We start from the raw sequence: 128,721 nt of genomic DNA, 5'->3' as shown, positions 1-128,721 counted from the left end.
CCGCTCTGCCCCCCCCTAGTGCCATCACTGCTACCTCATCCCCTAGCCCTGGGTGCTGGGTTAGTGCCGCCTGCCGCTCTGCCCCCCCTAGTGCCATCACTGCTACCTCATCCCCTAGCCCTGGGTGCTGGGATAGTGCCGCCTGCCGCTCTGCCCCCCCTAGTGCCATCACTGCTACCTAATCCCCTAGCCCTGGGTGCTGGGTTAGTGCCGCCTGCCGCTCTGCCCCCCCTAGTGCCATCACTGCTACCTTATCCCCTAGCCCTGGGTGCTGGGTTAGTGCCGCCTGCCGCTCTGTCCCCCCCTAGTGCCATCACTGCTACCTTATCCCCTAGCCCTGGGTGCTGGGTTAGTGCCGCCTGCCGCTCTGCCCCCCCTAGTGCCATCACTGCTACCTCATCCCCTAGCCCTAGGTGCTGGGTTAGTGCCGCCTGCCGCTATGCCCCCCCTAGTGCCATCACTGCTACCTCATCCCCTAGCCCTGGGTGCTGGGTTAGTGCCGCCTGCCGCTCTGCCCCCCCTAGTGCCATCACTGCTACCTCATCCCCTAGCCCTGGGTGCTGGGTTAGTGCCGCCTGCCGCTCTGTCCCCCCCTAGTGCCATCACTGCTACCTCATCCCCTAGCCCTGGGTGCTGGGATAGTGCCGCCTGCCGCTCTGCCCCCCCTAGTGCCATCACTGCTACCTAATCCCCTAGCCCTGGGTGCTGGGTTAGTGCCGCCTGCCGCTCTGCCCCCCCTAGTGCCATCACTGCTACCTTATCCCCTAGCCCTGGGTGCTGGGTTAGTGCCGCCTGCCGCTCTGTCCCCCCCTAGTGCCATCACTGCTACCTTATCCCCTAGCCCTGGGTGCTGGGTTAGTGCCGCCTGCCGCTCTGCCCCCCCTAGTGCCATCACTGCTACCTTATCCCCTAGCCCTGGGTGCTGGGTTAGTGCCGCCTGCCGCTCTGTCCCCCCTAGTGCCATCACTGCTACCTCATCCCCTACCCCTGGGTGCTGGGTTAGTGCCGCCTGCCGCTCTGCCCCCCCCTAGTGCCATCACTGCTACCTTATCCCCTAGCCCTGGGTGCTGGGTTAGTGCCGCCTGCCGCTCTGCCCCCCCCTAGTGCCATCACTGCTACCTTATCCCCTAGCCCTGGGTGCAGGGTTAGTGCCGCCTGCCGCTCTGCCCCCCCTAGTGCCATCACTGCTACCTTATCCCCTAGCCCTGGGTGCTGGGTTAGTGCCGCCTGCCGCTCTGTCCCCCCCTAGTGCCATCACTGCTACCTTATCCCCTAGCCCTGGGTGCTGGATTAGTGCCGCCTGCCGCTCTGCCCCCCCCTAGTGCCATCACTGCTACCTTATCCCCTAGCCCTGGGTGCTGGGTTTGTGCCGCCTGCCGCTCTGCCCCCCCCCCCCTACAGAGGTATAATAACCTATGTGACATGTCAAGATATCTTATTAATGAAAATAAGATACCAGATATACTAAGCAAATTTCCTAAATTTGCTTGTAACAGATAAGTGAACTATAGATATGTAGATATAAATCCATATGTATTCCTGTTAACCCTTTGGGGCCTAGTTCCTAGGCCTTTTGTGTATCCATATGCTCTCGCGCTACCGTCCACAGGATGGATATGGGGTGCACAATAAACTAGCCACTTCGGTGGCAAAATCTAATCTAAAATGCCCCCCCCCTAGTGCCATCAGTGCTACCTCATACCCTACACCTGGGTGCTGGGTTAGTGCCGCCTGCCGCTCTGCCCCCCCCCCCCTAGCGCCATCACTGCTACCTCTGTGCGTGTGTGTGTATGAGTTTGTGTGTGTGTGTGTGTGTGTGTGTGTGTGTGTGTGTGTGTGTGTGTGTGTGTGTGTGTGTGTGTGTGTGTGTGTGTGTTTATGTGTGTGTGTGTATGAATTTGTATGTGTGTGTATGTGTGTGTGAGAGAGAGAGACTCAGCAATCAACATTTGCACCAATAACTCACTACAGTTGTGACCGGGTGTGGAAGTGTGAATTGCTCATTACTCTAAAATTTGTTCATGATTGCAGCCATGTATAAACGTAAGTAACCATTCTTACAGTATTCATTACCTTTGTAACTTGTGAGTTCATTACCTTTGTAACTTGTGAGTTCATTACCTTGTACCTAGTTCAGCCATCAAAACTTCGGAGCCCGGTCCCTGGACCCATTGTGTACCTCTGTAATCTGTAAATACCTTTGTAACTTGTAATGATTGTGACTAGACCTACCTGGAGTTCATTACCTTTGTAAATTGTGAGTTCATTACCTTTGTAAATTGTGAATTCATTACCTCTGTAACTTGCTCAGCTATCAAAACTTTGAGGCCCAGTCCCTGGACCCATTATGTACCTCTGTAATCTTTTGACTACCGCCCACAGGATGGGTATGGGGTGCATAATAAACATATTAAACTAACTACCTCATCCCCTACACCTGGGTGCTGGGTTAGTGCCGCCTGCCGCTCTGCCCCCCTAGTGCCATCACTGCTACCTCATCCCGTACCCCTGGGTGCTGGCTTAGTGCCGCCTGCCGCTCTGCCCCCCTAGTGCCATCAGTGCTACCTCATCCCTTACACCTGGGTGCTGGGTTAGTGCCGCCTGCCGCTCTGCCCCCCCTAGTGCCATCACTGCTACCTCATCCCCCACCCCTGGGTGCTGGGTTAGTGCCGCCTGCCGCTCTGCCCCCAGTACCATCACTGCTACCTCATCCCCTACCCCTGGGTGCTGGGCTAGTGCCGCCTGCCGCTCTGCCCCTAGTGCCATCACTGCTACCTCATCCCCTACCCCTGGGTGCTGGGTTAGTGCCGCCTGCCGCTCTGCCCCCAGTGCCATCACTGCTACCTCATCCCCTACCCCTGGGTGCTGGGTTAGTGCCGCCTGCCGCTCTGCCCCCCCTAGTGCCATCACTGCTACCTCATCCCCTACCCCTGGGTGCTGGGTTAGTGCCGCCTGCCGCTGTGGCCCCTCTAGTGCCATCCTTGCCACCTTACCCCCGGATGCTGGTTTAGTGACCTCAAGGTGCTGACTTAGTGACCCAGGGATGCTGGCTTAGTGACCTCAAGGTGCTGACTTAGTGAGCCCAGGGATACTGGCTTAATGACCCATGGATATTGGCTTAGTGACCCAGGGATGCTGGCACAGTGACCCAGGGATGCTGGCTTAGTGACCTCGAGGTGTCGACTTAGTGAGCCCAATGATACTGGCTTAGTGACCCAGGGATACTGCCTTAGTGACCCAGGGATGCTGGCTTAGTGACCCAGGGATGCTGGCATAGTGACCCAGGGATGTTGACTTAGTGACCCAGGAATATTGCCTTAGTGACCCAGGGATGCTGGCTTAGTGACCCAGGGATGCTGGCATAGTGACCCAGGGATGTTGACTTAGTGACCCAGGGATGCTGACTTAGTGACCCAGGTTAGTTCAGTAGTTTAATATATGTTTATTATGCACCCCATACCCATCCTGTGGGCGGTAGTCAAAAGATTAGAGGTACATAATTGGTCCAGGGACTGGACTCCAAAGTTTTGATAGCTGAGCAAGTTACAGAGGTAATGAACTCACAATTTACAAAGGTAATGAACTCCAGGTAGGTCTGGTCACAATCATGACAAGTTACAAAGGTATTTACAGATTACAGAGGTACGTAATGGGTCCAGGGACTGGGCCCCAAACCCAGGGATGTTGACTTAGTGACCCAGGGATGCTGACTTGGTGACCCAGGGATGTTGACTTAGTGACCTCAAGATGCTGACTTAGTGACCCAGGGATGCTGACTTAGTGACCCAGGGAAGCTGGCTTAGTGACCTCAAGGTGCTGACTTAGTGACCCAGGGATGCTGACTTAGTGACCCAGGGAAGCTGGCTTAGTGACCTCAAGGTGCTGACTTAGTGACCCAGGGATGCTGACTTAGTGAGCCAGGGATGTTGACTTAGTGACCCAGGGATGTTGACTTAGTGAGCCAGGGATGTTGACTTAGTGAGCCAGGGAAGCTGGCTTTGTGAGCCTAGGGTGTTGGGTTAGTAGCCCTGGGTAGCTGGATTAAAAGTTTATTTATGTATCACAAATATACGAAATTTGGCAATGGTTTTGAGGGACCACGAATGTTATGGCATACAAAGTAGCACATTATATAAATTCTGCAAAGGATAGCCCAATAAAATCAAACAGTATGACTTATTTCGGCTCATTTGGAAATCCGGTTCTTTAGAGAAGTCACCCATTAAAAATGTTATTCTCGAAAACAAGCATGGTATCTATAGCTCGGCACAGATTGTTACTTCTTGTACGAGATCGACACCATGCCTAACTCTTCTAGGGTAGGGTAGGTGCCTGAGCCCGAGCTTACAGCTCACAAGACTGTCATTCCCATTAGCCCCCTTGGGGCGGGGATGGCAGACCAGAGAGGCCTAGCTTGTGGCTAGGCCTGGGGACAGTTGGTCCCGAAGATGAGGAGGTAATTGTGCCTCCTCCCATGGGAGACTTAGGTCTCAGACACTCCCTAAAGAGGGAGCCAAGGCCGGGCCACCACTTGGAAAAGGCCCGGGCCGGGAGAATACCGGCGAATATTTAATAATAATAATAATTCTTGTACGAATTGTTATTTTTCGAGAATTTAGGGAAATAATACAAGTTTGGATATACAGTGGATGTGATTAGATTTTGCCACCGAAGTGGCTAGTGCATACCCAATATTACATTTTTGGATATGCAATGAATTAAGTTTGGGTCTCAGGTGTGGGTTATCTGTGTATCAGAAAAACATTTACTTATTTATTTATGCTTGCTATAGGAATAACACAGAGATCTACAATACACCTTAAAACACATGAACATCTCCGAGGCCAAGTTAGTTATTGAGAAAGTAAACTGTGTTTAGAATCAACAATGATAGCCATAACAAAACCAGTAAAACAATACTCAGGTTGTACATGGTATCCTTGGTAACTTGGTCATGATTGTGACCAGATCTAGTTCATTACCTTGGTAACTTGGTCATGATTGTGACCAGATCTAGTTCATTACCTTTGTAACTTGGTCATGATTGTGACCAGATCTAGTTCATTACCTTTGTAACTTGGTCATGATTGTGACCAGATCTAGTTCATTACCTTTGTAACTTGGTCATGATTGTGACCAGATCTAGTTCATTACCTTTGTAACTTGGTCATGATTGTGACCAGATCTAGTTCATTACCTTGGTAACTTGGTCATGATTGTGACCAGATCTAGTTCATTACCTTTGTAACTTGGTCATGATTGTGACCAGATCTAGTTCATTGCCTTTGTAACTTGTTCAGCAATCAAAACCTTGGAGTCCAGTCCCTGGACTCATTATGTACCTCTGTAATCTTTTGACTACCACTCACACCATGAGTATGGGGTGACTACCACCCACACCATGGGTATGGGGTGACTACCACCCTCACCATGGGTATGGGGTGACTACCACCCACACCATGGGTATGGGGTGACTACCACCCACACCATGGGTATGGGATGACTACCACCCACACCATGGGTATGGGGTGACTACCACCCACACCATGAGTATGGGGTGACTACCACCCACACCATGGGTATGGGGTGACTACCACCCACACCATGAGTATGGGGTGACTACCACCCACACCATGGGTATGGGGTGACTACCACCCACACCATGGGTATGGGGTGACTACCACCCACACCATGGGTATGGGGTGACTACCACCCACACCATGGGTATGGGGTGACTACCACCCACACCATGGGTATGGGGTGACTACCACCCACACCATGAGTATGGGGTGACTACCACCCACACCATGGGTATGGGATGACTACCACCCACACCATGGGTATGGGGTGACTACCACCCACACCATGAGTATGGGGTGACTACCACCCACACCATGGGTATGGGGTGACTACCACCCACACCTTGAGTATGGGGTGACTACCACCCACACCATGGGTATGGGGTGACTACCACCCACACCATGGGTATGGGGTGCATAATAAAAATGTTTAACTAACTAAACTAAAATGGTATGGTGACACCCACAAGATGAAGAATTAGACACATGTGCATCATCTGGGTATATTTATTATAGACGTTTCTCCATCCAGTGGCTTTATCAGTACAAGTTCAAAGACATAATGGGAAGACTTCACAACTATATACAAAAGACGAGGTAATTATACAAAAGATAAACTTTGGTTGAAGTCACTTGTGTGCCGCTCCCGACATTTTTTTTCAAGTGAAGCGCATCACCACACATGTGACTTCTTTTGTAATACCTAGTATGAAAAAAAAAATGGTTTTATATAGTGGTCTGGAATAGGTGAATAGTAGTGAGGGTGAGGAGGGGCAGGTTTCACTGAGTGGTTCACATGACGGACGATCCTGTAATACGTAACAATATGTTGGCCAAGACCTTGGATACAGTGAGACTCCCGGATCTTTGAGAGGGTGTGTCGCTGATGGTAATTTATGATAATAATAATCTTTATTTTTACAAGTACATGTGTAACTTATACAGACCATAGCTGACATCAATGACATACTGTAAAGAAAGTCCCTGGTTATGTAGAGTATGTGTGGCAAATGAGGTTAATTTTATCCCAGGATGCGACCCACACCAGTCGACTAACACCCAGGTACTTACTTACTGATAGGTGAACAGGGACAACAGGTGTCTTAAGGAAACACGTCTAATGTTTCCACCTGTATCGGAGATCGAACCACGGACCTCGATGGGTGACAGCTGAGTGCGTTACCAACCCAGCTACGGCAGCTTCCAGGTACTTCCCCCAGCAGAAAACACCGAACTTAATAACATTCCAGCCAATTTAAAGATGGAGCCTCTGAAATTCAAATACCCATAGCCCACAGTCAGTCTGTCCATCACCTCCAATACTGTCTAATGACCTCAAATCTCTCAGTCACTCCTGTAAAGAAAATAGGTAGTATACTCAGCGTTATATCTAGAATCCTGAAGACAGTAATATATTACCAAGTATCTTTACGAGAATATCATCCTACATAGCCTGCTACAGTATTTCTTCTTTCTTTTATTCTTATAACTACCTGGAGAGGGTTTCGGGGGTCAACGCCTCCGTGGCCCGGTCTGTGACCAGGCCTCATGGTGGATCAGGGCCTGATCAACTAGGCTGTTACTGCTGTCCACACGCAACCCGACGTACGAACCACAGCCCGGCTGGTCAGGTACTGCAAATCAGGCTTCAAGGGATCTCATCCACTGGTTACCACCTTAAAGTTCCTCCCACCGCCTGTTTTAGGTAAGGGGCTAACAGTTTGAATATGTTAGGTTAGCCTGTAAAATTGGTCCGTAAAAAAAATAGTAAGTTTTTTCAACTTAAACAAATTTCGACAGACCCATGACAGAAATTTGACAGACCCATGACAGACCCATGACAGATCCATGACAGAACTATGACAGACCCATGACAGACCCATGACAGACCCATGACAGAAATTTGACAGACCCATGACAGATCCATGACAGAACTATGACAGACCCATGGCAGACCCATGACAGACCCATGACAGACCCATGACAGATCCATGACAGAACTATGACAGACCCATGACAGACCCATGACAGACCCATGACAGACCCATGGCCACTACCAAAATACAGTGAGCAGTGCAGGACGTTTTGTCAATCTGCACCTGTTAAGAATAATGCAACATGAGGATCATCGTGTTCATCCGTGTCCGAATAGACCTGGTGCCACATTCCTTATTTTATTTTAATAAGGGGAGCAGAACTAAATCCGCAGGGGGTCATATAGCACCTGGGGAATGGGAGGCATTCAGGCTCGATTCAAGGAAGGGGGAGGATAAGTCCAGTTTCTTGGATCAAGAGCCTCTCACTAGCATCAAAACACCTCCCCCTGAGGGGACCTGATGCCACATAGTGGACCAAAATAACGTGAGGCTTGTCACTGTACGCTTAACCACAGCTTCGCTGTCTGCCGCGGCTGACTTGTGAAAATGAACAAATATACTTCCATCTAGCACTAATGTTACTCAGACTGGTGTTATATGTTGTATGAGGCCTGGTCTCAGACCGAGCCGCGGGGGCGTTGACCCCCCGAAACCCTCTCCAGGTAAACTCCAGGTAAGTAGTTTATGGTAGCATTTAACTGTTGTTTAATAGTTTCATTAAGTCTTTCTCCCATACTAATAATGTGGTTGGTAGTTATAAACAGTTACAATGGAACCAGGAACTGGGGAGGGGGGTATGGACAGTCCTCGATGACGCACTGACTTTCTTGGGTTATCCTGGGTGGCTAACCCTCCGGGGTTAAAAATCCGAACGAAATCTTATCTTATCTTATCTTACATTTAGATAATTATTTACAGTGGGCGAAGTTTGTGATATTTTTTTTTTAAATTTCTTAAACATGTGAGAGAGAGTTGTGTCTAAATTCCTGGATTTTTCACATTCACATGGGTTAGCTCTGCAACATTTAATGGTGCTAACTCCCACTGATATTTGTAGCCTCGCCTGAGGCACTAAAATGTGATCTTGTGTTATCAAATGGGGTGGAAAACTTAGCTGCAGAGGTTGATTAAAAAAAAAAAAAGCAATTGCAACTTGTATAATTACTACCAATTCAGTCATGTACTTATATATCTGTTATATCTATGTGACTGATGGGTTAGTATTATACCCCTTAAAGAATATCTTATCATTTCACATACACTTTTTAAATTACACCAAAGTGGTTGGGCCACTTACCTTTTATATCCTGCCTCTCTCCCTCCTCCCACCCTTTTCCAATATTTCTATCCTTACCCCTCCTTCTTCCTTACCCATCTTACCAAAGCTCTGGTCATAAGAAGAAGGTTGATTTCTGCCGCTCACAGGATGAACATGGGGTGCACAATATACCAGCCCCTCAACTAACGGTTGCTTAAGAGTTAGCTTAATATTTTTATTATGTACCCCATACACATCCTGTGGGAGGTAGTCAGGAGATTACAGAGGTACATAATGGGTCCAGGGACTGAGCTCTAAAGTTTTGATAGCTGATTAAGAGCCACGTAAGTTCCCCCCCGTCTTCTAATATCATGTTCATTTTTCCACTATAATCTATCTTATCCATAATTACTATCGCATTGCTGTTTCGTAAGGTGAAGTCTAGGAGCTTTCTTTAATTCATGGTATAACTTAAATCTTTGAGGACAGTTGTCTGCAACACAAATGCCCTTAAAGATTTGTTAAATTATACCATGAATTAAAGAATGTTTGTAGACTTTACGAAACAAAGGAAATGTGGTAGTAATTATGAACAAGGTAGATTATAGTGGATAAATGAACATGATATTAGAAGACGGGGGAACTTACGTGGCTCTTAATCATTACAATAAAACCAGCAATTATCATTTGACGCCAGTGGCTTAGGCAATGACCTGGAATTTCACCACTCACTCACCATGGGTTCAAGCCTCACCTGTTCCTGGTTTGCAAATGTGTTATTACAATTTCGTGAGAAGCGTCAGTCTCTCCCTCCCTGTCTCCAGTCTATGAAGCACAATTGTGAAGTTTCTTCGCACAAATGTTCTTAGAATGACTGGGGAAGTCGTAATAACGTGAAATACACGTAGCTGGGTGAAGCTGACTAGGCCAGCAGGATGCAGTGGATAACACTGCGCCAGCGAGATTGAGCTCTGGTTTGTCAGGGGTTCCAGTTTCTAACACCATTACGTCCTGTGAGTTGTCCTCAGAATTTTGTAGGCAGCCTCCTTGATCCTACTTAGGGCTATACTCCTTTACCAATTAATGAATTGTATCATACATTTCAAGGGTAATGTGCCTGGCGTCTGCCATGAGTGTTCGACAGTGGTGCCTCGTGATGGTGGACCATTTATGTATTACTGAAATTATTTAGGTGTCAAGTCTGGGGGCAAAAGCAGCGTTGTATGCACTTTTTAGTGATTATTAACCCCGGAGGTTTTAATAACCCTCGGGCTATTCTAGGTTAATAACTCAGAATAACTCAATAAAACCAAGCTGTGTGGCTTATTTCCTCTGGTTTCCTCAGGGTTTGCCCAGGATGCTACTCATGAATCTATTAATACTCAGGTATCCACTACTGTTAAGTTAGTGAACAAGAGTAACAGTGTAAGGAAACTATCACCCAGGTAACTGCTTAAATGACCAGCGTTCCATTTGGGGTCATTTGAAGGTTCGGTTGATAATCTGAGGACACACACACAGGTGAGATTAAGACAGCCGGTTGTCTGTTTTTTAAGAAGAGATACGATAAAGCTCATGGAGCAGGGAGAGTGGACCAAGTAGCGACTAGCGAAGAGGCGGGGCCAGGAGCTGTGAATCGACCCCTGCAACCACAAATAGGTGAGTACACACACACACAGGCAGCTATACACGCTATCATAAACGTGATGCGTCTACTGGCTTGAGTCACTAAAAGAGGTCACGATATGCACGCTACCATGACTGCTGCTACTGCCACTGCTGCTCCCATCACTGCAGTTACCATCATTGATGCTACCATCATTACTGTTACCATCACTGCTGCTACCATCACTGCAGTTGCCATCATTGATGCTACCATCATTACTGTTACCATCACTGCTGCTACCATCACTGCAGTTACCATCACTGTTGCTACCATCATTACTGTTACCATCACTGCTGCTACCATCACTGCAGTTGCCATCATTGATGCTACCATCATTACTGTTACCATCACTGCTGCTACCATCACTGCAGTTACCATCACTGTTGCTACCATCACTGCTGCTACCATCACTGCAGTTACCATCACTGCTGCTACCATTATTACAGTTACCATCACTGCTGCTACCATTATTACAGTTACCATCACTGCTGCTACCATTATTACAGTTACCATCGCTGCTGCTACCATTATTACAGTTACCATCACTGCTGCTACCATTATTACAGTTACCATCACTGCTGCTACCATTATTACAGTTACCATCACTGCTGCTACCATTATTACAGTTACCATCACTGCTGCTACCATTATTACAGTTACCATCACTGCTGCTACCTACGCAGATAATCTGCCCAATGGAAATTTAGGGATACCAACGGAAATAAGTCCCATCGTTTAACTTACTCTTGTATGAACCAACAGACAACTCAAAAATGTTCAAGAAATATCGAAGTATTTTAAACACAGCAGAATATTACCTGCCATTCTGGAAAAAAATAATTTCCTCATTGTAAATATCGCATAACCATTTAAACTTGCTAAAATATATGGTAATGTTAATAATTCACAGCCATATATATGTTAATTAGTAATATTTTTCTGACTTAATTCACGTTTTCATAATAGCCTGGTTGATCAGACCCTGATCCACCATGAGGCCTGGTCTCAGACCGGGTCGCGGGGGCGTTGACCCCCGAAACCCCCTCCAAGTAAACTCCAAGTAAATGATTGTAACCAGATATAAACATGTGGATACTTCACTGCCACTCTGAGTTGTTTACCCTTGAAAACTTTGTGACCCATTATGTACCTCAGTAGTGTTGAAGTATAGTCCTTGGACCCATTATGTGCCTCAGTAGTGTTGAAGTATAGTCCTTGGACCCATTATGTGCCTCAGTAGTGTTGAAGTATAGTCCTTGGACCCATTATGTGCCTCAGTAGTGTTGAAGTATAGTCCTTGGACCCATTATGTGCCTCAGTAGTGTTGAAGTATAGTCCTTGGACCCATTATGTACCTCAGTAGTGTTGAAGTATAGTCCTTGGACCCATTATGTACCTCAGTAGTGTTGAAGTATAGTCCTTGGACCCATTATGTACCTCAGTAGTGTTGAAGTATAGTCCTTGGACCCATTATGTACCTCAGTAGTGTTGAAGTATAGTCCTTGGACCCATTATGTACCTCAGTAGTGTTGAAGTATAGTCCTTGGACCCATTATGTGCCTCAGTAGTGTTGAAGTATAGTCCTTGGACCCATTATGTACCTCAGTAGTGTTGAGGTAGAGTCCAAGGACTGTACCTCAACAATACAGAGGTACATAATGGGTCCAGGGACTGTACCTCAACAATACAGAGGTACATAATGGGTCCAGGGACTGTACGTCAACATTACAGAGGTACATAATGGGTCCAGGGACTGTACCTCAACAATACAGAGGTACATAATGGGTCCAGGGACTGTACCTCAACATTACAGAGGTACATAATGGGTCCAGGTACTGTACCTCAACAATAGAGGTACATAATGAGTCCAGGGACTGTACCTCAACATTACAGAGGTACATAATGGGTCCAGGGACTGTACGTCAACATTACAGAGGTACATAATGGGTCCAGGGACTGTACGTCAACATTACAGAGGTACATAATGGGTCCAGGGACTGTACCTCAACAATACAGAGGTACATAATGGGTCCAGGGACTGTATCTCAACATTACAGAGGTACATAATGGGTCCAGGTACTGTACCTCAACAATACAGAGGTACATAATGAGTCCAGGGACTGTACCTCAACATTACAGAGGTACATAATGGGTCCAGGTACTGTACCTCAACATGACAGAGGTACATAATGGGTCCAGGGACTGTACCTCAACATGACAGAGGTACATAATGGGTCCAGGGACTGTACCTCAACATTAGATAGGTCCGCGCATGGAGGGACGTAAATAGAATTAAGGGTAACAGAATTGGACAGATGGCGCACCCTCATCCCTTACATAGGGCGAATGAGTTAGTCAGTGCTTGGGCTGCTACATCTAGCTATGACAATCTTCCTAGTACCACACAGGCAAAATTAATGGACAAATATGATGCAAGGGAGAGACTTGTTTGCTTTATGCTCAGCAAGGCAGATGACTGCAACATTCCTTTCACTAATTATGAACTTGATGCAGCACTAAGGGCAACTCCACGTCGCCTGGTGAGGATGGTATTACTTACAACTTACTCAGATTGCTGTGTCGAGTACCAGGTAATCCTTTACTTGAATTATATAACATGAGCTATGTCACTGGGGAGCTCCCTCAATCTTGGCCCAACAGCCTCATTATTCCCATTCCGAAGCCCAATCAACAAAACTCATTTCGCCCAATATTCCTTACTAGCTGCTTGTGTAAAACATTTGAAAGGATGATTCTTAATTTTATTATGCACAGAATTAAGCAATTCTTGTCTCCCTGGTTGCATGGCTTCATGCATGGAAGGAGTGTGCATCATTGCATTACCACCTTTCTCACTCTGCACACTGACAGCTCATACACTACCTTCCTTGACCTTAAATCCGCTTTTGATGTAGCCAGCCGACATGTAATCATTAGTGAACTTGCCAGAATGGATGTTGGAGGATGGCTTCGCCGCTGGATTAAAGGCTACCTGTCCAACAGAAAGTCGTCTGTGTTGTTCCAGGGACATAGAAGTGTAACTAAAGATTTTGAATTATGAGCTCAGTCCCACCCTATTCAATATTCTAATTAATGCCTTAATGCTATGCCTAGCCAGCCCCATCATTATATGAATAGTTTTGCTGATGATATAATGATTCACACCACCGGATTCTCCAACACCCAAAACATTCTTAATCATGTACTAGCCTCGTGTCAGGACCTGGGGTTGAAAAATCTCTACTGATAAAACAAAGATACACAACAGGCGTCCTCCTCGGCAGAGAGGCACAGTTCGTCAGATCCAGTTGCATGACTACTACTACTACTACCTGGAGAGAGTTCCGGGGGTCAACGCCCCCGCGGCCCGGTCTGAGACCAGGCCTCCTGGTGGATCAGAGCCTGATCAACCAGGCTGTTGCTGCTGGCTGCACGCAAACCAACATACGAGCCACAGCCCGGCTGATCCGGAACTGACTTTAGGTGCTTGTCCAGTGCCAGCTTGAAGACTGCCAGGGGTCTGTTGGTAATCCCCCTTATGTGTGCTGGGAGGCAGTTGAACAGTCTTGGGCCCCTGACACTTATTGTATGGTCTCTTAACGTGCTAGTGACACCCCTGCTTTTCATTGGGGGGACGGGTCTCTTCTAGAATATGTAAGCAGATACAGGTATCTAGGTTTTGAGGTCCCACTACTTTGACCTGTTGTAACAAGACTTTGTCGCCAATACAAAGGCTGAGAGCACTTAGAGTTGTGGCAGGTTTTCATCCCAGGTATGGAGCTAATGTTAAAATTGTGAAAACGATGTATCTTGCTTATATTAGATCATTGGTTGATTATGCGGCGCCACTACTTGCACTCGTGTCTGACTGGAAGCTTGGAGGGCTGGAAAAACTGCAAAACGAAGCAATAAGGCCCGGTGGCCTGGTGGTTAAAGCTCCCGCTTCACACACGGAGGGCCCGGGTTCGATTCCCGGCGGGTGGAAACATTTCGACACGTTTCCTTACACCTATCGTCCTGTTCACCTAGCAGCAAATAGGTACCTGGGTGTTAGTCGACTGGTGTGGGTCGCATCCTGGGGGACAAGATTAAGGACCCCAATGGAAATAAGTTAGACAGTCCTCGATGACGCACTGACTTTCTTGGGTTATCCTGGGTGGCTAACCCTCCGGGGTTAAAAATCCGAACGAAATCTTATCTTATCTTATCCTAGGATGCCCTCGTACTGCCAAAATTTTAAATATGCGGAAAGAACTTAATATTCCAAGTAATAGAGATCGTGTTACTGAAAGAAAAATCCTTATTGGGGTCAATATGCTTAGGTTAGCCCATTCAAATCCCTGCACAGAAGCCCTCCAAACTTTCCTCAGCACTGGTGAACATCCTTCCAGATGGATCGAAAAAACTGGAACCGACCTCCGCATGAACCAGCTACATGATCTATGTCAAGTTAGGCAACAGAGACATTTCCCTGCTCCATGGGATATTACCCCATTCCAAACTACCATTCCTCCATTTCCCCCCAAAACTATTCTTAAATCACAACCAAAGCTTCGTCTTGAAGCCAAACATGATGCCTTAAGTCTGGTCCGAACCCTTGACTGGTTTCAAACGGTTTCGTTGGACAATAAAGCAGACTGTAAACGGATGGTGTTGTAGGCGCCCTTATAAACACAAACATTAAATATAAATCAGGAACGTGCACGGTAAGCTGTCCAATATACAAAAACAGTTAGAAACAGAAATACAAATAGCTAGAGCTTCATTTAAGGAGGTTATTAATAGAATATTCAAGAGGTTGCTAGTAGAATTGCAGTAAATCAACCATTCAAATCATTATGAAGCTGTGTGTAATCTGTGGTCAGTCAAACAAACGGGCTTCCACATGGGTAAATTGTCATTTTTGTGGAAATTGGTGTCACGCCCCTTGTGCAGATATCCAAGAACTAGCTACAAGCAGTGTTAAAACAGGGAAGTGTTTTTGGGTATGCCCAAATGAGGAAAATCTGTGGACTAAAATCACAAGGGTATTAAAAGAGGACAACATCAAAGCTGCTTTCATAGAAAACCTGGAAGCTTTCTACAACAGATGGGAACATAAAAAGTCTGGGCTGAATGGTACTGCCCTTGATACTGGCCATGTAGTCAGAAACTGTAAGGCTGGAGGTGATGTCCTGGTAGTCAGTAAATGTGGGGCTGATAGTGCTGTCCTGGGAGACAGTAATGGTGAAGCTGGAGGTGCTGTCCTGGGAGACAGTAATGGTGAAGCTGGAGGTGCTGTCCTGGGAGACAGTAATGGTGAAGCTGGAGATGCTGTCCTGGGAGACAGTAATGGTGAAGCTGGAGATTTTGTCCAGGTAGTCGGGAATTATACGCAGGAAGGAATACATATAAATGACCTCATAGGGGACAGGAGCCATAGTAGGGAAACAAGTGTAGTCAAAGATAAGATAAAACCAATATTGCAAACTAGAAATACCGCAGGAAATAGCAAACAAGAGCACTCCACTAGCAATAGTGAGGATATATTACCAAAAACAACTGGTGGGAGCTCCATTGTTGGTGCTAGGGAGGATAGAAGTAAGACAGGGAAACATGCACCAACAGGGAATACAGTCACAGAAACCCAAGGCAAACGGAAACCAAGCCTGTGCACATACTATGCACTTGGTATCTGCTGGCATGGGAAATCTGGAAAAACAGATGGGACGTGCAACTATGACCACCCTAGAAAATGCCATGCCCATATGACAACAGGAAAATGCAAACCCTTCCTGTAAGCTTTTTCACCCTGAACTGTGTACCTTTTCAGTACAGGAAAGACTGTGCTATAACTTAAATTGCCAGGCATACCATCTAAAGGGGACAAAAAGATACAAAACATCCAGGCCATGGGAAAACCTGGGTAGCCACAGCCACTCAAGAGGGAGAGGTTTTTTAGTGCCAGGAAGGAAAAAAAACTGGCAGGAAATGGCAGAAATCGTACACCAAATCCAGTCATTCCTGGAGTGGAACCACAGTCGATGGCCTCCACTCCAAACCAACAGATACAGATACTAATGCCGGAAAAAAAATCCCCCCCCCCCAGTACCAACAATATCACCAGTCCGATAACATTCTTCTTTGCAAATATACAGGGTCTAAAGCCAGCAACAAACAACAAAATACCTTTCATCCGTGGACTGCTTGAAGAGGCAAAGGCAATGTTCGCGGCTTTTCACTGAGACCCACATAAAGGATCACTTGGACAACGAAATATGGATCCCAGGTTACAACCTATACAGATGTGACAGAGTGAACAGGCAAAAGGGGAGGGGGTTGGCCTGTACATTGCAGAGTCACTTGTTTGCACAGAACTGCTTAATGCCTCAAATGATGTAGTGGAAGTTTTAGCAGTAAAGGTCGAGAACCAAAACCTAGTCATTGTGGTAGTCTACAAGCCTCCGGATGCAACATCCCAGCAATTCCAGGAACAGCTGTTAAAAATTGACCACTGTCTGGAAAATCTTCCAGCTCCTGCACCCAACATCTTGCTCCTGGGGGATTTCAACTTAAGGCACCTAAAATGGAGGAATATAGCAAATAATATTGTTGCAGTAATAACACCAGGAGGCAGCTCTGATGAAAAGTCACACTCACACGAGCTTTTAAATTTCTGCACAAAATTCAATTTAAACAGGCAAATAATAGAGCCTACTAGACTGGAGAATACACTAGACCTCATCTTCACTAACAATGATGATCTGGTAAGAAATGTCACCATATCAAAAACAATATACTCAGATCACAACATAATTGAGGTTCAGACATGTATGCGTGGAGCCCCAGACCGACATAATGAGACTAGTCACGAGGGAGCATTCACCAAATTCAACTTCAATAACAAAAACATAAAGTGGGACCAAGTAAACCAAGTCCTAACCGATATAAGCTGGGAAGATATACTAAGCAACACAGACCCCAACTTACGCCTAGAACAGATTAACTCGGTGGCACTCGATGTATGCACAAGGCTTATTCCTCTAAGAAAAAGGAGGAGTAGATGTAAAATAGAAAGAGACAGGCGCTCCCTTTACAGGCGACGGAAAAGAATAACAGAGCGGCTAAAAGAGGTCAATATATCTGAAATGCGTAGGGAGACACTGGTCAGAGAAATAGCAAGCATCGAACTTAAGCTAAAAAAATCCTTTAGGAGTCAGGAATCGCGGGAAGAACTAAAAGCCATAAATGAAATCGAAAGAAACCCAAAGTATTTCTTCTCCTATGCCAAATCAAAATCGAGAACAACGTCCAGTATTGGGCCCCTACTTAAACAAGATGGGTCCTACACAGATGACAGCAAGAAAATGAGTGAGCTACTCAAGTCCCAATATGACTCAGTTTTTAGCAAGCCGCTAACCAGACTGAGAGTCGAAGATCAAAATGAATTTTTTATGAGAGAGCCACAAAATTTGATTAACACAAGCCTATCCGATGTTATCCTGACGCCAAATGACTTCGAACAGGCGATAAATGACATGCCCATGCACTCTGCCCCAGGGCCAGACTCATGGAACTCTGTGTTCATCAAGAACTGCAAGAAGCCCCTATCACGAGCCTTTTCCATCCTATGGAGAGGGAGCATGGACACGGGGGTCGTCCCACAGTTACTAAAAACAACAGACATAACCCCACTCCACAAAGGGGGCAGTAAAGCAACAGCAAAGAACTACAGACCAATTGCACTAACATCCCATATCATAAAAATCTTTGAAAGGGTCCTAAGAAGCAAGATCACCACCCATCTAGAAACCCATCAGTTACACAACCCAGGGCAACATGGGTTTAGAACAGGTCGTTCCTGTCTGTCTCAACTATTGGATCACTACGACAAGGTCCTAAATGCACTAGAAGACAAAAAGAATGCAGATGTAATATATACAGACTTTGCAAAAGCCTTCGACAAGTGTGACCATGGCGTAATAGCGCACAAAATGCGTGCTAAAGGAATAACAGGAAAAGTCGGTCGATGGATCTATAATTTCCTCACTAACAGAACACAGAGAGTAGTCGTCAACAGAGTAAAGTCCGAGGCAGCTACGGTGAAAAGCTCTGTTCCACAAGGCACAGTACTCGCTCCCATCTTGTTCCTCATCCTTATATCCGACATAGACAAGGATGTCAGCCACAGCACCGTGTCTTCCTTTGCAGATGACACCCGAATCTGCATGACAGTGTCTTCCATTGCAGACACTGCAAGGCTCCAGGCGGACATCAACCAAATCTTTCAGTGGGCTGCAGAAAACAATATGAAGTTCAACGATGAGAAATTTCAATTACTCAGATATGGTAAACATGAGGAAATTAAATCTTCATCAGAGTACAAAACAAATTCTGGCCACAAAATAGAGCGAAACACCAACGTCAAAGACCTGGGAGTGATTATGTCGGAGGATCTCACCTTCAAGGACCATAACATTGTATCAATCGCATCTGCTAGAAAAATGACAGGATGGATAATGAGAACCTTCAAAACTAGGGAGGCCAAGCCCATGATGACACTCTTCAGGTCACTTGTTCTATCTAGGCTGGAATATTGCTGCACACTAACAGCACCTTTCAAGGCAGGTGAAATTGCCGACCTAGAAAATGTACAGAGAACCTTCACGGCGCGCATAACGGAGATAAAACACCTCAATTACTGGGAGTGCTTGAGGTTCCTAAACCTGTATTCCCTGGAATGCAGGAGGGAGAGATACATGATTATATACACCTGCAAAATCCTAGAGGGACTAGTACCGAACTTGCACACGAAAATCACTCACTACGAAAGCAAAAGACTTGGCAGACGATGCACCATCCCCCCAATGAAAAGCAGGGGTGTCACTAGCACGTTAAGAGACCATACAATAAGTGTCAGGGGCCCGAGACTGTTCAACTGCCTCCCAGCACACATAAGGGGGATTACCAACAGACCCCTGGCAGTCTTCAAGCTGGCACTGGACAAGCACCTAAAGTCAGTTCCTGATCAGCCGGGCTGTGGCTCGTACGTTGGTTTGCGTGCAGCCAGCAGCAACAGCCTGGTTGATCAGGCGCTGATCCACCAGGAGGCCTGGTCACAGGCCGGGCCGCGGGGGCGTTGACCCCCAGAACTCTCTCCAGGTAAACTCCAGGTTAAGCTGTATTGATAACTTAGTCACACTGAACACTTTCACAAATTATTTACGTTGATGGTTCTGTTCACCAGTCCACTGGTGCAGCTGGTAGTGCTGTTGTTGTCGTACAGAGTGATGGCTCTCATAAAGAAATTGGAGCACGCATCAATAACTGGGCCTCTACCCTTCAAACAGAACTGTTTACCATACTCCTTGCACTCAAATGCGTCCATGTATCTAAGGTTGACACTTTAATTGTAACTGATTCTCTGTCATCCATAAATGCTCTCAACTCATTAAGTATAAATTGTGGCATGCTTGTGTCAGAAGCCAGACACAGGTATGGTAAGATTGTGGACAGTGGAGTCAGAGTGCACATGCTGTGGATTCCATCTCACATTGGTCTTCAGATGCATGATAGAACTGATAAATTGGCTAAGCTGTATGCTTTCAAAGAGGGGGTAGATTACAATCTTGGGTTGTCAGTTAGCAGTTTGAGAACAATAATACGAAGAGAACTTCAATTGAACTTTATTGACTTAAGACTTAGGGAGATTGACACCAGTCAATCCATCTACCATCATTCCATCATGCAGGAGGAGCCACATGTCTATGGTGCATCCAACAAGATAAGCAGACTCTTGGATGTCACTACTGCCCGGCTCCGGCTGGGTTACAAGTATCTTTGGCAGGTTAAATCACCACCACCAGATGTAGACCAAACGAAATGTAAACTTTGCCAGATGGACTATTGTCACACCTTGCGTCATTATGTACTGGACTGTGATCAAATTAATGAATTTAGAGACAACTCGCTCAGAAATGTTCAAGAAATGGCAAAGTATTTTATCCAGTGGTATATTACAGACTATTTTGGAGAAATATCCTGACTTTGCTCCCTGTAAATAAAGCATTACCACGTGTACTCACCTATTTGTACTCACCTATTTGTGGTTGCAGGGGTCGAGTCACAGCTCCTGGCCCCGCCTCTTCGCTGATTGCTACTAGGTCCTCTCTCTCCCTGCCCCATGAGCTCTATCATACCTCGCCTTAAAACTATGTACGGTTCCTGCCTCCACCACATCACTTTCTAGGCTATTCCATGGCCTGACTACTCTATGACTGAAGAAATACTTCCTAACATCCCTTTGATTCATCTGAGTCTTCAACTTCCAATTGTGACCTCTTGTGTCTGTCCCATCTCTGGAACATCCCGTCTTTGTCCACCTCGTCTATTCCGCGCAGTATTTTATATGTCGTTATCATGTCTCCCCTGACCCTCCTGGCCTCCAGTGTCGTCAGGCCGATTTCCCTCAACCTTTCTTCATAGGACAATCCCCGTAGCTCTGGGACTAGTCTTGTTGCAAACCTTTGCACTTTCTCTAATTTCTTGACGTGCTTGACTAGGTGTGGATTCCAAACTGGTGCTGCATACTCCAGTATGGGCCTGACGTAAATGGTATACAGAGTCTTGGAACGAATCCTTACTGAGGTATCGGAACGCTATCCGTAGGTTTGCCAGGCGCCCGTATGCTGCAGCAGTTATCTGATTGATGTGCGCCTCAGGAGATATGCTCGGTGTTATACTCACCCCCAGATCTTTTTCCTTTAGTGAGGTTTGCAGTCTTTGGCCATCTAAACTATATTGTGTCTGCGGTTTTCTTTGCCCTTCCCCAATCTTCATGACTTTGCATTTGGCAGGGTTAAATTCAAGGAGCCAGTTGCTGGACCAGGCTTGTAGCCTGTCCAGATCTCTTTGTAGTCCTGCCTGATCCTCGTCCGATTCGATTCTTCTCATTAACTTCACATCGTCTGCAAACAAGGACACTTCTGAGTCTATCCCTTCCGTTATGTCGTTCACGTATACCAAGAACAGCACAGGTCCTAGGACTGACCCCTGTGGAACCCCGCTTGTCACAGGCGCCCACTCTGACACCTCGTCGCGTACCATGACTCGTTGTTTCCTCCCTGTCAGATATTCTCTGATCCATTGCAGTGCCTTTCCTGTTATGTGTGCCTGATCCTCTAGCTTTTGCAGTAACCTCTTGTGAGGAACTGTGTCGAAAGCCTTCATGCAGTCCAAAAATACGCAGTCGATCCACCCCCCTCTCTCTTGTCTTACTTCTGTCACCTTGTCATAAAACTCTAGTAGGTTTGTGACACAGGATTTTCCTTCCCTGAAACCGTGCTGGTTGTCAATTATACACTTGTTTCTTTCCAGGTGCCCCACCACTCTCCTCCTGATGATCTTCTCCATGACCTTGCATACTATACACGTTAGTGATACAGGTCTGTAGTTTAGTGCCTCATGTCTGTCTCCCTTTTTAAAAATTGGGACTACATTTGCCATTTTCCATACCTCAGGGAGTTGCCCAGTTTCAAATGATGTGTTGAAGATCTTTGTTAATGGCTCACACAATATCTCTGCTCCCTCTTTAAGGACCCATGGAGAGATGTTGTCTGGTCCCACCGCCTTTGAGGTGTCAAGTTCGCATAGCAGCTTCTTCACCTCCTCCTTGGTTATATGTACCTCATCCAGCACTTGCTGGTGTGCCCCCCTGTTCTGATTTCTTGGAGTCCTACTGGTTTCCACTGTAAATACCTCTTTAAATCTTGTGTTGAGCTCCTGACATACCTCTCGGTCGTTTCTTGTGAATTCCCCATCACCCTTCCTCAGTCTGATTACCTGGTCCTTGACTGTTGTTTTCCTCCTGATGTGGCTGTACAACAGCTTCGGGTCAGTCTTTACTTTTGATGCTATGTCATTTTCATATTGTCTCTGAGCCTCCCTTCTTATCTGTGCATATTCGTTTCTGGCTCTTCGGCTGATTTCTTTATTTTCCTGAGTTCTCTGTCTTCTGTACCTTTTCCATTCTCTAGTACACCTAGTTTTTGCCTCCCTACACCTTTGGGTGAACCAAGGACTCGTTCTGTTCTTCCCATTATTTCTGTTTCCCTTGGGAACAAACCTCTCCTCTGCCTCCTTGCATTTTGTTGCTACATAGTCCATCATTTCTTGTACTGGTTTTCCTGTCAGTTCCCTCTCCCACTGAATGTCTTGAAGGAAGTTCCTCATACCTGAGTAGTTCCCCCTTTTGTAGTTTGGTTTTTCCCAGCCTATTCCTGCTACTCTCTCCACTTGGAGCTCAACTATGTAGTCGAAGCACAGAACCACATGATCACTAGCTCCCAGGGGCCTTTCATACATGATACCCTTGATGTCCGAACTACTCATGGTGAATACAAGGTCCAACCTTGCTGGTTCATCCTCTCCTCTCTCTCTGGTAGTGTCACTAACATGTTGATGCATGAGGTTCTCCAGTACCACATCCATCATCTTGGCTCTCCATGTTTCGGGACCCCCATGGGGCTCCAGGTTTTCCCAGTCAATCTCCTTGTGATTGAAATCACCCATAACTAGTAACTTTGCTCCCCCCATGTGTGCTCTCCTGGCCACCTCGGCTAGTGTGTTGATCATTGCTCTGTTGCTCTCATCGTATTCTCGTATTCTTGTGTGTGTGTGTACTCACCTAGTTGAGGTTGCAGGGGTCGAGTCCAAGCTCCTGGCCCCGCAGGTCAGTTGAGGGAGTTCCAGTCTCTCAGGTATCGTAGCATTGTGTGTGTGTGTGTGTGTGTGTGTGTGTGTGTGTGTGTGTGTGTGTGTGTGTGTGTATGTGTGTGTATGTGTGTGTGTGTGTATGTGTGTGTGTGTGTGTACTCACCTATTTGTGGTTGCAGGGGTCGAGTCATAGCTCCTGGCCCCGCCTCTTCACTGATTGCTACTAGGTCCTCTCTCTCCCTGCTCCATGAGCTTTATCATACCTCGCCTTAAAACTATAAGATAAGATAAGATAAGATTTTGTTCGGATTTTTAACCCCGGAGGGTTAGCCACCCAGGATAACCCAAGAAAGTCAGTGCGTCATCGAGGACTGTCTAACTTATTTCCATTGGGGTCCTTAATCTTGTCCCCCAGGATGCGACCCACACCAGTCGACTAACACCCAGGTACCTATTTGCTGCTAGGTGAACAGGACAATAGGTGTAAGGAAACGTGTCGGAATTTCCACCCGCCGGGAATCGAACCCGGGCCCTCCGTGTGTGAAGCGGGAGCTTTAGCCACCAGACCACCGGGCCACTATGTATGGTTCTCGCCTCCACGACTTCACTTTCTAGGCTATTCCACGGCTTGACTACTCTATGACTGAAGAAATACTTCCTAACATCCCTTTGATTCATCTGAGTCTTCAACTTCCAATTGTGACCTCTTGTGTCTGTGTCCCATCTCTGGAACATCCCGTCTTTGTCCACCTCGTCTATTCTGTGCGGTATTTTATATGTCGTTATCATGTCTCCCCTGGCCCTCCTGGCCTCCAGTGTCGTCAGGCCGATTTCCCTCAACCTTTCTTCATAGGACAATCCCCGTAGCTCTGGGATTAGTTTTGTTGCAAACCTTTGCACTTTCTCTAATTTCTTGACGTGCTTGACTAGGTGTGGATTCCAAACTGGTGCTGCATACTCCAGTATGGGCCTGACGTAAATGGTATACAGAGTCTTGAACGAATCCTTACTGAGGTATTGGAACGCTATCCGTAGGTTTGCCAGGCGCCCGTATGCTGCAGCAGTTATTTGATTGATGTGCGCCTCGGGAGATATGCTCGGTGTTATACTCACCCCCAGATCTTTTTCCTTGAGTGAGGTTTGCAGACTTTGGCCATCTAAACTATATTGTGTCTGCGGTCTTCTTTGCCCTTCCCCAATCTTCATGACTTTGCATTTGGCAGGGTTAAACTCAAGGAGCCAGTTGCTGGACCAGGCTTGTAGCCTGTCCAGGTCTCTTTGTAGTCCTGCCTGATCCTCATCCGATTTGATTCTTCTCATTAACTTCACATCGTCCGCAAACAAGGACACTTCTGAGTCTATCCCTTCCGTTATGTCATTCACATATACCAAGAACAGCACAGGTCCTAGGACTGACCCCTGTGGAACCCCGCTTGTCACAGGCGCCCACTCTGACACCTCGTCACGTACCATGACTCGTTGTTGCCTCCCTGTCAGGTATTCTCTGATCCATTGCAGTGCCTTTCCTGTTATGTGTGCCTGATCCTCTAGCTTTTGCAGTAACCTCTTGTGAGGAACTGTGTCGAAGGCCTTCTTGCAGTCCAAAAAAATGCAGTCGATCCACCCCTCTCTCTCTTGTCTTACTTCTGTCACCTTGTCATAAAACTCTAGTAGGTTTGTGACACAGGATTTTCCCTCCCTGAAACCATGCTGGTTGTCAATTATACACTTGTTTCTTTCCAGGTGCTCCACCACTCTCCTCCTGATGATCTTCTCCATGACCTTGCATACTATACACGTTAGTGATACAGGTCTGTAGTTTAGTGCCTCATGTCTGTCTCCCTTTTTAAAAATTGGGACTACATTTGCCATCTTCCATACCTCTGGGAGATGCCCAGTTTCAAATGATGTGTTGAAGATCTTTGTTAACGGTACACACAATATCTCTGCTCTCTCTTTAAGGACCCACAGAGAGATGTTGTCTGGTCCCACCGCCTTTGAGGTGTCAAGTTCGCATAGCAGCTTCTTCACCTCCTCCTGGGTTATATGTACCTCATCCAGCACTTGCTGGTGCACCCCCCTGCTCTGATTTCCTGGAGTCCTACTGGTTTCCACTGTAAATACTTCTTTAAATCTTGTGTTGAGCTCCTGACATACCTCCCGGTCGTTTCTTGTGAATTCCCCATCACCTTTCCTCAGTCTGATTACCTGGTCCTTGACTGTTGTTTTCCTCCTGATGTGGCTGTACAACAGCTTCGGGTCAGTCTTGACTTTCGATGCTATGTCATTTTCGTATTGCCGCTGAGCCTCCCTTCTTGTCTGTGCATATTCGTTTCTGGCTCTTCGGCTAATCTCTTTATTTTCCTGGGTTCTCTGTCTTCTGTACCTTTTCCATTCTCTAGTACACCTAGTTTTTGCCTCCCTACACCTTTGGGTGAACCAAGGACTCGTTCTGTTCTTCCCATTATTTCTGTGTGTGTGTGTGTGTGTACTCACCTAGTTGTACTCACCTAGTTGAGGTTGCGGGGGTCGAGTCCGAGCTCCTGGCCCCGCCTCTTCACTGATCGCTACTAGGTCACTCTCCCTGAGCCGTGAGCTTTATCGTACCTCTGCTTAAAGCTATGTATGTGTGTGTGTGTGTGTGTGTGTGTGTGTGTGTGTGTGTGTGTGTGTGTGTGTGTGTGTGTGTGTGTGTGTGTGTGTGTGCTTGTGTGTATGCATATATTTGTACGCTCGTGTGCACATGTCTGTCCGTGCGCCCTCGTGTGTGTATGTGTGTGCGCGCGCGCTAGTGTGGGTGTATGATCCACTTAATATTTGTATTTATAACTCATTACAATTGTGACCAGGTGTGGACGTATCAGTGGTTCATTACTTTGTAATTTGCTCATGACTGTAACCATGTATAGGAGTGAAGCTGATTCATTACCTCTGTAACTTGCCATGACTGTGACCAGATCTACCTGGAGTTCATTACCTTTGTAACTAGTTCATCTATCATAACTTTGGGGTCCAGTCCCTGGCCCATTATGTACCTCTGTAATCTTTTGACTACCGCCTACAGGATGGGTATGGGGTGCATAATAAAGTTATTAAACTAAATTGCATGACAAAATGATGATAGAAGGACTGACTGGTGTCAGTCTCTCTCTCGAGGCAATGAACTTCATTGTGCGCCACGAGTACACTGAGAGACAACACAATAAGTGTCAGGGGCCCAAGACTGTTCAGTTGCCTCCCAGTATACATAAGGGAGATTACCAATAAACCCCTGGCTGTCTTTAAGAAGGCACTGGACAGGCACCTAATGTCAGTAGCTTACCAACCGGGCTGTGGTTCGTACGTCAGTTTGCGTGCGGCCAGCAGTAACAGCCTGGTTGATCAGACTCTAATCCACCACGAGGCCTGGTCTCAGACCGAGCCGCGGGGGGCGTTGACCCCCGAAACCATCTCCAGGTAAACTCCAGGTACTCCCTCCTTGTAGACATATGCCTTTAACAATTATATCATGTACTTGGAATCAACAGATTTACTGTGACTTCAGTCCTGTCATACCTGTGGATTCTGACACAGGTCTGCTACAGGTCATACGCACGGAAGATAGAGAATCATAGATGGATGCGCACTCATCTCACACACTGAGGTACGTGGTTCGATCCAAGGTACGGGTGAAAACATTGGGACGTGTTTTTTTTAAGACACCTGCTGTCCATGTTCACCTAGCAGTAAGTAGGTACCTGGGTGTTAGTCGACTGGTATGGGTTGCATCCTGGAGACAAAACCCAAGTTGCCAGAAATACTCGACATAACCAGGGACTTTCTGTCCAGTAAGTCATTGGTGTCAGCTATGGTATTTATAAGTTGTATCACGTCGAAATAAAGATTATGATTATTAAAGGCTACAACAATGTCTATATAAGAGCTATCAGGATATCATCCTGATAAAGATGACCATAGAACACCAGCTTAAATAAGCCAGACTGGCTTTCCTGGGTTATTCTGGGTTATTTACCCTTATGAATAGTCCTTTTGGGATTCAGTAAAATGTATTTCTATTGAGGTTAAAAAAAATCATTGCAACTTTACGTTCTTCTCTTCTAAATTAACATGATGTATTTAATATTGTTGAAAGTAAAGTAAAAAATACAATTTACAGGGGAACCTTGATCTATAATACATTACATGAAGGTAGCACCAGAGCTAACATGTTATAACTTGTTATAACAAGTTTAATTAATACCCGTCACTCTCCAGGTTGTTTCACTCCATCACACTGGGTAGTATCTCCCTCCATCACACTGGGTAGTATCTCCCTCCATCACACTGGGTAGTATCTCACTCCATCACACTGGGTAGTATCTCCCTCCATCACACTGGGTAGTATCTCACTCCATCACACTGGGTAGTATCTCACTCCATCACACTGGGTAGTATCTCACTCCATCACACTGGGTAGTATCTCACTCCATCACACTGGGTAGTATCTCACTCCATCACACTGGATAGTATCTCACTCCATCACACTGGGTAGTATCTCACTCCATCACACTGGGTAGTATCTCACTCCATCACACTGAGTAGTATCTCACTCCATCACACTGGGTAGTATCTCACTCCATCACACTGGGTAGTATCTCACTCCATCACACTGGGTAGTATCTCACTCCATCACACTGGGTAGTATCTCACTCCATCACACTGGGTAGTATCTCACTCCATCACACTGGGTAGTATCTCACTCCATCACACTGAGTAGTATCTCACTCCATCACACTAGGTAGTATCTCACTCCATCACACTGGGTAGTATCTCACTCCATCACACTGGGTAGTATCTCACTCCATCACACTGGGTAGTATCTCACTCCATCACACTGGGTAGTATCTCACTCCATCACACTGGGTAGTATCTCACTCCATCACACTGGGTAGTATCTCACTCCATCACACTGGGTAGTATCTCACTAAATCACACTGGGTAGTATCTCACTCCATCACACTAGGTAGTATCTCACTCCATCACACTGGGTAGTATCTCACTCCATCACACTGGGTAGTATCTCACTCCATCACACTGGGTAGTATCTCACTCCATCACACTGGGTAGTATCTCACTCCATCACACTGGGTAGTATCTCACTCCATCACACTAGGTAGTATCTCACTCCATAACACTGGGTAGTATCTCACTCCATCACACTGGGTAGTATCTCACTCCATCACACTGGGTAGTATCTCACTCCATCACACTGGGTAGTATCTCACTCCATCACACTGGGTAGTATCTCACTCCATCACACTGGGTAGTATCTCACTCCATCACACTGGGTAGTATCTCACTCCATCACACTAGGTAGTATCTCACTCCATCACACTGGGTAGTATCTCACTCCATCACACTGGGTAGTATCTCACTCCATCACACTGGGTAGTATCTCACTCCATCACACTGGGTAGTATCTCACTCCATCACACTGGGTAGTATCTCACTCCATCACACTGGGTAGTATCTCAATCCTTCACATTGGGTAGTATCTCACTCCATCACACTGGGTAGTATCTCATTCCATCACACTGGGTAGTATCTCACTCCATCACACTGGGTAGTATCTCTCACTCCATCACACTGGGTAGTATCTCACTCCATCACACTGGGTAGTATCTCACTCCATCACACTGGGTAGTATCTCTCACTCCATCACACTGGGTAGTATCTCACTCCATCACACTGGGTAGTATCTCACTCCCTCACACTGGGTAGCATCTCACTCCATCACACTGGGTAGTATCTCTCACTCCATCACACTGGGTAGTATCTCACTCCATCACACTGGGTAGTATCTCACTCCATCACACTGGGTAGTATCTCACTCCATCACACTAGGTAGTATCTCTCACTCCATCACACTGGGTAGTATCTCACTCCATCACACTGGGTAGTATCTCACTCCATCACACTGGGTAGTATCTCACTCCATCACACTAGGTAGTATCTCTCACTCCATCACACTGGGTAGTATCTCACTCCATCACACTGGGTAGTATCTCACTCCATCACACTGGGTAGTATCTCACTCCATCACACTGGGTAGTATCTCACTCCATCACACTGGGTAGTATCTCACTCCATCACACTGGGTAGTATCTCCCTCCATCACACTGGGTAGCATCTCACTCCATCACACTGGGTAGTATCTCTCACTCCATCACACTGGGTAGTATCTCCCTCCATCACACTGGGTAGCATCTCACTCCATCACACTAGGTAGTATCTCACTCCATCACACTGGGTAGTATCTCACTCCATCACACTGGGTAGTATCTCATCTCTGGGAAGTACTCCATCACACTGGGTAGTATCTCACTCCATCACACTGGTATCTCACTCCATCACACTAGGTAGTATCTCACTCCATCACACTGGGTAGTATCTCACTCCATCACACTGGGTAGTATCTCACTCCATCACACTGGGTAGTATCTCACTCCATCACACTGGGTAGTATCTCACTCCATCACACTGGGTAGTATCTCACTCCATCACACTGGGTAGTATCTCACTCCATCACACTGGGTAGTATCTCACTCCATCACACTGGGTAGTATCTCACTCCATCACACTGGGTAGTATCTCACTCCATCACACTGGGTAGTATCTCACTCCATCACACTGGGTAGTATCTCACTCCATCACACTGGGTAGTATCTCACTCCATCACACTGGGTAGTATCTCACTCCATCACACTGGGTAGTATCTCACTCCATCACACTGGGTAGTATCTCACTCCATCACACTGGGTAGTATCTCACTCCATCACACTGGGTAGGGTAGTATCTCACTCCATCACACTGGGTAGTATCTCACTCCATCACACTGGGTAGTATCTCACTCCATCACACTGGGTAGTATCTCACTCCATCACACTGGGTAGTATCTCACTCCATCACACTGGGTAGTATCTCACTCCATCACACTGGGTAGTATCTCACTCCATCACACTAGGTAGTATCTCTCACTCCATCACACTGGGTAGTATCTCACTCCATCACACTGGGTAGTATCTCACTCCATCACACTGGGTAGCATCTCACTCCATCACACTGGGTAGTATCTCTCACTCCATCACACTGGGTAGTATCTCACTCCATCACACTGGGTAGTATCTCACTCCATCACACTGGGTAGTATCTCACTCCATCACACTGGGTAGTATCTCACTCCATCACACTGGGTAGCATCTCACTCCATCACACTGGGTAGTATCTCTCACTCCATCACACTGGGTAGTATCTCCCTCCATCACACTGGGTAGCATCTCACTCCATCACACTAGGTAGTATCTCACTCCATCACACTGGGTAGTATCTCACTCCATCACACTGGGTAGTATCTCACTCCATCACACTGGGTAGTATCTCACTCCATCACACTGGGTAGTATCTCTCACTCCATCACACTGGGTAGTATCTCACTCCATCACACTGGGTAGTATCTCACTCCATCACACTGGGTAGTATCTCTCACTCCATCACACTGGGTAGTATCTCACTCCATCACACTGGGTAGTATCTCACTCCATCACACTGGGTAGTATCTCACTCCATCACACTGGGTAGTATCTCACTCCATCACACTGGGTAGTATCTCACTCCATCACACTGGGTAGTATCTCACTCCATCACACTGGGTAGTATCTCTCACTCCATCACACTGGGTAGTATCTCACTCCATCACACTGGGTAGTATCTCTCACTCCATCACACTGGGTAGTATCTCTCACTCCATCACACTGGGTAGTATCTCTCACTCCATCACACTGGGTAGTATCTCACTCCATCACACTGGGTAGTATCTCCCTCCATCACACTGGGTAGCATCTCACTCCATCACACTGGGAAGTATCTCACTCCATCACACTGGGTAGTATCTCACTCCATCACACTGGGTAGTATCTCTCACTCCCTCACACTGGGTAGTATCTCTCACTCCATCACACTGGGTAGTATCTCACTCCATCACACTGGGAAGTATCTCACTCCATCACACTGGGTAGCATCTCACTCCATCACACTGGGTAGTATCTCCCTCCATCACACTGGGTAGCATCTCACTCCATCACACTGGGAAGTATCTCACTCCATCACACTGGGTAGTATCTCACTCCATCACACTGGGTAGTATCTCTCACTCCCTCACACTGGGTAGTATCTCTCACTCCATCACACTGGGTAGTATCTCACTCCCTCACACTGGGTAGCATCTCACTCCATCACACTGGGTAGTATCTCACTCCCTCACACTGGGTAGTATCTCACTCCATCACACTGGGTAGTATCTCACTCCATCACACTGAGTAGTATCTCACTCCATCACACTGGGTAGTATCTCACTCCATCACACTGGGTAGTATCTCACTCCATCACACTGGGTAGTATCTCACTCCATCACACTGGGTAGTATCTCACTCCATCACACTGGGTAGTATCTCACTCCCTCACACTGGGTAGTATCTCCCTCCATCACACTGGGTAGTATCTCACTCCATCACACTGGGTAGTATCTCACTCCCTCACACTGGGTAGTATCTCACTCCATCACACTGGGTAGTATCTCACTCCATCACACTGGGTAGTATCTCACTCCATCACACTGGGTAGTATCTCACTCCATCACACTGGGTAGTATCTCACTCCATCACACTGGGTAGTATATCACTCCATCACACTGGGTAGTATCTCACTCCATCACACTGGGTAGTATCTCACTCCATCACACTGGGTAGTATCTCCCTCCATCACACTGGGTAGTATCTCACTCCATCACACTGGGTATTATCTCACTCCATCACACTGGGTAGTATCTCACTCCATCACACTGGGTAGTATCTCACTCCATCACACTGGGTAGTATCTCACTCCATCATACTGGGTAGTATCTCATTCCATCACACTGGGTAGTATCTCACTCCATCACACTGGGTAGTATCTCTCACTTCACACACTGGGTAGTATCTCCCTCCATCACACTGGGTAGTATCTCACTCCATCACACTGGGTAGTATCTCACTCCATCACACTGGGTAGTATCTCACTCCATCACAGTGGGTAGTATCTCACTCCATCATACTGGGTAGTATCTCACTCCATCACACTGGGTAGTATCTCACTCCATCACACTGGGTAGTATCTCACTCCATCACACTGGGTAGTATCTCACTCCATCACACTGGGTAGTATCTCACTCCATCACACTGGGTAGTATCTCACTCCATCACACTGGGTAGTATCTCACTCCATCACACTGGGTAGTATCACTCCATCACACTGGGTAGTATCTCACTCCATCACACTGGGTAGTATCTCACTCCATCACACTGGGTAGTATCTCACTCCATCACACTGGGTAGTATCTCTCACTCCATCACACTGGGTAGTATCTCTCACTCCATCACACTAGGTAGTATCTCACTCCATCACACTGGGTAGTATCTCACTCCATCACACTGGGTAGTATCTCACTCCATCACACTGGGTAGTATCTCACTCCATCACACTGGGTAGTATCTCACTCCATCACACTGGGTAGTATCTCTCACTCCATCACACTGGGTAGTATCTCACTCCATCACACTGGGTAGTATCTCACTCCATCACACTGGGTAGTATCTCCCACTCCATCACACTGGGTAGTATCTCCCTCCATCACACTGGGTAGTATCTCACTCCATCACACTGGGTAGTATCTCACTCCATCACACTGGGTAGTATATCACTCCATCACACTGGGTAGTATCTCACTCCATCACACTGGGTAGTATCTCACTCCATCACACTGGGTAGTATCTCACTCCATCACACTGGGTAGTATCTCACTCCATCACACTGGGTAGTATATCACTCCATCACACTGGGTAGTATCTCACTCCATCACACTGGGTAGTATCTCACTCCATCACACTGGGTAGTATCTCACTCCATCACACTGGGTAGTATCTCACTCCATCACACTGGGTAGTATCTCACTCCATCACACTGGGTAGTATCTCACTCCATCACACTGGGTAGTATCTCACTCCATCACACTGGGTAGTATCTCCCTCCATCACAGTGGGTAGTATCTCACTCCATCACACTGGGTAGTATCTCACTCCATCACACTGGGTAGTGTCTCACTCCATCACACTTGGTAGTATCTCACTCCATCACACTGGGTAGTATCTCACTCCATCACACTGGGTAGTATCTCACTCCATCACACTGGGTAGTATCTCACTCCATCACACTGGGTTGTATCTCACTCCATCACACTTGGTAGTATCTCACTCCATCACACTGGGTAGTATCTCACTCCATCACACTGGGTAGTATCTCACTCCATCACACTGGGTAGTATCTCACTCCATCACACTGGGTTGTATCTCACTCCATCACACTGGGTTGTATCTCACTCCATCACACTGGGTTGTATCTCACTCCATCACACTGGGTAGTATCTCACTCCATCACACTGGGTAGTATCTCACTCCATCACACTGGGTAGTATCTCACTCCATCACACTGGGTTGTATCTCACTCCATCACACTGGGTTGTATCTATCTCCATCACACTGGGTAGTATCTCACTCCATCACACTGGGTAGTATCTCACTCCATCACACAATCAGCCGACACTGGAGCACCTACTTACTGCCAAGTGAACAAGGGCAACAGGTGTAAGGAAAAATACCCAACGTCTCATCCCACCAGGGTATTAAACCCGTATCCTTCAGTTGTGAGCTGTTACCGCTACCCTTAAGTTAGTTTAATATCATTATTATGCAGGTGAAATTGCTGACCTAGAAACTGTACAGAGAACCTTCACGACACACAGTTTAGTTTAATATCTTAATTATGCACCCCATACCCATCCTGTGGGCGGTAGTCACCCTATACCCATCCTGTGGGCGGTAGTCACCCCATACCCATCCTGTGGGCGGTAGTCAAAAGATTACAGAGGTACATAATGGGTCCAGGGACTGCAATAAAACACCTCAGTTACTGGAAGCACTTGAAGTTCCTCAACCTGTACTCCCTGGAACGCAGGCGGGAGAGATACATGATTATATGCACTTGGAAAATCCTAGAGGGACTAGTACCAAACTTGCACACGAAAATCACTCCCTATGAAAGCAAAAGACTTGGCAGACGATGCAACATTCCCCCAATGAAAAGCAGGGGTGTCACTAGCACGGTAAGAGACAACACATTAAGTGTCATGGGCCCAAGACTGTTCAACTGCCTCCCAGCATACTTATATAAAGGGGATTACCAATAGACCTCTGGCTGTCTTCAAGCAGGCACTGGACAGGCACCTAAAGTCAGTACATGACCAGCCGGGCTGCGGTTCATACGTCGGGTTGCTTGTGGCCAACAGTAACAGCCTGGTTGAACAAGCTCTGATCCATCATGAGGCCTACGAACACGAATCTACGAACCTCGTAAGGTTTGAGGAAGACTGTGTTATCAACTCATTACTGCTCTAACTGGATCTATTGTAATTGCATTCATCTGGTTATTACTGTATCTTTCTTAACTAGGAAAATGTTAGGGTACAATTCCTGGACCCATTTTATGTCTTTGAATTAATAAGATAATGACTCAGTGGATGGAGTGTTTGGTGGCTACGTGGAACAGGAATAACTTCCCCTTCCACAGATCATGACTGTAGCCATGTATAAACCTAAGTAAATTTACTTACACGATTCATTATCTTTGTAACTTGAGAGTTCATTGCATTTGTAATTTGTTCATCTATCAAAACTTTGGGGTCCAGTCCCTGGACCCATTACGTACCTGTGTAATCTTTTGACTACCACCCACAGGATGGGTATGGGGTGACTACCGCCCACACCATGGGTATGGGCTGTACAATAAACATATTAAACTGAACTAAAATCTTCCAAAGCAGTCACTGCCGCTCACTGGATGGGTATAAAGTGACTATATCACCCAGGGGATAGCTGTAGGGTAGCTCTACTACCCACAGGATAGGTATAGAGTATAGAGTGATTACATCACCTACAGGATGGGTATGAGGTGACTATACCTTCCACATGACAGGTACTCAGTGATTCTACTACAGACCAGATAGGTACGGGGTTGCTCTGCCCGCACAAAATGGGTATGAGGTCAGTATACCACCCACAGAATTGGTAGTGTGACTATACCACCCATAGGATAGTCTTTTAGTTTAATATGTTTATTATGCACCACATACCCATCCTGTGGGCGGTAGTCAAAGGATTACAGAGGTACATAATTGGTCCAGGGACTGGACTCCAAAGTTTTGATAGCTGAGCAAGTTACAGAGGTAATGAATTCACAATTTACAAAGGTAATGAACTCACAATTTACAAAGGTAATGAACTCCAGGTAGGTCTAGTCACAATCATGACAAGTTACAAAGGTATTTACAGATTACAGAGGTACGTAATGGGTCCAGGGACTGGACTCCAAAGTTTTGATAGCTGAGCAAGTTACAGAGGTAATGAACTCACAATTTACAAAGGTAATGAACTCACAATTTACAAAGGTAATGAACTCCAGGTAGGTCTGGTCACAATCATGACAAGTTACAAAGGTATTTACAAATTACAGAGGTACGTAATGGGTCCAGGGACTGGGCCCCAAAGTTTTGATAGCTGAGCAAGTTACAGAGGTAATGAACTCACAATTTACAAAGGTAATGAACTCACAATTTACAAAGGTAATGAACTCACAATTTACAAAGGTAATGAACTCACAATTTACAAAGGTAATGAACTCACAATTTACAAAGGTAATGAACTCACAATTTACAAAGGTAATGAACTCACAATTTACAAAGGTAATGAACTCACAATTTACAAAGGTAATGAACTCACAATTTTCAAAGGTAATGAACTCCAGGTAGGTCTGGTCACAATCATGACAAGTTACAAAGGTATTTACAGATTACAGAGGTACGTAATGGGTCCAGGGACTGGGCCCCCAAAGTTTTGATAGCTGAACTAGGTACAAAGGTAATGAGCTCACAAGTTACAAAGGTAATGAATTCTGTTTAGGACCAGGACATCCAACTTCTTGTCATTCATAACATTAGCAATCATCTCTTTCTTATCATCTGCTCTACATCCACGCACATTCAAACATCCCAGTTTTTATAAACTTTTTCTTTTCCATTTTTTTAGTAATTTATACGGGAGAAGGGGTTACTTGCCCATTGCTCCTGGTATTTTAGTTGCCTTATATGACACGCATGGATTACAAAGGAAAGATTCTTTTCCACTCACCCATGGAGATCTCTATTATTACCATGCCCCTCAAGGAAGGTTCCTTGATGTTGGTGAGGGGCTCTTGATTTAGGGAATTGGATCTGTGCTCCAGTTCCCCAAATTAAGCCTGAATGCCTTCCACATCCCCCCCCCCCAGGCGCTGTATAATCCTCCGGGTTTAGCGCTTCCCCCTTGATTGTAATAATAATAATAATAATAATATTATTACCATGCAAAAAAATAAAGAATATTAAATAACTATTAAAAAAAAAGAAAAACCTAGATGTGTGTTCGTATATTTATGCACGTACATGCCTGAGTAGTGTGACCTAAGTGTAAGTAGAAGTAGCAAAATATAATATTTTAGTTTAGTTAGTTTAATATGTTTATTATGCACCCCATACCCATGGTGTGGGTGGTAGTCAAAAGATTACAGAGGTACATAATGGGTCCAGGGACTGGACTCCAAAGTTTTGATAGCTGAGCAAGTTACAGAGGTAATGAATTCACAATTTACAAAGGTAATGAACTCACAATTTACAAAGGTAATGAACTCACAATTTACAAAGGTAATGAACTCACAATTTACAAAGGCAATGAACTCACAATTTACAAAGGTAATGAACTCCAGGTAGGTCTAGTCACAATCATGACAAGTTACAAAGGTATTTACAGATTACAGAGGTACGTAATGGGTCCAGGGACTGGGCTCCCAAAGTTGTGATGGCTGAACTAGGTACAAAGGTAATGAACTCACAAGTTACAAAGGTAATGAATCCTGTAAGAATGGTTACTTACGTTTATACATGGCTACAATCATGAACAAATTATAGTGTAATGAGCAATTCACACTTCCACACCCGGTCACAACTGTAGTGAGTTATTGGTGCAAATATTGATTGTTGAGACACACACACACACACACACACACATACAAATTCATACACACACACACGCACACATAAACACACACACACACACACACACACACACACACACACACACACACACACACACATAATTGCAGTAATGTACAACCCACCACAGAACTGCAGGAGGCCAAGAGAAGAATACGATGAGAGCAACAGCGCAATGATCAACACACTAGCCGAGGTGGCCAGGAGAGCACACATGGGGGGAGCAAAGTTACTAGTTATGGGTGATTTCAATCACAAGGAGATTGACTGGGAAAACCTGGAGCCCCATGGGGGTCCCGAAACATGGAGAGCCAAGATGATGGATGTGGTACTGGAGAACCTCATGCATCAACATGTTAGAGACACTACCAGAGAGAGAGGAGAGGATGAACCAGCAAGGTTGGACCTTGTATTCACCATGAGTAGTTCGGACATCGAGGGTATCATGTATGAAAGGCCCCTGGGAGCTAGTGATCATGTGGTTCTGTGCTTCGACTACATAGTTGAGCTCCAAGTGGAGAGAGTAGCAGGAATAGGCTGGGAAAAACCAAACTACAAAAGGGGGAACTACTCAGGCATGAGGAACTTCCTTCAAGACATTCAGTGGGAGAGGGAACTGACAGGAAAACCAGTACAAGAAATGATGGACTATGTAGCAACAAAATGCAAGGAGGCAGAGGAGAGGTTTGTTCCCAAGGGAAACAGAAATAATGGGAAGAACAGAACGAGTCCTTGGTTCACCCAAAGGTGTAGGGAGGCAAAAACTAGGTGTAATAGAGAATGGAAAAGGTACAGAAGACAGAGAACTCAGGAAAATAAAGAAATCAGCCGAAGAGCCAGAAACGAATATGCACAGATAAGAAGGGAGGCTCAGAGACAATATGAAAATGACATAGCATCAAAAGTAAAGACTGACCCGAAGCTGTTGTACAGCCACATCAGGAGGAAAACAACAGTCAAGGACCAGGTAATCAGACTGAGGAAGGGTGATGGGGAATTCACAAGAAACGACCGAGAGGTATGTCAGGAGCTCAACACAAGATTTAAAGAGGTATTTACAGTGGAAACCAGTAGGACTCCAAGAAATCAGAACAGGGGGGCACACCAGCAAGTGCTGGATGAGGTACATATAACCAAGGAGGAGGTGAAGAAGCTGCTATGCGAACTTGACACCTCAAAGGCGGTGGGACCAGACAACATCTCTCCATGGGTCCTTAAAGAGGGAGCAGAGATATTGTGTGAGCCATTAACAAAGATCTTCAACACATCATTTGAAACTGGGCAACTCCCTGAGGTATGGAAAATGGCAAATGTAGTCCCAATTTTTAAAAAGGGAGACAGACATGAGGCACTAAACTACAGACCTGTATCTCTAATGTGTATAGTATGCAAGGTCATGGAGAAGATCATCAGGAGGAGAGTGGTGGGGCACCTGGAAAGAAACAAGTGTATAATTGACAACCAGCACGGTTTCAGGGAAGGAAAATCCTGTGTCACAAACCTACTAGAGTTTTATGACAAGGTGACAGAAGTAAGACAAGAGAGAGAGGGGTGGATCGACTGCGTATTTTTGGACTGCAAGAAGGCTTTCGACACAGTTCCTCACAAGAGGTTACTGCAAAAGCTAGAGGACCAGGCACACATAACAGGAAAGGCACTGCAATGGATCAGAGAATATCTGACAGGGAGGAAACAACGAGTCATGGTACGCGACGAGGTGTCAGAGTGGGCGCCTGTGACAAGCGGGGTTCCACAGGGGTCAGTCCTAGGACCTGTGCTGTTCTTGGTATACGTGAACGACATAACGGAAGGGATAGACTCAGAAGTGTCCTTGTTTGCAGACGATGTGAAGTTAATGAGAAGAATCGAATCGGACGAGGATCAGGCAGGACTACAAAGAGATCTGGACAGGCTACAAGCCTGGTCCAGCAACTGGCTCCTAGAATTTAACCCTGCCAAATGCAAAGTCATGAAGATTGGGGAAGGGCAAAGAAGACCGCAGACACAATATAGTTTAGATGGCCAAAGACTGCAAACCTCACTAAAGGAAAAAGATCTGGGGGTGAGTATAACACCGAGCATATCTCCTGAGGCGCACATCAATCAGATAACTGCTGCAGCATACGGGCGCCTGGCAAACCTACGGATAGCGTTCCGATACCTCAGTAAGGATTCGTTTAAGACTCTGTACACCATCTACGTCAGGCCCATACTGGAGTATGCAGCACCAGTTTGGAATCCACACCTAGTCAAGCACGTCAAGAAATTAGAGAAAGTGCAAAGGTTTGCAACAAGACTAGTCCCAGAGCTACGGGGATTGTCCTATGAAGAAAGGTTGAGGGAAATCGGCCTGACGACACTGGAGGCCAGGAGGGTCAGGGGAGACATGATAACGACATATAAAATACTGCGCGGAATAGACGAGGTGGACAAAGACGGGATGTTCCAGAGATGGGACACAGACACAAGAGGTCACAATTGGAAGTTGAAGACTCAGATGAATCAAAGGGATGTTAGGAAGTATTTCTTCAGTCATAGAGTAGTCAGGCCATGGAATAGCCTAGAAAGTGATGTGGTGGAGGCAGGAACCATACATAGTTTTAAGGCGAGGTATGATAGAGCTCATGGGGCAGGGAGAGAGAGGACCTAGTAGCAATCAGCGAAGAGGCGGGGCCAGGAGCTGTGACTCGACCCCTGCAACCACAAATAGGTGAGCAAATAGGTGAGTACACACACACACACACACACACACACACACACAAACTCATACACACGCACACACACTCATGCACACACACACACACACACACACACACACACACACACACACACACACTCATACACACACACACACTCATTTTTTGGCAGATTATCCTTGGTAATTTACACTATGATCTTTGCACTTAGGTGTACCTGTGCCTAAATCAACTTATTATACAACCCGCAGAGAGGGTATGGGGTGACCACCACCCACACTACCGTGCCTAGTGGTGGAGGGAGGTAGCCAAGTCCTCAAATACCACTACTGCAGTAGGTTCGCCGGTCTTGTCCCGGTCCGGGTCTTGTCCAGATGGTGACCAGCTTGAGCCAGAGTAGACGTCATGTGTGCATCTCACACTGACGTGAGGTGCTTCTATAAGACGGTGGATGGTTTTCCATAACCACGCCTTATTTTATATGATGATCCAGGATTATTATCAAGAATATTGCCTCTGGATACTTTACAATGGAATCAGTAATGAGGAGCGAGGATCAGTGGTCTGACTGAGATTTTTTATATATTAGGGTAATACCTAGAAGTGAAAATTCGAGACACGGCGGTGGTGGTATTTGCAAGATTGATAAAAAGGCATTATTAAATGGAATTCAATGCCGGTTTAAAAATAAAAATCTCTAGGTTAGAATATTGAGTATCTAGGCTGAAACCTGTTATTTACAAATTTTTATGCAAAACTTCTTTCCTTGGATCGTTTAGTCATAATGTAGGTTGTAGTATTTGTTTAAAACCGACTTAATTTACATTCTCTAGCTGTGGGGTAGTCCATAGTGGGCTAGAATTAAGCCGAAGAGATACAACTCTAAGCTCATGTGACCTTACAGATTTTTTTTTTATTATTCGCCGGTATTCTCCCGGCCCGGGTCTTTTCCAAGTAGTGGTGACCCGGCCTTGGCTCCCTATCTGGGGAGTGTCTCGAGACTTAAGTCTCCCATGGGAGGAGGTACGAGTACCTCCTCATCTTTGGGACCAAGTGTTCCCAGGCCTAGCCACAGTCCCCGCCCTCACGGGGCTCGTACAATGACCATTGTACTCCCCCGTGGTTGTTTTGCATCTTGTATCGCTTGGTTTGCGATATTTGCTTAATATATATATATATATATATATATATATATATATATATATATATATATATATATATATATATATATATATATATAGATATCTATATATGTGTGTGTGTGTGTGTGTGTGTGTACTCACCTAATTGTACTCACCTAATTGTGGTTGCAGGGGTCGAGACTCAGCTCCTGGCCCCGCCTCTTCACTGATCGCTACTGGATCCTCTCTCTCTCTGCTTCCTGAGCTTTGTCATACCTCTTCTTAAAACTATGTATGGTTCCTGCCTCCACTACTTCACTTGCTAGGCTATTCCACTTGCTGACAACTCTATGACTGAAGAAATACTTCCTAACGTCCCTGTGACTCGTCTGAGTCTTCAGCTTCCAGTTGTGACCCCTTGTCCCTGTGTCCCCTCTCTGGAACATCCTATCTCTGTCCACCTTGTCTATTCCCCGCAGTATCTTGTATGTCGTTATCATGTCTCCCCTGACCCTTCTGTCCTCCAGTGTCGTCAGTCCGATTTCCCTTAACCTTTCCTCGTACAACATTCCCTTGAGCTCTGGGACTAGCCTTGTTGCAAACCTTTGTACTTTCTCTAACTTCTTGACGTGCTTGACCAGGTGTGGGTTCCAGACTGGTGCTGCATACTCCAGTATGGGCCTAACATACACAGTGTACAGTGTCTTGAACGATTCCTTATTAAGGTATCGGAACGCTATTCTCAGGTTTGCCAGGCGCCCGTATGCTGCAGCGGTTATTTGGTTGATGTGTGCCTCCGGTGATGTGCTCGGTGTTATGGTCACCCCAAGGTCTTTCTCCCTGAGTGAGGTCTGTAGTCTTTGTCCACCTAGCCTATACTCTGTCTGCGGTCTTCTTTGCCCCTCCCCAATCTTCATGACTTTGCATTTGGCTGGATTGAATTCGAGAAGCCAGTTACTGGACCACATGTCCAGCCTCTCCAGGTCTCTTTGCAGTCCTGCCTCATCCTCGTCCGATTTAATTCTTCTCATCAACTTCACGTCATCTGCGAACAGGGACACTTCAGAGTCTATTCCTTCCATCATGTCGTTTACATATATCAAAAATAGCACTGGTCCTAGAACTGACCCCTGTGGGACCCCGCTCGTAACAGGCGCCCACTGTGATACCTCTTCACGTACCATGACTCGTTGCTGCCTCCCTTTCAGGTATTCCCTTATCCATTGCAGTGCCCTTCCTTTTACGTGTGCCTGATCCTCCAGCTTCTGCACTAATCTCTTGTGGGGAACTGTGTCAAAGGCCTTCCTGCAGTCTAGGAAAACGCAATCTACCCAACCCTCTCTCTCGTGTCTTACTTCTGTTACCTTGTCATAAAACTCCAGGAGGTTTGTGATACAAGATTTGCCTTCCATGAACCCATGCTGGTTTTCATTTATAATCTTGTTCCTTTCCAGGTGTTCGACCACTCTCCTCCTGATAATCTTCTCCATGACTTTGCACACAATACATGTCAGAGACACAGGTCTGTAGTTTAGTGCCTCGTTTCTGTTTCCTTTCTTAAATATGGGGACTACATTAGCTGTCTTCCATTTCTCAGGTAGTTGCCCAGTTTCAAGGGATGTGTTGAAGATTGTGGTTAGAGGCACACACAGCATCTCTGTTCCTTCTCTAAGGACCCATGGGGAGATGTTGTCTGGTCCCATCGCCTTTGAGGTGTCAAGGTCACTTAAGAGCTTCTTCACCTCCTCCTCAGTTGTTCGTATGTCATCCAACACTTGTTGGTATATTCCCTCTTGATGTTCCCTTCTGTGTTGTCTTCCCACAGCCCTTCCTGTCTCTACTGTAAAAACTTCCTTAAATCTCCTGTTCAGCTCCTCACATACCTCCTGATCATTTCTTGTGAGTTCTCCACCTTCTGTCCTTAATCTGATCACCTGGTCTTTGACTGTTGTCTTCCTCCTGATGTGGCTATACAACAGTTTCGGGTCAGTCTTGATTCTCGATGCTATGTCATTTTCATACTGTCGCTGGGCCTCCCTCCTTACCTGTGCGTACTCATTCCTGGCTCTGCGACTGATCTCCCTATTTTCGTGTGTTCTCTGCCTTCTGTACTTTTTCCATTCTCTATTGCACTTTGTTTTTGCCTCCTTACACCGTCGGGTAAACCAGGGGCTTGTTCTGGTCTTCCCGTTGTTACTGTTGCCCTTAGGAATAAACTTTTCCACTGCCTCCTTGCATTTTGTTGCTACATATTCCATCATTTCATTTACTGGCTTTCCTGCCAGTTCTCTGTCCCACTGGACCTCCCGCAGGAGGTTCTTCAACCCTATGTAGTCCCCTCTTTTATAGTCAGGCTTTTCCCATTCTACTCCTGTTATTCTCTCCACTTGCAGCTCTACAGTTACTTGTGTAGACATGGGCAACATTCTACAGATACTTGTGTAGACATGGACAACATTCTACACTTACTTGTGTAGACATGGACAACATTCTACAGTTACTTGTGTAGGCATGGACAACATTCTACAGTTACTTGTGTAGACATGGACAACATTCTACAGTTACTTGTGTAGACATGGACAACATTCTACAGTTACTTGTGTAGACATGGACAACATTCTACAGTTACTTGTGTAGACATGGACAACATTCTACAGTTACTTGTGTAGACATGGACAACATTCTACAGTTACTTGTGTAGACATGGACAACATTCTACAGTTACTTGTGTAGACATGGACAACATTCTACAGTTACTTGTGTAGACATGGACAACATTCTACAGATACTTGTGTAGACATGGACAACATTCTACAGTTACTTGTGTAGACATGGACAACATTCTACAGATACTTGTGTAGACATGGACAACATTCTACAGTTACTTGTGTAGACATGGACAACATTCTACAGTTACTTGTGTAGACATGGACAACATTCTACAGTTACTTGTGTAGACATGGACAACATTCTACAGTTACTTGTGTAGACATGGACAACATTCTACAGATACTTGTGTAGACATGGACAACATTCTACAGTTACTTGTGTAGACATGGACAACATTCTACAGATACTTGGGTAGACATGGACAACATTCTACAGTTACTTGTGTAGACATGGACAACATTCTACAGATACTTGTGTAGACATGGACAACATTCTACAGTTACTTGTGTAGACATGGACAACATTCTACAGTTACTTGTGTAGACATGGACAACATTCTACAGTTACTTGTGTAGACATGGACAGTGAAGCCCCACCATGTGATTCAGACGCAGCCAAGTGGTTTCCTGTCAGTGGAAACCACGATCAACTGAGACCATAGATACCATAAGCTGGACACCAAAGATATAAATAAATACACATCGGTAATTATTATAGTGTAGTTGTGTAGATGGAATATATTACAAACTGAAAATTATAGTCAATTATTCTTAAAGTCAATAAAATTGAGAAAAATAAAATCAGACTTCTTCTTCGAAGCCTAACACATTTTTCTCGAAAACTGCTGTTTATCATTCATTTTAGTTCATTTCTTATTTGTAATTCAGTTTAATTTCCATGTTGAGGCCCCCAAACCTAAAGTGCCCCAGGGCCCCCAAGGTCTAAATTCGGCCCTGCCCATACCCATGCTGTGGACGTTAGTCAAAAGATTACAGAGGTTCATAATGGGTCCAGGGACTGGACCCCAAAGTTATGATAGCTGAACGAGTTACAAAGGTAATGAACTCCAGGTAGATCTGGTCACAATCATGACACATTTCGAGCATCGAATGAAGGAAATATCAACACAGGTGTTAAAATTACCAGATAATCCTACCCAAACCCAGGCATAATAACCCTCCAATATTTCTTCACCAAAAGTCTGCACTCCTTCAAACTGATCATAAAAACTGACTTACAAATAATAAATCAAACACACGATCTCTATCAAATAAAGCTGCATAACCCATGAGGTTTAGCGCTTCTTTTAATTATAATAATCTATCAAAGCAACAATTCTTCTCTGACCCATGAAAAATGGTCTCTTTCCAGATCACTATCCTTCATTTTCCCCAGAGAACCTTATTAGATCACTAACTGGAGCATGCATTTACAGCTAGTCTTTCAAACTGAACTTTTCTTAATACTCTCCACTCAAATGTGTCCATCAAAAGTTGACTAATTAATTGTAAGTCCCTATTACTCGTAAATGTTCTTAGTTCATCACCTTTGTAACTTGTTCAGCTGTCAAAATTTTGGAACCCAGTCCCTGGACCCATTATGTACCACTGTAATTTTTTGACTACTGCCCACAGGATGGGTATGGGGTGCATAATAAAGAAGTTAAACTAAGTTTTCAGAAGCCAGACAGGTATGGTAATACTGAAGACAGTATTTTGTTATCGACTCCCTCTCGCATTGTCTTCAGATGTATGATAGAACTGATGAACTGAGTAAGACTGCACTGTTGGACTGTCAACTAGTAATCTGAGAGAGACAGAGATATATAACGGGTTTATTTGGTAGGCTGTAGCAAGCGGGTGTGAATGATACGTCTTCGGAGGCTTCTTTGTTTTATTGTTAAGTCGTAGGTGGGTTACACAGGCTTGTGTGTTTGTGCCCATGGCCCGGGAGGGCCATGCCCACGAGAGAGAGCTGGGAGTACTTGTGTCTTCCTGCTAGGCCGCTGTGTGAGTGAGAGCGAGGCAAGTCTGGGCATACTGAAGTGGCAAGGCCTATAGGTGGCAGCACTTGAGTGGCGCGAAATATGAACTAAGCTGGCAGACAGCATGGGCTGTCTGTGCAGACAGTACAGGCTGTCTACAGATACACACCAGTCAGTTTATCTGTTATCACTCTCATGAAAGGGAAGCGACATGTCACTGACATCCAACAAAATCAGCAGATTCCTGGATGCCAATACAACCTGCCTTGGGAGGGGCTACATGTACCTCTGAGAGTTTGCAACACCAACTGCTGTACACAACTAGATATACAGATTAACTGTTCTTATACCTGATAATAATCTTTATAGAAATATAGTACATGATACAGCTGTTACAGACCTAGGTGACATTACTGGAACACTTTATAAAAGGTCACTGGTTTAGCGCTTCGTTATGATAATAATAATCTGGTTATGTAGAGCATTTCGGGCAACATTAGTTAATTTTGTCTCCCAGGATGCCATCCACGACAATCGACTAACACCCAGGTACCTACTTACTGCTAGGTGAACAGGGACAACAGGTGTAAGGCGACTAACGCCCAGTTACCTACTTACTGCTAGGTGAACAGGGACACCAGGTGTATGGAAACATGCCCAGTGTTTCACCTGTGCCGGAAATCAATCCAAGACCCTCAGTGTGTGAGCTGAGAACGCTAATTCATGAACTCCGAGACACCTCACTCACAGATGCTCAATAGATATCCAAGTATTTTATCCATCTGCTGAAGAGGACCTCAGAAGGGGATCGAAATATACAGATCAATTAATCTCCTGAGTTTCTATCTCTATATGTGGGTTATTATTGAGCACTGACAGGTGTTTATTACACTTTATTCATATATATGTCGTGCCGAATAGGTAAAATTGGTCAATTAGCTCATGTAGTATCTCACTTTTCCCTACCCCCTTGGGAAGTTCCAACTGTTAGAACATAAGAACATAAGAACGAAGGAACACTGCAGAAGGCCTACTGGCCCATGCGAGGCAGGTCCAAGTCCCTACCGGCTTAAGCCAATGCACCCAACCTAGTCAGGTCAGGTCACATTGACTTAAGGGAGGAACACGGCAACCGACCTGTTAGCACAAGCTATCAGGTCTAACTCACACCCACCCACATCCACTCATGTATTTATCCAACCTATTTTTAAAGCTACACAACGTTCTGGCCTCTATAACGGTACTTGGGAGTTTGTTCCACTCATTCACAACTCTATTACCAAACCAGTACTTTCCTATATCCCTCCTGAATCTGAATTTTTCCAACTTAAAACCATTGCTGCGAGTCCTGTCTAGGCTAGATATTTTCAGCACACTATTTACATCCCCTTTATTTATTCCTGTCTTCCACTTATAAACCTCAATCATATCCCCCCTAATTCTACGTCTTTCTAGAGAGTGCAGTTTCAGGGCCCTTAGTCTATCCTCATAGGGAAGGTTTCTGATACATGGGATCATCTTTGTCATCCTCCTTTGTACATTTTCCAGAGAATTTATATCCATTCCGTAATACGGTGACCAAAACTGTGCAGCATAATCTAAATGAGGCCTAACCAAGGATGTATAGAGTTGAAGAACAACCTGAGGACTCCTATTATTTATGCTTCTTGATATGAAGCCAAGGATTCTATTAGCTTTATTGCGAACACTTATGCACTGTTGTCTTGGTTTCAGATTACTGCTAACCAGAACTCCTAAATCTTTTTCGCAATCCGTAATATTAAGATCTACATTATTTAGTTTATATGTGGCATGGTTATTGTCCTGTCCAACATTTAGAACTTTGCATTTGTCTATATTAAACTGCATCTGCCACTTCTCCGACCACTGCATCAGTCTATTCAAATCTTCCTGGAGTGCTCGAATGTCCTCGTCAGAATGAATTCGACGGCCTATTTTGGTGTCATCGGCAAACTTGCCGATGTCGCTCTTTATGCCCTCATCTATGTCGTTTATGTAGATTGTGAACAGCAGGGGGCCCAACACTGACCCCTGTGGAACACCGCTCGTGACGCTTCCCCACTCTGATTTCTCCCCATTTATGCAAACTCTCTGCTGCCTATTTGTCAACCATGCCTCTATCCAGGAAAAAATTTCTCCTCCTATTCCATGTGCTTTAATTTTCCTCAATAGTCTCTGATGTGGGACCCTGTCAAAAGCCTTACTGAAGTCCATATACACAATATCATATTCATTACCATGATCTACCTCCTCAAATACCTTAGTGAAAAAAGTTAATAAATTCGTAAGGCAGGAACGCCCCTTTGTAAAACCATGCTGAGATTCGTTGATTAATTTATGCTTTTCAAGGTGGCTACGAACTGCCTCGGCAATTATGTCTGGTTTTTCTCACTGCCATGTACGAAAACCCAACTGCCTACGGTAGCATTACCTTTGTACCTAGTTCAGCTATCAAAACTTTGGGGGCCCAGTCCCTGGACCCATTACGTACCTCTGTAATCTGTAAATACCTTTGTAACTTGTCATGATTGTGACCAGACCTACCTGGAGTTCATTACCTTCGTAAATTGTGAGTTCATTACCTTTGTAACTTGCTCAGCTATCAAAACTTTGGAGTCCAGTCCCTGGACCAATTATGTACCTCTGTAATCTTTTGACTACCGCCCACAGGATGGGTATGGGGTGCATAATAAACATATTAAACTAAACTACGGTAGCTTCCCGCTCTCTTTTTCTTGACTACTGCCGCTCTCATTCTCATGCAGTGTAACTTGGCCTTCACTGGCTGACTTGAAGTGCTGTTTAGCCTGGATCAGCTAAACTCGCCCTTATCCCGTATGTAGATAATGGCGACGAGCTAAGGGATACCGGTGAATAGGAAAGTCGAGGAAGGGACATTCACCTCACTAGACACACGCAGTATGGGTGTAAGTGGCATGCGGGTCTTATAGTGCCATTTTCAAGGTCACCCAGCAGGCCATACATTCCTCACTCATTTTAAGCCTACGTAGGTACTGATGGTAGCACTATGTCCTAAGTCAGTGAAATCCACTCGTGCAAATAGTTACAACAAACCTGCAGCACTTAACACTTCTAGCACACGTATGACAGACGAATGTTCACTCTGTGATGAATCCAAATCAGCACAAACTTACTATGTTTATAGGTGACCCTCTGGCATGTCCCACTTAAAAAGTCAGTACTGCAATGCTCGTTAAATTGTTCTTAACTACGCCACTAAAGGAAACACTGGTATGCCAGCAGCACTGTAGAACGTATACGTAGACATGCTGGGGGTCTGGACAGCTGTAAGATAAGATAAGATAAGATAAGATTTCGTTCGGATTTTTAACCCCGGAGGGTTAGCCACCCAGGATAACCCAAGAAAGTCAGTGCGTCATCGAGGACTGTCTAACTTATTTCCATTGGGGTCCTTAATCTTGTCCCCCAGGATGCGACCCACACCAGTCGACTAACACCCAGGTACCTATTTGCTGCTAGGTGAACAGGACAACAGGTGTAAGGAAACGTGTCGAAATGTTTCCACCCGCCGGGCAGGCTGCCTTAGCTTGTCCTAGCTAGCTTGGAGTGCTGCTTTCAAACTTGCTTGAATGTGCTTGCTAAGCCCGTGTCAACCACTTGGATATTTGATTGTAGCAGGCAGGTAGGCACACTGGAGACATATTCGTAAGATGAGTGGAGTGTGGCACAGAGAACTGACACGGGGACTCAAGCATTTATGTGGTCTGGCAAAAACCGCCTCTAGACCATAAGTAAATAGAGGCGAATGGCTGAGTTCCAAATCGAGGAAGGAGGGGAGGTAGGCGAGGGGGAGTGAAGGTAGGCCTCCTACAGCTACTTCAAATCAACGTTTGTGTTTCACTAGGTATATCACTGGTCACAGTTCACACATAAGAGTTCCAGCAGCAATTCAGCTGCGCTCCAAAGATATTTGTTGCATGTTATCAGTCGGGTGAGATAAGCAGTTCTGATATAGAAAGCCTAGGACCTCACTCAACACACACGTCCTCTCCCCTCAACCACTCAGGCCTTACTCGTGACACTGGGAGATGAACAAGTCTTGGTATCTGTACACTTTAACGAAAAATAATGATAATAATAGTAATAATAATAATAATAATAATAATAATAATAATAATAATAATAATAATAATAATAATAAAATAATCATTAATAACTGTCCTCTTATAACTCTTACGAGTTTAATGCTCTGATACAAAAAATTAAACTCATTTTTGACCAACAAAAAAGACTTTACTTAAAGTGTATAAGGTCCTAGGAATCAACCAAAGTTCTATGGGACTTGTGTCATTGATGTTGACTTTGATCTTGGTAGCTGGGAGGCCTAGACTTGGAGGTAGCATGATCTTGGTAGTTGGAAGGCCTAGACTTGGAGGAAACATGAACATGGTAGCAGGGAGGTCTGGTCTTGGAGGGAGCATGATCTTGGTAGCTGGGAAGTCTAGCCTTGGTGGGAGCAGCAATGGTGTTCACATAAGAACATAAGAACATAAGAACGAAGGAACACTGCAGAAGGCCTACTGGCCCATGCGAGGCAGGTCCAAGTCTCCTACCGGCTTAAGCCAATGCACCCAACCTAGTCAGGTCAGGTCACATTGACTTAAGGGAGGAACACGGCAACCGACCTGTTAGCACAAGCTATCAGGTCTAACTCACACCCACCCACATCTACTCATGTATTTATCCAACCTATTTTTAAAGCTACACAACGTTCTGGCCTCTATAACGGTACTTGGGAGTTTGTTCCACTCATCCACAACTCTATTACCAAACCAGTACTTTCCTATATCCTTCCTGAATCTGAATTTTTCCAACTTAAAACCATTGCTGCGAGTCCTGTCTAGGCTAGATATTTTCAGCACACTATTTACATCCCCTTTATTTATTCCTGTCTTCCATTTATACACCTCAATCATATCCCCCCTAATTCTACGTCTTTCTAGAGAGTGCAGTTTCAGGGCCCTTAGTCTATCCTCATAGGGAAGGTTTCTGATACATGGGATCATCTTTGTCATCCTCCTTTGTACATTTTCCAGAGAATTTATATCCATTCTGTAATACGGTGACCAAAACTGTGCAGCATAATCTAAATGAGGCCTAACCAAGGATGTATAGAGTTGAAGAACAACCTGAGGACTCCTATTATTTATGCTTCTTGATATGAAGCCAAGGATTCTATTAGCTTTATTGCGAACACTTATGCACTGTTGTCTTGGTTTCAGATTACTGCTAACCAGAACTCCTAAATCTTTTTCGCAATCCGTAATATTAAGATCTACATTATTTAGTTTATATGTGGCATGGTTATTGTCCTGTCCAACATTTAGAACTTTGCATTTGTCTATATTAAACTGCATCTGCCACTTCTCCGACCACTGCATCAGTCTATTCAAATCTTCCTGGAGTGCTCGAATGTCCTCGTCAGAATGAATTCGACGGCCTATTTTGGTGTCATCGGCAAACTTGCCGATGTCGCTCTTTATGCCCTCATCTATGTCGTTTATGTAGATTGTGAACAGCAGGGGGCCCAACACTGACCCCTGTGGAACACCGCTCGTGACGCTTCCCCACTCTGATTTCTCCCCATTTATGCAAACTCTCTGCTGCCTATTTGTCAACCATGCCTCTATCCAGGAAAAAATTTCTCCTCCTATTCCATGTGCTTTAATTTTCCTCAATAGTCTCTGATGTGGGACCCTGTCAAAAGCCTTACTGAAGTCCATATACACAATATCATATTCATTACCATGATCTACCTCCTCAAATACCTTAGTGAAAAAAGTTAATAAATTCGTAAGGCAGGAACGCCCCTTTGTAAAACCATGCTGAGATTCGTTGATTAATTTATGCTTTTCAAGATGGCTACGAACTGCCTCGGCAATTATTGATTCCATAAATTTTCCCACTATGGAAGTTAGGCTTATTGGTCTATAGTTCGAAGCTAAGGACCTGTCACCTGTTTTGAAAATAGGTATCACATTTGCCATTTTCCACTTATCTGGCACCATGCCAGTTTGTAGTGATATGTTGAAAAGATTAGCCAAAGGTGTGCTAAGCTCCTCTTTACATTCCTTTAGAACCCTTGCATACAGTTCATCAGGGCCTGGGGATTTGTTAGGTTTTAATTTATCTATTTGCCTAAGGACCATGTCACTTGTGACCCTAATAGTGCACAGTTTATTATCGTTCTGTTCTACATAATTTATCATTACTGGAATATCGCTGGTATCCTCCTGTGTAAAAACTGAGAGGAAGTATGTGTTAAAAATTCTACACATTTCCTTATCACTGTCAGTGAGCTGACCCGAGGAACTTTTGAGTGGGCCTAACTTGTCCCTGATCTTACTTCTGTATACCTGAAAGAATCCTTTTGGGTTAGTCTTCGATTCTTTTGCAACTTTAACCTCATAATCTCTTTTTGCTTTTCTAATTCCCTTTTTTATTTCTCTTTAACTGAATATATCGATTTCTTAATTGCCCCTCTCCTCTTTTGATTTGCCTATATATGCCTCTCTTTTGACCAATCAGATATTTTAATCTATTGTTCATCCATTTAGGATCATTTTTGTTTGATCTGATTTCCCTATTTGGAACATAATTTGACTGAGCAGCTAGAACTATGCCCTGGAAAGCATCATATCGGCAATCATCACCACCTACCTGACCCTTAGTCAGGTCATTCCAGTTCAGCCCACCTAAGTAATTTTTCAGTCCTATGAAATCAGCCAAGCGAAAGTCAGGGACGGAGACTTGATTGCCATTATTAGGGGAATTCCATGATATATTAAAACTGAGTGATTTGTGATCACTCTCCCCAAGCTCATCATTAACCTCAAGATTATTAATTAGTGTTTCCCTACTGGCAAGAACCAAGTCAAGGAGGTTATTTCCCCTAGTTGGCTCTGTCACAAACTGTTTTAAAAAACAATCCTGGATCGTATCAAGAAAGTCACCCGACTCTAAATTTCCTGTCAAATTGCTCCAGTCAATCTGTCTATAGTTGAAATCTCCCATTAGCACAACATTTTCGTATGTAGATGCCTTACGAATTTCGTCCCATAGAAGTTTACTGCACTCCCTATCAAGATTTGGGGCCCTGTAAATCACACCCAAAATTAGTTTTTCTCGGCCCTCGAGAAGCTGTAACCAAACAGATTCAGTGGCTGACGCTTCTAATTTAATATCTTGTCTAACACAACAATTTAAATTGTCTCTGACATACATCGCTACTCCACCACCTTTCCTGTTGACCCTGTCAGTGTGGAATAATTTATAGCCTTGTATGTGACATTCAGAGGGCATCTCTCTATCTTTCAGATTGAGCCAGGTCTCTGTTATAGCAATAATATCTATGTTTCCTGCACTTGCAATTAATCTTAGCTCATCTATCTTATTTCTAACACTCCTGCTATTAGTATAGTAAACCTTAAGGGAGCTAGTCCCTTGCTGCCCTCTGCTGTCCCCCTTTGTTTGCTGACCTGTTCTATTGTCTTTATTTATAACTTCATGCTGAATACCTTTTATACATTTACTGTTTCCAACCCTAGTGTTGCAACCTGCTTACTACCCAAAACCCTTTAGTATTATAATGTTTTAAAACACATTTCTTATTACCCAGAATTTGTGGTTTTCCATGGTGTTGTTCATTCTGGACTGGTGGTTTTACTTGGGGTTTTGCATCATCAAGGAATATTTGCCTGTATGCTGGCTCAACTTCTATTTTCTGTGGGGTCTCACCTTTTGGACCAGTCAACACATGGCCGTTCAGCATCAGTGCTCGTCTTTCGTAATCCTTATTTTTAAAAATTGCAAAGCCATACCCACGATGACCTCTGAGTCTTCGTGGCATCATGAATTTGATTAAACCGCCGGATTTTTTCAGAAGCTGTTTCACAGTCCTGTACCTGCACAAAGTGGGTACATTGGCTACAAAAACTCCATACCCTGTAGGGTTGGGGATGGTGGGTTTGGGGATGGTTATGGGTTTGGGGATGGTGATGGGTTTGGGGATGGTGATGGGGTTGGGGAGGGTGATGGGGTTGGGAAGGGTATTGGGGTTGGGGAGGGGTGTTGAGGTACCAGCATCATCAGTGGTAGCAGGTACTATCTCACCACTCACCACTGTGTCACTGGTGCTGGTATGTGTTAGTGGCTTGAGAAGTCTGGTACGGAAGAATCGCCAGGTGTAGTACGAAACTCCTAACACTGTCACAACGACCCACAGATGAACCAGCATCACTTGGGAGGATGAATTATCCTGGCAGGATTCTTTCATCTCCTTGAGGAGAATCTCCAGCTCCTCAACATCCTTGCTGGCTTGGTACAATCTAAAGATGATTCCCAGAAGAGGCCGGGAGTTTGGTGCCCACCAAGGGCTCACCTGCCTTCCAGGGAGCAACACCACCTTCCTCTACTCCACCACCGCCTTCTCTACTTAGCTCACGTCGATTACCTGGAACACCATGCTTTAAACATAAAGGACTCGTATTCTACACCACGAGGCTATACCCTGCAAGCATGACTCGCCTAGAACTCATCCAACATATCCAAGACAACACTGTATCGTACCAAAGCGAAGAAAGTCCACTCCCTACCTACAACCAGATACTCCACCACCTCCAAACCAACGAAGACTACTTCAGCTCTCCCATAAGTGTGATACAACTCTCTCGAAAACAATATACCGCACTGATAAACGGTTTAAGACCATAACCAACTCATCCTGCTTGCTGCCTTCTGACACTCCCAGCTCCTACCGCTGCCTTCGCCATCCTCTCCTAGCGAGCCAAGCAATGACATCAGTCAAGCCTCTCTATCTACGTCTCCAGTACTTTTGTACCACATGTCCCAAAGTGGTTGGGCCACTTGCCTTGATTCCTCCTCTTCCCCTCCTCCCCATCCTTTTCCAGTTATTTCCATCCTTCCTTATCCTTCTTCCTTCCCATCTTACGACAGCTCTCGTCGTCCTCGATCCGATTCCTCTTGAAAAAGCAAATGATCTCATAAATGACTGGTCCAAAACATCCAGGCATGAAAACCTTCCATCTCATATTAGAAAAAATTTAGAGAGTACTTCTGAAGAAATGTTGAAACTGATTAATTTTATGAGATAAAACTGTTGTGATAGAAACACAGGCCTTATCTCTAGGCTTTATTGAACATAGAATCTTCATAGTACTTCTGCAACAACAAAATATAATGACTAGTACATCTAATAATAGCTTCTACAGGGATGGTGATGTCTTGCATATGTCAAGAGAAAAGTTATAACTACAGGCCACATATTTAAACTCACCATGTAATCTGCATCGCTGATAAATGGATAAAGTAGGAGAGAATCACACACCATGTGTTGGTGCCCATGACACACACCAAACTGTTGTTGTTGTTAAGGGCCCCTAGAGGTGGTGCAGTATTATCCTGCTGCTGCTCCCCACAGGACCAGTATCACTACAATCTCCCCCTTCTAAAATATCAGAGACAGTAATCTCCCAAACTGTTAGGTGGGCGACGTACACGTCCCGACCTTCGTAGCCCTTGAGCCTCTTCACCAGGTTCGATATTTTCCAGCGGGGTTTGATTAACTGCTGGAGCAGAATCCTCTATTTCCATAGGGGTAGTCTCAAGGGGCTTTCCAGGAGAAAACGAAGCATCTTTCACATCTATTGGTGTATCTTGAGATTCCACACTAATAGGGATTTCAACTGGGGCTAAATGTCTTGTAGATACTGTAGTCTCTTCACCATTTTGGTAGCGAATGTGGGCGTAATGTGGATTAGCTTGCAGGAGCTCTACCTCTTCCACTAAAGGATCCGTCTTGTTCATCCTACGGTGACTCTTCAGGAGAACGGGTCCAGGATGACATAACCAAGTGGGCACGGAGGCTCCCGTAGAGGAACGACGTGAATAGTTGAGGAGTCTTTCATGAGGGGTTGCATTAGTAGCTGTGCACAGCAGTGATCTAATAGAGTGAAGAGCATCAGGTAGGACAGTTTGCCAGTGTTGAACAGGTAGATTGCGCGACTTTAATGTCATTGTAACTGCCTTCCATATAGTACCATTGAACCGCTCCACTTGACCATTGCCTTGAGGGTTGTAGCTTGTTGTTCTGCTGCAGGCAATACCTTTGCTAGCCAAAAACTCCTGAAGTTCGTTACTCATGAACGAGGATCCCCTGTCTGAATGGATATAAGCTGGCATACCAAAAATAGAGAACAACTGTGAAAGACAACTAATAACAGTTGAAGCAGCCATATTTGCACAGGGGAATACAAAGGGAAACCTTGAATATTCATCTACTATGTTAAGGAAATACCTATTCTGATTTGTGCTTGGTAGAGGTCCTTTGAAATCTATATTCAATCTTTCGAAAGGCTGGGTGGATTTTATGAGATGAGTCTTCTCTGGCTGATGAAAGTTTGGCTTGCACTCTGCACATACTCTGCATGCTCTGATCACTTGTCGCACATCTTCCACTGAGTAGGGCATGTTCTTTGATTTGACAAAATGGTACAGGCGTGTAACTCCTGGGTGACACAAAGCCTTGTGGAGAGCTGAGAGTGATTGCAAATCATGACATGCTGCTCCACAGTGGGACCTAGAGAATGCATCATGTTCCTCCTGGGTCTTGCCACAAATGGTAACATTATCTAAATACGCGTAGGTTCCCATGAGTTGCTCTTCCTGAATGAGTGAATCCATAATTCGTTGGAAGCAGGCTACCCCATTGGTGACTCCAAAAGGGACTCTGGTAAACTGATACAGGCCATCACTAGCCTGAAACGCTGTGTATGGTTTATCTTCATTCCTTATAGGGACTTGATGATAGGCACTCTGCAGATCAATTGTGCTAAACACGTAGTACTGAGCAATTTTGTTCACTGTATCGTCAATTCGAGGTAGAGGGTACCCATCAAGAAGTGTAAATTTGTTGATTGTCTCAGAGTAATCGATAGCCAGTCTCCGTTTCCTATAACCATCTTTAACAACAACAACCTGTGCACGCCAAGGGGAATCACTCGGTTCTATAATACCCTCCTTCAGCAGCCTCTGAGTTTCTTTCTCAATGAACATCCGATCCTCATAAGAATAGCGGCGTGACTTAGCTGATATAGGATGGCAATCCGCGGTAAGATTTGCAAACAGCTTTGGTGGGTCTACCCTTAAAGTGCTAAGTCCACAGACAACAAGAGGAGGCAGTTCACCTCCATATGTTAAGGTGACACTACCATGCAGCTTTTGAAAGTCCTGACCAAGGATAACATCAGAGCACAGTTGTGGCAGAATAGCTAAATGTACATCTTGATAATCCTTTCCATTAACTCTGAGATTTACCTTACAAAACCCTAAGGTCTGAATAGAGAGAGATGTTGATGCCATGGAAACGGTACCTGATGAGTGATGTAGAGTCAAGGAGAGCCGTTTAACTAAGTCAAGGTTGATGAAACTCTCTGAGCTGCCACTATCAATAAGACCATCTACTTCTGTTCCTTTGATGAATACTTTCACAACTGCCTTTGACAGTGAATTTGGAGTAGCCGCAGAAGTCACTGTTGCTAGAGTCGCATGATCACTGGAATGTGTGGAGGCACTAGCTCTTGTTGATGCATTAGCACGACATACTTTAGCAAAGTGACCTTTCTTGTGGCATTTATGGCACATTGCTTCACGAGCAGGACACTTTGGACGTGGATGTCTTGAAAAACCACAAAAGAAACACACCGTACCTGCTGCTGCTGTCACTGAGGCAGGTTCCCCAGTAACTTCATTGCAAGAGTCTTGGTCAGGAATTGCAGCACTTACCACTCGAGAAGGCTGAGTGGTACTGTATACTTCAGAATTCTTCTGGGCTGAATCTAGAGCTCTTGCCTGGTCAAAGGCAGCGGCTAAGTCGAGAGTTTTATTCTCCAATAAACGCTGCCTTATTATTGGTGATTGCAGGCCACTGATAAAAGCATCCCTGATGGACTCTTCACAATACTGAGCAGCTGTCACTGCTTGGAAGTGACAGTCCTTACCTAAAATTTTCAGTGCTTGAAAGTATTCCTCTAAGGACTCATCAATCTGCTGGCGGCGAGTTGCAAGGCGATAGCGTGCAAAGATTTCATTTGTAGGTTTAATATACTGAGACTTGAGGGTTTTGATAGCATCTTCGTAGGTATTACACTCAGAAATAGCCTCATATATCTTAGGTGACACAAAATTGATGAGCAGACTTAGTTTATCTAGATCTTCTTTAGGAAGGGCTCCCAAGAAGTTTTCGAAAGTCTTAAACCAGTGCTTCCATTCCTGAGCAGCCGTTGATAAGCTGGGGTCACAGTCTAGCCTCTCAGGTTTCAGTAAACGCTCCATGTTGTGATGTAGTCTAGCGCAGGATCACCACCAGGTAGCCCAGGATTCTATGTTCAATAAATTGTTGTGATAGAAACACAGGCCTTATCTCTAGGCTTTATTGAACATAGAATCTTCATAGTACTTCTGCAACAACAAAATATAATGACTAGTACATCTAATAATAGCTTCTACAGGGATGGTGATGTCTTGCATATGTCAAGAGAAAAGTTATAACTACAGGCCACATATTTAAACTCACCATGTAATCTGCATCGCTGATAAATGGATAAAGTAGGAGAGAATCACACACCATGTGTTGGTGCCCATGACACACACCAAACTGTTGTTGTTGTTAAGGGCCCCTAGAGGTGGTGCAGTATTATCCTGCTGCTGCTCCCCACAGGACCAGTATCACTACAACATCATGATCCATACAACAGGGCATAAGAAGATGAATACCATTCTTAATGAAGTTCAAGCAATTTGTAATCGACTAGGCCTCATAATATTTTCCTCTAAAACAAAGATATTAACAAGCAAACGACATCCCCCACCCATCTATTTGAAGGGTGAAATCATTAGCTACGTTAAAACTTACAGATATCTTGGTGTAGATGTACCCTTTAACAAATCCACTATACCACAACTAAACAAGAAATGCAAAGCTAGGCTAAATGCTCTCAAAGCTGTTGCTGGCTACAACCCCAACTATGGTGCTAATGTGAGAATCGTGAGAATGATGTACATAGCCTATGTTAGGTCCTTAATTGATTATGCTGCTCCCATGTTGACATTAGCTAGAGAAAGTTCTTTCCGACCCTTGGAGTTAATGCAAAATGAAGCTCTCAGGATTATTCTTGGCTGTCCCAGATCTACAAAAGTTCTTAACATGAGGAAGGAGCTTGGTATTTCTAGTATCAGTGATAGGATTATTGAGATTAACACTGTACTCGGTATTAGAACGTTGAGAAACGAACCAGACACTGTCACAATGAATCTTACCAAGTGTCTAGAGGTAAATACACACAGATCTAAATGGATTGTGAAAACGTGCAATTACATCAAGTTTTATAACCTGCATAAACTGTATCACTGTAGGCAACAAGAGCATTTCACCCCTCCGTGGAAGATATGTTCATTTAATATCACATACCTGCAAGTCCCTCCCAAGAAGCTCATTGCTAGTAATCCCTTTCTTAAATATCTTGTTAGAGCAACTGCTCAAGAAGAAATTTCTCACCTAGCTGGAAGTAATAAGTTATCACAAGTTATATACACTGATGGATCTAAACAGGAGTCTTCTGGCAGGGCTGCATCTGCTCTTGTTGCCACCTCCCTTGTTAAAAGCGATAATAAATTTGTTGAGTTAGGCATAAGAATTAACAACTGGGCGTCTACACTGCAAACTGAATTGTTTGCAATCCTAATGGCGCTAAAGCTAACCTATGACACTGAGCTTGACTCTATCATCATTACTGATTCTATGTCATCATTGAAGGCTCTTGACTCATATAATGACTCCAACAACATGCTCATTGGGGAAGCCAAGTATAGATACTCAAAAATTAGGGACAAAGGAATTAATGTACAATTGCTATGGATCCCATCACACATTGGATTACTCCTTCATGATAAAGTTGATATGTTAGCCAAGAAGAGTACCCAGAAGGAGAATGTAGAATATAACTTTGGTATAACTGTATCTAGCATTAGGAATAATATTAGGAGAGAAGTAAATAATGAAAATGATTGTTATAGGAATGCAGTTAGAAGCCTGAGATCTATAACCCACTATGATAACATGAACGTAGATAAGTATGTTTATGGAGCAACTTGCAATGTGAACACTGTCTGATGTTGTAGTGACCAGGCTTAGGCTTGGTTACAAGTACTGATTGATGTTGTAGTGGTCAGGCTTAGGCTTGGTAACAAGTACTGACTGATGTTGTAGTGGTCAGGCTTAGGCTTGGTTACAAGTACTGACTGATGTTGTAGTGGCCAGGCTTAGGCTTGGTTACAAGTACTGACTGATGTTGTAATGGTCAGGCTTAGGCTTGGTTACAAGTACTGACTGATGTTGTAGTGGCCAGGCTTAGGCTTGGTTACAAGTACTGACTGATGTTGTAGTGGTCAGGCTTAGGCTTGGTTACAAGTACTGACTGATGTTGTAGTGGCCAGGCTTAGGCTTGGTTACAAGTACTGACTGATGTTGCAGTGGTCAGGCTTAGGCTTGGTTACAAGTACTTCTGGCAGTTTGGGAGACACACAGATGATGATCAAACTAAATGTAAATTATGTGATCAGGCATATGGTCACTGTCTTTGAACACTATGTGCTTAATTGTCCACTTAATGAGGAATACAGAGACAGACAGTAAAATAACCTATGTGACATGTCAAGATATCTTATTAATGAAAATAAGATACCAGATATACTAAGCAAATTTCCTAAATTTGCTTGTAACAGATAAGTGAACTATAGATATGTAGATATAAATCCATATGTATTCCTATTAACCCTTTGGGGCCTAGTTCCTAGGCCTTTTGTGTATCCATATGCTCTCGCGCTACCGTCCATAGGATGGATATGACGTACACAATAAACTAGCCACTTCGGTGGCAAAATCTAAATCTAATCTAATCATTCTCATGCCATCGCTGTATACACAGATGGTTCTAAGTCTTCTGATGGCGTCGGATTCGCAGCAGTAAATGCCCTCGCAGCGTCGTGCGAGGGCATTTACTATCCTCGGTTAACATTTTTACTGCTGAATTGTACGCCAATCTTGCAGCACTTATCCGTATTGCACCTATGCCTGTGTCACCATTTGTGGTTGTTTCAGACTCCCTTAGTGTTTTACAAGCTATACGAAAATTTGATACACCTCACTAGGACTTTTTTGGGTTATCCTAGGTTCTCTACACATATGCTGCTATGTATGATAATTCTATGTAACTGTATTTGTATATACCTGAATAAACTTACTTACTTACTTACTTACTCACCCCCTAGTTCTCCGTATCCAACTTTGGTTACGCCTTATCTCTACCAAGCACAAAGATATTGTTTTTTGTTGGGCCCCTGGTCATGTTGACGTACAGGCAGACACTGCTGCGCGGTCAGCAGTACATGACCTTCCAGTTTCATATAGAGGTGTTCCATTCACGGACTATTTTGCTGTAATTGCTACACCTGGAAAATCCTAGAGGGACTAGTACCGAACTTGCACACGAAAATCACTCACTACGAAAGCAAAAGACTCGGCAGACGATGCAACATCCCCCCAATGAAAAGCAGGGGTGTCACTAGCACGTTAAGAGACCATACAATAAGTGTCAGGGGCCCGAGACTGTTCAACTGCCTCCCAGCACACATACGGGGGATTACCAACAGACCCCTGGCAGTCTTGCTGGAACTGGACAAGCACCTAAAGGCAGTTCCTGATCACTGTGGCTCGTACGTTGGTTTGCGTGCAGCCAGCAGCAACAGCCTGGTTGATCAGGCGCTGATCCACCAGGAGGCCTGGTCACAGACCGGGCCGCGGGGGCGTTGACCCCCGAAACTCTCTCCAGGTAAACTCCAGGTAAACCCATCTTCACACTCGTTAGCAACAACGTTGATCTGATCTGCTCTATAACAAACTTCATTCTGTTAAACCGAGTATAGGTTACTGGCCGTCTTCTTGTCATTAGTGCCGAGGTTGGGAGACCACTCTCTCCCACCTTCGCATCGGCCACACTCGTCTTACTCACGGGTATCTCATGGAGAGGCACCCTGTTCCTCTCTCAGAATTGTCAGGTTCCAGTATCTGTTAGCCATATTCTGTTGGACTGTCCACTCTATTAACCAGCACACAGAATTTACCTCCAACGTCGTCTCCACTCTGCTACTCTCTCTTTACCTTCCCTTCTTGCTGATGGACCCTCCTTTAATCCTGACTCTCTCACTGACTTCTTGAGAACAACTGATTTACTCCACAAACTCTGATGATGATACCTTTATAGCACTCCCATCAGCCCTTTCTACCTCACTCTCTTGCTACCCTCTACCCCTGCAATATCCACTGCCCCACTGTACTCCATAATCTACTAATCATCCCTCTCCCTCTTCCTACCCGATACACTAACATCCTTTTTCCCTGCCCTGCAGCACTGTATAGCCCTTGTGGTTTAGCGCTTCTTTTTGATTATTATAATAATAATAATGGTCAATTAGCAAGAACTCATTTAAAATTAAATCCTTTCTAAAAAAATTTTCTTATACGTTTAAAAATATATATTTTTTTCATTTATGTTACTGTAAAAAATAATAATTTTTTACCAAAAGAACCTTAGTAAACTTACCTGACCTTATTACAACAAGTGCAATTTAATTTAGCCTAATCCAACTAAATATATTTTAGATAAGTTATAATAATTTAATAAACAAACACAATGAAATATATTTTTTCGTTAGGTTCAGAATGATTTTTGCGAAATTATTGCATACACAAATTTTAGCTTATCTTATTCAGCAAGAAGAATGTTGTTATTTAAGCCAAAATTGCAAGTTTTACCTATTCGGCACGACATTATAAAACATGATTATATACACCTGGAAAATCCTAGAGGGACTAGTACCAAACTTGCACACGAAAATCACTCACTACGAAAGCAAAAGACTCGGCAGACGATGCAACATCCCCCCAATGAAAAGCAGGGGTGTCACTAGCACGTTAAGAGACCATACAATAAGTGTCAGGGGCCCGAGACTGTTCAACTGCCTCCCAGCACACATAAGGGGGATTACCAACAGACCCCTGGCAGTCTTCAAGCTGGCACTGGACAAGCACCTAAAGTCAGTTCCTGATCAGCCGGGCTGTGGCTCGTACGTTGGTTTGCGTGCAGCCAGCAGCAACAGCCTGGTTGATCAGGCTCTGATCCATCAGGAGGCCTGGTCACAGACCGGGCCGTGGGGGCGTTGACCCCCGGAACTCTCTCCAGGTAAACTCCAGGTAATACTTACATATTATACATACATATATATATATATATATATATATATATATATATATATATATATATATATATATATATATATATATATATATATATATATATATATATATATATATATACATAAGCACATATAATACTGTAAGTGGACAGAAGTATTGCAGTCGTGATGTTATCTGTGCTGATCTAAATGAAGAACTATAATCTTAACATTATATCTGAATGGTCTGACCTAAATGTAAAGACGTGATCTCAATTCAATGAGAAGTGATGAGTACCGGGAGAGCAGTGTGTGAGGATGATGATTAGTTGCAGTGTCAGGAACTTTTTCTTGACACTACCACCTGATGTCTGACGTCAGCAGAACACTGGCATCAGCAACATTAAGTCGTCATCAACGCTAAAGCATCGTCAACACCATTAAGGCCTCATCAACACATAGTCTGACATGTTTTGAGTTATCCTAGCTAATTTATACTACCTGGAGCGTTTCGGGGGTCAACGCCCCCGTGGCCCGGTCCTCGACTAAGTGTTGTGGTGGATCATTGTCTGATCAACCAGGCTGTTACTGCTGGCCGCACATAAACCAAAGTATGAACCACAGCCCGGCTGATCAGGTACTAACTATAGGTACCTATCCAGTTCCCCCTGTTCAGTACATCCACACTTACTACTGTGCAATCTACATCTACAGGACCTTAAACTCCAATATCAACCTTGACCTAAAGCACTTTCTTGATAGTTGTGACAGAACCCACAGGCATAACACCAGACACAAACATCTCTACGACATTCCCCGTGTCCGACTAAACCTTTACAAAAATTTAATGTATGTCAAAGGCCCTAAAATCTGGAACACCCTACCTGAGAACTCTAGAACTGCAGACACATTCATCACCTTCAAAACTACCATTAGAAAACATCTTATCTCCCTCATACACCCCGTCAACTAACTACACGAATACCACCTGGTGGTTCACACTTACACTCACCCATTTGACCATAAACAGAAATATTAATCTCAATCTTAAAATAATGAATCCTGTGATACTCCAATACTGAAACTATGTACTGTGCCAAAACAAAATCATTCACATTGCTAAACTCACAAACTAGTATTTAGTCACTTAGCCATAATACCAACTTACCTCATAATTTGTAATATTTTAAAATAAAGAATTAAACTAAGTCTGCCCGAAATGTCTAGCCATGCTAGGTGTTCTAGTGGTACACTCTGTAATACCTAGCCATGCTAGGCGTTCTAGTGGTACACTCTGTAATACCTAGCCATGCTAGGCGTTCTAGTGGTACACTCTGTAATCATTATTTAACTACATGTAAACCACACAACAACCAAATTCTGTAAATACAACATTGTAATCTTTATAGAGAATAAACTTTGAAGTGAACTTTGAAGGGTCTTTTGGTAATTCCCCTTATGCCTGGTGGGAGGCTGCTGAACAGTCTTGAGCCCCAGACACTTTAATGTTTTATCTTAGTGAACTAATGACGCCCTTACTTTTTACTGGGGGTATGTTACACCATCTGCCCAATCTTTTGCTTTCCTAGGGAGTGATTTCTGTGTGCTAATGTGGGACCGGTCCCTCTAGGATTTTCCAGATGTAGATTGTGATGTATCTATCTCGCCTGCGCTCCAGTGAGTACAAGTGTGTCCAAGCGTTCTTAGTAATTAAGGTGTTTGACGGAACTTATATGTGTAGTAAAGGTTCTCTGCATACTCTCTAGATGTGCGATTTCACCTGTCTTGAATGGAGTTGTTAGTGTACAGCAGTATTCCAGCCTAGAGAGAACAAGTGATTTCAAAAGGACCATCATTAAGTTGGCATCTCTTGTTTTGAAGGTTCTCATTATCCATTCTATCATTTCCTCGCAGATGTGATAATGACACTGTTGTGATTCTTGAAGGTGAGATCATCTGATATTAACACTCCTAAGTCCTTTACATTACTTGCATGATAATTATATTCATGTGTACCTGTGCCTATATAAACTTACTAATCTTCTCTTATGACATGGGCACCGAGGACCCATATGGAAATATGTTACACTGCCTGATTTGACTAGTTTAAATCTACAAAATGTACTATACATGTGTGTCCGGAACACCTGTGTGGCGTCAACACCGGTGTGGCGACAACACCTGTGTGGCGACAACATCTGTGTGGCGTCAACATCTGTGTGGCGACAACACCATGGTAAATGTTTACATTCATGTATATAAGAACCAAAATTAAAACTACAAAAATTATATATTCATAGTGTATATGCATCGAGAGGTGTCTTTCTTTCACTGAAAGGCGCATTTTTCATTGTATATACAACGAGATGTTCATATCTTAGTATACCTGGAGAGAGTTTCGGGGGTCAACGCCCCCGCGGCCCAGTCTGTGACCAGGCCTCATGGTGGATCAGGGCCTGATCAACCAGGCTGTTACTGTTGGCCGCACGCAACCCGATGTACGAAGCACAGCCCGGCTGGTCAGGAACCGACTTTAGGTGCTTGTCCAGTGCCCGCTTGAAGACTGCCAGGGGTCTATTGGTAATCCCCCTTATGTGTGCTGGGAGGCAGTTGAACAGTCTCGGGCCCCTGACACTTATTGTATGGTCTCTTAATGTGCTAGTGACACCCCTGCTTTTCATTGGGGGGATGTTGCATCGTCTGCCAAGTCTTTTGCTTTCGTAGTGAGTGATTTTCGTGTGCAAGTTCGGTACTAGCCCCTCTAGGATTTTCCAGGTGTATATAATCATGTATCTCTCCCGCCTGCGTTCCAGGGAATACAGGTTCAGGAACCTCAAGCGCTCCCAGTAATTGAGGTGTTTTATCTCCGTTATGCGCGCCGTGAAGGTTCTCTGTACATTTTCTAGATCAGCAATTTCACCTGCCTTGAAAGGTGCTGTTAGTGTGCAGCAATATTCCAGCCTAGATAAAACAAGTGACCTGAAGAGTGTCATCATGGGCTTGGCATTTAGCTTGGCGTTGAGCTCTCAATATATATTGAAGATTTGTTCACTGCAACACGAAAGGCATAAAGTTATCATTTAACTCCCCTTGTGGTTATTTTGCATCTTTTGTCTCTCGTTCGCGATTATGGCATATATATATATATATATATATATATATATATATATATATATATATATATATATATATATATATATATATATATATATATATATATATATATGAGCAAGGGGCTATTAACCCCTTCTCCTGTATATATTACTAAATTTAAAAGGAGAAACTTTAGTTTTTTCTTTTGGGCCACCCCACCTCGGTGGGATACGGCTGGTATGTTGAAAGAAGAAATATATATTATATATATATATATATATATACATATATATATATATATATATATATATATATATATATATATATATATATATATATATATATATCAAAAGATGGGGTGGTAGGGGAAGTGGAATATTCAAACGGCTTCAGGAAGAAATCCAAATATTTTTCCTTTAATTAAGCCTTTTTATCCACTTCTCCGAGGCTATGGGTCCCACAATTTACACCAGAGGTGGACCCCAAATATATATATATATATATATATATATATATATATATATATATATATATATATATATATATATATATATATATATATATATATATATATATATATATATAAATAACCTAGTGTTTGCTGTTGGGTCTAACTCTGGCTTTTTTTCTTTTGCTGTAGCCTTCTCTCTCCCCCACCTGTTCTTCACCTATCCTCATTACCCTATCAACCCTTGTGGGTCCTTGCCTGTGAGTTCTTCTAGTCTCCAGTCTACCTAGTGTCCTCGTCATAAACTATTTGATGATCTATTGTAGTGTCATCGTCAGACTTTCTAATGTTGCTACTGATTCCCATATTTATGCTCCTTATGCCGGATTGTGAACAACAAGGGTCTCAACACTGACCCCTGAGGCACACCACTCATAAGAGGTCACTATTTCAAGTGCTTCTCATTAACGCAAATTCTCTTACATACAGTCAACCATACCTTAATCATACCTTAATCATACCTTAATCCAGGAGATAATATCTCCTCATATGCCATGTTCCGCTACTTTCTTAATCTCCTCGGTGCAACTTTATAAAATGACAACCTAAAGTCCACATGCACAATATCACATTATCTTGATCACAATGGAAATACCAGAACCCCAATGGAAATAAATCGCTCTGACTTTTTTTGGGTTATCTCTGTATGATAATTGTACGTACGTACAATCACCACACATAGAAACTAGAAGAACTAGAAGCTAGAAGAAGTCACAGGTAAGGACCCACAAACATTGATGGGGAATTGAGGATAGGTGAAGAATAGGTTGATGTGAGACAAGGCTACAGCAAAGAAAAAAAAGGCAGGTTAGACCCAACACTAGATTATAGGATGACCAGGATGATGTGGTCGGGGAAGTGCCAGATACAGTTCAATGAAGACAGGGTAAATAAAATGCTTATAGCACTTATAAGCCTAAATAATGTAGCTTTTAATCACGGTGAATGGAGAAGTCCTAGTCAGCAGAAATTTAAAGCCTAGACAGCAGTGCATTAGTATTTGCAATAAAGCTAATAGTATATTTTGGTTTCCTGTTAAAAGGTTATACTTCAGCTTTGTATCTGGTTGGGCTTCATGTAGATTATGCTGCTCAGGGTAGACCCAGCATAAACGGGGTAGACCCAGCATAAACGGGGTAGACCCAGCATAAACGGGGTAGACCCAGCATAAACGGGGTAGACCCAGCATAAACGGGGTAAACCCAGCATAAACGGGGTAGACCCAGCATAAACGGGGTAGACCCAGCATAAACGGGGTAAACCCAGCATAAACGGGGTAGACCCAGCATAAACGGGGTAAACCCAGCATAAACGGGGTAAACCCAGCATAAACGGGGTAGACCCAGCATAAACGGGGTAGACCCAGCATAAACGGGGTACACCCAGCATAAACGGGGTAGACCCAGCATAGGGAGGGTAGATCCTACATGAGGGAGGGTAGACCCAACATGAGGGAGGGTAGACCCAGCATAGGCAGGGTAGACCCAACATAGGGAGGGTAGTCCCTACATGAGGGAGGGTAGACCCAACATGAAGGAGGGTAGACCCAACATAGGGAGGGTAGTCACTACATGAGGGAGGGTAGACCCAATATGAGGGAGGGTAGACCCAACATAAGGGAGGGTAGACCCAACATAAGGTAGGGTAGACCCAACATAAGGAAGGGTAGACCCAACATAAGGGAGGGTAGACCCAACATAAGGGAGGGTAGACCCAACATAAGGGAGGGTAGACCCAACATAAGGGAGGGTAGACCCAACATAAGGGAGGGTAGACCCAACATAAGGGAGGGTAGACCCAACATAAGGGAGGGTAGACCCAACATAAGGGAGGGTAGACCCAACATAAGGGAGGGTAGACCCAACATAAGGGAGGGTAGACCCAACATAAGGGAGGGTAGACTCAACATAAGGGAGGGTAGACCCAACATAAGGGAGGGTAGACCCAACATAAGGGAGGGTAGACCCAACATAAGGGAGGGTAGACCCAACATAAGGGAGGGTAGACCCAACATAAGGGAGGATAGACCCAACATAAGGGAGGGTAGACCCAACATAAGGAAGGGTAGACCAAACATAAGGGAGGGTAGACCCAACATAAGGGAGGGTAGACCCAACATAAGGGAGGGTAGACTCAACATAAGGGAGGGTAGACCCAACATAAGGGAGGGTAGACCCAACATAAGGGAGGGTAGACCCAACATAAGGGAGGGTAGACCCAACATAAGGGAGGGTAGACCCAACATAAGGGAGGGTAGACTCAACATAAGGGAGGGTAGACCCAACATAAGGGAGGGTAGACCCAACATAAGGGAGGGTAGACTCAACATAAGGTAGGGTAGACCCAACATAAGGGAGGGTAGACCCAGCATAAGGGAGGGTAGACCCAACATAAGGGAGGGTAGACTCAACATAAGGGAGGGTAGACCCAACATAAGGTAGGGTAGACCCAACATAAGGGAGGGTAGACTCAACATAAGGGAGGGTAGACCCAACATAAGGGAGGGTAGACTCAACATAAGGGAGGGTAGACCCAACATAAGGGAGGGTAGACCCAACATAAGGGAGGGTAGACCCAACATAAGGGAGGGTAGACCCCACATAGACCCAACATAAGGGAGGGTAGACCCAACATAAGGGAGGGTAGACCCAACATAAGGGAGGGTAGACCCAACCCAACATAAGGGAGGGTAGACTCAACATAAGGGAGGGTAGACCCAACATAAGGGAGGGTAGACCCAACATAAGGGAGGGTAGACCCAACATAAGGGAGGGTAGACCCAACATAAGGGAGGGTAGACTCAACGTAAGGGAGGGTAGACCCAACATAAGGGAGGGTAGACCCAACATAAGGGAGGGTAGACCCAACATAAGGGAGGGTAGACCCAACATAAGGGAGGGTAGACTCAACATAAGGGAGGGTAGACTCAACATAAGGGAGGGTAGACCCAACATAAGGGAGGGTAGACTCAACATAAGGGAGGGTAGACCCAACATAAGGGAGGGTAGACCCAACATAAGGGAGGCTAGACTCAACATAAGGGAGGGTAGACCCAACATAAGGGAGGGTAGACCCAACATAGTGGAGGGTAGACCCAACATAAGGGAGGGTAGACCCAACACAAGGGAGGGTAGACCCAACATAAGGGAGGGTAGACCCAACATAAGGGAGGGTAGACCCAACATAAGGGAGGGTAGACTCAACATAAGGGAGGGTAGACCCAACATAAGGGAGGGTAGACCCAACATAAGGGAGGGTAGACTCAACATAAGGGAGGGTAGACCCAACATAAGGGAGGGTAGACCCAACATAAGGGAGGGTAGACCCAACATAAGGGAGGGTAGACCCAACATAAGGGAGGGTAGACCCAACATAAGGGAGGGTAGACTCAACATAAGGGAGGGTAGACCCAACATAAGGGAGGGTAGACCCAACATAAGGGAGGGTAGACATAAGGGAGGGTAGACCCAACATAAGGGAGGGTAGACTCAACATAAGGGAGGGTAGACCCAACATAAGGGAGGGTAGACCCAACATAAGGGAGGGTAGACCCAACATAAGGGAGGGTAGACCCAACATAAGGGAGGGTAGACCCAACATAAGGGAGGGTAGACCCAACATAAGGGAGGGTAGACCCAACATAAGGGAGGGTAGACCCAACATAAGGGAGGGTAGACCCAACATAAGGGAGGGTAGACCCAACATAAGGGAGGGTAGACCCAACATAAGGGAGGGTAGACTCAACATAAGGGAGGGTAGACCCAACATAAGGGAGGGTAGACCCAACATAAGGGAGGGTACACATAGTAAACAGAGAGGTGTGTCATGGCGTCAAGGATCACTATGGTACCTGGCCTCATCCACCTTATTTAAGCCTCCCTCTGGCCTCCCAGGCAGCAACACCTCCTCAGGTACCAAACATATTATATATTGAAATATATCAGCTCTCTCAGGGGATTAAATAATGAATAATAACAGAAATAACTCGTGGGAGTGGCAATTAAGACTGTCGGAAAACAATAACAAATAATTAATGTCATGAAACATTAAAATTTAAGATATTTTTTATGATAACCGAATATTGTCGAATTATTTTTAGGGGACACTGGGTTTTTTAAGGTAATTTGGTCGTGATTAACTGCGATTTATTGGTTTAAGACTCTTAGGATTCCAATGGAAAGAAGTGAAACTTTATTTTTGACTATTAATAGGCAAATAACTTTATTTCTATAGAGTACAGTATACAGTTGACAATGTTGTAATTGACATGTATAAATTACTTTACTGAAAGTCTGTTATTAGGCAGAGTATTTAAGGAATTATCATTCACTCTAGGTGAGGGGCTCTTGATCCAAGGAACTTTTTTTTTACTCCCCCTTCCTTGGATCAAACGTAAATGCCTTCCATTTCTTGTAAAACAGTTTGTTAAAATGCTGGTGATTATTACATATGTTTTTTATATCCAAATACAAATCTGTGTTTCAAGATTACTATGTAGGACATAAACTAATCTGAAGGCCTATAATAATAATAATAATAATAATAATAATATTTATTTCTACAAGTACATGTACAAGGTATACAGACCATAGTTGACATCAATGACATGCGTATTACTATATAGAAAGCCCCTTATGTAGAGCATTTCCCGCAAATAAGGTCAATATTGTCCCAGGATGCGACCCACACCAGTCGACTAACACCCAGGTACCTGTTTTGCTGCTAGGTGAACATGGACAGCAGGTGTCTTAAGGAAACATGTTCAAATGTTTCCACCTGTACCGATCTACATCTACAATCTACATCTACAATCTACATCTACAGGGCCTTAAACTCTAATATCAACCTTGACCTAAAATGCTTTCTTGATAGTTGTGACAGAACCCACAGGCATAACACCAGACACAAACATCTCTACGACATTCCCCGTGTCCGACTAAACCTTTACAAAAATTCAATGTATGTCAAAGGCCCTAAAATCTGGAATACCCTACCTGAGAACTCTAGAACTGCAGACACATTCATCACCTTCAAAACTACCATTAGAAAACATCTTATCTCCCTGATACACCCCGTCAACTAACTACACGAATACCACCTGGTGGTTCACACTTACACTCACTGACTCATTTGACCATAAACAGAAATATTAATCTCAATCTTAAAATAATGAATCCTGTGATACTCCAATACTGAAACTATGTACTGTGCCAAAACAAAAGCATTCACATTGCTAAACTCACAAACTAGTATTTAGTCACTTAGCCATAATACCAACTTACCTCATAATTTGTAATATTTTACAATTAAGAATAAAACTAAGTCTCCCCGAAATGCCTAGCCATGCTAAGCGTTCTAGTGGTACACTCTGTAATCACTATTTTACTACATGTAAACCACACAATAACCAAATTTCTATAAACTCAGCATTGTAATCCTTATAGAGTGTGTGAGCTGAATGCACTAGCAATTGAGCTATGGGACACCTATATCCTGTTTTCCATTTGTATGCTTTAGTCATGATCCCACAATTCAGTGACTTTCCAGAGAATGCATTTACACTCTCAAGAAATTTTTATCTTTTTAGGAAAGGTTTCCGATAGTTGGGATCAACTTTGGCATCTTGCACTGTTAGTTGACTTGTGGGTTTCACTCTGTAGAAGAGGAGAGAACCTCACTGAAAGTAACTCTCTGTGGTTAATAATGTAAGGGAAAGGTTTAGCCATGTAGTTCTTGTCTGTATTATATAAAATGTTTGAGGATAAAGATACCCAGGTTGAAAAATTTAATCTTAAGTACAGGAATACTGCAGTGGCCTGGTGGCTAAAGCTCCCGCTTCACACACGGAGGGCCCGGGTTCGATTCCCGGCGGGTGGAAACATTTCGACACGTTTCCTTACACGTGTTGTCCTGTTCACCTAGCAGCAAATAGGTACCTGGGTGTTAGTTGACTGGTGTGGGTCGCATCCTGGGGGACAAGATTGAGGACCCCAATGAAAATAAGTTAGACAGTCCTCGATGACGCACTGACTTTCTTGGGTTATCCTGGGTGGCTAACCCTCCGGGGTTAAAAATCCGAACTAAATCCTATCCTATCCAGTAGCTTGTTTTCAGTCTAACTTACACCCAGCCATTCCCATTTATATTGTTGAAACTACTACTATATTTTTAAAGTTATCCAAAAAAATTGCTTCAATTATTCTACTTGGTAGTTTGTGCCATTTATTTACTTTATCTCGTGTATCACATATACAGTATAGCTTAGTGATTTTAGGTTAGACTTGCTGATTTGGCTTACTAATCTGTGATTGTTTTTGAAACAAGCCAAATATTCATTTCTCTTATAGTTAGAGAAAAAATAAAAATTAATAGCATATTCATGTACATATATAGTGTATGTACTGTATTTCAGTGATGTTAAATAATTGTATCTAAATGTAGATTCACTGTAGATCCCCGTAGCTTGATCACTAGCGCACTCAGCTCACACACTGAGGTCCGGAGTTTGAATCTCTCTGGTTTGGCTGGAAAACATTAGGGACGTGTTTCCATGAGACACCTGCCATCCATGTTCACCCATCAGTATAAAATGGGCACTTAGGTGTTAGTCGATTGGTGTGGGTCGCATCCTAGGACAAACGGACCTAATTTTCCCAAAATACTCAGCATAAGGGGCTTTCTATATAGCAGTATGTCACTGATGTCAGCTATGGTCTGTATACCTTGTACATGTAGTAAATAAAGATATTATTATTATATTATATTATTATTATTTAAGATGAATTGTATTATGTAAATTTGCAATGTCAGGTAGGCTGCTAAGTTAGTTTTTGTGCAAAATTAAAGATTTGCATGCATTATGCAATCATTGTTTAATAATTTTTCCTTAAGTCTGTCTAGTTTTTGTATGGTTTATAAGCCTGTAATAAAGTTATAATAATACAGTATAGTACTGTAACTGTATCCTCCTGTACACAGTTTTAAGGCTAAGCCAAAGAATGATTTCAGATACTCATGTTATATGTTACAAAACTAAAAATGGATTACAGGAGGGCCTCTCTTTACAGCACTTCACTTTACAGCATTTTACTAATACTACAGCAGTTTCCAATGGAAATAAGTCACTCAGTCTGACTTTTTTGGGTTATCCCAGGTTCTCTACACATATGCTGCTATGTATGATAATTCTATGTAACTGTATTTGTGTATACCTGAATAAACTTACTTACTTACCCATTCTTCATTTATTCAGACTTCCTACATTAAATATATTCACCACTCACTATAAGCTAAGGATGAAAATATTTTAAGGTAAGTAATTTGTGTACTGTATATGCATTTTTTATGCCTAGCTATATTGATCACTTAATATATGATAATGTAAACATGTTATCAGGCTTTTATATGCATTTGAAAGTGAAAAAAAAAGGCCATGATTCACTTTACAGTGATTTTTGCTTTACAACAGTAGCCCAGAAGCTAACCTGCTGTATAAGAGGGGCTCTCCTGTATATGAATCGTGATATGTGTGCATGTCTAGAAAGACAGCTAGTTAATGAATGATGGTGAGTGTTTTTCTTTCTTTGATTTACCCTACCATGGTATGAAATTTTTGATATGGCATATTTTTGTTGAGAAATGAATAAATTTGAGGAATGCCTTTTTCTTGTACAAGCAGGCCTCATCTTACAGTACATTGCTTTACAGCATTTTGCTAATGCAGTGGTTTTCAATTATACTGTACCCATTTTTCACTTATTCAGACTTCCTACAATAAATATATTCACCACTCACTATAAGCTAAGGACAAAAATATTTTAAGGTAAGTAATGTGTGTACTGTATATGCATTTTTTAGGCCTATCTCTATTGCTTACTTAATATATGATATTGTAAACATGTTAACAGGCTTTCATATACATTTGAAAGTGAAAAAAGGATATGATTTACTTTACAGCAGTAGCCTGGAACCTAACTTGCTGTATAAGTGGGGCCTGACGGTACCTGTACTGTTGATTGACATTAATTTTGCAATTAAATCCACTCGCCGTTGAATACTATAATTATTATATTCACGAAGGAATTTCTAAACCAGTTTGAGTCAAGCAATGCCTTGAAAATGGGAGGCTATTAAGTTTGATATGAGGACTGGGTTAGCTTCAGTTCCAAGGATCAAGGACTCTCTACTGTTAACAAGGTACCCTCCATTTTCCTTAAGGGACAGTATGTACTATAATAAGGAGTAAATAATGCAAATATGCATGTAAAAATTATATTTATTTATTATAGTGTGATTTATTGCATAGCGTGATGGCATGTGGAGGATGGGAAGGCAGCGTGGATTCAAGTCAACTAGAAGCAAGACTGCGGGCAGGCCTGGATGCAGATCGACGTTATACAGCAGAAAATGCAGCAAAGTTAAGGGCCATTCACTCAGCACCAACTTACGATGAATTTAGACAGCTTGTTCTTGGTGAGAAAAATGTACAGTATTTCCACATGGCTGCAGCACATTACAAATATAAGTACAGAGCACTATGAATGTTCATCCTTGTATCCCATTGGGCTAGTTATTAATAACCGATGCCATACTTTTCTTTTTTCTACAGATATATATATATTTTTTTTCAACAAACCGGCCGCATCCCACCAAGGCAGAGTGGCCCAAAAAGAAAAATGAAATTTTCTCTTTTTAAATTTAGTAATTTATACGGGAGAAGGGGTTACTAGCCCCTTGCTCCCGGCATTTTAGTCGCCTCTTACAACACGCATGGCTTACAGAGGAAGAATTCTGTTCCACTTCCCCATGGAGATAAGAGGAAATAAACAAGAACAAGAACTAGAAAATAAATAGAAGAAAGCTCAGAGGGGTGTGTATATATATGCTTGTACATGTATGTGTAGTGTGACCTAAGTGTAAGTAGAAGTAGCAAGACGTACCTGAAATCTTGCATGTTTATGAGACAGAAAAAAGGACACCAGCAATCCTACCATCATGTAAAACAATTACAGGCTTTCGTTTAGATATATATTTTTTTTTTTTTCAACAAGTCGGCCGTCTCCCACCGAGGCAGGGTGACCCAAAAAAGAAAGAAAATCCCCAAAAAGAAAATACTTTCATCATCATTCAACACTTTCACCACACTCGCACATTATCACTGTTTTTGCAGAGGTACTCAGAATACAACAGTTTAGAAGCATACACATATAAAGATACACAACATATCCCTCCAAACTGCCAATATATATATATATATATATTTTTTTTTTTTCAACAAGTCGGTCGTCTCCCACCGAGGCAGGGTGACCCAAAAAAGAAAGAAAATCCCCAAAAAGAAAATACTTTCATCATCATTCAACACTTTCACCACACTCACACATTATCACTGCTTTTGCAGAGGTGCTCAGAATATAACAGTTTAGAAGCATATACGTATAGAGATACACAACATATCCCTCCAAACTGCCAATATCCCAAACCCCTCCTTTAAAGTGCAGGCATTGTACTTCCCATTTCCAGGACTCAAGTCCGACTATATGAAAATAACCGGTTTCCCTGAATCCCTTCACTAAATATTACCCTGCTCACACTCCAACAGATCGTCAGGTCCCAAGTATCATTCGTCTCCATTCACTCCTATCTAACACGCTCATGCACGCTTGCTGGAAGTCCAAGCCCCTCACCCTCAAAACCTCCTTTACCCCCTCTTTCCAACCCTTTCGAGGACGACCCCTACCCCTCTTTCCTTCCCCTATAGATTTATATGCTTTCCATGTCATTCTACTTTGATCCATTCTCTCTAAATGACCAAACCACCTCAACAACCCCTCTTCTGCCCTCTGACTAATGCTTTTATTAACTCCACACCTTCTCCTAATTTCCACACTCCGAATTTTCTGCATAATATTTACACCACACATTGCCCTTAGACAGGACATCTCCACTGCCTCCAACCGTCTCCTCGCTGCTGCATTTACCACCCAAGCTTCACATCCATATAAGAGTGTTGGTACTACTATACTTTCATACATTCCCTTCTTTGCCTCCATAGATAACGTTTTTTGACTCCACATATACCTCAACGCACCACTCACCTTTTTTCCCTCATCAATTCTATGATTAACCTCATCCTTCATAAATCCATCCGCCGACACGTCAACTCCCAAGTATCTGAAAACATTCACTTCTTCCATACTCCTCCTCCCCAATTTGATATCCAATTTTTCTTTATCTAAATCATTTGATACCCTCATCACCTTACTCTTTTCTATGTTCACTTTCAACTTTCTACCTTTACACACATTCTCAAACTCATCCACTAACCTTTGCAATTTTTCTTTAGAATCTCCCATAAGCACAGTATCATCAGCAAAAAGTAACTGTGTCAATTCCCATTTTGAATTTGATTCCCCATAATTTAATCCCACCCCTCTCCCGAACACCCTAGCATTTACTTCTTTTACAACCCCATCTATAAATATATTAAACAACCATGGTGACATTACACATCCCTGTCTAAGACCTACTTTTACCGGGAAGTATTCTCCCTCTTTTCTACACACCCTAACCTGAGCCTCACTATCCTCATAAAAGCTCTTTACAGCATTTAGTAACTTACCACCTATTCCATATACTTGCAACATCTGCCACATTGCTCCTCTATCCACTCTATCATATGCCTTTTCTAAATCCATAAATGCAATAAAAACTTCCCTACCTTTATCTAAATACTGTTCACATATATGCTTCAATGTAAACACTTGATCTACACATCCCCTACCCACTCTGAAACCTCCTTGTTCGTCCGCAATTCTACATTCTGTCTTACCTCTAATTCTTTCAATTATAACCCTACCGTATACTTTTCCTGGTATACTCAGTAAACTTATTCCTCTATATATATATATATATATATATATATATATATATATATATATATATATATATATATATATATATATATATATATAGATATATAGATATTATTTCCCAGTAAAAGTAGGCCTTAGACAAGGATGTGTGATGTCACCGTGGTTGTTTAATATATTTATAGATGGGGTTGTAAGAGAAGTAAATGCGAGGGTCTTGGCAAGAGGCGTGGAGTTAAAAGATAAAGAATCACACACAAAGTGGGAGTTGTCACAGCTGCTCTTTGCTGATGACACTGTGCTCTTGGGAGATTCTGAAGAGAAGTTGCAGAGATTGGTGGATGAATTTGGTAGGGTGTGCAAAAGAAGAAAATTAAAGGTGAATACAGGAAAGAGTAAGGTTATGAGGATAACAAAAAGATTAGGTGATGAAAGATTGAATATCAGATTGGAGGGAGAGAGTATGGAGGAGGTGAATGTATTCAGATATTTGGGAGTGGACGTGTCAGCGGATGGGTCTATGAAAGATGAGGTGAATCATAGAATTGATGAGGGGAAAAGAGTGAGTGGTGCACTTAGGAGTCTGTGGAGACAAAGAACTTTGTCCTTGGAGGCAAAGAGGGGAATGTATGAGAGTATAGTTTTACCAATGCTCTTATATGGGTGTGAAGCATGGGTGATGAATGTTGCAGCGAGGAGAAGGCTGGAGGCAGTGGAGATGTCATGTCTGAGGGCAATGTGTGGTGTGAATATAATGCAGAGAATACCTAATTCAGTGTACATAATTCAGTGATCCTTTTGATGAGAAAAAGTCAGAACCATTTTTTTTTTTTTAAATTTCAGGTGCTCATCTAAAGCCACTTGATCGAAATGACAAAAGTAAGGTCCGGCCATCCATCTGGAACTCTATAGCTTCTTCAGCAACAAAAAAGGGTAATAAGCCACCTCCGCAGGATACTGAAAACTCTGTGTATCCAACTGATGTACAGTTTGTGAGTATACTATTGCTCGTACTGTTTTTAACCCTTGAACGGTCCAAAGAGATCAACGTTCAAATTCGTAGTGCTACAAAAGTAGATCTACTTTTTTTTACATATTTTCAAATGTAACAAAAAAAATGTAGATAAAAGTTTTTTTTACACGTTTTCAAATGTACAACCAAAAAGAAGATCTACATTTTTTTACATACTTTCAGATGTTGAAAAAACGTATATATATGTTTGGACCATTTAAGGGTTAAACACACTGGCTGTCTCTCAAGGTGAAGCACTAAACCCGTAGGATTATACATCGCCTGTGGGGGGATGTGGAAGGTATTCAGGGTTAATTCAGGGAACTGGATCACAGATCCAATTACCTAGATCAAGAGTCCCTCACCAGCTCCCACCAAGGCAGAGTGACTCAACAATTACCTAGATCAAGAGTCCCTCACCAGCTCCCACCAAGGCAGAGTGACTCAACAATTACCTAGATCAAGAGTCCCTCACCAGCTCCCACCAAGGCAGGGTGACTCAACAATTACCTAGATCAAGAGTCCCTCACCAGCTCCCACCAAGGCAGGGTGACTCAACAATTACCTAGATCAAGAGTCCCTCACCAGCTCCCACCAAGGCAGGGTGACTCAACAATTACCTAGATCAAGAGTCCCTCACCAGCTCCCACCAAGGCAGGGTGACTCAACAATTACCTAGATCAAGAGTCCCTCACCAGCTCCCACCAAGGCAGGGTGACTCAACAATTACCTAGATCAAGAGACCCTCACCAGCTCCCACCAAGGCAGGGTGACTCAACAATTACCTAGATCAAGAGTCCCTCACCAGCTCCCACCAAGGCAGGGTGACTCAACAATTACCTAGATCAAGAGACCCTCACCAGCTCCCACCAAGGCAGGGTGACTCAACAATTACCTAGATCAAGAGACCCTCACCAGCTCCCACCAAGGCAGAGTGACTCAACAAAGAAACATTTTCACCAATATTCACACTATCGCTGTCTTGTCAGAGGCATGCAGATATAAAAGTTTAGAAATCTCTAAACAGAAAATATCCCAGCCCCCTTCTTTAGAGTGCAGACACTGTCCTTCCCACCTCCAGTACTCAAGTCTGGCTAACCAGTTTCCCTGAATTCCTTCAGAAAATATCACCCTGTCTACACTCCAACAGCTTATATATTTATATTATTAACATTTCGGTGTCTCCACAGGGACTGTACCTGGATATCTATGAGAAAGTTCTTGACCCAAGGAATTGGACCTGTCCTTTCCTTTCTTTGATCGAGATTGATTATCTCCCATTCCCCAGGTGCTGTGTGACCCCCCCATATGGGTTTAGCACTTTCCCCTTGAATGTAATAATAATAATCCCGAGGTGCACATTATGTGTCTTCTATTTTTTTTTTTACACTTTCTGGAGTTTTATTTACTCTCATATGCTGATATCACACCCTTCAAAAGGTTGCATTGATGCTGGTGAGGGGCACTTGATCCTAGGATTTGGAGCTACCCTCCCCTTCCTCGAGTCAAGGGCTATTACCTCCCATGCCACATGCTACTCTTCTTATAGCATAACCCCTTGATGATGATAATACAGCTGTCACTATAAAAAACATTTTTTTAACACTGGTCATCTGCCACTGAGGCAAGGTGACCTGAAAAAGAAGAAACATTTTTTTTTCTTTTTATATGTAGTAATTTATACAGGTGTTATTAGCCCCTTGCTCCTGGCATTTTAGTCGACTTACGACAAGCATGGCTCATGGAGGAAGAATTCTTCTCCCCCATGAAGATATAAAATATTGTAAGAAAAATTAATTAACCAATTATGAGGAAATGTACTGTATGTATTTGTTAAACTAATTTTGAAAATTATAATTAAAGTAAGTGAATGTGGAATTAGTGACAGACCATACTGTACGGTACATTACTAACCATAAATGAGTGTCATACTATCACTTGTGGTGAAAATTCTTTTTTGGGTCACCCTGCCTCAATGGGAAATAGCCAGCATGTTAAAAAAAAGTTTTTTTTTTTTTTTGCTCAGTTATACCCCTTAATCTTATGGGCTTTTTTCTTATAAACCAAAAATAAAAATGTAAGAAAACTAAAGTATGGCAGTGCTATTATAATTGTTGGTGTATGCTTGTTTATGATTGATTTTTATTTTGGTGTGATGAATTTGGCTTGTGAGTATGATTGTATGGATACACCCCTTTTACTATTAACCCTTTCACTGTCGAGACCCCTGCTTACAAACTTGCTCTCAGTGTCGAAGAATTTAAAAAAAAAAATTTTTTTTTTTCTTGTGAAAGAGAACCATTTCCTGATGGTAATGACACCAAAAGTATGAAATTTGATGGAAAACTTACAGAATTACCCTCTTGCGAAGTTAGCGATCTTGGCGATATTTACACATCGGCAATTTTGCCCACTTCGAGCCCTATTTTTGGCCATTTTCATCGTTCCACTCGACCAAACTCATAACTATTTCGCTAGAACTCCAATTGTTGTATTGATTGAGTACAAGAAACAGCCCATTTACATATTTCAGCTACCCAATAAAGTGGAAAGAAATTGGTAATTTGGCCAATTTCATACACAGTTCAAGTAAGGCCAATTTCAAAATAGGATCCAGAATTAACAATACAAACATTCCTAGCACTAAAATAACATTTTCTCTGTTCACTAGTAATGTCTTCAGGCCCCTCTTATATTACGCTTGCTTTGTTTTTGAATTTTTATTCACAAAAAAATATAAGATTTACTGTTATGCAGACTACTGCATTATTGTAAAAATGGTATAAATAAATATCAGTGCATTTGTGAAAGCATATTAGACCCACCAGTTGACGTGTATTGGATGAGTGACGTTATTTGTTTACTATTGAACATCGGCAAAAATCAAACATTTCTGCTAATTTGAGCTCAATTTCAAGGTACTTTTAGTCCATAAACCATTCAAAATGATCTCTATTTCTGTAGTATATCTTCCATTCTATTAAATGAGACCAAGAAAATGAGAATACAACCATAAATTCCATACAAAAATACACTGCAAAGTAGGTGTTTTAAACCAAAAACAGGCAGAGTTTTTTTTCTCATTATGCACTGCGTGCTGCAGGATTTTTTTTTTTATACTGCTCACGCTGACCACTCAGACCCATTCTCTCATATGTAGGCCTGCCAGCTTTCTTATGCAAGATTGGCAACTGCTAGAATTTTTGAGTAATATTACAGCACCAACACTGGCTTGCAAGCTGTAATATTATGGCACCGACAGTGAAAGGGTTAATAGGAGTGCTGAATAACTTATTGACCCCAGCACACCATTACTGTTTCAAAGATATGTGAGTCAGCCCAGAACTCTATTTACCACCATATTATTTTGTAGGATGTGAACAATCCACCAAGCACTACTGAAGGTCTTGTGCAGTTGTGGGAGCGGTTAGATCTGGCAGAAAGGCTCGAGCTACTGCGCAATTTATCCTCGCAAGCAACAGAGAGATTAGCCGGGGGCCTGGTTGCTGGCGGCTTGTTAGGGGACGCCATCACCACACTCTTGGCGTTCACACCGACTGTCAGTGATGTTGTCATGGTGGTAAACATGCTGCAGGCACTAACGCTAGCAAAACGGTTAGTAAATTTGTAGATGTAGTGCTGACAATATTATTTTTATTCATTAACATTTTTAGATTATAGATCAGTTAGCCTTTCTTGATAATGGAAGAATTTATGAACCATATATTGTACTGTTTTATGTAAAAATTAGATTCAAGAGTTACAAAAAATTGTAACCATGGAATGCCAGGAACGTAACCTTTTAATTATTTGGGAACCACCTGTATCTTAGAAGTGGTACCTATCCTTCATTACTTGGAAACCTCCTGTATCCTAGAAGTGGTACCCATCCTTCATTACTTGGAAACCTCCTGTATCCTAGAAGTGGTACCCATCCTTCATTACTTGGAAACCTCCTGTATCCTAGAAGTGGTACCCATCCTTCATTATTTAGAAACCTTCTGTATTTTAGAAGTGGTACCACCAAAGCAGGGTGGCCCAAAAAAGAAAAAAAACAAAAGTTTCTCTTGTTAACTTTAGTAAATGTATACAGAAGGGGTTACTACCCCTTGCTCCTGGCATGTTAGTCGCCTCTTATGACATGCATGGCTTATGGAGGAAGAATTCTGTTCCACTTTCTGATGGAGTACCCATCCTACATTATTTGGAAACCTCTTATATCTTAGAAGTGGCATCCACTTTTTTTGCACTTAGCAGCACCATAGACAGTGAGAACCACCACTACACTCCAGCAGATCATCCACTGAGGTACATTATCTGGATAATGCTATACTTATTCTTAGTACCAAGCTCATACATTTCACATGTAGTAGGATGCATTTCTGTTTATGCAGCTGTGTCTTTAAATTTTGATGTTCTGTTTTCTATGAGAACTTCTCTTGAATTATTTTCAAGAATGTCAAAACCTAATCATCTCTATAACTTTTGTTATTTCATTTATATGCAACAGCAATTCTGATGAATTAAGACACCTGCACAATGCTTGGGAATCTTTATTGTGGAAATGTTTCATCAATTATTGGCTTCCTTAATCCAATATAGAGAAGAACAGTGGAAGATCAGAAGGAGTTTGAGGTAATATATCCCTCAGCCTGGAGTCATTGTGATCACTGATCATGTTTCCACAAAGATACCCAAATGTCTTATTTATCAACTTTTCTGACCCATTTATCTACAGCAGTAATTCTGCCTGTTGTCTAGCACACATGAGCAGTGGTTAGATATTTGTATTATGAGAGGGAAGTGTAAAGCCTGTAGGGATAGCAATTAAAAAAGGAAAGTAGTAGGACAAGAGGGATACAGGTATTAGACAGTGATAGATATAATTAGGATGAATGGAGGTATCCCTGGTCATTTGTGGCATTTTGCCTTCTCTGGTATTGGCAATGAATGGTCGTCCAAAGCATTTGGTGTTAAATGCTGGCTGGATGGGTACATTAAGGACATTTCAGCTTAAACACACATAAATATCTCAGTGATGAATAGTACAAAATAGAATGTGAACATGGACAAGTGAACATTTGTAACAAACTTTTTTCCTTTGCCTTGATCTTTGATCCTTGTTTAATTGTCAGCTATTATGTATTGGTGTTAATGAAATATTCTAATTTAGATATATACTCACCATGCGAGTCAGTCCAAAAAAATTAACAAACCACCATCAGGTCAAGTACCACTAAATGCTCTCAATGTAGTTTTTTCCTATTAGAGTCCATCTTGTTTCAGAGACCTCTTAAGTATTGCTCTTAACATTAACGAGAGAGTATACATGAATGGGTGTGAGTAAGACCTAACTAGTACTTTCCAGAAGGCCTACTGTATCACACTAATACTCAGAATGTGTAAATTAAACAGTTACAATGTTTAGAAACTTAATAGCGTATGTTTTGGTCACTAGGAGCATTTTCAGTCCAATACAGTGAAAATGTGAGTAAATATAGCAGAGGGTAGGTGTAATGTAGTTAGGTTTTATCAAGCTATGACATAGTATCATGGCTACAATGAGTACAGTATATATGAGGTACCAGTATTTAGTAGTAATAGAAGCAGTAGTAACAATAGTAGAAATCAAGAAGAGAAAGAGAAGGTGCAGTTCAGAACTGATCAACCTCTAAGCAGAGTAACTCTTTTTCCACCTTCAGTACCCTTTTTTGAGATAGCACATTGACAATTTTTAACCTCCTTTAGTGTTCTTCACATATTTACTTTGTTTTTTCTCCTCACAAAGTCTCATCTTTAATGCAGCTTCTGTCTGTGTTTTCTTCTTGGCTTACAGGTGATCTGCCGCACCAACTTTCAGTTATTCATATCTTTCTACTCGCCCTTAGTTTTGACACAACCCTTTCTGTATAGCACTTTTCATGATCTATAATTATTATTTTCTTACTGGAGTGGTAAACTCAAGAGGGGTCATGTGCTTGGAGAATGAGAGGTAACCGGGATTGATCTGAGGAAGGGAAGGGTGACTCTGATTTGTCTGTATCAAAAGCCCTTAAATATTATCAATACTTTTTTTTGTAAGGAAATCTTCATTACTATGTATAATAATTTTTCTATTAATATAGAGGATACTATATAGGCAAATGAAAAATTGGAGAGAATTAGAGAGGACATGTACAGTACCAACATGGTGAGACATCGTCTGCAAAGGCTGGGAGATGTGTGTGTGTGAGATCAATGTATGGTCTGAATGTTGCACCACACAAAGAACAGTGAAGAAATTAAATGATGTGGTGGTATGAAGCTTTTAATTTAAGAAGTGGAAGAAGTTTTTTTATGATTTGGTTACTTATAGGGAAGTAGCAGGGTAAGCTGGCTAGGAGGGTATATCAATCTAAGGGGAAAATGAAAAGTGATTCAGGGGATGTTTTATATGAACATATTAGATGTATGAAAGAGGGGAAGGTACCTAGGGATTGGCAGAGAGCATGTATAGTCCCTTTATATAAAGGGAAAGGGGACAAAAGAGACTGTAAAAATTATAGAGGAATAAGCTTACTGAGTATACCAGGAAAAGTGTACGGTAGGGTTATAATTGAAAGAATTAGAGGTAAGACAGAATGTAGGATTGCGGATGAGCAAGGAGGTTTTAGAGTGGGTAGGGGATGTGTAGATCAGGTGTTTACATTGAAGCATATATGTGAACAGTATTTAGATAAAGATAGGGAAGTTTTTATTGCATTTATGGATTTAGAAAAGGCATATGATAGAGTGGATAGAGGAGCAATGTGGCAGATGTTGCAAGTATATGGAATAGGTGGTAAGTTATTAAATGCTGTAAAGAGTTTTTATGAGGATAGTGAGGCTCAGGTTAGGGTGTGTAGAAGAGAGGGAGACTACTTCCCGGTAAAAGTAGGTCTTAGACAGGGATGTGTAATGTCACCATGGTTGTTTAATATATTTATAGATGGGGTTGTAAAGGAAGTAAATGCTAGGGTGTTTGGGAGAGGGGTGGGATTAAATTATGGGGAATCAAATTCAAAATGGGAATTGACACAGTTACTTTTTGCTGATGATACTGTGCTTATGGGAGATTCTAAAGAAAAATTGCAAAGGTTAGTGGATGAGTTTGGGAATGTGTGTAAAGGTAGAAAGTTGAAAGTGAACATAGAAAAGAGTAAGGTGATGAGGGTGTCAAATGATTTAGATAAAGAAAAATTGGATATCAAATTGGGGAGGAGGAGTATGGAAGAAGTGAATGTTTTCAGATACTTGGGAGTTGACGTGTCGGCGGATGGATTTATGAAGGATGAGGTTAATCATAGAATTGATGAGGGAAAAAAGGTGAGTGGTGCGTTGAGGTATATGTGGAGTCAAAAAACGTTATCTATGGAGGCAAAGAAGGGAATGTATGAAAGTATAGTAGTACCAACACTCTTATATGGGTGTGAAGCTTGGGTGGTAAATGCAGCAGCGAGGAGACGGTTGGAGGCAGCGGAGATGTCCTGTTTAAGGGCAATGTGTGGTGTAAATATTATGCAGAAAATTCGGAGTGTGGAAATTAGGAGAAGGTGTGGAGTTAATAAAAGTATTAGTCAGAGGGCAGAAGAGGGGTTGTTGAGGTGGTTTGGTCATTTAGAGAGAATGGATCACAGTAGAATGACATGGAAAGCATATAAATCTATAGGGGAAGGAAGGCGGTGTAGGGGTCGTCCTCGAAAGGGTTGGAGAGAGGGGGTAAAGGAGGTTTTGTGGGTAAGGGGCTTGGACTTCCAGCAAGCGTGCGTGAGCGTGTTAGATAGGAGTGAATGGAGACGAATGGTACTTGGGACCTGACGATCTGTTGGAGTGTGAGCAGGGTAATATTTAGTGAAGGGATTCAGGGAAACCGGTTATTTTCATATAGTCGGACTTGAGTCCTGGAAATGGGAAGTACAATGCCTGCACTTTAAAGGAGGGGTTTGGGATATTGGCAGTTTGGAGGGATATGTTGTGTATCTTTATATGTTTATGCTTCTAGACTGTTGTATTCTGAGCACCTCTGCAAAAACAGTGATAATGTGCGAGTGTGGTGAAAGTGTTGAATGATGATGAAAGTATTTTCTTTTTGGGGATTTTCTTTCTTTTTTGGGTCACCCTGCCTCGGTGGGAGACGGCCGACTTGTTGAAAAAAAAAAAAAAAAAATTAGATTATTTTTATATAGCCGGACTTGAGTCCTGGAAATGGGAAGTACAATGCCTGCACTTTAAAGGAGGGGTTTCGGAATATTAGCAGTTTGGAGGGATATGTTGTGTATCTTTATACGTATATGCTTCTAAACTGTTGTGTTCTGAGCACCTCTGCAAAAACAGTGATATGTGTGAGTGAGGTGAAAGTGTTGAGTGATGATGAAAGTATTTTCTTTTTGGGGATTTTCTTTCTTTTTGGGTCACCCTGCCTCGGTGGGAGACGGCCAACTTGTTGAAAAAAAAAAAAATTAGATATGAGCGAGCAGGGACTGTTTTGTGGGGTTTGGTATGCTGTTGGAATGTGGATAAGATAATAGGATTGAGTTCTGGAGCACTGCATGACCTGTATGGGTTTAGTACTTTTTTGTAAATATAATCTTATTGAGTTCTGGGGGTGGGATGTTCAGTGGTCCTACACTTTGATGGATAGGTGGAAAGTTTACTAATTTATGGATCAGTTGAAGTGTGATGTTTAAGCACTTCTAGAAAGACAGGAGATGAATAATTTTCTTACTTTGGTGGGAAATGGCAGAAGTTTTGAAAAAGAAAAAAAGGATAGTTATGGCTGTGCTAAACAGAATGAAGGGATTATTACATTCACAAAATGTCCTAAAACTGTATTAGTCTTACAGTTGACAATGAATACTTTAATATTACCATGTAGCATTTGGGGAGGGGAAATAGATGATTGTGCAAAGCCTTGATACGAGATAATTTCTGTGGATATGAGTAAAGTTATATTGTTAACTGTACAGTATTTATAAATAAGGTTTCTAGTGGAATGTTGCAAAACAAAATACTTCTGCTCTTCATTTTAGATTTACCCTGAGCGTGACACTAGTATGTGGAGAAGAGCGATGGGCATGGGGTCGACTTCTGGAAAAACTACAGCTTGCTCTGTCTGAACGGCCACAGGATCTAGCCGAGTTAAATGTTACAGAGTGGACTCTGGCACAGCTTAAGCTCAAATTTAACCTTTAAGATTTTTTATCATAACTTTATAAACATATTGTCTTATAAGTTTCACTAGTATCTTATGTATATGTAAAAGTATAATTTTACTATACAGTATATTTATGTACTGTACATGTATTTTTTGTCACGATATCTCTGGTTAAGCACTTTAAGTATTTATTTCTATTATGATAGAGAAAAATATACAGTATTAATTATATAAGGTTTTCTGTACTTATAAAAATCACTTTTATTGTGATTTTTTCCAGTATGCCATCTTAAAAGATATTTTATTATATATAAGACATTTAAATACAGTATTTATAAAATATTTATCAATCACAAATCATCATGGTGAATTTTACAGTTTGGACATAATACAAAATATTTTTTTATGGTTTATAATACATTGTATTTATGTACTTTTAACAGAAAAGTTTTATGTTGCCATGTAATAATTATTTTATTCATAGGGATACACTAAACCTGTAAGGGGTATACAGCACCCAAAGAATGGGAGGGATTCAGGTTTAGTCCAACGAAGTGAAGGGTAGCTCCCAGTTCCTTGGATGAAAGCTCCCTTCACTAGCATGAAAGCAACCATCTCGAAGGGTTCACAATATAATGCCATTTTGTTGTTATGGACAGTGAATAAAATAGTCATGTTTTGGGCATTGTATATACAGTAGATCATTGGTTATTCAGCTTCTGATTATTATCCAGCAACCTTGTTTGATCCAGCACATAAATGCAGTGTGAAAAAGAAATGTTCAAAATAAAGGGACCATGGAAAAATGATGTATGTAATTATGTTGCTGAAAATCCAGTGCATCTTTGCTCCCCCAAAAAGGAGCTGGATAATCAATGATATATTGTATTTTTTAAGCTTGCAGTTAATGGAAATTATTTGTAAAGATTTGTAAGCTGCTACTAGTCAATACAATTTTTACGTACTGCATTAAACTGTTCATCACGTAATAACAATATTGCCACAAAATCACACTTTTATTGTACATTATTAATAAAAACCAGTGCTGAACCTGTATAGATCACACAGCTGTTAATGTACATGCTTTGCTATTTATGATTAATACCTTGTGCTTATTGGCCATTTACTCTACTAAAAATCTAATTAAATTTTTCTATTATACGGGGGAAGTTGTACAGCACTTGCTGAACTGGAGGTAATCAGGTTTGATCCAAGGAATAGGAGGATGGCTGCCATTTATTGGATCAGTAGCCCTTCAAAAGCATCAAGGATCCCTCTAAGATTTTCTCTAGAAATACAAGATGTTTCTGCAGAAAGTTTTGTCATAAGAGTATTTAATTCTATTTGAAGAATTGACATACAATGCATTCTCAATAACCAGAATAATTCAGTTTTCAATAGCATAAACTGTATTTGCTTTTAAAACACTATCAATACATACACTCCTCTAAAGGAAGGTGTCTTGATACCAGTGAGCGGCTCTTGATCTAGGGACGTGAATAAGTCCTCCCCTCTGATCGAACCTAATTTCCACCCATTCCCTGAAGTGCACAATTCCTATGGGTACAGCACTTCCCCTGATTATAATAACACACACACTCATGCTTACATTATCTTGCACAAAGGGTATTATGTAGCATTACAATTAAGCTAATAAACAAAGTTAAAAGGCACATTACAAAAGTATTAATCTTGCTGAAATTTTCATGTATTGTGAAATGCATTTAAGGTGGGTTTGCACAGTTTTTACCTTGCATAGATATGTTTTCTATTTTAGTAAAACTGTATAAATGTAGTGCATTACCAAAGACATGTTACCATAATGTAGCATATTCTTTACCAAGATATTCTCTAATGTTTGCTTTCAGTGTAATACTCTCTTTACTGTGAAGCACTAGGATAGCCAAAGTCTGGTATCCATTCAAAATACTGTTTTCTTATATTATTTAGCAAACCATGTTTATATTTCATCTAATGTATACTAACATTTAGCAAAATCATATTAACTTCACATTTACTCTCAAATACAGTATTTTCAACATGACCATTAACTCCAAATCTTAGGGAATTTTACACCAAAATGTCATTCCTTTCTGAAAAACTGCAGTTTTTTTTTTTTTAACTATTTGTATGTCATAAAAGTACACTATCTTAAATAAACGTTGAGGTATTCATAAAAAAAATTGCTGCATATCCTAGTATCCAGGAAGCTCAGGTTTAATTTTGTTGAGATTTACAAAAATATGTGCATATACTGACTCTGAAAACATTAAAGTTTAACAATTATATATATATATTTTTTAATTAATATTACACAATTTGTTGTGTTAGTTTCTTCTAATGTACAGTAGAATACACTATATTACCCCTGTTATCATTTATGTTCACAACTAGTGTTTTGTACCCTACAGGAAGCACTCTTAATAAAATTTCAGTAATATTTAAATGAAAAGTACAAAGAGTATGGGAAATAAAAAAAAAAAAAAAAAAAAAACTATATTACATATTGTATACACACCTAAAAATACTGTACGTCAGTTTTAGTAACACAAAAATTATGAAGGTTAATCTTTGTGGAATAAAAATTGTACAAGTGTTAATAAATTGACTCCTCACTGTCATCTAAGGTTTTTTCTATCTCCAGTCTTTAAATACTTTAAAATTCATAACTAAAACAGAAAAATACATCTGGTCTCATTAATGGAATTTTATGCAAAAATGTAATGGTCAACTTAAACATGATAATTTTATATGCCCCTTATGGGTTTAGCACTTAGTTATGATTATAATATGCATAGTACTAAGCCCTTAAGAGACATTGCTACATTCATGGGGGAGTGCTAAACCCGTACTAGTCATACGGCACCTGAGGCAATTGGATTCAATCGAAGGAAGTGAAGGTTATATCTTGATTCCTTGGATCAAGAGCCCCTTACTGGCATCAAAGAATCTCCCCTGAATGTATGACAGGTTCATGGAAGTCTCCAGCTCAATTAATAAACAAGTTTACTTTCCTTCATCAAATCATCCCACGATTATTATTTTAATACTGCTGTGCTGAATGATCATTATGGGTTTTGCATTCACCATGAACACATGATTATAGGAAAGCACCAAACAGTGCCTAAGGAATGGGAGGGGTGGGGATGATCATGTTTGATTAAAGGAATGGGAGGGTAGCTCCCCTTCCTTTAATCAAACATTTTTACAGCATCTTGCACCCCTCTATTTGATATGAATCTCAAATGATGTACCCCTTCAGGAAAGGTGCCTTGATACCAATGGTTCTTGATCTAAGGAATTGGGGCTGCCCTTCCTGCAAATTCTCTTGGAGTAAGGTATTTAGGGGAAATGCTAAATAAGTAGGGGTTATGTGTAAGTGTATTCAGGTTCAATCAAAGAAACAAGGGCCAAGTCCAGTTCCTTGGATTAAGAGCCCATCATCTGCATCAGGAAACCTCCCTTAATTAAGTGGTCTGAATGAGACACATCTTTTCAAACTGAAGGAATAAATTTTAGTTTGTAACAGCCTGTGTCAAAACAACTGGGAGAATATTAAGTCAATTCTAATTACTCTGAAAAATAAATATCATGAGTTACAGAGTTCAATTTAGACTTATACTACAGACTGAAATTAAAAAATTAATGAATATTTATGGAACTAAAGAAAATATGATTTCTATTTGCTCAAATATAGCCAGTAGATGCCTAATTATTAGGAGGGGAGCACTAAACCCACAGGGGTCATCTAGCATCTCCCCAGGAGATGCTACATTCAGGTTCAGTCCAAGGACGATGCCTAATAACTTTACTGGCATTTATTGTCTTGTTTTGCCATTATGTTATAAAAATGTTTGGTAAATATTTAATAAGCAAATCAAATTTCTTCAAAGAAAAAGTATTAATGGGATAACACAAGCTCATTACTCTCCAATAATATCTAATGGTTATAATCATACCCATAATTTTTAAAGGAGTGAACCAGTAAGCTAGCAGAAGGCCTCAGTCAGATGACCAAAACCTCCAGCTGAGTACCATGTCAGGAAACACTCTTCCTGTTTCCTGACAAACCTTACCTAACCTACTTTCCAACAGTAATGGAAACCAACTTCTGTCTAATACACACTGTATTCTCTAAAAAGAAAACAAGGAATTCTTTGAGATTGCTGTACATATATGTCTTTAAATCATTTAGTATGTGTTTTACCCCAGATTTGTGTCAACTGAGCTACAGATAACTGGGGAACAAGAACAGTCTGTGAGCAGTAGGGATGTGGCAGCCAGCAAGGTATGTCTACTTCCCTGGTATTTCCAGCAACTGAGGATACCCAGATGCCCATACTAACATCTTCACCCCCGTAAGAAGCCAGGTAAGACCTTCCAGCAGCTACAGTGCGGGCAAGGGATCCTGGAAATGGAAAATTGGCCCTTAGTAATAAAAATAATTTTATTGCAGCATGATACAATGTTTGTACAGAGATGGGTGACATTTAGCTGTGCATACTTATTACAAAGTTTAAATAACCTTAAACATTCCCATTTCTGAAATATTGGTTTCCAGATAAATTAATGGTACAATATCTTTATTAACTTTTAATGTCTCATTTCCTCTGAGAAACTTAATGTAAGTAATACACATTTTGAGTTATGTATGTATGTGTTATACATCCAAAATCATATGTTACAAGTTCTATAAAACGTGGCATGGATTTCATTTCAAGGATGCTGGTTTTTGCAAATTTAGTGTGGTGTCCTTCTATCATTCCTAGTTTCAATCTTATTTAGGCCTCATACATAATTTTCATATTGGCAGTTTGGAGGGATATGTTGTGTATCTTTATATGTATATGCTTCTAAACTGTTGTATTCTGAGCACCTCTGCAAAAACAGTGATAATGTGTGAGTGTGGTGAAAGTGTTGAATGATGATGAAAGTATTTTCTTTTTGGGGATTTTCTTTCTTTTTTGGGTCACCCTGCCTCGGTGGGAGACGGCCGACTTGTTGGGAAAAAAAAACAAAAAAAAAAAAAAAAAACATAATTTTCAACTTTTACAATAGTTTTATGTAATAAATTATGCAGAATTTTATCTTGGATAACCTAATAAAGTCAAGCAATGTGACTTACTTCCATTGAATTATGAGACAGTCCACTTAAATATGATCCAAGAGCTCAGCGATCTTGTTTATGTAAATATCAAGCTTAGCCTTAATCATGTAAAGAAAAATACTGTATTTGCAAGGCAGTTAATCAGCCCTGACAAGGAAAAGTTTCTTATAACACTTGGGTTTGTAAATGAATTTCTTCTTTCACTGGTGTTGGCCTGGATGTTGAAGATTACTATAAATCTCTATGGGATGATTGCAAACAAACCATGGAATGGGTAGGGACTGAACCCATGGCAAGTCCTAAAACCCTAGGCCAGTGCATAAGCCACTTAACCAACTGGCTACAATAAGATTCATCCAACTAGGTATATTTCTATACTCCATAGGGAAGCTAGCATGGGCCCCACTGACCAAAAATGTAAGCTTTTAAAGATGAATCTCCCACCAGCATGGCTGTGGTGAACTCTAGCTAAAGTCCCTTCAAAGTCGCCATCATGACTCATGAAATCGTAATAACACAACTGTAAACAAACCATGGGTAGGGATTGAACCCATGGCTAGTGAGTCCTAAAACTCTAGGCCAGTGTGTGATCCACTCAGCACTGTGGGAAATCTGTTGAGGAGTTTCTCAATTTCCAATGATCTAACATGTAAGTCTTGGAGTGTTAGTTAAGGGTGATCAGAATTGGGAATTAGGCCTCCTCACTCAGTGAAGAACATTTGCTGACTCCATGTGCCCTTAAATCATTTGTATTCTCATGATCTTCCTTTAGCAAGGAATTTTCTACTGCAATGGACAAACACAAATTAACCAGACCTATAAGATGAACAAATAGTGTAGCTATCTCCAGCCTCAAATCTGTAGGCCTTTTGTGTTTACAGGAATTTACTTGCTTAACAATGAATGCTGTGTTGTAAAGGTCAAGATTTTCTTATTGGAGGAAACTGCTAACTCCTTCAATGCTTCTTTCCTGGATGAATTTTTCCATTTACAAAAAAAAAAAAAAAAAAAAAAAAAAAAAAAAAAAAAAAAAAAAAAAAAAAAAAAAAAAAAAAAAAAAAAAAAATCACACTATATAGAGGGGTTTTTAATATGATTTCTGTAATCAGAATTTTATTTTCATAGTTTCTAGTGTTTTTTGATATGTCTGCAATAAGGAAAGTAAGATGGTGGTCAGCAATAATATTAGCAATTATGCCTGAGTGAAATGCGGTTGCAAATGTTTCAATACATTTAATGAGTTCAGTAATTGAAGATATTAGTAAATGGTAATACTTGCAGTATACATAATTACTGTTAAAATGATAACATTGAGACATACTGTCATTGATATAGACCAGTTAAAAAAACGAGATGCTACTTGTGAGACAATTCTAAAATGAAGAACCACTAAAGCTTAAGCTGTGAGCTGGTCCAATGGCTAGCTGTGGAACCATAAGCTGGTCTGTGACCAGCCATAGTGCTGTCCCATAGAGATCTTATATACTTTCACAAAAACTGTATCAATTATTTTTAAAAATAAATAGTACTGTATCATACCTTGCCATTCTTTTTAAATTTCCCATATTATTATTATTATAATCAAAAAGAAGCGCTAAGCCACAAGAACTATACAGCTAAATTTCCCATAGAGTTTCTGGAATTGTTCATTTTGAAAAAGTGTGTATGGTATTTCAAAAGGGTCCTAGTCCCAATTCTTTTGAATTAGTGTTTACATACACCTCATATAAACAAGATTTGATCACAGTGCTATTGTTCAGGACCAACTACGAAAAGTGACAACCTGTCAGCAAAAAATCCTGCTTCTTTCAATGATATTACTGTATGCCCACCTACAAAGACGTTATTGCTAACCTACCTCCATGAAGGGAGAGGGTGAGCTGATGCTGAAGTACTCCTGATCCAAGGAGTTGCAGCAACCCTCCCTTAATTTGGATCAAACCTGATTATTTCCTTGGACACTGTATGACACCACAGGTTTAGAACTTCCACATAAATAAAATTAATATACTGCTAACCTGTCATGAGGTATCCTGCTCCTGAAGGAAATGTTGGGTATGTCAGTGCGGGATACTCCAAATCAGCCCACTTCCCATATACAGGCACAGAGCGATGATATTGAAACTGTGACCACCAAGAAGGAGTCGTATTAATCTCACTTTTAATCAATAATTCCAGTAGTGGAACATTTAAAAAAGTGTCATCATCTATTTTCAGTATAAATAATGAGTTATACTTGTGAGTCACCCTGAAAAAAAAGAATTAAATATTAATAAAACTGGCAATTTGGGTCAACATACAATGCAATACAGATACAGTGGACCCCCGGTTAACGATATTTTTTCACTCCGGAAGTATGTTCAGGTGCCAGTACTGACCGAATTTGTTCCCATAAGGAATATTGTGAAGTAGATTAGTCCATTTCAGACCCCCAAACATACACATACAAACGCACTTACATAAATACACTTACATAATTGGTCGCATTCGGAGGTAATTGTTATGCGGGGGTCCACTGTATAAGGAAGCAGACTAAATTAAATTCTGCTCATTAGGGCCTAGAAATTTGTTAAGTTTTAATTTCAATATAAAACAGGTTTTTGTAGAACATATGCATGCAATAAAGTAAGATTACTTGCACAGTGCTGTCACTCATTACTGACCTGATGTGATGCAAGTGCATTTTAACTCTAGTTAGGCCTCAACTCTAATATTTCCTAGCAATGATCCAAGAACATAACTGTGTATATATATCAACATCCAAACTACAAGATCTTAGCTAGCACTACTCCTATAATTGTAGAAAAATATACTTACCAATCTAAAAATCCCATAACTTTGTGTGGCAAGTGAGTATATATATCCATAAGAGGTAAAATAAGCAAGTCATTGTTCTTCTCTCCTTCCTTATCTATCTTCTTCTGTAAAAACTTCAGGTGATTTTTCCACTCCTTTGTCCTCAGTTCTTGTTCCTTTTTATGAACAGTCAAGTTATTTTTGTCTGTGCCAGGAAAATTTTATAATTAAATTCTTAATGTAATATTCTAAGCAGCTAATACATCTGCACATTCACTATGTAAACAATGCCAAACTTTAAGCAAAATATTTTAATTACTAGGCATTATCTCATATTTAACCCTTTCAGGGTCCATGCCTTAGTTCTACGGCTTTGAGTTGAGGGTCCAAACCGCAGATTTACGTCATGAGCTTAGCTCACTCTGATAAGCTGTGAGCGGTAAATTTGGGCCTAGATATGAGAGAATACATCTATGTGGTATGTGTGCACCACATAAAACAAATCCTGCAGCACACAGTGCATAATGAGAGAAAAAACTGAGACCGTAATTTTCGATTAAAACAACGACTTTGCAGTGTTTTTTCGTATGTTTTTTATAGTTGTATTTGCGATTTCTTGGTCTCATTTGATAGAATTGAAGGTATATTACAGAAATAGAGACGATTTTGATTGGTTTTAGTACTGGAAATGGCTTGAAACTGAGCTCAAAGTAGCGGAAATGTTAAATTTTTGCCGATGTTCAAGAGTAAACAAATGACCTCACACATCTAATACACGCCAGCTGGTGGGTCTAACATATGTACACAAATGTGGTGATATTATTTATACAATTATTACAATACTGCATAACAGTAAATCTTCTATTTTTTGGTTTGAATAAAAATTCATTATGTGAATAAAAAATCAAAATGTAATTCATTTGTAAAGCCTGAAAACATAACTAATGAACAGAGGAAATGAGGAAATGTTAGTTTAGTGCCAGGAATGCCTCCATTGTTTATTCTGGACCCTATTTTGAAATTTGCATTAAATTGGCCAAGTTACCAAATTCCGATCACTTTATTTTGTAGTTGAAACAGTTGACTTGGCGATTTCTTGTGCTCAATCAACAGAATAGAAGTAATACTAGTGAAATAGCTAAGAATTTGGTTGACTGGAATAATGTAATTGGCCTAAAATGAGAATTAAAGTTGGCAAAATCGCCAATGCGTAAATATCACTGATACATCAAAATTCACGAGAGCATAATTTCGGTAGTTTCCCATCAAATTTCGTACTTTTTGTTTTATTACCTTCAGAAAAAATTTCTTTACCATTTCACAAGAAAAAATAATGATTTTTTTTAATTCTTGGACCCTGGTGCACACTTCGAAATTTGGCCTCTGGACCCTGAAAGGGTTAACAAAACCTGTAATTTTTTCCTAAAACAATTTCCTATTCATACATTTATGCTTCTAAATATTTGCTATGATGTACACAGTAATACAATTATTTTTATCATATTCACTGGGAAGGTGTAGTAGTTATAGAGCACCTGGGGAGCAGGAGGTAATCAAGTTTAATCTGAGGAAGAGCAAAGGTATTTCTTGACCAAAGATTTGAATTAGATTTAAGCAGTGTAGGTACCAATTTGTCAATATTAATAAAGAAACTGGGATATTAGTTTCCATATGATAATTTGTAAATGGCTCTTGTGATTGGCTTTAAATTTTCAATGTTGATATTTAACTGCACTCTGTACTATTTCTTTTGCTTGCATTAAGGTAGAGAAGGCTGAGCTTGTGGGATATGGGAACACCTTTCTTGGATTGCACAGCAACATAGACACATCTAATTCTTTCTTTCTTTCAACACACCGGCCATATCCCACCAAGGCAGGGTGGCCCAAAAAGAAAAACGAAAGTTTCTCTTTTTAAATTTAGTAATTTATACAGGAGAAGGTTACTAGCCCCTTGCTCCTGGCATTTTAGTTGCCTCTTACAACACGCATGGCTTACGGAGGAAGGATTCTGTTCCACTTCCCCATGGAGATAAGAGGAAATAAACAAGAACAAGAACTAATAAGAAAACAGAAGAAAACCCAGAGGGGTGTGTATATATATGCTTGTACATATATGTGTAGTGTGACCTAAGTGTATTATTATTATTATAATCAAAAAGAAGTGCTAAACCACAAGGGCTATACAGCGCTGCAGGGCAGGAAGGAAGCGAGGGCATCAGGTGGTAAAAGGGAGATGGATGAGTAATAGGTTACAGAGAACAGTGGGGCAGTGGATGGTGAAAGGGTAGAGGGTAGCAAGAGATTGAGGTAGAAAGGGCTGAGGGGAGTGCGAAAGGTATCATCATCAGAGTTTGTGGAGTAAATCAATCGTTGTCAAGAAGTCCGTGCGGCCTTGTGCACACTTGGGGTGCACACTTTCACTCTACCTGTCCTCATCAACGGGGAGGGGTTTCGCCCTCTGGACCGTCAGGAGATATTGGCTTGTACCTGCTCCTTCCTGCTGGCTTCAGGACGTATCAGAGACATATAATATTAGTCAAGACATTCTTCCACTTTGGTCGATATTCCCTCTCCTAGCACTGGACGCCCGGGCTCGATACGGCATATGCTGTCAGTGGCCCTGAAACCCCAACAGAAGAAGAAGAAGATTAAAGGAGGGTCCATCAGCAAGAAGGGAAGGTAAAGAGAGAGTAGTAGAGCGGAGACGACGATGGAGGTAAATTCTGTGTGCTCGTTGATAGAGAGGGCAGTCTAATAGAATGTGGCTAATTGATACTGGAACTCGACACTTCTCACAGAGAGGAACAGGGTGCCTCTCCATGAGATACCCATGAGTAAGACGAGTGTGGCCAATGCGAAGGCGGGATAGAGTAGTCTCCCAACCTCGGCACTGATGACAAGACGGCCAGTAACCTATGCTCGAGTGGAGACACTGTTGTGTGTCTCTAAATACCACACTAAACGTCTATTTACCAGATGTTCCATCACTTTGCAAACTGCACTGGTAAGAGCGATGGGATGATAGCGAGAGGCTTCATGTCCCACAGTACCCGGTTTGTGGAAAGGGAGAACAATGGCAGATTTCCACAGCTGTGGAAGATCTTCTTGTGACCAAATAAGATTGAAAAGGCGTAAGAGGACTGCAAGGGCTGACTGATGTAAATGTTGTAACATACGAATATGGATGTCGTCGGGCCCAGCTGTCAATGATCGGCAAGCTGAGAGTGTTGCCTCCAGTTCCTGAAGTGTAAAAGGCACATTACATGTATACTGTTCTTCTCTGAGAGAAGAAAAGTCCAAGGGTGCTAACTCTCTGGCAGACTTTGAGGAAAGAAATGAGGGGCATAGATGGAGCCCCAGAGAAATACGGACCAGATGATTGCCAATTTCAATGGCAACATCTAGAGGGTTTGCTATATCGACACTGGCAACCCGCAGAACAGGAGCTGGGTCAGGAGAATATTTACTACTCAGTTTCCGTACTTTTTTCCAGACTGAACTCGTTGAGGAAGCAGAGGTGATGGTGGAGACATAATCTCGCCAGCAAGTGCATTTAGCGTCATGGATGACACGGCGAGCGATCGCACGCTTCTGCTTAAAATCAAGAAGTCTCTCAGTGGTTCTATTGTACCGGTACCTGCCCCACGCAGCGCATTTCAAACGTACTTCACGAGCACAAGCAGGAGATCACCAAGGCACGCACTTCTGAGAATGCCTGCCCGAGGTTTGGGGTATAGAATGAGAAGCTGCTGTTAAAACTGAGGACGAGAAGAGGTGTAAAAGCTCATCAATGGAGGACGAAGAAGGAACCTCACTAAAAACAGTTAGTTGTGAGTAAAGGTCCCAATTTGCCTGATCAAATTGCCAGCGTGGGTTACAAAGAGGTGGTGAATATGAAGGGGAAGTAAGAATGATTGGAAAATGATCGCTGTCATGTAAATCCAGGAGAACAGAGCAGGTGAAGTCTAGTGCGGCGGAGGAAGAGCAGACTGAGAGATCGATGCAAGAGAGAGTATGAGTACGAGGATCAGAATGGGTGTGAGTACCTGTATTTAAAACATGGAGGGGGTGGGAAGCAAGAAAAGCCTCTAACTGAATGCCACAGGAATCACAGTGAGACCCCCCAGAGGAAATGATGGGCATTAAAATTGCCAAGTAACAGAAGTGGTGGCGGTAATGACGAAACAAGAAAGGCAATATCCAGGACAGATAATGATCGAGAAGGAGAGAGATACAAAGAACAGAGTGTATACCACCTATGCAAGTGGATACAGGCTGCTGTGAAATGCAGCGGAGTACGAACAAATAGCTGATGGTATGGAATATCAGTGCGTAGAAGGGCACTTTTATTAAAGGTCCCATCAGGAAAAGGATTCGAAGAATACAATAAATAATAGCCTGAGATGGGAGAGATAAAAGCAGAGTGTAATTTTGGTTCTTGTAAGCAAACACCAACAGGGGAAAACTGGGAGAGCAACATCTGAAGCTCACCCCGATTACCCCAAGGCCGCGTATATTCCACTGTAAATAGGTCATGATTAGCAACGATAAAGATGCTAGAAATCCACAGGTAAGGGTACCTATGGACTAGAGGGTTTAGAAAAGTCCACATGCGGTGGCAGAGGGAAACGTTCAAGCATCGAAGGAACGGTGCGCTGTGAAGAAAGGAGTTGCGCGGATGGAGAAGAGGAAAGAGAAGGAACAGAGGGTGGATCAGTGTCCATTGATGGTTTGGTCTCTGCAATATATTCAGAGATTGCTTCAAGTGTTTCGAAGTTCAGAGACATCGTATGGGAGACAATATTGGAGATGGAAGGAGGGGTTTGAATAAAGATCGGAACTGTAATGGCCTGTACCAAGGTAGGGGGGGGCGAAAGGGTGGAGGGAACTGGAGAAGTGTGGGAGGGGACAGAAGAGGCAGAAACCTGGGAGGTGGCAGAAGAGGAAGAAACTTGGGAGGGGACAGGGGAGGAAGGCACAGTACGAGGAGGAGGGTGAACCTCAATGCTTTTAACAGAGCCAGTGAAAGGGGAAGACCCAGGTACAGAGACTGGGAAGGTAAAATGAGGAGGTGGATGAAGGGAAGGAGGGTTTAAAGGAGATTTTTTGGACTTCTGAGAAGTAGAGGGATGATTGGGAGGAGGTGTTGTACGAGGTCTTGTCGGTACCGGGGTTTATGAGGGAGAACACGAAGAAGTGAGAACAGACTGAGGTGTTGAAGTAGGGACATCTGAGCCCAGGACAGCAAATGAATTAGATACAGGAGTGACTATGGGGGCAACCGCAGAGGAGGCTGCAGAAGATGGGACCCCAGAAGTGGGGGGACGTTTTGAAACACGAAAATAAGAAACACGGGGTAGTCTCCCTTGGAGGCAGAGATGAGAAACTGCCATAGCATAAGGAAGACCCTCTGCCTCTTTGAGGCAACGAGTTTCCTGCTCATTTAAGTAGATCATAGAAATTCCACCATCTGAAACATTACATACGTACATACATGCAGAGAGAGCATGGTACATATACTCACTGTGTGTAAGTCAAACACACACACACACACACACACACACACACACACACACACACACACACACACACACACACACACACACACACACACACACACACACACACAGTGGTCAGGAAATGTGACTTGAACCTTGCAGACCCCGGCACCTGAAGCGGGTGACGAAACAGCACCAGCAAGAGGTACAGGGGCCTTAGGAGTGTCCGAAGAGTGGTCAAAAGACGAGGCGAGGTCAGAACGGGGTGCGGTAACAAGGGGCCCGGGGGTAGCGGGGTCATGGATTGGGAACTCCATGGTTAGGTTACTTCTTTCTTTTTGTTTTTAAGAAAAAAAAAGAAAGAAGAAAAGAAAATAAAAATAAAAAAAAGAATAAAAAAAGAGGGGGCCGTGGAGGGATAGTTCCTAGGAGGACCTAGAGGACCTCAGCACCGCAAGTAGCGCAGATGCAGCATGGAACCCGTGCCATACCCTACCCTTCATGCCAGTAAACCAGCAATCCGGGATAGCAACCTCACATCTGCTGAGCTACCTCGGTGGACAAAAGAGAGGGCGGCCGGATATCCGCCACAAAGCATACCTCCTTCGGCCACCACCCCCGGAATCTGAAAAGTGGCTTCCAGAGATACACCCGTTGCCCGAAAGACACCCAAAGCCGCCCTCCAGGATACCTGAGAGGGATCGGGACATCCCCAGGCGATCCAGATTCCACGGCAAACTATGCCACCGCCAAGAACCTCAACGAAATGGGATGGACCCCGGTACCCTTTCCCCTACCTAGGAACTAGCACGCCTGTGGGAAAAATCCCAAAGGCCAAAAAGAGGAAGGGCAAAAGGGAGGGGTAGGGAGGAGGAGGAGGAAAGGAAAAAGGGGTAGGATGGGATAGGGAAGGGGGGATTGGGGGGTAATTGGGTTCGGTCTGAGGAAGGAGACCAACAGGTCTAATTCCTCAGACCAAGAGCCTCTTCACCACGCCAAGGAGTCCCCCTTGAAGAGGGACCTAAGTGTAAATAGAAGTAGCAAGACGTACCTGAAACCTTGCATGTTCAAGAGACAGAAAAATGGACACCAGCAATCCTACCATCATGTAAAACAATTACAGGCTTTCATTTTACACTCACCTGGCAGGACGGTAGTACCTCCCTGGGTGGTTGCTGTCTACCAACCTACTACCTAGACACATCTAATTACTTGTTAAAATATTTTTTATACAAACCTACAATAGAAAATTTTGCTGATACCAAAGGACAGAAAGTTTTTCTCCACTTTGTGAAGACATCCTTTCTTGTGCGGACGAATTTGTAATTAATAACTGAACTATTAATCCATTTACAAACCTGAAACAATAAAAAAAGTAGCATAATTTTCATGTTTGATAGGAAAAGAAAACTATGCAACACTATCTTCAGATATCGACTACTGAATATATCTGAATATAGTGGACCCCCGGTTAACGATATTTTTTCACTCCAGAAGTATGTTCAGGTGCCAGTACTGACCGAATTTGTTCCCATAAGGATTATTGTGAAGTAGATTAGTCCATTTCAGACCCCCAAACATACACGTACAAACACACTTACATAAATACACTTACATAATTGGTCGTATTCGGAGGTGATCGTTATGCGGGGGTCCACTGTATATCTGAATTACCAGCCACAGTGTAAAATATTCAATTTATTTTACATTAGAACCATACTCTTACAGCAGTTCAGCATTATTATAATTATCCTTAAAGAATAAAAAGGCACAGTATCGTAACTGGAACGATGCACAAATAACCCGCACACAGGAAAAAGAAACTTATGACAATGTTTCGGTCCACCGTGGATCATTAACTAGTCACCCACTAACTAGTGTGTGACTAGTTCATGGTCCAAGCAGATTGAAGCATCGCCATAAGTTTCTTTCTATGTGTGGGTTATTTGTGTATAATTATACTTATTAGTAAAATCCTTTGATATGCCATCTCTTCTTTCTAAAGAAATAAAAATAATAATTTTGGATATTTGACACACATTGCTAAACTATCTATCTAACCTTTTTCTCTCTCTTCCACACTCCCTTTCCTTGTTATAGACTGAAGCCTCTAAGTGACTGAATGCAGCAAGTGGGGTTCCCCAAGATTAAGTTCTTGGCCCAATGATGCAAAGATCCTAAGTTAGATAAGCAAAATATGATCTGAATCCAATGATCAAGGCTGGATAATCTAATTAATGTGGACAGGATTCTGCATTTACAATACACTTCTTGATTAGCAATAAAAGGCTCAAGATGAGCTCCTAAATGCCTCCCAGAGATAAAGCATAGGAGTTACAAAGAAAGGCTTAAACCATCAGACAATGTCTGAAAGAAAAGGATGCAAGATAAGGAAGACATCCTAACACCATTAACAGGGAGAACATGAGGCCACATATTAAATATTGATGGAACTGGGAGCACTGTGCCAAGATATATAGGTATACACAGTGGTATTTGGAAAAAATTGTCAGGGAGCAATGCTCTTATATGGATGTGAAGCATGGGTGGTGAATGTTGCAACAAGGAGAAGGCTGGAGGCAGTGGAGATGTCGTGTCTGAGGGCAATGTGTGGTGTGAATATAATGCAGAGAATTCATAGTTTGGAAATTAGGAGGAGGTGTGAAATTACCAAAACTATTATCCAGATTGCTGAGGAGGGGTTGTTGAGGTGATTCAGGCATGTAGAGAGGATGGAATGAAATAGAATGCCTTTGGGAGTGTATAAATATGTAGTGGAGGGAAGGCGGGGTAGAGGTCGGCTTAGGAAAGGTTGGAGGGAGGGGGTAAAGGAGGTTTGTGTATGAGGGGCTTGGACTTCCAGCAAACATCCGTGAGCGTGTTAGATAGGAGCGAATGGAGACGAATGGTTTTAAGGACTTGACATGCAGGGCAATATTTGTGAAGGGATTCAGGAAAACCAGTAGGCTGGACTTGAGTCCTGGAGATGGTAAGTACAGCACCTGCACTCTGAAAGAGGGGTGCTAATGTTGCAGTTTTATAACTGTAGTGTAAGTGTACCTCTGGAAAGACAGTGATGGAGTGAATGATGGTGAAAGTTTTTCTTTTTCAGGCCACCCTGCCTTGGTGGGAAATGGCCAATGTGTTAATAAACAAAATATAAATCTTTGCTGGAAGCAAGGGTACAGTAATTCTTTCTCCTGTATAAACTGTATATATATTGCTACTGTATATATATTGCTACTGTATATATACTGCTAGCAACTTCAATAAAGACATAATGATTGACATTTTTGTTCTAATCATTATTACCTTTCACTACCCTCATCACTATCATCACTACCCTCATCACTAACCTCATCACTACCCTCATCACTATCATCACTATCCTCATCACTATCATCACTATCCTCATCACTAGCCTCATCACTATCCTCATCACTACTACACCTCACCATACTTACCAATATTGTCATCATTATTGTTAAAGCACTTAAGCTGGACTATTCACACAGACTCGAATACATAATTATTATACTATCACCTCAACTAAAATCAGTCCTTTCATTTAAAAAATAATAATATTACCTTTATTTTTTTTAAAAAATAATATTTTCTATTCGTGAAATTATCCTCGTATATTTTTAGTGGTCTTTTTCAGTGGATGTAGTTCTTGCTTGGTTACTACGAGTGATGGCGGCCCAGAAGGACTGATTCAGTGAAAGAGAGCATCCAGGTCGAAATCATAATCTTGGGTTTCCTGTACAGACTCTGGCTTTGTCTGCAAGTAGGCAGGTGGAGTTGTTTCTTGTACAGGTTTTGGTGGTTTATCAGAGAAGAGAAGCCCCTCAATGAAGGTCTCCTGTTCTTGCTGTTCTGACTCAGCTGCTGCTCCAGTAGAAACTGTAAAGTTGTTTATGTAATAACTTAGAAGAGAATCAATGTCAGTGGTAGTTTCCTGACTTGCGACCTTGTTAGATTCCTCAGCAGTCTGTACTTAAGATAAGATAAGATAAGATTTCGTTCGGATTTTTAACCCCAGAGGGTTAGCCGCCCAGGATAACCCAAGAAAGTCAGTGCGTCATCGAGGACTGTCTAACTTATTTCCATTGGGGTCCTTAATCTTGTTCCCCAGGATGCGACCCACACCAGTCGACTAACACCCAGGTACCTATTTGCTGCTAGGTGAACAGGACAACAGGTGTACGGAAATGCGTCGAAATGTTTCCACCCGCCGGGAATCGAACCCGGGCCCTCCATGTGTGAAGCGGGAGCTTTAGCCACCAGGCCTGGGAGTTGGCAGTTCCTTGTCACTGGTTGAATCTGCTTCACTTTCCACCACTGAACTCTCCCCTTCTTCCTTCATTCTTTTTCCTTCTCTTTCAGTTTTTTCCTGTTCTTCCTCCTTTTTGCTGTCTACTAGTTTTTGTTTTTTCGGTATAGTTCGTCCAACAGAGGCTTTTTTCTCTTAGCACTATGTTCATAAATAGTTTTATCAGAAGAATCAATCCATCTCATTCCTTGACAGGTATACTCAAAGTTATACCTGGCTCCCATTTTCTTGACGCCGATGCCGGAAGTGCATAATTGTTTTCCAAGGTCCATAGAATTAGCAAATACCAGTCCTACCTCAGCTCCGTATTTTAGATACAGTTAATTTAATTCCATCCGGAAAACAAAATCTTGAGGTCCTTTGGAAATGAGAATATTTTCGTTCAAGAAGCTTTCAAAGCTTTCTCTGCCTACGTAGTTTCTTTTACATCCGAGGAACTCCAGCATGTTCTCCTTGTATTTATTCATATTGAGGTCCTCCAGCTGGCGACTCTTGTGTTCTAAGATGTTCTTCTGGACTTTCACTTTCTCTTCAACTAAAGCTTGTATCTTTGGAGGATGGTTTCTTTCCCTCGAAGAGCAGAAGATATTTAGTACTGTTATAGTAAGTCTCTGAAGTACTTCATCTTAGACTATACACTTATACAGTGGACCCCCGGTTAACGATATTTTTTCACTCCAGAAGTATGTTCAGGTGCCAGTACTGACCGAATTTGTTCCCATAAGAAATATTGTGAAGTAGATTAGTCCATTTCAGACCCCCAAACATACACATACAAACGCACTTACATAAATACACTTACATAATTGGTCACATTTGGAGGTAATCGTTATGTGGGGGTCCACTGTAATATAGTTAGATGCACTCAAGGAGTTCACTCCTTCAGTGTCTTAACTGTATTACTTCAAGGTCTTAACTATATTATATTACTTCAAGGTTCTTTAATAGCAATGTAGTGAAGCTAATAGTAAAGGAAACTAGAAGAGCTTTGGTTTTTCCAGTGATGGAAGTGATGACTGACAGCATCCTGTAGTGATGACTGACAGCATCCTGTAGTGATGACTGACAGCATCCTGTAGTGATGACTGACAGCATCCTGTAGTGATGACTGACAGCATCCTGTAGTGATGACTGACAGCATCCTGTAGTGATGACTGACAGCATCCTGTAGTGATGACTGACAGCATCCTGTAGTGATGACTGACAGCATCCTGTAGTGATGACTGACAGCATCCTGTAGTAATGACTGACAGCATCCTGTAGTGATGACTGACAGCATCCTGTAGTGATGACTGACAGCATCCTATAGTGATGACTGACAGCATCCTCTAGTGATGACTGACAGCATCCTCTAGTGATGACTGACAGCATCCTCTAGTGATGACTGACAGCATCCTGTAGTGATGAATGACAGCATCTGTAGTGATGACTGGCAGCATCCTGTAGTGATGAATGACAGCATCCTGTAGCGATGACTGACAGCATCCTGTAGTGATGACTGACAGCATCCTGTAGTGATGAATGACAGCATCCTGTAGCGATGACTGACAGCATCCTGTAGTGATGACTGACAGCATCCTCTAGTGATGACTGACAGCATCCTGTAGTGATGACTGACAGCATCCAGTAGTGATGAATGACAGCATCCTGTAGTGATGACTGACAACTTTTATCACTTACTGAATAGCTTACTGTAGTGATGTGAAGTACTGAAAAGGTTACCATAGTAATGTGGAGTACTTAACAATTTACTGCAGTGTATTATTATTATTTATATAACAAGCACTAAACCCAGTAGTCACACAGTGGTGCAGGACAGAGGGTGTTGCTGGAGCAGAAAATAGCCAGGGCTGGAGAGGATAACAAAGGTTGAGTTAGAATGGGTTGTGACGAGTGCTAAAGGAAGTACATATTATCAAAGTTTGTTTAATAAATTTGTTGCTGTCTAAAAGTTAGAGAAGTCTGTGTCAAAGGTGAAGCCATCAGTGAGGCTGGAAGATTTATTTATTTATTTATTTATTTATTTTTATTTATTTCCAATTTGAGCACACATACAGAGGTACAAAAAAATACAGATAAGAGCAGTATGCCAAAGCCACTTATACTCCAGAAGTATGTTCAGGTGCCAGTACTGACCGAATTTGTTCCCATAAGAAATATTGTGAAGTAGATTAGTCCATTTCAGACCCCCAAACATACACGTACAAACGCACTTACATAAATACACTTACATAATTGGTCACATTTGGAGGTAATCGTTATGTGGGGAAGATAAAGTAATAATAATAAAAATAATATCTTTATTACTGCCGGTACACGATACAACTTATACAGACCATAGCTGACATCAATGACATACTACTATATGGAAAGTCCCTTGTTATGTTGAGCATTTCCCACAAATTTGGTCAGTTTTGTCCCAGGATGCAACCCACACCAGTCCACTAACACCCAGCATGTTACCCACACCAGTCCACTAACACCTGGGATGCCACCCACACCAGTCCACTAACACCTGGGATGCCACCCACACCAGTCCACTAACACCCAGGATGCAACCCACACCAGTCCACTTACACCCAGGATGTGACCCCACACCAGTCCACTAACATCCAGGATGTGACCCACACCAGTCCACTAACACCCAAGATGTGACTCACAACAGTCCACTAACACCCAGGATGTGACCCACACCAGTCCATTAACACCCTGGATGTGACCCACACCAGTCCACTAACACCCTGGATGTGACTCACATCTGTCCACTAACACCCAGGATATAACCCACACCAGTCCACTAACACCCAGGATGTGACCCACACCAGCCCACTAACACCCAGGATGCAACCCACTCCAGTCCACTAACACCCAGGATGTGACCCACACCAGTTCTCTAACACCCAGGATGGGACCCACAGCAGTCCACTAACTCCCAGGATGCAACCCACACCAGTTGATTGACACCCAGGTTCCCACTTTACTAATGGGTGAACATATACAGTCAGTGTAAGAAAACAAGTCCAATGTTTCTATCCTTTGCCGTAAATCGAACCTGGACCCTCATCTAAGTAAGTTTATTCAGAAGAAACTTCAACCAAACCCTAAGTTTATTTAGGTACAAGTACACACAAGTACACTTACGAAAATTTAAGTGACTATGATTGTTATACATAGTAACATAGCAGTAAATTATCTAGTATAACTGTGAAAAAAGACAGTGACTCATTTCCATTGTGGTTCTTAGTTTCCATTGATGGTGCATAGTTAATGTTGACACTCATAACCCTCTCCAGGATGTGACCCACACCAGTCCACTAACACCCAGGATGCGACCCATACCAGTCCACTAACACCCAGGATGCGACCCATACCAGTCCAATAACACCCAGGATGTGACCCACACCAGTCCACTAACACCTAGGATGTGACCCACACCCATCCACTAACACCCAGGATGCGACCCACACCCGTCCACTAACACCCAGGATGCGACCCACACCCATCCACTAACACCCAGGATGCGATCCATACCAGTCCACTAACACCCAGGATGGTTCCCACACCAGTCCAGTAACACCCAGGATGTGACCCACTCCAGTCCACTAACACCCAGGATGTGACCCACACCAGTGCACTAACACCCAGGATATGGCCCACACCAGTCCACTAACACCCACGATGTGACCCACACCAGTCCACTAACACCCACGATGCGACCCACACCAGTCCACTAACACCCAGGATGCAACCCACACCGGTCCACTAACACCCACGATGCAACCCACACCAGTCCACTAACACCCAGGATGCAACCCACACCAGGTTCCCATTTTACTGATAGGTGAACATAGACAGTCAGGATAGAAACAAGTCCAATGTTTCTATCCTTTGCCGTGAATCGAACCTGGACCCTCATCTAAGTAAGTTTATTCAGAAGAAACTTCAACCAAACCCTAAGTTTATTTAGGTACAAGTACACACAAGTACACTTACAAAAATTTAAGTGACTATAATTGTTATACATAGTAACATAGCAGTAAATTATCTAGCATAACTGTGAAAAAAGACAGTGACTCATTTACATTGTGGTTCTTAGTTTCCATTGATGGTGCATAATTAATATTGACCCTGGAAACCCTCTCCAGGTAAACTCCAGGTACACATCACTAATGATAACTACACATCGCTAATGATCACTACACATCACTAATGATCACTACACATCACTAATGATCACTACACATCGCTAGTGATCACTACACATCACTAATGATCACTACACATCACTAATGATCACTACACATCACTAATGATCACTACACATCACTAATGATCACTACACATCACTAATGATCACTACACATCACTAATGATCACTACACATCACTAATGATCACTACACATCACTAATGATCACTACACATCGCTAGTGATCACTACACATCACTAATGATCACTACACTCACTACACATCACTAATGATCACTACACTCACTACACATCACTAATGATCACTACACATCAGTACACAACACTACACATCACTAATGACCACTACAGCACTGCCATACATCACCATACAACACTACCATACATGTCACTATACAACACTACCATACATGTCACAATACATCATTACCATATGCATCAGAGCACAATACCATACATGTCACCATACATCACTACCATACAAATCAGAGCACAATACATGTCACCAAATATCACTACCATACAAATCAGAGCACAAAACCATACATGTCACCATACATCACTACCATACAAATCAGAGCACAATACTATACCATATATGTTACCATACATTACTACTATACATGGCACCATACATCACTACCATATATATATATATATATACAGTGGTCCCCTGCTTTTCGTAGTTCCCGGCAATCGTAAAATTCGCCAATCATAGGGGTATTTTCGTATAAACATGGACTCGCTTTTCATAGGTTGACTCGCGAGTCGTAGTTCGTCCGGGACGCGTACGCACGGCGTGGGCTAGGGCGGCAGCCAGTCTGGTATTGTTTACCAGTGAGCGAAGGTCCCCTCGCGTGCTCCAGCGAAATATTTCATAATATTCCATTTATTTTAGTGCTTGCAAGTACTAAATAAGCTACCATGGCTCCAAAGAAAGCTCCTAGTGCCAAGCCTGTGGTAAAGAAGGTGAGAAATACGATTGAATTTAAGAAAACCATCATTGAACGATATGAAAGTGGTACAAGTGTGGCCGAACTGGCCAGGATGTATAAGAAACCCTACACAACCTTATGTTCCATAGTGGCCAAGAAAAATGAAATAAAGGATGCTGTTGTTGCAAAGGGAGTAACTATGCTGACAAAAATGAGATCACCAGTACTGGAAGAGGTTAAGAAGTTATTATTGGTGTGGATAAATGAGAAACAATTAGCAGGAGATACTCTTATGACTTCGTTTATTTGTGAAAAGGCTAGGCAGTTGCATGAAGATTTGGTAAAGAAATTGCCTGCAAATAGTGGTGAAGTGAGTGGATTTAAGGCCAGCAAAGGCTGGTTTGAGAGACTTAAGAACTGTATTGGCATACACAGTGTGGTAAGGCATGGTGAAGCTGCCAGTTCGGACCACAAGGCGGCTGAAAAATATGTGCATGAATTCCAGGAGTACATAGAGGCTGAAGGACTGAAACCTGAACAAGTGTTCAATTGTGACGAAACAGGCCTCTTTTGGAAGAAAATGCAAAAGAGGACCTTCATTACACAAGAGGAAAAGGCAATGCCAGGACATAAGCCTATGAAAGACAGGCTGACACTAATGTTCTGTGCTAATGCTAGTGGGGATTTCAAAGCGAAGCCATTACTAGTGTACCATTCTGAAAATCCCAGAGTGTTCAGGAAAAACAATGTTATGAAGAGTAAATTGTGTGTGTTTTGGAAATCTAATAGTAAGGCATGGGTCATGAGGGAAATTTTTCGTTGAGTGGTTCAATGAAGTGTTTGGCCCTAGTGTGAAGGAGTATCTCCTGGAAAAGAAATTGGATCTCAAGTGCGTGCTAGTAATGGACAATGCACCTGCTCATCCTCCAAACTTGGATGACCTAATTTTCGAGGAGTTTGGGTTCATCACAGTAAAGTTCTTGCCCCCGAATACCACTCCTCTCCTCCAACCCATGGACCAGCAGGTTATTGCAAACTTTAAAAAACTCTACACAAAAGCAATGTTTCACAGGTGCTTGACTGTGACCACAGACACTCACTTGACCCTAAGGGAATTTTGGAGAGAACACTTCAGCATCCTCTACTGCATAACCCTTATAGGTATGGCTTGGGAGGGAGTGACTACCAGGACTCTGAACTCTGCCTGGAGAAAATTGTGGCCAGATTGTGTCGACAAGAGGGATTTTGAAGGATTTGGGACTGACCCTAATGAGCCTATGTCTGTTGTAAAATCAATTGTGGCACTGGGGAGTTCCATGGGGTTGGATGTGAGTTTGGAGGATGTGGAAGAATTGGTGGAAGACCACAATGAAGAGCTCACCACTGAGGAGCTGCAAGAGCTTCAGCAGGAAGAGCAACACATCACAGCTCAGAATCTTGCTGCAGAGGAGGAGGAAGAGAGATGGAAGAAGGTGCCTTCTTCAGAAATTAAAGAGATTTTTACTATGTGGGGTAAGATGGAAAGCTTTATGGAGAAACATCACCCTAACAAGGTTGTTGCAAGCCAGGTTGGCAACATGTACAGTGACAAAGTCTTGGGCCATTTTAGGGAAGTGTTAAAGAGACGCCAGAAACAGAGCTCTCTCCACAGTTATTTTGTGAGACAGGACTCCAGTGACTCTCAAGGTGGTCCTAGTGGCATTATGAAACAGAGAAGAGAAGCAACCCCAGAAAAGTAAATGGTACCTGAGGTGTTGATGGAAGGGGATTCCCCTTCCAAACTACAAACAATCCACTCTCTCTTCTCCTCCAGTCTCCCATACACTAAGAAGAATCTCCAATAAAGGTAAGTGTTATGCTGTTAATGGTGCACTTAGGAGTCTGTGGAGACAAAGAACTTTGTCCTTGGAGGCAAAGAGGGGAATGTATGAGAGTATAGTTTTACCAACGCTCTTATATGGGTGTGAAGCGTGGGTGATGAATGTTGCAGCGAGGAGAAGGCTGGAGGCAGTGGAGATGTCATGTCTGAGGGCAATGTGTGGTGTGAATATAATGCAGAGAATTCGTAGTTTGGAAGTTAGGAGGAGGTGCGGGATTACCAAAACTGTTGTCCAGAGGGCTGAGGAAGGGTTGTTGAGGTGGTTCGGACATGTAGAGAGAATGGAGCGAAACAGAATGACTTCAAGAGTGTATCAGTCTGTAGTGGAAGGAAGGCGGGGTAGGGGTCGGCCTAGGAAGGGTTGGAGGGAGGGGGTAAAGGAGGTTTTGTGTGCAAGGGGCTTGGACTTCCAGCAGGCATGCGTGAGCGTGTTTGATAGGAGTGAATGGAGACAAATGGTTTTTAATACTTGACGTGCTGTTGGAGTGTGAGCAAAGTAACATTTATGAAGGGATTCAGGGAAACCGGCAGGCCGGACTTGAGTCCTGGAGATGGGAAGTACAGTGCCTGCACTCTGAAGGAGGGGTGTTAATGTTGCAGTTTAAAAACTGTAGTGTAAAGCACCCTTCTGGCAAGACAGTGATGGAGTGAATGATGGTGAAAGTTTTTCTTTTTCGGGCCACCCTGCCTTGGTGGGAATCGGCCAGTGTGATAATAATAAATAAATTGTTTATGTACTTCATGTATATTTCATGTTAAAAATTTTTTTGTTTTAATACTTCTGGGTGTCAGGAACGGATTAATTGTATTTACATTACTTCTTATGGGGAAAATTGATTCGGAAATCATAAATTTCGTTTATAGTAACGGCTCCAGGAATGGATTAATTACGAACAACGAGGGACCACTGTATATAATATATATATATATTTTTTTTTCAACAAGTCGGCCGTCTCCCACCGAGGCAGGGTGACCCAAAAAAGAAAGAAAATCCCCAAAAAGAAAATGCTTTCATCATCATTCAACACTTTCGCCACACTCACACATTATCACTGTTTTTGCAGATGTGCTCAGAATACAACAGTTTAGACGCATATACGTATAAAGATACACAACATATCCCTCCAAACTGCCAATATCCCAAACCCCTCCTTTAAAGTGAAGGCATTGTACTTCCCATTTCCAAGACTCAAGTCCGACTATATGAAAATAACAGGTTTCCCTGAATCCCTTTACTAAATATTACCCTGCTCACACTCCAACAGATCGTCAGGTCCCAAGTATCATTCGTCTCCATTCACTCCTATCTAACATGCTCACGCACGCTTGCTGGAAGTCCAAGCCCCTCACCCACAAAACCTCCTTTACCCCCTCTCTCCAACCCTTTCGAGGACGACCCCTACCCCTCCTTCCTTCCCCTATAGATTTACATGCTTTCCATGTCATTCTACTTTGATCCATTCTCTCTAAATGACCAAACCACCTCAACAACCCCTCTTCTGCCCTCTGCCTAATGCTTTTATTAACTCCACACCTTCTCCTAATTTCCACACTCCGAATTTTCTGCATAATATTTACACCACACATTTCCCTTAGACAGGACATCTCCACTGCCTCCAACCGTCTCCTCGCTGCTGCATTCACATCCATACAATATATATATGAAGGGGGTGGGAGAGTTTCAATGGAGAGGAATAAATGGGATTAGGTCAGGGGTTTCAAATAGAGTTAGAGCTAAAGAAGGAGTAGCAATAATGTTGAAGGATAAGCTATGGCAGGAAAAGAGGGACTATAAATGTATTAATTCAAGGATTATGTGGAGTAAAATAAAGATTGGATGTGAAAAGTGGGTTATAATAAGCGTGTATGCACCTGGAGAAGAGAGAAGTGTAGAGGAGAGAGAGAGATTTTGGGAAATGTTGAGTGAATGTCCATTTCCAGGACTCAAGTCCAGCTACATAAAAATAACCGGTTTCCCTGAATCCCTTCACTAAATATTACCCTGCTCACACTCCAACAGATCGTCAGGTCTCAAATACCATTCGTCTCCATTCACTCCTATCGAACACGCTCATGCACGCCTGCTGGAAGCCCAAGCCCCTCGCCCATAAAACCTCCCTTACCCCTTCCTTCCAACCTTTTCGAGGACGACCCCTACCCCGTCTTCCTTCTCCTACCGATTTAAATGCTCTCCATTTCATTCTACTTTGATCCATTCTCTCTAAATGACCAAACCACCTCAACAACCCCTCTTCAGCCCTCTGACTAATACTTTTATTAACTCTACACCTTCTCCTAATTTCTACACTCCAAATTTTCTGCATAATATTTACACCACACATTGCCCTTAGACAGGACATCTCCACTGCCTCCAACTGTCTCCTTGCTGCTGCATTCACAACCCAAGCTTCACACCCATATAAAAGTGTTGGTACTACTATACTGTCATACATTCCCTTCTTTGCCTCCATAGATAGCATTTTTTGACTCCACAAATACCTCAACGCACCACTCACCTTTTTTCCCCTCATCAATTCTATGATTAACCTCATCCTTCATAAATCCATCCGCCGACACATCAACTCCCAAGTATCTGAAAACATTCACTTCTTCCATACTCCTCCTTCCCAATTTGATATCCAATTTTTCTTTATCTAAATCATTTGATACCCTCATCACCTTACTCTTTTCTATGTTCACTTTCAACTTTCTACCTTTACACACACACACATATAGTTAACTAGAAAAAGAAACAGCTGCACCATTCATGAGGGGGCCAAGTTTTGGAAGCCCCAAAACACATCAGATGTCACCACAAAGGAAATACTATACCATTGGAAAACAGCTATGTAGTACCAATATTTAAAAAAATGAGATAGGCAAGAACAAATGTACTATATTGCAATACGTTCAGTAATTTTATAACATTGTACATACTATATAAAGAGTAATACACCCCTAAAATTTAATTTTATCTACCAAGAAATAAAAAAAAAGGGAAAGTAAAAATAACGTACCCACTTTGTCTTAGATTGAAGAGAGTATAAATCTTCCCCACACAAGCTTATATCATCTATCCCCTTCTTGTGCACTCTTAACTCTCCTTCAAATCCCTTTGGTAGATATAATGGAGCAGGCAACTTGATGCTGCAATATCCATTTTCTTCTGAGCAGGATTCACTTGATACTTTCACACTCTCAATCATTTCTTTAGCATCTTGAAGTATGATAAAGATATCTGCAGCATTCTTCAAAACTGTTGCTCGTACACTTACTTCCTCCAAAATTACAGGATGTAGAATTTTTATACCCAAGCCAGTGCTGCATTCAGAGTCCAAAGTAACTTTAGCTAACTCATTCTTGCTTTTGAAGAATGTTCGTACATGTGAATTCTCAATATCTGAAATATAATAAAAAATTATTTGATAAAATTAGTGCTGCCTTAAAATAGTAATGAAGAAGAAGAGGAAGAAGAAGAAAAAGACAATGCTCGATTTGGGTCTTCAAGCCCGGAGAGTTACTAACCCAGGATTACCCGAGAAAGCCAAACAATGTGGCTTATGCTTAATTAGGTCTTTTTTTTCTCCTCCAGGAAGTAACCCGCAAGTCAATAACTTCCAGGAACTATACAGGTGCTCCCCGACATAGGATGGGGTTACGTTCTAACAAACCCATCAAAAGTTGACAATATCTTAAGTTGAATATGAATATGATCTGATAAATAAATAAGTAAATAAATAAGTAAATAAACAAGTAAATAAATAACTACTGTCACTGTCTACTGTAAATAAATAATTACTGTAGCTAACCAAATACCCATACTTAAAAGTATATAACTGAATACAAATTTATCCCATCAAAGTTTAATGACTAATGAAAAAACATCACTATCATACCATTGTAAAGTCAAAATACCATGAGTTGAACCATCTTTAAGTGAGGAGCATGTGTATACTGTTAGATAATAGGAGTACCTAATGTTAGGAGATTTCCTCATATGACCCACCTCAAAGAGGATTTCAACCCCATGTTCTCTTGGCTGTGAGCATTGCATACTAACCACTGCACTACAAGCTGCCTAATGCAAAATTTATCTATAAATTTTACAATATGATAGGGAAATGATTTTATGCATTCCCCTAAAAATGGTAAATCAGTAGGGATCACCAATAGTTCATTATAGAACACACATCCAAAGAAAAGTGCAACATACAGAGAGAAATGAGAGCACAGAAAGACAAGGCTACCTGTATATAGTACTTCAGATTTACAATAATATGTTCATATCTTATTCTCTCATTTACTAGAACTGGAAATATCCTCTCTTTACTGGGATTACAATTACAACTCTTTTTCCCCGGCACAGTATGACCCTTATGAGCTTACTAGTAGTAGCAGTAGTAATAATAATATGGATATCTGCAGTTTTGAATTGTAGTACAGTATCAACAACCCTCTGGCAAGACAGTGATGGAGTGAGTGATGGTGAAAGTTTTTCTTCTTTTTTAGTAATAATAATACTACTGCTAATAATAATCTTTATTTTTACAAGTACATGAGCCACCCTGCCTCAGTAGGAAATGGCCGGTGTGTTAAAAATAATAATAATACAATAATAATAAAAATACAATATTTACCTTCACCTATATACCATTCACGACAGGTGCGAGAAGAGAGACGATCTGCTGGGTGTAATGGACAATCTCTGTCCCCGAGGACAAAAACTAGTTCTACATGTGGTAAGTCTTGTACTAAGGAACCCCAAGTTTGGCGTATAGCATTACGATGAGATAAATGATCCCTTGCTGATATAACACCAATAACCAGCCTTTTGAAGGTCAGATCTGTGGAAAAAAATATCAATTTATTCTGACTAATTACAAATAAAAGGCTGTGTATCTGCACTCTGCACAGGTTATATTTCAAAATTTCACAGACCAACATATCTCCCAGAGTGCAAAATGTTTAACAGATGTCTGTTTCTCGTGTGAGGATGGCAATACAAAGGAAAGTGTGAAATTAGTTAACTGCATAAGAAATCCACAGTGTCCCATGGCCTAGCATAGAATACTCCCAGGTAAGACCCATGTGGGTGAAAAGGGAGATTTGGACAGAGGAAGATAGGTGGGTAAGAGGAAGGGATGAGAGAAAGAGAAAAGAACCAGGGCTAAACCCAGTTGCACAGCATTGGTAGGCAAGGTAGAGGGAATAGTTGTTACACTGTGCTGACTGCAAGAACATGTCGGCACAATGGTAGAACTGGCCTGGTAAGCAACACTTGCTTCACACACAGTGTGTCCTTGATTCGATCCTTGGCAGGGATGGAAACATTGGGTGTGTTTCCTTACACCTGCTGTCCCCCATTCACCTAGCAGGTGTTAGTGGACTGGTGTGGGTGGCATCCTGGGGGACAAGATTGAAGACCACAATGGAAATATGATAGACAGTCTCTCAATGATGCACTGACTTTCTTGGATTATCCTGGGTGGCTAACCCTCCAAGGTTAAAAATCCAAACAAAATCTTATCTCTTATACTCTATGTATAATTCTTAAGTAGACCCCAATGGAAGTAAGTCACTCTTCTGACTTTTCTGGGTTATCCCAGGTTCTCTACACATATACTGCTATGTATGATAATCTATGTAACTGTATATGTGTATACCTGAATAAAATTACTTACTAAGAATTAGGATTAGTTTGCCTGAAAGACATTGAATACCAGTGGCATTCTTATGTACCTAACAATGTTTTATTAAATGTAAACTACATTACCTGCATACTGCATACTGCACTTTGCTTTATGGCATTTAGCTAATGCAGCAGTTTTCAATTATACCCATTCTATATTTATTCAAACTTCCTACATTATTACTATTGTTAGGTAAGACACATATGCAACAGTTAGGTATTTTTATTTTGAAATGTTTCTCCTTCAGTCGAGTACAGAAAAGTTGAAAAGTCAACTGAAGAAGCCTACTGTGTAGGCGAAACATTTTGAAATAAAGATACCTAACTGTTGCATATGTGTCTTACCTAACAATCTGTTGGTATTTTATACCATTTTAATGTTCACATAATTACATTATAATCAAAACAATGCACTAAACCCACAAGGGACATACAGCACTGCAGACTTCCTACAATAAATATATTCAGCACTCACTAAAAGCTAAGGACAAAAATATTTTAAAGCAATGTGTGGATTATATATGCATTTTTAGGCCTATCTCTATTGCTCACTTAATATATGATAGTGTAAAGATGTAGCCTGGAGCCTAACCTGCTGTATAAGTGAGGCCCTCCTGTAAAAAATTGGAATTAAAGTACAATTATAATAAGATAAGATTTCGTTCGGATTTTTAACCCCGGAGGGTTAGCCACCCAGGATAACCCAAGAAAGTCAGTGCGTCATTGAGGACTGTCTAACTTATTTCCATTGGGGTCCTTAATCTTGTCCCCCAGGATGCAACCCACACCAGTCACCTAACACCCAGGTACCTATTTGCTGCTAGGTGAACAGGACAACAGGTGTAAGGAAACGTATCGAATGTTTCCACCCACCGGGAATCGAACCCGGGCCCTCCATGTGTGAAGCGGGAGCTTTAGCCACCAGGCCACCGGGCCACAGGATACCCAGGATAACCCAAAAAAAAAAGCCAACGTGACTTATTGCCATTGGGGTCCTACAGTTGTAACTGGTCAGACACGAGATTATTTCCCCATAAATGAATTAAACAAAGGGAAAATCTGTATTAAACAGACTTATTTGTTTTTGTTTCTAAATATGACTAAAGGACCCTAATGGAAATAAGTCACTCTGACTTTTTTTGAGGTTATCCCAGGTAATCTACATATATGCTGCTATATATGATTATCTATGTAACTGTATTTGTGTATACATGAATAAACTTACTTAAACTGACCTAATAGATTTTGTCTGATATTTCTGAATTTTTATTTACAATGTAATTAGGGGAAAAATGTTGTTTATCAAAATGAGGTATGTAAAATGGTCGACATTTTCTGTATTATTATTCATAGTGAGAGCGCTAAATCCGTAGGAGTCATACAGCAGCTGGGGAAATGAGAGGCAGTCAAGTTAGATCCAAGAAAGATGATGTCAGGTCCAATTCCATGGATCAAGAACCTCTCACATTATTTCAATCAAAACTAAGCTATAAACCCACAAGGGGTCAGAGGCCCCCCCCACCATGACCTTCCCTCCAGGGTAGGTAAAATTTACACAGTACATTTATGGGACAATCCAAATAATTAATCTCACAGGATAAACGTCCTTACCCTCGCTTCCCGTCTCAGGTAATCTGAAAGTGTAAATAAAAAATGCTGCAACAATAACTGTTAAATTGTGAAACGATAGCCATCGTGTTGTTGTTGTTGTTGTTGTTGTTGTTGGGTATAACTGCTGCACGACAGCCATCGTGGAATCCTCTTGCTGATTGTTGGGTTTATCAGGGGAATCCTCTTGCTGATTGTCGGGTTTATCAGGGGAATCCTCTTGCTGATTGTTGGGTTTATCAGCGGAATCCTCTTGCTGATTGTTGGGTTTATCAGCAGAATCCTCTTGCTGATTATTGGGTTTATCAGTGGAATCCTCTTGCTGATTATTGGGTTTATCAGGGGAATCCTCTTGCAGATTGTCGGGTTTATCAGGGGAATCCTCTTGCTGATTTTGGGTTTATCAGGGGAATCCTCTTGCTGTTTGTCGGGTTTATCAGAGGAATCCTCTTGCTGATTGTTGGGTTTATCAGGGGAATCCTCTTGCTGATTGTTGGGTTTATCAGGGGAATCCTCTTGCTGATTGTTGGGTTTATCAGGGGAATCCTCTTGCTGATTGTTGGGTTTATCAGGGGAATCCTCTTGCTGATTGTCGGGTTTATCAGGGGAATCCTCTTGCTGATTGTTGGGTTTATCAGGGGAATCCTCTTGCTGATTGTTGGGTTTATCAGGGGAATCCTCTTGCTGATTGTCGGGTTTATCAGGGGAATCCTCTTGCTGATTGTTGGGTTTATCAGGGGAATCCTCTTGCTGATTGTTGGGTTTATCAGGGGAGTCCTCTTGCTGATTCTTGGGTTTATCAGGGGAATCCTCTTGCTGATTGTTCTGTTTATCAGCAGAATCCTCTTGCTGATTGTAGGGTTTATCAGGGGAATCCTCTTGCTGATTGTTGGGTTTATCAGGGGAATCCTCTTGCTGATTGTTGGGTTTATCAGGGGAATCCTCTTGCTGATTGTTGGGTTTATCAGGGGAATTCTCTTGCTGATTGTTGGGTTTATCAGGGGAATCCTCTTGCTGATTGTTGGGTTTATCAGGGGAATCCTCTTGCTGATTGTTCTGTTTATCAGCAGAATCCTCTTGCTGATTGTAGGGTTTATCAGGGGAATCCTCTTGCTGATTGTTGGGTTTATCAGGGGAATCCTCTTGCTGATTCTTGGGTTTATCAGGGGAATCCTCTTGCTGATTGTTGGGTTTATCAGGGGGATCCTCTTGCTGATTGCTGGGTTTATCAGGGGAATCCTCTTGCTGATTGTTGGGTTTATCAGGGGAATCCTCTTGCTGATTGTTGGGTTTATCAGAGGAATCCTCTTGCTGATTGTTGGGTTTATCAGGGGAATCCTCTTGCTCTTTCTTAGGTTTATCAGGGGAATCCTCTTGCTGTTTCTTAGGTTTATCAGGGGAATCCTCTTGCTGTTTCTTGGGTTTATCAGGGGAATCCTCTTGCTGTTTCTTGGGTTTATCAGGGGAATCCTCTTGCTGTTTGTGGGGTTTATCAAGGTACTCCTCTTGCTGTTTGTTGGGTTTATCAGGGCCACTTACAGCTTACCTAGTAAGCTGTAAGTGGCCCTGATAAACCCAACAGTATTACAATAGAACCATTTAAAACAGTTTACCATATGTATCATAATTTAGTACTATTTAAAACAATGAAATTTAGACATCCTAATTTTGAAGTAGTGAGTGGTTGAGCAATCCTCAGCCCTCCGTGTGTGAAGCTCTCGCTTCACACACGGAGGGCCCGGGTTCGATTCCCGGCGGGTGGAAACATTTCGACACGTTTCCTTACACCTATTGTCCTGTTCACCTAGCAGCAAATAGGTACCTGGGTGTTAGTCGACTGGTGTGGGTCGCATCCTGGGGGACAAGATTAAGGACCCCAATGGAAATAAGTTAGACAGTCCTCGATGACGCACTGACTTTCTTGGGTTATCCTGGGTGGCTAACCCTCCGGGGTTAAAAATCCGAACGAAATCTTATCTCATCTTGGTTGGTATTAGGTTCGGTTTGTCTGGTTAATTTTGGGTGATGAGGTAATTTCTTAGTAGGGCCTTAAACTGATTTACAGACAGGGGTCATTTAGTGTGTTCTGGCAATGAATTCCAGATCTTCGGGCCCTTTATGTGCATAGCATATTACACAGGGAGAGATGGACACGAGAAATATCAGAGTGATCTGTCTCGTATTATGGCTGTGTGTTCTGTTATAATTATCAAGGAGGAGTTTGAGAGGAGGGTTTATATTTGAGTATAGTGTTCTGTGTATGTAGTAGGCACAATAAGTGTGGATGTTTTGTATATTCTTGAGAAGTGGTGAAGTGTGTTGTTTAATGCAGCTTTTTGTTGGGTTATTAAAGGCTCAAGGCGATTTGCTGTGGTTGAGCCCCATGCATAAATACCATAGGTGAGGTAAGGGTAAATGAGAGAGTGGTACAGAGCTAGAAGAGCTGATTCGGGTACATAATACCGCATCTTTGAAAAGATGCCTACTGTTTTGGAGACTTTTTTGGAAATTTGCTGTGTGTCTGCAATTTGAGACTGCAGTCATGGTGGAGACCTAGAAATTTGCCCTTTGTCTGTCTAGAAATGGGTAAACCACTTAATATATTTAGCTGTACATTTGAAGTTTTGTTTCTAAATATCATGAAGTAGGTTTTGTTTATATTGAGAATAAGTCTGTTGGTAGTCATCCAAGTAGATATTTTTAGCAGTTCGGCATTTACAGTGTGTTAGTAACTTGGGTTTGGGTGAGAGAAGACATAAGTAGTGTCATCTGCAAATAAAATGGGTTTAAGGTACAGGTAGACATCAATACAGTTACACAAATTATCATAAATTACATAAGTTATCACGGTGGCCCGTGGCCAGGTAGGCAAAGCTCTCGTTTCACACGGTGAGAGTCCGGGTTCGATTCCCTGCAATGGGTGAAAACAGTGGACGTGTTTCCTTACACCGGTTGTCTATGTTCACCCATCACTAAAATAGGAGCCTGGGTATTAGTGGACTGGTGTTGGTCGCATCCTGGGCTAAAATTTACCTAATTTGCCCAAAATGCTCTGCATAACAAGCGACTTTCTACAAAACATGCCATTGATGTCAACTAGGCCTGTATACCTTGTACATGTACTTGTAGAAAAAGAGATTATTATATGCGTAGATATCTAGGATGACCCAAATATAAAGGTGGCTTAGTTCCATTCCCGATGAACGAACAATATATATCACCCAAAGCTAGGCCATGAAATAAAAGGGAACAGGAGACCCTTTGTAAATAGAAACAGGAATTAGAAGTTCCCAATTAGATCACGTAGAGTACCTTACCAAGCCCCAGCAGAGCCGGATGACCACAACTTCACCTGAACATTAAAATGGTATAAAATACCGACAGGTTGTTAGGTAAGACACATATGCAACAGTTAGGTATCTTTATTTCGAAACGTTTCGCCTACACAGTAGGCTTCTTTAGTCGAGTACAGAAAAGTTGATAGAAACAGAAGATACTTGAAGACGATGTAATCAGTAAGGGTGATGGATTGATTACATCGTCTTCAAGTATCTTCTGCTTCTATCAACTTTTCTGTACTCGACTGAAGAAGCCTACTGTGTAGGCGAAACGTTTCGAAATAAAGATACCTAACTGTTGCATATGTGTCTTACCTAACAACTTCACCTGAGTTCAGCAACCGGCTTCACACCATAACCGTTAGAAAATTATCCACAGAGCGGAAATATGGAGTTCAAATCAAATCAAAGTTTATTCTCTATAAGGATTACAATGCGGGGTTTACAGATTTTGGTTATTGTGTGGTTTACATCTAATAAAATACTAATTACAGAGGGGGTCACTAGAACACCTATCATGGCTAGGCGTTTCGTGCAAACTTAGATTAATTCTTAACCCTAAATTATTACAAATTATGGAGTAAGTTGACTAAATACTAGTTTGTGAGTTTAGCAATGTGAATGTTTTTCGTTTTGGCACAATACATAGTTTCTATAATGGAGTATCACAGGCAAACTTGTGACTAGTTAGGAATCATTATTTTAAGATTAAGATTAAGTTGGCTAAAGGCCGATGACAGGTACCCTTTTGTAATGTGTCCGGCGAGCAAAACATTAAGACAAGCGGCCCAGATACTTAGGCGAGAAAGCGAGAGAGACGTCCACACCCTACGAAGGTTGGTGCAGAAGTTTTCCCTGTGGCATCCTCGATTCGAAGTGGTTCGCTGGCATTATCCCGGTCCGGGCCATGTCTAATTGGTGACTTGGCATTGGCTTCCTGAGTCGGAAAGTGTCGTTTGTCTTATTCTTTCTTGTGCAGTAGTCTTGCAATAGTTCCACAGGGAGGGGAATGTCGTTCGTCTTCTTTTTTGTATCGTAGCTCCGCCTAGGAAAGAGAGGGTCCTCGACTTCGCATATGGCAAGTCGAACGCTAGCGCACTCAGTTTACGCATTGAGGTCCGGGGTTCGAATCTCCTCCGGTACGGCTGAAAAAACATTAGGGACGTGTTTTCATAAGACACCTGCTGTCCAAGCTAACTTATGACACTGAGCTTGACTATCATTACTGATTCTATGTCATCACTGAATGCTCTTAAGTCATATAATGACTCCAACAACATGCTCATTGGAGAAGCCAGGTACAGATACTCAAAAATCCGGGACAAAGGAATTAATGTACAATTGCTACGGATCCCATCACACATTGGATTACTCCTTCATGATAAAGTTGATATGTTAGCCAAGAAGAGTACCCAGAAGGAGAATGTAGAATATAACTTTGGTATATCTGTGTCTAGCATTAGGAATAATATTAGGAGAGAAGTAAATAATGAAAATGATTGTAATAGGAATGCAGTTAGAAGCCTTAGTAGATCTATAACCCACTATGATAACATGAACATATATAAGTACGTTTATGGGACCAAGTAAACCAAGTCCTAAATGAAATAAGCTGGGAAGATAGACTAAACAACACAGACCCCAACTTATGCCTAGAACAGATTAACTCGGTGGCACTCGATATATGCTCAAGGCTTATTCCTTTAAGAAAAAGGAGGAGTAGATGTAAAATAGAAAGAGACAGACGCTCCCTTTACAGGCGACGGAAAAGAATAACAGAGCGGCTAAAAGAGGTCAATATATCCGTAGTGCGTAGGGAGACACTGGTCAGAGAAACAGCAAACATCGAACTTAAGCTAAAGGAATCTTATAGGAGTCAGGAATCGCGGGAAGAACAAAAAGCCATAAAAAAAATCGAAAGAAACTCAAAGTATTTCTTTTCTTATGCCAGGAAGGAAAAAAAAAAACTGGCAGGAAATGGCAGAAATCGTACACCAAATCCAGTCATTCCTGGAGTGGAACCACAGTCGATGGCCTCCACTCCAAACCAACAGATACAGATACTAATGCCGGAAAAAAAAATCCTCCCCCCCAGTACCAACAATACCACCAGTCCGATGACATTCTTCTTTGCAAATATACAGGGTCTAAAGCCAGCAACAAACAACAAAATACCTTTCATCCGTGGACTGCTTGCAGAGGCAAAGGCAATGTTCGCGGCTTTCACTGAGACCCACATAAAGGATCCCTTGGGCAACGAAATATGGATCCCAGGTTACATCCTATACAGATGTGACAGAGTGAACAGGCAAAAGGGGGGGGGGGTTGGCCTGTACATTGTAGAGTCACTTGTTTGCACAGAACTGCTTAATGCCTCAAATGATGTAGTGGAAGTTTTAGCAGTAAAGGTCGAGAACCAAAACCTAGTCATTGTGGTAGTCTACAAGCCTCCGGATGCAACATCCCAGCAATTCCAGGAACAGCTGCTAAAAATTGACCACTGTCTGGAAAATCTTCCAGCTCCTGCACCCAACATCTTGCTCCTGGGGGATTTCAACTTAAGGCACCTAAAATGGAGGAATACAACAAATAATATTGTTGCAGTAATAACACCAGGAGGCAGCTCTGATGAAAACTCACACTCACACGAGCTTTTAAATCTCTGCACAAAAATCAATTTAAACCAGCACATAATAGAGCCTACTAGACTGGAGAATACACTAGACCTCATCTTCACTAACAATGATGATCTGATAAGAAATGTCACCATATCAAAAACAATATACTCAGATCACAACATAATTGAGGTTCAGACATGTATGCGTGGAGCCCCAGACCGACATAAAGAGACTAGTCACGAGGGAGCATTCACCAAATTCAACTTCAATAACAAAAACATAAAGTGGGACCAAGTAAACCATGTCCTAACCGATATAAGCTGGGAAGATATACTAAGCAACACAGACCCCAACTTATGCCTAGAACAGATTAACTCGGTGGCACTCGATGTATGCACAAGGCTTATTCCTCTAAGAAAAAGGAGGAGTAGATGTAAAATAGAAAGAGACAGGCGCTCCCTTTACAGGCGACGGAAAAGAATAATAGAGCGGCTAAAAGAGGTCAATATATCTGAAATGCGTAGAGAGACACTGGTCAGAGAAATAGCAAGCATCGAACTTAAGCTAAAAGAATCCTTTAGGAGTCAGAAATCGCGGGAAGAACTAAAAGCCATAAATGAAATCGAAAGAAACCCAAAGTATTTCTTCTCCTATGCCAAATCAAAATCGAGAACAACGTCCAGTATTGGGCCCCTACTTAAACAAGATGGGTCCTACACAGATGACAGCAAGGAAATGAGTGAGCTACTCAAGTCCCAATATGACTCAGTTTTTAGCAAGCCGCTAACCAGACTGAGAGTCGAAGATCAAAATGAATTTTTTATGAGAGAGCCACAAAATTTGATTAACACAAGCCTATCCGATGTTACCCTGACGCCAAATGACTTCGAACAGGCGATAAATGACATGCCCATGCACTCTGCCCAGGGCCAGACTCATGGAACTCTGTGTTCATCAAGAACTGCAAGAAGCCCCTACCACGAGCCTTTTCCATCCTATGGAGAGGGAGCATGGACACGGGGGTCGTCCCACAGTTACTAAAAACAACAGACATAGCCCCACTCCACAAAGGGGGCAGTAAAGCAACAGCAAAGAACTACAGACCAATAGCACTAACATCCCATATCATAAAAATCTTTGAAAGGGTCCTAAGAAGCAAGATCACCACCCATCTAGAAACCCATCAGTTACACAACTCAGGGCAACATGGGTTTAGAACAGGTCGCTCCTGTCTGTCTCAACTGTTGGATCACTACGACAAGGTCCTAAATGCACTAGAAGACAAAAAGAATGCAGATGTAATATATACAGACTTTGCAAAAGCCTTCGACAAGTGTGACCATGGCGTAATAGCGCACAAGATGCGTGCTAAAGGAATAACAGGAAAAGTCGGTCGATGGATCTATAATTTCCTCACTAACAGAACACAGAGAGTAGTCGTCAACAGAGTAAAGTCCGAGGCAGCTACGGTGAAAAGCTCTGTTCCACAAGGCACAGTACTCGCTCCCATCTTGTTCCTCATCCTCATATCCGACATAGACAAGGATGTCAGCCACAGCACCGTGTCTTCCTTTGCAGATGACACCCGAATCTGCATGACAGTGTCTTCCATTGCAGACACTGCAAGGCTCCAGGTGGACATCAACCGAATCTTTCAGTGGGCTGCAGAAAACAATATGAAGTTCAACGATGAGAAATTTCAATTACTCAGATATGGTAAACACGAGGAAATTAAATCTTCATCAGAGTACAAAACAAATTCTGGCCACAAAATAGAGCGAAACACCAACGTCAAAGACCTGGGAGTGATCATGTCGGAGGATCTCACCTTCAAGGACCATAACATTGTATCAATCGCATCTGCTACAAAAATGACAGGATGGATAATGAGAACCTTCAAAACTAGGGAGGCCAAGCCCATGATGATACTCTTCAGGTCACTTGTTCTATCTAGGCTGGAATATTGCTGCACACTAACAGCACCTTTCAAGGCAGGTGAAATTGCTGACCTAGAAAATGTACAGAGAACCTTCACGGCACACATAACGGAGATAAAACACCTCAATTACTGGGAGCGCTTGAGATTCCTAAACCTGTATTCCCTGGAATGCAGGCGGGAGAGATACATGATTATATACATCTGGAAAATCCTAGAGGGACTAGTACCGAACTTGCACACGAAAATCACTCACTACGAAAGCAAAAGACTTGGCAGACGATGCAACATCCCCCCCAATGAAAAGCAGGGGTGTCACTAGCACGTTAAGAGACCATATAATAAGTGTCAGGGGCCCGAGACTGTTCAACTGCCTCCCAGCATACATAAGGGGGATTACCAACAGACCCCTGGCAGTCTTCAAGCTGGCACTGGACAAGCACATAAAGTCGGTTCCTGACCAGCCGGGCTGTGGCTCGTACGTTGGTTTGCGTACAGCCAGCAGCAACAGCCTGGTTGATCAGGCTCTGATCCACCAGGAGGCCTGGTCACGGACCGGGCCGCGGGGGCGTTGACCCCCGGAACTCTCTCCAGGTAAACTCCAGGATAACCCAGGGAAGGGCTAGCTACCCAGGATAACCCGGGGAAGGGCTAGTCACCCAGGATAACCCGGGGAAGTGTTAGCCACCCAGGATAACCCGGGGAAGGGCTAGCCACCCAGGATAGCCCGGGGAAAGGCTAGCCACCCAGGATAACCCGGGGGAAGGGCTAGCCATTCAGGATAACCCGGGGAAGGGCTAGCCACTCAGGATAACCCAGGGAAAGGGCTAGCCACCCAGGATAACCCGGGGAAGGGCTAGCCACCCAGGATAACCCGGAGAAGGGCTAGCCACCCAGGATAACCCGGAGAAGGGCTAGCCAGACAGGATAACCCAAGAAAGTCAGCGCTTCATCGAGGACTGTCTTATTTCCATTGTGGTTCTTCAATCTTGTCCCC

The 128,721-nt window shown here is 42.5% G+C and overlaps 2 protein-coding genes across 4 annotated transcripts; one reads left to right on the top strand and one right to left on the bottom strand.

Moving 5' to 3' along the window:
* Positions 1-7,978: 7,978 nt before the first annotated feature.
* LOC128703200 (coiled-coil domain-containing protein 103) lies at positions 7,979-90,397 on the top strand. Of its 3 annotated transcripts, none has more exons than XM_053797792.2 (5): positions 7,979-8,129; positions 75,030-75,196; positions 78,436-78,584; positions 81,978-82,219; positions 87,652-90,397. In XM_053797792.2, the coding sequence occupies exons 2-5, from the start codon at positions 75,034-75,036 to the stop codon at positions 87,812-87,814; spliced, it is 717 nt and encodes a 238-aa protein (XP_053653767.1). In that variant the 5' UTR covers positions 7,979-8,129; positions 75,030-75,033; the 3' UTR covers positions 87,815-90,397. The 3 variants fall into 3 exon arrangements, with proteins under 3 accessions (XP_053653767.1, XP_053653766.1, XP_069959516.1); XM_053797791.2 differs by lacking the exon at positions 7,979-8,129 and adding an exon at positions 70,506-70,635; XM_070103415.1 differs by lacking the exon at positions 7,979-8,129 and adding an exon at positions 70,557-70,635 and having other exon boundaries at positions 75,013-75,196.
* Positions 90,398-91,883: 1,486 nt separating this feature from the next.
* LOC128703205 (UDP-GalNAc:beta-1,3-N-acetylgalactosaminyltransferase 2-like) lies at positions 91,884-120,115 on the bottom strand. Its single transcript, XM_070103414.1, has 7 exons — positions 119,836-120,115; positions 117,173-117,379; positions 115,553-115,935; positions 102,417-102,537; positions 95,701-95,884; positions 94,902-95,131; positions 91,884-92,184 (listed from the first exon to the last, which is right to left on the bottom strand). Exons 1-7 carry the CDS (start codon positions 119,972-119,974, stop codon positions 91,964-91,966), a joined length of 1,485 nt encoding a protein of 494 aa, XP_069959515.1. The 5' UTR covers positions 119,975-120,115; the 3' UTR covers positions 91,884-91,963.
* Between the last annotated feature and the right edge of the window lie 8,606 nt (positions 120,116-128,721).

Source organism: Cherax quadricarinatus, chromosome 85, assembly GCF_038502225.1.
Source record: "Cherax quadricarinatus isolate ZL_2023a chromosome 85, ASM3850222v1, whole genome shotgun sequence".
NCBI lineage: Eukaryota > Metazoa > Arthropoda > Malacostraca > Decapoda > Parastacidae > Cherax > Cherax quadricarinatus.
This window is presented reverse-complemented; position numbering and strand designations above follow the sequence as displayed.

What these genes read in the sequence shown, in the direction of transcription:
- LOC128703205 (XM_070103414.1), bottom strand. Translation starts at nt 119,974, where the DNA reads ATGGCTGTCGTGCAGCAGTTATACCCAACAACAACAACAACAACAACA. An exon ending in GTTATGGGATTTTTAGATTG is followed by an intron (nt 95,132 to 95,700) that starts GTAAGTATATTT and finishes CTTTTTTTTCAG; the next exon opens with GGTGACTCACAAGTATAACT. An exon ending in AGCAGGATACCTCATGACAG is followed by an intron (nt 92,185 to 94,901) that starts GTTAGCAGTATA and finishes TTCCATTTCCAG; the next exon opens with GATCCCTTGCCCGCACTGTA.
- LOC128703200 (XM_053797792.2), top strand. Translation starts at nt 75,034, where the DNA reads ATGGCATGTGGAGGATGGGAAGGCAGCGTGGATTCAAGTCAACTAGAA. An exon ending in ATTTAGACAGCTTGTTCTTG is followed by an intron (nt 75,197 to 78,435) that starts GTGAGAAAAATG and finishes TTTAAATTTCAG; the next exon opens with GTGCTCATCTAAAGCCACTT. An exon ending in ATCCAACTGATGTACAGTTT is followed by an intron (nt 78,585 to 81,977) that starts GTGAGTATACTA and finishes ATTATTTTGTAG; the next exon opens with GATGTGAACAATCCACCAAG.